Source organism: Podarcis liolepis (assembly GCF_965112155.1).
Source record: "Podarcis liolepis genome assembly, chromosome: 2".
Lineage (NCBI taxonomy): Eukaryota > Metazoa > Chordata > Lepidosauria > Squamata > Lacertidae > Podarcis > Podarcis liolepis.
Genome location: NC_139555.1, coordinates 74,584,947 through 74,728,793, shown reverse-complemented (window position 1 = coordinate 74,728,793; position 143,847 = coordinate 74,584,947). Strand labels below are relative to the sequence as shown.

Below are 143,847 nucleotides of genomic sequence, written 5' to 3'. Positions count from 1 at the left end.
CACCACTTATGCTTCATGACTGCCCTTAGGATATACAGATTGCTATGTTGGTCCATGGGGTGGGGGGTGGGGAGGCCAAATATTGCAGTATAGCAACACCTTTATTAGAACCCACCAAAAGGTTATGAGCAAGCTTTTGAGTTCTCCGGAACTCCACATCAGCCTGGATTTTAAACAAAACAAGGAGTAGGGGAGAAAAAGCTGGACACGATATTCTCGCTCCAAAATCTGCAGTTTGTGTAACAGTCTTAAAATGGAATTCAAGAAGAGCTGTGCAGAAATAATTGGATTAGGCGTACAAAGAGCACGACACATTCCAGGATGCACCCAAGGCTACTTTGGATAAGTAAGCAATAATGGCCACTTCCACATTTTTAAAAACAGAACACCACACCAAGTAGTTACCCAGTTTTGTCTCTAGATAGCTACAAATCTATTAACAGTGCAATCCTAACCATATCTATTCAAAAGTCATATTGAATTCAGTCAGGTTTACGTAAAGTAACTACCTGCATACCTGTAGGGACATCTCCATCCCCAACGTTCAGCCTGAACATTGAGGTCCAGCTCTGAGGGCCTTCTGGCAGTTCCTTCACGGTGAGAAGTGAAGTTACAGGGTACCAGGTAAAGGGCCTTTTCGGTGGTGGTGCCCGCCCAGTTGAATGCCCTCCTGCCAGATGTCAAAGAGATAAACAACTATATGACTTTCCGAAGACATCTGAAGGCAGCCCTGTATCGAGAAGCTTTTAATGTTTGATGTTTTGCTGTGTTTTTATGATGTTAGAAGCCACCCAGAGTGATTGGGGCAACCCAGCCAGCTGGGCGGGATATAAGCATTAAAATTATTATTATTATTATTATTATTATTATTATTATTATTATTATTATCATCATCATCAACAACAACAACAACAACAACAACAACATCAAATTGAGTTAGGAATGCCGCTTGTTCTACTAGATGTTATTTTGCCTGTTACAAACTGCAACCTGCGACTTTTCCCTCCAACCCCGCCCCCAGTTTTGTTTTAATAACAAACATGTTGAAGAACTCAAAAGGTTTGCTTATTACTTTGTGATTTTTTGCTTCATTCTAATGAAGTGTTACCATATTGCGGCTTTTGGAAATTGTTGTGTTATTTATTCGTTTCTTCTGTTTCTACCCTGCCTTGTTGCCAAAACCTCTGGGTGGCTTACCACAGTATAACAAGCCAGAGAATTAAACACGAAAAGCTGAAGCATAAAAACAAAAAACAATACAAGCATGTGTAATGTGCTTGTTTACATCACTGAGGTTGAAAAAGGCTTGTGTGGAGACTTCCGGGTTGACGCGATCTGGAAATGGCGGATTCCCTCCGAGCTCCGGAGGGAATCGGCTCCACTGAGGATGGGTCTTTGCCGCGCCGGCGACGCGGGGACCCTTAAAAACCGCAGGCGCGGAAGCCTGCGGACTGAAGACTCGGTGGGTGCCTTAAGCGCCCCCCCTGATTCGCAAAGAGCCTTTTTAAAGGCTGCGGAGGGGATACGGGGGTGGCGTGGCACTGAGAGTCGATCGCTACCTCGGTGGAGCGAAGCCGCGAGCCATGACCGGAGAGCGCTGACTTCCTTCCTTGAAAATTTGGACTGAAAGAATCACCCGTGAGTAAGACGGATTGGGACTTTAAAAATTTTTTACCTTGAATTGGAGACGATCGGGGGGTGTGCTAAAAGGAAGTCCGCACCCCCCCCCTTGCAGACGATCTAAGCAACGGCATAAGAGCTAAGCTGGAGAGCCTACCCCTGGTGGGGTGAGTTAAAAAGGACATTAACTTCCAAGATTTAACTAAAGGAAATTTTGGGCTGGAGAGTGGAGTTTTGGGAACTTTCTTTTTGCTTTAAACAACCCCCCCTCCCGGGCTCGGGAACGTCCTGCCTTGGTGCCTGTGTAAGAGCTGCGGAGTTTGACAGCTGTCAAAGCTGCCAAACGGCCGATTTAAAGTGGAAAAATTGTCATCTAAGATCCCTCTGGACTAAGACGAGCTATAACTGAGCTAAAACTGTTGGAAACAAAGTAATAATAATCAGTTAAAGGATTGTTGGTGAAAAGGCTAATAAGTAACCAGATTCCCCCTAGGGGGAATTCTGTGAAACTACAATGGATACAATGGCTGTGGAAGGAAAGTTACTAGTGGAAATCGAAAGGATGTTTCAATTGGTGGGAATCTTACAAGAGCAGAGCTTGGCCATGAATAAACAACTTGAGACTATGACCTTGGGAACAGGCAACTCTGCTCTTTGTATTGAGGACCTCAATGAGAAAGAATTCACAGCTGAATGGGAAACAATACCTACAGAGTTGGAAGAGACTAAACAACAAGAAAAACAAGAAGTAATCCTGGGAAGCAACAACCAAAAGCTGACATCTGCGCAACATAAGCAAGGAAACGCTGGGAACATATCTACTACAAGTCTTCGAAAGACACAGAAGAAGAAGGAGGAGGTCCCGGGACAAAATGGAATACAGAAATTTAAAATAAAGAAATATGACTGGGGCCTCCGTTTGGACTTTGATCTTGAAGAGATAGGCTTTGTGGAAATTCTTCAGCAGTTACTTTTGAATCCCCTTGTGGGAAGAGGATACACTTTGATGGTGAAAGAACTTTTCCCAGACCCGACGACTGACATAAAGGACTACCAACAGGACAGGCGGAGAGGGACTGAAAGAGACTTGAAAGCCTCAGACGTGAGGAACCCAGGCTGAGAATCTCGAATCTGGATCTTTATTGGGAAGGGACAAAAACCGGGGATGGGAGGGAGGGAAGAAGAGACTCTTAAAAACTCTTAAGACTTTTAGGTTTGGTTAATATGACTCTTAATTAAGATAAAATGAAAATCGATGGAAGAGAACTTAAGTCCAACTTAGGAAAATTAATTTTTATTATAAAAAAGGTAATAAGATGAATAAGATTGTTAAGAGGAGAAATACCAACTTGCTGATATAATCTTGAAACTGGGATGCACGAGGGGAGGTGGGGGGAAGTCAGGGAACAAGTTTATGAAACGGGGATTTGCTGATTTTATACATGTTTTTGTCTTTCTCTTTTCTTTGTGTATGTTTTGTCTCTATAAAACCAGAAAATCAAATAAAAATTTTATAAAAAAAAAAAAAGGCTTGTGTGGAATTACAGTCAAGGAATATGGAAACCAGGACTCTCCCATGCCTCCTGGGTCTCCTGAACCATCGCATTTTCATTGCTCAGATGTGTTTTGGTTAAGTTTTGTAACTTGGATCTGCTGACTCACAGTGCTGAGATCACAGTGAAATTTCACACGCAAAGACCAGGAAATAAGTCCCACATCCTTTCCAGTTACTTCCCTGCCTACTTTCTCTTACTAGAGGGAAGCAGGCTTCATCTTAGCCATACTCATACTGTCTACTCGTTTGAACAGAAGAGAGCTTGGAGCAGGGACCTGACCACTCAAATAATATAAAGCACTGAGTGCAGATGTCCCCATATATAGAATACTGTAATGAAATTAGTTTCTCTCCTGGCTTGAAGATGCTGTGCTTTTGACCCTTAAGATTGCCTGTTCCACTGATCCAGAGGCAACCAGTTTATTTGTTGCTGTTGCTGTTTTAAACCTCTTCTTGGGCTTCTGCTTTTGCAATACTTTGCAGCAAGAAGCCGCACAAGTAACTTCAATCAGAGTTTGCTCACTTTTCATTTCTGTTTCACTCCCCACTTCCCCAAGGGCATGAGGTAACAACATTTTGAGGGAAACACAACATGTTTTCCAATTAAATAAATTAAATGAATCTCCCCCTTCAGCTTTGTTTGTTAAATCCAGCACAAGCAGAAAAGGTATTTAGGCTTTGTCCTTTCATGTTTGTCCAGAGAAGAGTTCCCCAACTGACACACACAGCTCCTCTCTAAGATGTGCCCTTGATGTTAGAACCTGGTGTACAGACGCACTTGGCTGACATTTAAAGGCCATGCCTGAAGAAATTAGAAAAGGCAGGCCTCTGAGATATACAGAGCCCAAGCCATTAAGGGATTTATTCACCAGTACAAGCACTCTGAATTGTTATCAGACAGTAAAGGAGCCAATACATATGCTTAAGCACTGGAGCAAGATGCTCTTCACAGCTCACCCCTCTCAGTAAACAAGCTTTTGCAGTATAACAATGAAGATTTCAGCAGCCTTCAAGGACTGCTCCATTTGCAGCACCAGACCAACTCTGGAATGGGCAAAGCCATAATTAAGAGAATGTTCCCTATAAATTGATGCAGAGTGCCTTTCCTTCTCCACTGAACTGAAGCTCAGTTAAGCAAAATCTGATAATATACAATTCAGTGGGCAAGATTGGATTGATTCCTGGGGAATTAATCGGTACACAGTATGATCAAAATACAGGTCAAATGCAAGTGTGGATGTGCCCGTAGCACACAATTCCCACAACTTTGGCCCTGATATTAGAGAGCAGGACTTTCAGACTACAGAAGGTGGGAGCTTCCCAACATCGCTCTACATGCTAATGATTATTTAGTTAAATGTGTTAAGCTAAACTAATCGGAAATAGCTTCCAGATATTTAATGGTCTTAGGATTGTATTTATGTTAACTGATAAAATAATGTGTTTAATACTATAAGGAGAAGATTTAAAGATGTTAATGTTCAATTTAAAGTGTATAAAAACTGGGTTTTAGAAAACCGTTATAAGGATTTGCAATGAAATTCAACTAAGGGGAAATGAGGAAGTCGCTTTACAAAGTTAATAACTGTTATTTTTAATAAGGTTATGGTTTATGTTTGTTATGTTTGTTTTGTGTTTTTGTTTGTCGTTAATATTGTAAAAATCAATAATTTTTTTGAAAAAAACCAAAAACATCGCTCTACATGCTGGGCCAAGCTTGACTCAAGCAGCCACCATGCCAAACAGGAGTCCCTTGCCTGTTCCTAATAGGCACAGAAAGGGCTTCTCTACACTTTCCTCTGCTCTTTCCACGCACTGCCCCTGCTTTAAAACTCTGTGTCTGATGATCTCCCCCCCCCAAGCTTTCCTTGTGAAAACCTGTTCTTTAAAGCTGAATTGGAGCAAACAGCAATCTGTGGAAAACCCAACTGACATTTGATCTGATTTGAGTGCTAAAGAGCAGGTTTTTGCAGGGAAAGAGGTTAAAGTGCCTGTAAAGAGAAAGAGTGGGGTAAAAGGTAAGTATGGATAAATACTAGGGCAGCAATCACAGGTGGAGTTGGACAGCATGTTTGTGTGCGTCCTTAGGGGTTGCTTTTATCTCTCTTAAGGAAAAACACTTTCCACATATAACTGGGTCATAAAGTAGAAACTGAAGGTGGGTGGGAGAGATGGTCCTTTCGAGTTCTGTGATTCTATGCAATTAAAACAAGGCACTTCTCCGCAGCCGCAGCCGGGAGACATAGAACCATCTCGACTCTCTCCCTCCCCGCAAATAAACCCGGGAAAGGAACAGACGAGCGCGACGAGGATTTAAGCGGCTGAGGGACAGACTACGCCCCCTCGCGAGGAGGGCGAGTTGCCAATCCCGGCGCATGCGCGGCGGCAGGGCTCTTGTGGCGGCGGCGGGAGGGGGGATTGCCGCGGGAGAGGCGTCTTCGGGTGCGCGTGCGCGGTGGTGCCCCTTTGCTTTCGACTATATAGGCGGCGGCGGCCGGAGCTGGGTTGACACTGAGCGGAAAGAGCTGGAAGGCGAGGGTTGGAGGGACGCTAATTGACGGGTAAGGGACCGGTGGGGGGGGGGGAGGGCGGCGGGGGGCGCGTGAGGGAGGGAGGGAGGGAGGGAGGCCCGGTTTCCTTCCAAAGCGGCGCTGAGCCCTCGCTTGCTCGTGTCCGAGGCGGCGGCGGCCCAGCCGGCACTTCTTCGCTCCTGACCTTGTCCGGCCTCGGATGGACGGAGCTGTCCGGGGCAGGGGAAGCGGGTGGCCGCTCGGGGCGCCCTTGGCCGCCGAGTCTGGGCGAGATGCGGAGGGGCTTCTCCTCCCCATACAAAGCTGCCCCTGGGCGAAAGGGGCCGGGAGGGAGATCTTCGTCTCCAGGAGGGGAGAGGGAAAGCGGGGTGGTGGTGGTCCTCCTCCTCTTCTTCCTCCTCGCCCCGATCCCTCTGTGCCCATCGCTTCGTTTCCACCGTGCGCCAGGGGAGACACGGCCCTCCTTCACTGGCAGGCTTTCCATCGGCCACAGCGGAGTCTTCACTTCGGTCCCCCGCAAAAGAATCCGAGACGAGGAGGAAGAAGTGGCCGGGTTGGGGCGATCTCGTTCAGCCCTCGGGATGGAGCCTCCCTAGATCTGCCCGTGTCAGTTGTCTTAGGAGACTTGGATGGGGGTTTCCGACAAGTTCCGCGTCCTCTCCACAAACGTCCCTCACTCACACCAATAAATTTTCCTGGTTTTTAAACGCCTTGCAAACAGAAGTGTTGGCGGGGTGGGGCGAGGTCTTGCAGGTTGGCGAGTTTATTGTGGCATATTCTTAGGTGGGCTAAAGCTCGCTTCACTGAACCCATGAAATATTGCCTGTCCAAATACTGGCATCTAGCGTTATCTGTCATTTTGGGCAAGCACTCAAGGCTGGCTGTAGTCCACAATATGCTATGCCGCAATAAGTCTTTGTAAGTTTTAACATGCTGCAAGACTCTTTGCACGCAACGTTGCAACAGATCCGTAGGCTACCCTTCTGGAACTGGTGAGTCAAGATTCTTTGGACTGCCTATCCTCCCAGTTTTTCTTTCTTCCTTTTGTCAGTCAAGGGGTCATATGTGAAATTATCCACTGCTGAATTACTATGCCAGTGGTTCAGGTATTTTGGCCTGTAGCTCAATGCATGTGCAGCTATTTAATCTTTGGTGGCGCTATGTTTTTGTTTTCTGTTGTTTGCTTTTGCTTAAAGGTTGCTTCATGCATTGTAAACATCTTGAACTGGAGGGGTGCCCTTTGTAGGACTGAACCTGCAACTGTGTGTGTAGATCATAATATGTTACAATCTTGTGTGCATCTAAAAGCTGCAAGCACATCCAAAAGTCACTAACCTATGTATCCAAAAGTCACTAACCTATCTGAAGAAGTGTGCATGCACACGAAAGCTCATACCAAGAACTAACTTAGTTGGTCTTTAAGGTGCTATTGGAAGAAATTTTTTTATTTTAACCTATGTATGCTGGTCATCTATATGTTTGTCATATGTGAAGTGACCCCAGTAGTTCTTGAAGAAGTCTTGTATACAGGCTGTCTCTCTTGCATCTTTGTATGATGTTAAACTACATTGTTTTGTTATTTTCAGCAAGACTTTTGAAAACTCTTGAAAAATGGAAGCTGTTGTTCGCCGCTGCCCATTCCTGTCAAGGGTATCCCAGGCTTTCCTGCAAAAGGCTGGCAAATCCCTTCTTTTCTATGCCCAAAACTGCCCTAAAATGATGGAAGTTGTGACTAAGCCTGCTTCACGTGCCCTGAGTACTTCATCTGCTCACTGTCAGCAAACTGAAGAAACCACTTCTACTAGTGAGAGTAAGGCTCAACTTTGTGATTTTGCTATTTAATACTGCATAACTTGAAACTTTCTTGAAATGTTGTCCTTACTAAATTGAAATACAGCAGTGAGCATACTTCTGAAACCCAATGGAGTTGCAATACCATTGGCCTGATCTTATTCATCCACAAGAGTTTTTGCAAAATACTGATAGTTAAACCTCCTAGAATTGCCTGCTTGTTTGTTCAGCAATTTAAATTATTCTACAGGACTCTGAAACTTAGGGTGAGATCTAGTAATGGCAGCCTGTGAGTGCAACAGCCATACAATTGGGGAAGGTGGGGGGACATTCTTAATGTAGTGCAATGGCCAAATCCAGTGAGTGGGCAGCTTAGGGAAAATAGAAATGTCAAACAGAATTAACCTGTGATATCCTGTTTTGTACTATTATACTACTTCTGCTTGAGTAGCAAATAGCTTGCACAACAGTGCCAACTCTCCTTGATATGGGATCTTGCCCATAGTAATTATAATAGAAGTGATACATTACATTTTAAAATTAACTTTTTATTGGCAGTATGTTTGGAAATGGTTTATTATTTCAAGGCAGAATGATGTTAGCAAAGTTCACTTTTGAGAAAGTGGTAGGCTGACTGAACTTTGAACATCCTTTTCCCAGTTACAGAGGCCAAAGTATATTGTAACTCGCTCTCTGTACAATCTAAGAACAAGGGTGAAGAACAGTATAAAAATTATTGCATATGGCGGATGACACTGATGAAGCTTTTGCAGGGCAACCTTCCAGGGCCCACATGCCAGCAGTAGGGGGGCCAGAGACAGAACTGGGCAAAGCAACAAATGCAAATGTTACCTTTGAACAGTACCCTAGCTTCTATACACACACACACACACACACACACACTCTAGGCAAGCAAAAGGCATTATCAAAGTTCACATTCCAGCCATGCAGTAGTGTATGAAGTGGGACGGGTGAGGAGCATGGCTAGTGTGGCTGGTCACGGGGTGTGGTTTGCAAAGAGATTCAGGGGCCAGATAGGCTTGCGAGGCTGCATTTGCCTCAGAGCCTCAGGGTCCTCATTCCTGATTTAGGGCCATCTTAAATGGCAAATGACCTAGCACCACAGTTTTGCCTTTCTCTGAACTTTGCTTTTGTTGCTAAAAGTATCTTTAATCACAGGCTTTTTACACGCTGTTGAAATATGTTTTCATCACTGCATCAGGAAGTACTAACTAAAGGCAAGAGCCTGGCAGGAAGCAAGAACTTAGGAAATACTAACTGTACAAATCTATGTTTTTCATTAGAAGAAAATCCCACTTAATTAAATGAGGTTTACAACTCTTCAAAGTGTGCGTGTACTGCAGTCTAAGGCTTTTATCCTATATACTGTAACTTAGAAGTAAATCCCATGGATTCAGTTGGATTTCCTTTTGAGTAAATGTACATAAGAGTGTGCTGCTGATTCTCTTGAACACTTGTCAGTTAAAACTTTATGTTACACACTGTTATTGTGAGGCATAGCCCTGGTTTTTAAAATGATTCTGCAAAAGCAGACTTCTCATTAATGAAAGAAAACTGTTGTGTGTTGAAATATACTGTATGTCAAAACTAATAATGGGACTGATGTAACGATTCATCCATTTCTTCTTTGCACAACACTGGTCCGTTTTTTCAGTGTTCCCCTCCACCTTATTCAGACAGTTATTGGGAAAACGACAAAGAAACCCACTATTATGGACTGATTAACACACAAAATGGTTAGCAGATTTAAAACGTTTGAAATGTTTTCTGAGTATAGTTTGATACGTTGCTGGGCAGGGAGGAGAGTGTAGTGTTTCCGCTCTCTGAGTATTTTTTAGTTTGGTTAGTTACACAGCGCTTCTGAATGAAAATGTTTTCAATCCTTACATATCTGGAAGTGTTCCAGGGAAGCCTTTTGTTCTTAACTGATAATATTTAATGTATTACACATAAAATATATTTTAAGATACATACAATTAGCACCCCTATCAAAATGAGTACCTCGGATACCTTTGTTGCATACTAAACACTTTATTCTTTTATTCAAGAGGCCAAAAATTCACTAGATGTGGCCCAACGAAACACAAGCAGATCCCAACTTCCATTGAGCCACCCACCTGCCGCTAGCCAGAGTGCTAGCCAAGCCACTGTGACTAAATGCCCATTCTTGGCAGCTCAGATGAATGAAGGGAACAGCAATGTTTTCCGCAAAGCTAGCCTGGAACTCCAGGAGGATGTGGAAGAAATGCAAGCAGTAAGAAAAGGTATCACCTCTTCTGAATATTTGGAGGTTTAATAAAATTTGGTTCTAATCATGCTAGGTAGATTTTAAAGAGAGGAGACAAAACTGAACAAAGTTTAGTCGAAGTTTCTCAAGCTCTTTAAATTGTGTAGCTCTTGCAGAATCCACATGTCGCACATCCATTGGCTTGGGTTTTTCTATCTGCTTTATTTACAGTTAGTTGTTGGTGTAATAATAATGATCATAGTTCTGAAACCTGTCTGAGCCAAAGATCTCTCTTTCTAATGGTGGTGTTTCCTGTAAGTACAGTTATGAAATAGAGGGAAACACTTTGGGACAGTTAATTCACATGCTGCTATAAATGCACTGTAAAATAACAGACTTTCACTTGCCTCTGCTCTGAAAGCATGGCTACTTTTAGGGAAACACTAATTGATTCTCAGTGACTTGGACTTTGAATAGGCCACAATACAAGGAAGAAAGCAAGTGGACACCAGTGTAGTGCTAAGCAGTTCATGTACTGTATAACTATAAACTTTTGTTGTCTAGTTAGCTAGAGTAGATTCATGCAGCTGTGTTTTATTGGTTGGATTTTTGGGGGGAAATGTGGGATAGTCCTGAGTTTGAAAATAACTAACACACATAAAACTGGGAAGATACCTATCATGAAATGAATGGTAGAGGGCTGAGAAACAGTTATCCCCTATGTGAATCCCCAGCACTGCCAGGACTTATTCTGAAGAAAAAAAGTACTTGTAATCATTAAATATACTACTTCATTCAGTTACAGTAACATTTTTTTTTAAACAACTGCATTATATATACAAGAAATTTAATTTGAGCTGTCCAATCACTAATTTTCCTATGCCACCTTGCTATGTAGAATTTGCCAAAACACCAGAAAGTACTGTTGCGGTAAACACTAAGATGGATGGGGGGAAACCAAATGATGGCTTGCTGAAGAAATTCCAAGATATGATGTTGAAACAGAGACCAGAAAGGGTGTCTCATCTGCTTCAGGAGAACTTACCAAAATGTGAGGCACAGTCTTGTTTAACTTGATGGAAATCAAAAGCTTGTATAAACTTTGTTGGTTGTTCTAGCTGCTTACATGTGCTAATGCCTTCCTCTTCTAGCTGTTTCTACTTTCCAGTATGATCAGTTCTTTGAGAAAAAAATTGATGAGAAAAGAAAAGATCATACATACCGTGTGTTCAAAACTGTGAACCGAAGAGCCCAGGTTTTTCCCATGGCAGATGACTATTCAGAATCCCATAGCAGCAAGAAAGAGGTGTCTGTCTGGTGCAGCAATGATTATCTTGGGATGAGTCGTCATCCTAGAGTTTGTGGAGCTGTTATGTAAGTGGTTTTTAATTGACAGTAAAATGTTGACTAATTACACTGTGTCTTTTAGAAGCCTACCCAACACCATTGTTGGTTACAATGCTTATAATGAAGAATGTTTTTTTAAAAAATCTCAAGCTGTTAACCTATGAGATTCCCCCCAAAATTATCCTAGTTTGTGCTTGGCTTTATCACTCAGGCCAACTATTTAAAACTCCCCTACACGAATGGGAATGCAACTTATTTGCGAATGTGAGATTGCTTCAAGTTGTGTTTAATGACCCTGTTGGAACCTTCCTCACAGGGAAACACTGAAACAGCATGGTGCGGGAGCAGGAGGCACCAGGAATATATCAGGAACCAGTAAATTCCATGTTGATCTTGAGAAAGAATTAGCTGATCTCCATGGAAAAGATGCTGCTCTGTTGTTCTCTTCTTGCTTTGTAGCAAATGATTCAACACTCTTCACACTAGCCAAAATGTTGCCAGGTAAATCTAACATGAATATGCTGTTCTACTGTACCTTGAAGGAATTGCAAAAAAATAAATATTCTGTGGTACATTCATTTCAAATACTGTAAAACACCAAATTGCACCAAGGTTGCCCCAGATTAATTCAATACAAACATTTAAACTAGCTTGGAATTGAACGTGGCTAGCAGTTTTATCAATCCAGCCAGGTTAAGTGCATGTTAATGGTTTTTGCCACCTCATGGAAATTGTATCAAAAGCTTTGAACTGAAAAAACCCAAACTAGATGTGTGAAGACAAAATGCAAGTACAGTACGAGCGCATAGTGTGTAGGATTTTGTTCCAAGGATTCTGTGTATACATGAAAATTCCTTATACCCAAACCCTTGGAGCTGCCCTGGCAGCTAGCAGGTGAGGAGGAGAGAGAATCCCTCATACTCCCATAGCCTGTGCGCTGGGCAGGCTTTGCCTCCCAAGTAAAAGCAGAAAACGTAGAAGTTCTTTTTATGCCATGTAGCCCCAAGTGGACCCAGTGCAAAAAGAGCTTGCTCGGCACATCCCGCTTGGCACACTGCCTCTGGGAGGCTAGGGATGCTCATGGGAGATCTTGCAGGAACTTGGAGGGCCCCACAAGATCGTGTGCAAAAATCCCAAAGCTGGTGCGCTGAGCATTCATTCCCCCCCGCAGGCAAGCTTAAAAGCTCTTTACGCACTGGGTAACCCCAAGCAGACCCAGCAAAAACATAACTTTTAACCTCTCCACCAGGCTTGGATTTGACTTGCACAGTTTCAGCCAGCTTGTTGAAACTTGCTCAAGTTAAATGGGTATAAGATGCGGCTGTACGGTAGCTGAATTTGAAGGTACCACTTTGGCTTCTTGTTTCTTTACATATTTTTCCTATGTTCTGGGTATCTAATGACACTACGTAATGTGTGGCCACAGCAGTACCAAGGCAACACTCGATCATTTCTGCCCTGCTCACTCACTGGATTTCCTGCTTAAAAGACTACCTTGTTCAGTGATGTTGCTTCCCTTCCAGAATCATAGAATGGGGTTCTCCTGGATTTGAGCAATAGCTGCCAGGAAAATTCCAAGAACAGAATTTGAAAATTGAGGTGACTTGCAAAAGGCAGGACCAGCTGGGTAATATCTGGGTTCAAGGTTTGAACTCGCTGCCTCCTTTCCCCCAGATACAGTAGCTTGTTTGACAGGTTCCCACAAGAATCTTATTGCTCTAGGTTTCTTTACATTCAGGTTGGGATAATCTGATCTCTCTCTAGCTGGATTAGTGAGTTGTCCTAATCCTATCCAGTTACAGATGATCAAGCTACAATGTGGTATTTGACTGGCCTCTCTCTCTTTCCCTCCTCAGGTTGTGAAATTTACTCGGATGCAGGAAACCACGCTTCTATGATTCAGGGGATTCGAAACAGCAGAGTGCCAAAGCACATTTTTCGCCATAACGATGTTGGCCATCTCCGAGAACTGTTGAAAAAATCAGACCCATCTACTCCCAAAATTGTTGCATTTGAAACTGTTCACTCAATGGATGGTATGCTTGCTATATCATGCTCCAGGTCCTGAAAACTGGGAAGACATGGGTTCTGAAACGCAAGAACTTGATATATTACTATTACCTTGTTTTAGGTGCAGTCTGCCCGTTGGAAGAGCTTTGTGATGTGGCTCATGAACATGGGGCAATCACCTTTGTAGATGAAGTACATGCCGTTGGGCTGTATGGAACTCACGGTGGAGGCATTGGAGACAGAGATGGGGTCATGAACAAAATGGATATCATCTCTGGAACGCTGGGTATGTACACACTGGTGCTGTTCATTCTAATTTTGAGTAAGAGTGACTAAGAATGAGTCATAAAACAGAATGAGCATACCCTTGTAATTCCATTTGCAAGGATAATTTGTATTTGTGGTAGATCCTCCATTCCTGCATTAAATCAGTGTATGTGAAAATGTTAGTTGTTTTACAGAGTCCTCCTATCCTTACCTTGAACTTAACTCTGTAAAGTAGAACGTTCTTAATCCTGAAACCTGACATGGGAGTTGTGTAAGGAGATTTGGTAGGAACAGAAGTAGTAAATCTATGTCGTAGCAACACGTTTTACCAGTTAAGGCTACTGCTTATTGCAATTTCAAAAGCTGCAATGAAAACAATGTACCAGTGGAAGCACTTTACCTCCAGAAATTTTAAGGAACTATGAATTGGCAGTTGGTATTACATAACAACTGCAAAGTTGTACCCACCCCAGACTGCTTGCTCTTATTATGCAAGTGAAATATGTGAGTACCTCCCTTTGGAGGTATTAGTTTACACAAGGTATGCTTTCTCTGTAGATCATAAGACACTGTGAAAATGCTGTTAACACAAAGTAGCAAAACTAGTAGAGAGGACTGAATATTGTTCTAATCTTCCCTAATTTTTTGGTCCTAGAAGCCCTCTTGGTGGGCCAGTTAGAAAACTGCTCCTGCCACTGAAACCTGTTTGACAGTTGTTTTTAAGGGTCACCATGTGATGTCAAAATGTACTGATTCCCCAAAGATGGCTTCATGTCTGCCTTTTCAGATGTGGTCACGGGTTTTCTTTATGCACTTTCCCTGTATATGTGTGTTTGAGCGCACACACCTTTAAGCAGCTTATTTAAAACTGGGGTGGTAGTTCTGTATTGAACATACCACCTTACTCTGTTGCATGAAGACTTAAAACAGCTCTCTTCTGTAGAAGAGGGATCAAAATACTGCATTGCTTGTTAAACATCTGCTTCTTACCAAAATTAGTGGCTAGGTATCGAAAGAACTGTATGCCAAGGATAAAATAACCTTTTGCTTGTTTTTCCTGCAGGGAAAGCCTTTGGCTGTGTAGGGGGTTACGTGGCCAGTACAAGTTCTCTGATAGACACTGTCCGTTCCTATGCTGCTGGCTTTATTTTTACAACGTCCCTGCCCCCCATGCTCTTAGCTGGCGCTCTCGAGTCTGTGAGAATCCTCAAAAGTGCAGAGGGGCAAGTCCTTCGCCGCCAACATCAACGCAATGTTAAACTCATGAGACAGATGCTGATGGATACTGGCTTCCCTGTAGTGCACTGTCCCAGTCACATCATTCCTATCAGGGTAACTATTTAAGGACTTAACCCAGTACATAAAAACCCCATTGTTCTTTTATGTCCCACAGAAATTTCATAATTAAGTCTTTATGCATTTACATTCTTTATCTTGTTGAGCTCTGTATAACATGGCATCTTCCCCAATTCCCCAAGAGGCATCTTAATGGTTATGACTTCAGCAATTTTCCCCACACACTGTTTCAGTTTAAATTTATGCATAAAACACAGATTGAGAGAGTAGGAGATTGATGGCAACCTGCATTTCTTTGCTTTCCTGCCCAGGACCCACAGAATACAGCAATCTGACATTGATTAGGGAAGAGATTGGTATGAAGCCCACATAGTCTGTGGAAGGAACCCAGGATGGGGATACCCTGAGGTCTCCCTGGCAAGAGAAGTGGCACAGGAGTATATCACTGGCCTTCTTGGACCACACACATGTGCTTCGTTCTCCCTGCCTTTTCCGCTTCCACCCCACCCCCAAAGCACTTGCCTCCTAGTTTTAGCTTGTATCTTACTGGTTAATAGTTCATGCAACTGGCAGTGTCTAAGTACAGGTCTTTGTAACTATAACTTTTGGAGTCTGGTCATGGGAACACCTAGTTGGTCCTTGGTGGTGCAAATAATGTATTTTTACAGTCTTGGAAACGTGTCTAGAAATAATCTTTCTGCCTCAGGTTTCAGATGCTGCTAAAAATACTGAGATCTGTGACAAAATGATGAGCCAGCATAGCATCTACGTCCAAGCGATAAACTACCCCACTGTGCCACGTGGGGAAGAGCTGCTACGTATTGCCCCTACCCCACATCATACACCACAAATGATGAACTATTTTATTGGTGAGTGAACAAAGACATAAAAGCACAGCAACATTTCCTAACACTTTTCTGACTATAGTGCTAAAGAACTATTTGGGCACTTATTACTTGCACAATTCCAATCGTGTGTGGCAGAGAGTAGGGCTGCCATATCCACAACACCCCTTATTCTCATTAAGGTTGAAGGCTGAAACTAGGAGCCCACTCTACACTCAGACTCCCCCATGTGACTTTGAACCCTGATCATGCATGGGGAGTCTTTTATGTGGCCCTGCTGTACCCCCGCATGTAACTGGAATCCCCTAAGTAATTCATGCTCAAATAGGGTTGCCCCTATAGAAAAAATGTGCTTTGTCCCTAAGGTTGAACTGTCATAAGCACGAGAAGCAGGGTGGGTGACTGCAAGTACCACTTCCTAAAATGTAAATAAACTTACATAGTACAATATATAAAACTGAATTTGAGACCAGTAAGGTTTTTTTGTGATCAAGTTAGATTGTTCTCCAAAAGTTTCTGTATCAAGGAAGCACTGTGCTGGCTTAGTTCCACTTGTTTGTACAGCTTGATATTTCTTTAATAATTATGTCAAATGATAAGGCTAAACATGGTACATCATCAGATCCTCACCCTAGCTGAGTCCTTGCCTGTTAAATTGCATGAGTCTCCAACAGGCAAACTGCATCTGCGCTATGTGCAGCTTTCTTGCTTCTTTAAAGAAAGCCATGAGTACATGTAGACTCCATAGCACTATGCCAGTAAATCTGCTATCTCTGTCCTAACACACACAAGCTTACTGAATAGTTGTTGGCATCCATCTGTCTCAAGAGACAATGGAGTTCACCTCTGGGGGTGAAGTCAAACTGAAGTGACCTCTTCATGGTGCAAGCCTGGACAGTGTGTATGGAGGTCCTGGACTTCCCAGATGACAAAACCCCCTCTTGGCCTCACTGATGTGATCCAAAGGAAAGTTGAGCAATACGTTTGGCACCAGCCTGGCTGCAGGAGTTGCTGGAAGGAACCGTACAAGGCTCCATCGAACCGTTTTAGAGACTCCTCCACGTCAGATTTGTGTAGGGTTTTGGAGGCTTCCTCCAAAAGGGAATATTGTCTAGCAGGTAATGCAAGAATTGAGATTGTCTCTCCTAGTAAACCTGTAACAGGCAAAGGGCCATGAAACCTTTGAACATAACGGGGTCATTAGTGTTTTAAAATTCAAGGCTACTGTGTTAAAGAAAGCTAATAAGGATGAACCTTGTATTAGTTGTTCTGTGCCTTTATGCTACAGATTAGCCAGAGTGTTTGCTTTGTCTCTGCAATTACCAATAAGCCTGTTTCCTTCTTCCCTTGCAGAGAATCTGTTAGCTACTTGGAAGGAAGTTGGCCTGGAGCTGAAGCCACACTCCTCTGCTGAATGCAACTTCTGCAGGCGACCCCTTCACTTTGAAGTAATGAGTGAAAGGGAAAGATCCTACTTCAGTGGAATGAGCAAACTTGTGTCAGCGACTGCATAAAGCAAACTATAGTCCTATCTATGTCTAGTTGTCTAGTGTTCAAATGTTCACTGTAGCCTCTTTCCTGCATATGACATGCATTTTATTCCGTAGCTTAAGAACAGAATTCCTGAAAATAAATTTTCAGATGGTGTATACTAGTTCTGTATTTTATGGTAGTGTTTTCTTTTCCCATCCTCCAATTATAATCATTGCAGATATAACAGATAGCATGTTCAGATAGCAGTAGAAACAAGCTGGGGTCCTGTTAATGAATAACTCATCTAGTCTTTCAGTTGTGCTAACAAATTGCCTTAACAGACTAGGCTAGATGTTACTAAGCTGGTGAGGTTCTGAACCTGGGTATTCTTTCTGCCTGTGCCAGGCCCTCTAATACCAAGAAATCTAAAAGCCAATAGGAAAGAGATGTTATCCTTTATGTAGGTTTAAGAATTTTTGGGGTGTTGGGGAATCAGTAGGTTGCATACTTGTTCTCCCGTGCCATGCATCTACCTAAAATGAAAGTCTTGAACCAGTAATTGCTCAGGAAGAAATGCAGACGGGGGGGAAGTACCGTAAATGCAGAAAGAAATAGCACACGTGTAATATCACTTGGGGTAGAGAGGAAATTTTATCACAGCTAGTGGAGTTTGTCCCCAGACTGTTTTCAAGTCCCAGAACTCCAAAAATGGATTTGGGGAAGGAAGAATGTATAGACACCCAGGAGTAGAGGGGATATGATGAAGCCGCTTTCCATGCACAAAGCAAGGTTTTCCTTTTAGTAATTTTATATCTAGTACTTCAGCCTCCCCCAAACAGATGTTGTCTCAGCTGGGGGAAAAATGCTAGATTTTACATAGGTGTGCACATACCAGCATCTCTATAAAAGTGAGGATGTTGGGGTTGTGAAATGCATGAATTGAGTGAACCATAAATTCTGTGAGGCCTTTCCTCAAAGTGTAAGAGAGACAGTGGGATAAGTTAGAGAAACTTAGATGATTGTGTTCTCTCTCTCTCTCTCTCTCTCTCTCTCTCTCTCTCACTCTCACACACACACACACACACACACACACACACACACACACACAAAACATAGGTATGATTATTTACAAAAAAAAGTTTCCAAAGTAATCGGACCTTGAGAAAGGAGTAGGGGAGAAGTGCAACTCCACATACCATGTTCAGAATGACTGTTCACTTCCTGTTTCAAATAAAGGCAATGGTCTCTAGTGGACTGAGAGAAGCAAATAGCACTCTCAAATTACTGGAGGTAAGAGTTATGAACACACAAATCCCTCTCACGCCAATAGAGACATAGCTAAGGATTTGGTATGTTTGAATAACTAAAAATTGCATAACAGTAGTTGAAAAGGAATTAGTAAAGGGTGTGTCAAATCTATTTAGTAGGAAAAAGCATTCTAACCACACATTGTCTACTTGTATGCTGATAATTACGCATATATTTGACCCAGTGCTCAAGGGTTGGGGGTGGAATCAGTGGGGACATGCAGGTGGAGCTGGCACCCACAGCCCCCCTCCTCTCTCTGCCCCCACCTTTATTCCCCCAGGTGTTCTTTTGAGAACCTGGATAAGATTATAGTCAGACTATAAACCCTATTATCCATTGCTTGGCTAATTTCCCAGCTCTATGACTGCTTCAACAGCTCAAGTTTTCAAACGTGCTTACCATTGAGAGTCATTCATTATCTGCATTCCCAAATCAAATTCCTAAGTGGAGGGTGGATAGTGGTTAGCAACTATTAGGACTCATATTCCTCCCCGCACATATTTGAATTCAAGTCAAAAAAGATGCTAGCAGCTGTTTTATAAAACCTGGGCGGATTGGTCTGAATCCAATAAACCAGATGTTATTTTAACCTTTTGTGTTTTGCCTTGGAAAAAGGAAAATCCTGTGAGAAATTAAGCTTCTGTGTTCTGAGGGAAGATGATCACATTTCTAATGCCAACTTTCCAGTGAGCTCAGAACTAAGCATTGTTTGAGCTTTATAGTGATCCTGTGAGGCAGCTTGTCTGAGGGCCACTGTGCCCTCCAGTCACGAAATGTGAGTGATAAATAGCAGGCCAAAGGACACCTGTGCTCCTTTCCTGCATTCAGTTTTCTCTGTGCTTACGAAAGACAATTTGGCAATATGTCTGACCCCAGATATCAATGGTGAAAGGCCAACGACAGCCCTGCCATTAGTGAGGCAGCCCATTTGGGGTGTCATGAAAGGCCTGCGCATTAGTAGTGATTTAACGTATTGCTTTATTCTTACTTCCTAGGCGAGATGCTTGTGGGATTTTTCTAATTCAAGCATCAAAGTAACTTGGTCAGCTTTGGGTACTATGCACCTTGCTTGGGGGAAAAGGGGCAACCATTTGTCGTCCCATCTCGGGCCAGCCTTGTTAAAGGCACTCCTGAATCCAGTTTGGAAACCATGCTGATTTCAAGCACGTGGTCTTGTCTATGGCATAGAGAGGACCCTCTTCAGCTGTGTTACTCTGCAGCTCAGTACACTAAAGGGAAAAAAGACCACATCAACAAGGCCCCAGAGTAGGTTTGTGTGCAGTATCTTATATTTCAGAGTACTGCAAACACTGGTCCCTATTGGTTTACTGGAGGTGGTAGAGAAACGGAACAATGTTTTGGCCTGACCACTGAGGGTTCTGCATAGGACCCCTAAGAATACTATTCTGGCAAACGCTGAACTTAGGAAACCAGGTAACACCCACCCCAGGGAAACACGCCCCAGTATATGTATTGACAGCATGAGCCATATTTTCCTGTTAACAAAAGGAACTAAACCTCCTCCTGCCAGTGTCAAGCTTCGTGGGAAGAGGGGAACTGAGGGAGCGTGTTTTGCAGACCTGCAACTTCCTTTGTGAGAATATTTCTTCAGTCCTGCACTCTTTAAACTTCTCTTCTGATGAAAAAGAAAAGAGCAGCTAAAACAGTTTAGATTTGTGTTCGCTATATACCGGTAACCAGGCAGATGAAGGTAGAAATTAGTAGCCAGTTTTCTTGGCCTGCTGTTGCATTCCAAACATGTGTGGTGCTCCTGTCTTGCTTATGGTATATTATTTGCACTGCACCAGCCATTGGAAATTGATTGGTTCCAGAACACAAATCACTTGTCGTTCCTCATTACTAGATAAGGCACTGAAACCTACATTATTGCAGATTACAATGGAATCTGCATATCACAGCTGCTATAATAATAATAATAATAATAATAATAATAATAATAATAATAATAATAAATATTTGTTTGTGTGTTCTTGTTCAGAACAGTCAAACAAAGATGGGAAGGACAGATGACAACTCTGACCCCATTGCCACCCTTGCCCTCCCTCATCTTTCTGTCATAGTAGCACCAGAAGCTGCTTCTCTTCAGGAGAGGGCCTGGAATTTGGATAGCTGCCATGGTCTTCCAACAGGGCCAGCCCAAGGCATCCTCCACATTTCAGATATCAAAGCCAACCAGACTGTCACATGAATCTTACTTCGACACCGGCAATGGGCAGCATCCTCCGCTGCCCAGCAGTCTCACTTAGGGGCAGATCATGTGGCGCACAGTTCCTCCGCTCCTCAGCATCTGCTGCTATCTCACTCTGCCTAATAGTAGAGCTGGCCCTGCTCTTCATGGATTTCTCATTTTCTCCTCAGGCGGCAGTGACTGCGCGCATATCAAGTGATCCTCTCACTCCTAAACTGCTTTAAAAGCGTGAAGAGTCTCACCCCTTTCTGGTCTCTTCACCCACCCAACCCACATTTTCCCTCAAAAATATTTTTTTTTTGTTTTTTTAAAAGATATTTATTAAGAGTTTAAGAATTACAGATAGCAGAAAAAGAAAAAACAATAAAAAATTAACAAAACATACATTACAATACATATAAAAAGAAAGAAAAAACATAAAATAAAAACAATACAACAATACAACAAAAAAGAAAAAAGAAAAAACATTAAAACACATCCGATATTCCATATCTTTACCTTTCATTTACTTGTTTCAACGACCTCCTCACACCTCCCTTTTTGTATTCTAGTTCAATTAACTATTTCAGCAAATTCTTTCCATCTTTCTCAATTTTTGTTCTATAATTTATCTTAATGGTCTAACCTTAATTTTTTTCATTTTGGCCCATTATCAATCAGCTTTTACTTAGTTCTTTATTACATTTCTGCTAAAACCATATAGCTTCATTCCAACATCCTTCTAACATTCATTAATTTTGCAATGTTTTTGTAAATATACTTTAATTTTTTTCCAATCTTCTTCCACCAACTCTTCTCCCTGGTCTCGGATTCTGCCAGTCATTTCCGCCAGTTCCATGTAGTCCATCAGCTTCATCTGCCATTCTTCCCTGGTAGGTAGATCTTGTGTCTTCCAGTGTTTTGCAATAAGTATTCTTGCTGCTGTTGTAGCATACATAAAGAAAGTTCTATCCTTCTTTGGCACCAATTGGCCGACCATGCCCAAGAGAAAGGCCTCTAGTTTCTCCAGGAAGGTATATTTAAATACCTTTTTCATTTCATTATAGATCATCTCCCAGAATGCCTTAATCTTTGGGCATGTCCACCAAAGGTGAAATAATGTACCTTCAGTTTCATTACATTTCCAACATTTATTATCGGGCAAATGATAAATTTTTGCAAGCTTGACTGGTGTTATGCACAACCTGTAAATCATTTTCATTAAATTCTCTTTTAAGGCATTACATGCCGTAAACTTCATGCCAGTGGTCCATAACTGTTCCCAGTCAGCCATCATGATATTATGTCCAACATCTTGTGCCCATTTAATCATAGCAGATTTCACCATTTCATCTTGAGTATTCCAATTCAACAGCAAGTTATACATTCTTGACAAATTCTTAACTTTAGGGTCTAACAATTCTGTTTCCAGTTTTGATTTTTCCACCTGGAAGCCTAATTTTTTATCCAAATTGTATGCCTCCATTATTTGATAATAATGGAGCCAATCTCGTACTCTATTTTTTGGTTTTTCTAAACTCTGCAATTTTAATCTGACTCCCTCTTGTTCCAGAATTTCCCAATACTTCGGCCATTTGGCCTCCATATTGAGTTTTTTCTGTGCCTTTGCTTCCATTGGTGACAACCATCTTGGAGTTTTATTTTCTAACAAGTCCTTATATCTTATCCAAACATTAAACAATGCTTTTCTGACAATATGGTTTTTAAACGCTTTGTGTGCTTTATAACCTTATCATACCGCAGATATGCATGCCAACCAAATACATTGTTGAAACCTTCCAAATCCAGCACATCCGTGTTTTCAAGGAGCATCCATTCTCTCAGCCAGCAAAATGCGGCTGATTCATAATAAAGTTTAAGGTCTGGCAGGGCAAATCCACCTCTTTCTTTAGCATCTGTTAATATCTTAAATTTTATTCGAGGTTTCTTGCCCTGCCAGACAAATCTAGAGATATCTCTCTGCCACTTCTTGAAACAGTCCATTTTATCCAGGATTTGCAAAGTTTGAAACAAAAACAGCATTCTTGGCAATACGTTCATTTTTATCGCAGCAATTCGGCCTAACAATGACAACTTCAAATTTGACCATATTTCTAGATCCTTTTTCACTTCAACCCAGCATTTTTCATAATTATCCTTAAATAAATTCACATTCTTGGCAGTCATGTTAACCCCTAGGTATTTTACTTTCTTGACCAGTGATAATCCTGTCTCTTTCTGAAACTTATCTTTCTCCATTTCAGTTAAATTTTTCTCTAAAACTTTAGTTTTCATCTTATTCAGCTTAAATCCTGCTACCTGACCAAATTCTTGAATCAGTTCTAATACTCTCTTAGTGCTTTATTCTGGTTCCTGTAAAGTCAATACCAAGTCATCAGCAAATGCTTTCAATTTATACTGTTTGGCTCCCACTTGTATACCTTTTACCAATTGGTCCCTTCTAATCATGTTTAACAAAACCTCCAGGACCCAGATAAAAAGCAATGGAAGAAGAAGAAGAGTTTGGATTTGATATCCCGCCTTTCACTCCCTTTAAGGAGTCTCAAAGCGGCTAACATTCTCCTTTCCCTTCCTCCCCCACAACAAACACTCTGTGAGGTGAGTGGGGCTGAGAGACTTCAAAGAAGTGTGACTGGCCCAAGGTCACCCAGCAGATGCATGTGGAGGAGCGGAGACGCGAACCCGGTTCCCCAGATTATGAGACTATCGCTCTTAGCCACTACACCACACTGGCTCTCTATGGAGAGATTGGGCAACCTTGTCGTGTTCCTTTCTCAATCTTAAATTCTTCCGTCACTACGTTGTTCACAATTAATTTAGCCTTTTGTTCTGAATAAATTGCACCTACCGTATTTTTCGCACTATTGGACGCACCGGTCCATAGGACGCACCTAGATTGGGGGGGGGGGAATAAAGGCAAAAAAAATTATTCCCCCCCCGCCCGCCAGGCGCGGGGCTGGGGCGGGGGAAGCCCGAGCTTCCCCCTCCCCCAGAACGGGACCCAGAGCCATGCCGAAGCTGTGCGCAGCTTTGGCATCGCTCTGGGAGCTTGCGGGGCTGGGGGAGGAGGAAGCCCTCCGCCAGCCTCCAAACCATGTCGGGAGACAGCGGGATGGCGCGCTGCGCCTCTCCCGCTGTCTCCCGAGTTTGCGGGGCTGGCGACGGGGAGGAGCAGGCTTCTCCCCCCCGCCAGCCTTCTAGCCAAGTCGGGGGACAGCGGGAAGGGCGCGCTGCGCCTCTCCCGCTTTCTCCCGAGTTTGCGGGGCTGGCGACGGGGAGGAGCAGGCTTCTCTCCCCCGCCAGCCTTCTAGCCAAGTCGGGGGACAGCGGGAAGGGCGCGCTGCGCCTCTCCCACTGTCCCCCGAGCTTGTGGGGCTGGCGGTGGGGCTCTCCTGAAGCCTGGAGAGCGAGAGGGGTCGGTGCGCACCGACCCCTCTCGCTCTCCAGGCTTCAGCGAAAGCCTGCATTCGCACCATAGGACACACACACATTTCCCCTTCATTTTTGGAGGGGAAAAAGTGCGTCCTATAGTGCGAAAAATACGGTATACCGTTTCCAAAACCTTGACCAACCCCCATCCCCAGTAAATTCTTTTTCATAAAACTCCAGGAAATGTTGTCTAAAGCTTTCTCCGCATTCACAAATATCAAAACTGCTTTGGTATTGATCTTCACTTGTAGTTTTTCTAAGATATTAATTATATTCCTCATATTGTCAGACAAGTGTCTGCCCGGGAGAAAGCCCGCTTGATCTTTATGAATTACTTCTGCTAGCACCTTTTTTAATCTTTTAGCCAAAATGTCTGCAAATATTTTATAATCCACATTAAGCAATGATATGGGGCGGTAGTTCTTAAGCTGCGTCTTTTCAGTCTCTGTTTTCGGTATAAGTGTGATGCACGCTTCCTTCCACGACTGTGGTGCCCTTTTCCCTTCCAGTATTTCATTACAGACTTCCTTTAAAGGTTGTATTAACCATTCTTTCAAAGATCTGTAATATCTAGAAGTCAGTCCATCCGGTCCTGGGGATTTACCCAATTGCATGTTCTGAATGGCCCCTTCTACTTCCTGTTCTGTTATTTTATAATTCAGCAATAATTTATTTTCTTGGGAATTTTTTTGTAGTCCATTGATTTTCAAAAATTTATCAATGCCCATTTCTTTCTGCTTCTCCTGTGTATAAAGTTGTTTAAAATACCTCTGGAAGGACTTTCTTATTTCCACTGGGCTCTGTATATTCTTACCTTCCACTTCCAAATTCGTGATAGTATTAAGTTTTTGTCTTTTTTTCATTTGCCAAGCCAACAGTTTCCCACACTTATTTGCTGATTCAAATGTCTTTTGTCTCATCTGTTTAATCTTCCATTCTATTTCCTGGTTCATCATTTTCATGTATTGTACTTGATATAACTTTATCTCTTTCAAGATCTCCTGGGACTTTGGTTTCACCCTCAATTTCTTCTCACCTTCCTTTATTTTTTCCAGGATTTTATCTTTTTTCTCATTTTGCATTCTCTTCTTAATTGCATTCTGTTGTATCAAAAATCCTCTCATAACAGCTTTACTTGCATCCCAGATTACTCTTTTTTCCACAGTAGTGTTCATATTTATCTCGAAATAGTCTCTCAAAGTTTTTTGGGCCTTCTTAGTAAATCCTTCATTCCTAAACAAAGAGTCATTCATCCTCCATCTAAAGGAACCAATTGGCATCAATTTCATTTCCATCTTCACAGCATTATGATCAGAGCAGGTTTTGGGACAGATTTCAGCTTTGCTAATCTTTGGGGCCAGACCTCTAGTTACCCAGATTTGGTCAATTCTTGTCCATGTCATTTTAGCCTCGGAGAAGAAAGTTCCCTCTCTTCCCAAAGGGTTCTTTGTTCTCCAGATATCAACTAAGTCCATAGTTTCAGTCATGTCAAAAAAAGTTTTTGGTAGTCTTCCATCCTTGGTAAGTGTCTGTCTTTGTGCCTTATCCATATTCGTAGACACTACGCCATTCATGTCTCCCATCAAAATCATATTATAGTCCATAAAGTCCATCAGGATCTCATGTAGTTTTTTAAAGAATTCCGATTTTCCTTCATTTGGTGCATAAATGCCTATTATCAGGAATTTTTCTCCTTGCGTTTGAATTTCAATTGCTACAAATCTTCCTTGATCATTCAAAAATATTTTGTTTTTCTCCTTCCACTCTGCTTCTGCTTCAGCATGGACAGAGGGCAGAAACTGCCCACGCTCCACCCCTAGACGACAACTGAGGAGAAAAGAAAAGGGAAGGAAACACCTGCTCTCTCACACTCTCCTCCTGCTGCTACTACTACTACTAGGTAGCTGTTCCGGGGAGGGTTGCATGAGCCCAAAACTTTCTGTTATCGCTTGGTTGGGCAGCAGCACCAATAAAATAATAAAATCAGAAATGCATCACATTGGCCAGCCTAGCGTATGTTCCCACTTACGATCTTGCTTGACTCAGGGTTGACCCTATTGTTAGGTCAAATGGCACAGCCATCTCAGGCAGCAGATGCTGAGCAACTTAGAGCAGAATGGGATGTTATGTGCCATAAGCTAGTCTGCTGAACTCAGGTATGATGGAGGTGCTGCCCATAACCTGTGCCAGAGTAAAGTTCAGCTGCAGTCTTGTCAACTTCTATACATGGAATAAGGAGAGAATCTTGCCTTTTGCCTCAGGCAGCATAATGTCTTAGGCCGGCCTTGCTTAGACTTCTTGTTACCATGCAATGATGTACATTTAGAAGTTGAGGGCTGCAGAAGGGGCTACAGTCCTCCTCAAAATTTGTTGGGAGGTGGCTGAGCTCCCCCAGGAATAATCAGGGAAAGAAGACTGTTGTTGCAGTCAGGGTTTAAGTGATGCTCTGTAATGTTATTTTAGTTGTACTCCAATCAGTTACAAGGAACATGATGCCATTCTTTCCTTCTGCCAATTAGCCCTTTCAAATTGACTCAGAATATTAGTTAGCCATTTATTTGATTTATAACCCCTACTGTCCCAGGGACAAGTGACGTGTTTATAATTTTTTAAAGATAGTCATAGAATCATAGAATCATAGAGTTGGAAGAGACCACAAGGGCCATCGAGTCCAACCCCCTGCCAAGCAGGAAACACCATCAGAGCACTCCTGATATATGGTTGTCAAGCCTCTGCTTAAAGACCTCCAAAGTAGGAGACTCCACCACACTCCTTGGCAGCAAATTCCACTGTCGAACAGCTCTTACTGTCAGGAAGATCTTCCTAAAGTTTAGGTGGAATCTTCTTTCTTGTAGTTTGGATCCATTGCTCCGTGTCCGCTTCTCTGGAGCAGCAGAAAACAACCTGAAACCCTCTCCATTTCAACCAGAGGGGTTCAACAATCCCTCTTCCCAGGCAGCTCTGGAAAATGTAGCTGTGTGAGGGGAATCGGGGTCTCCTAACAACTCTCAACACTCGGAACAAACTACAGCTCCCAGAATTCTTTGAGGGGAACCATGGCTGTTCAAAGTGGTATCATACTGCTTTAAATGTCTGGTGTAAATGTGGCCCTAAGTTAGTCATGCTTCTTAACCACGTGGGTGCATTGAGGAAGACTGCAACACTATGTTGTAAGAAGTGAGCTTCTCTCTTCATTACATATTTGAAACGTGCAAATGTTTGGAATATTGTTACACTGATGAGGCTGTACCTGCAAGTCACTTATCTGATATACAAAACAGATAGATATTCCATTTCATAAATGAAAATTCCCCTAGTGGTCATTGAGATAGCTTGATTTATCAAGAAACCACTCTTTTGCTGCTTCTTTTCTTCACAGCTTTTGCCAAAATAAAAAATATTTTTAAAGTTCACAAAACTTAAAAGCACAAGCATCATGCCTAACGCATACAATTTCTACAGAACGTTGTTAAAAAAACAAAAACCGACGATGTTATTCTCTCTATTGCACATTGAGCAAATACCCCAACAAAATATATTAGAAAAAAAATGAACAGCAGTGTAAAAACCAGACTAGCACACTTTTGCAGCCTTTTCCCAACAAATCAAACCATTTCCACACATAAGGGCATCACTTTATTTGGCACACATGTTCCGTCATTTGACATACATTTAAGGTGAACAGGACACTGCCCCAGCAACCTCAGTCTACCCTTTGCCAATCTCACCTGCCAGTCTTCTTACTTAAAACCCATCCTTGCGGGGGAGGGGGGGGAGCACTGGCTGTGAGCTTTCTCATTCTCCTTAATCTCAGTCCTCCTGTCCTTGTAGAACTCAGCAAGGAAGATGACGGGACAAAGGTAGAATTAGTTGGCTCTGCCTCTCAATGACTCTGGCTCCACCTACTGTTGGTTTCTCTGCCTTGCACCCTACTAGTCCCCATGGGCTGCAGTCGAACAAATACAGCTGTCTTTTGACTATAAGTCACCTGGCTGCAATTGTATCATCAGAGAGGTGAGAAGGAAAGCAAGACTATTCAGAAAGTCATTTCCCCCCTGTTCTTTATGCATTTGGACACCTCTTAAGATATCTTAACCAGATTCTGTGTGATAGTTCCTGAGCTCAAGAAGCAGGTTTTCATCTATTTTGGGGCACAATTGGACACTACAGTGGTATCTCGGGTTACATACACTTCAGGTTACATGTGCTTCAGGTTACAGACTCCGCTAACCCAGAAATAGTACCTCAGGTTAAGAACTTTGCTTCAGGATGAGAACAGAAATCGTGTGGCGGCAGTGGGAGGCCCTATTAGCTAAAGTGGTGCTTCAGGTTAAGAACAGTTTCAGGTTAAGAACGGACCTCCGGAACGAATTAAGTACGCAACCAGAGGTACCACTGTATTGTGAATCAAGATACTGGACTGAAACTTTTTAAACTGCACTGATTTTGTTGTTTCTTAGAATACCTGAGCAATGCTGGGCATAAGGCTGCTCATTGCTTATAAAACAATACTGGAGTAAGCTGTTCCACAAAGCAGCTTGTTAGTTATTTCCCCCAAATTGTCTATTAATTCTCAAAAAGGCAAATACTAAGTGCTTAAGGGAAGGGTTGCCCAAGTTCCCGAGGCATAAGCACTTTGGAGAAACTCCCTAAACTGAAGGTCTAAACCTCCCTGTGGGAAACTGATAACGAGGTACGCTGTCCTTGCATTCCTTTGCCTTTGTCTATTTCTTTGTCTCTACAAAGAAAAAAGAAACGTTTTCTTGCAAAACATGGGATTATTATTCATTTTAGTAAACTATGGAGAAGCATAATTGCCCTTTTACTCATGGCTGAGGAAATCTTAATAATTTGCATAGCAATTGTGTTGCCATGGCTACACCAGAGTTTCCTGCAGCCAGCCTGTGTAAAGTGGGGAAAGGCAGAGCACATTCCTAAGCTTCTGTTTCCACGCTCCTGATATGCAGACAGGCCTAAGGTTCATTACAGCCTTATAAAAGCAGAGTGGCACAGTGGCTGAAGTGCTGAGATGTGGATGAAACTAAGGTTCAAATTTCTGCTCAGCTGTTGAGGCAGAGCAGGTGGCTTGGGCAAGTTACTACCACTCAATATAAGCCACCTCACAGGGTCCATTGTGAGGATAAAATACTTCTCACAGTTTTCGTGAGAGAGAATATAACTATACCAAGCATGAGAGTATAACTATACCAAGCATGAGAGTATAACTATACCAAGCAAATGACCAATGCTCCTAAACCTGGAGTACTGTGTCCAGTTCTGGGCACCACAATTCAAGAAGGACACTGACAAACTGGAACGTGTCCAGAGGAGGGCAACCAAAATGGTCAAAGGCCTGGAAACGATGCCTTATGAGGAACGGCTAAGGGAGCTGGGCATGTTTAGCCTGGAGAAGAGGAGGTTAAGGGGTGATATGATAGCCATGTTCAAATATATAAAAGGATGTCACATAGAGGAGGGAGAAAGGTTGTTTTCTGCTGCTCCAGAGAAGCGGACACGGAGCAATGGATCCAAACTACAAGAAAGAAGATTCCACCTAAACATTAGGAAGAACTTCCTGACAGTAAGAGCTGTTCGACAGTGGAATTTGCTGCCAAGGAGTGTGGTGGAGTCTCCTACTTTGGAGGTCTTTAAGCAGAGGCTTGACAACCATATGTCAGGAGTGCTCTGATGGTGTTTCCTGCTTGGCAGGGGGTTGGACTCGATGGTCCTTGTGGTCTCTTCCAACTCTATGATTCTATGATTCTATGATTCTAAATTGTGTTTTTGTGACAATTTATTTCTGATAAAATGATCTGGCCCACAAGAGCCTTAAACCGATGATGTGGACTATGGCATGTTCAAGCTTCTGCCATAATAAATTTGTTAGGTGCACCAAGACCTAGTTGTTGCTGTTATTTTTGCTACCACAGGCTAACATGTGGCTACCCTTCTGGAAACTGTTCAGGTAAAGGTAAAGGGACCCCTGACCTTTAGGTCCAGTCGTCTCACTTTACTGGCCGAGGGAGCCGACATACAGCTTCCGGGTCATGTGGCCAGCATGACTAAGCCGCTTCTGGCGAACCAGAGCAGCGCACAGAAACGCCGTTTACCTTCCCGCTGGAGCGGTACCTATTTATCTACTTGCACTTCATGCTTTCATACTACTAGGTTGGCAGGAGCAGGGACCGAGCAACGGGAGCTCATTCCATGACGGGGATTCGAACCGCCGACCTTCTGATCGGCAAGCCCTAGGCTCTGTGGTTTAACCCACAGCACCACCCGCATGCCAAAGTTCACATTTACCGTAAGATGACTGTCCTGAAATAAGGGCAACTGTCTTCAGAGCAGTCCTGTCAAAAGTAACTGACCCCGATATAAAATTACTGTATAACAAAATGTTCCATAATTTATAAAGGGCTGTGACACGACATATCAGCAGGTGGCGCTGCAGAATCACAATATTTAGGACTCTCAAGACCATTGATACTTTTCATTTTGAGCAGCTGAAACAAAAGTCCTTGCAGGAGCCTTTGAACTGCTCTAATATTAACCCAGTATTGTCCCTCTACTGTAACTGGTGGCTGCTTCTTGGGGGCTCGGGAAGGGAATCTTTCCCAGTGCTGCTTCTCTTCATTGGATGGGCTATGGGTTGAACCTAAGACCTTGCGAATGAAAAGCTTACACTCTGTCACTGAGCTATGATTCAACAAGTGCTTTCATTCATGTTCTTTCTGATACTTCACACTGGTTCAGGTGTGCCTGGGTGTGCGAGGCTCCCCACCCCATTTTCTAGTATGGGGTTGTTCCCTGGATTCCCGTAAAACACAGGTAGCTCCATCAAGCTAGAATTCCTCTTGCCTCTTCTGTTCTCCTGGTGTCTTAGGAGGGTGCCAAATGCCCTATGGTGGGTGCAACTGCTAGCGGTTGCTGTGGCTGAGTGGCCAGTAAGCAGTTTGGCTGTGTTTACAATGCGGGCCCGAGTCTCAGGGACTCTATCTCTTTTACCCCTGAGTTGACCTTTCCCCCCAGGGAAGCAAAAGGTGAGTGTTGCCCCCCTCCCAGTTCCCCTGGAGGGGCTGAACTGTTTCCCAGACCCGTACCATGCAATGAGTCATGGTGGGGTGTGTCAGGATACCCAGATTGTCACAACACCGTGGGCTGCTTCTGCATCCATGTGTCATGGCTGTAGTGTTGCTGCGCTGATTCCTGGTTAGTTGGCTATGGAGCAGTTTCTTAAATTCAGGTTTGAAGCTTTCAGTGCACAACTTTCCTGGCAGGCAGCCCCATTTATTTTAGGAAGCAACCACCCCGGGCAAAAGCCATCGAGGCACCTGTAACTGCCACCTTATTTTCCCCTTGATCTTCTTCTGTGACTGCCTCCCTCCCTTTCCCCATGTCCCACCCTCGAGTTCACGAGCCTTTTCCTGCTTACTCAGAGATGAGTCACAGGTGAAGACATCGCTAAGCTGCTCCCAGAAGCAGCAACTTCTGACGACTCCCGGGCGTGAGCGGGCAGGGTTCGCGGCCAGGTGAGGCGGTGGGCGGGGCCGGTGCTGGGTGGGCGGGGCCAACAGGTGAGGGGCGGTCCTGTGCCCTCCTCCCCCAGGTAAGCGGCGCCGGGGGATCCGGCGGGACTCAGGCGGCGTCAGGCAGTGGTCCAGCCCTGGATGCCTGGACGGGGAGAGATGAGGACGCGGCAAAGGTACGTTTGCGTCGCGGCGTCTGCTGGGTTGGGAAGCCCAAGCCGGTCCTTCCTATCTGTTGGGAGCGGAAACCTCCCCGCTCCCTTCCTCTCTCGAGTTTCTCCGTGACTCCTTTGTTTGCAAAGACTTCGGGCAATACAAATACCAGCGTCCTCAAGGGAGCTGAGTTCAAATCCAAGGGGTTGCTGTTCTACCTGTTGAAATGGGCTTCGAGCGTTGCTTTGTGGTGGGTCAACTTTTTGGAGACCTCTTCCTCTTCCTCCGCCTGCATTTCCACTTCCTTCCTACCTTCTCCGGGGCTGCTTTTCCCAAGGAGCCCCCGCTCCCCGGGTCTTTCCCTTCCTGGGGTGTAGATCCACGTGTGTAGGTCCGCTAGCGCCGCGCCCTTTGACATTTGCATATCTTAGCCCGAGAGCAGCAACTCCCTTATCGCCTCTCAAGATCGCGGCGACTGAAAGGGGCTGGGGTGAGGGGCGGGAGAGAGAGACGGAGACACGAATGAAGCCCACCCCTCAGTTTGCTTCAGGAATCAACTGGCAAAATCAACCGGGGGGGGGGCATCGCAGCAACCTGTTGAGTCTCTGCCCTGCCCATCAAAACTCCACCCTAGGTATTTATTTCATTATCTGTGCTTGATAGTTGGAGAGATTGCCATTCTATAGAGAAAAAAATCACCCCATCTCTTCTGAATATTGATGGTTCCCCTGACCACAGCACCTGAACCTTGGTGTGTGTGTGTGTTTAAGTCTTGTTTTAGTGAAGACACCCTAAAGCTGTTGGGTAGGCTTTGTATGCTAGCTGAATTTCAAACATGTACTGGTTGCCTGTGCATCATGTTGTACCCATTACCGAAATGACCAAGCCTACTCAATAATGTCCTGATTCAGTCAAGCAAAGATGGCCCTTGATGTCCCTTCCAACTCTGCAATTCAGTGATTCTAAGATGGGGTTTGCAGGTACCTTCTCTCATCTGGGCATTGGGCAGACCAGACCTCCTTAGCTTCAGCAAAACCGTGACCTCGTGTGCCTTGAGCACAGATACCTTGGGGGAAACTTGGATACGTAATACCCATTTCCCTCTCCAGAGTTCCTTCTGTGCCAATCCTTACATGCTGTCCTTGTTCAAGTGTCCTCTCTTAAAATACTTCCGTGGCAAATACTCAAGGAGGAGGGGTGGGGGGAAACCTTCCTAAAAACCCGGCATTTCTTTTCCTTCGTTATGCAACCCCCAGGACTGCAGTTGATCTGCCAATCAGATTTTTATTTGCAGTTTACAAAGGGTTTGCAGCAGCTGTGTGGAGCTTGCTGTGTAGAAGATGTTGTGGATGACATCAGCTGAACGATTTGTGGTGGCTTTTGCCATCACTGAGTGCAGGGCATGGAGTGGAACGGTTTGTCTGCCCCAATACACCATGTACAGAGAGAGTGCCCTTTTCAGTGAAGTGCCCAAAGCTGATCGACATGTAACATCCACAGGTATCTTGAGCTCATGCAGCTGGCCTGGGCGTCACCAGGAGCTGCCTGAAAACTGCTACTGCTCTAAGCACAAGGTTCTTATGTGCACAGATGTGCACTAAGGATTATGGACTGTGGAGTTCATGGAGTGTGCTGGACCAGCTTAGACAAAAGTTCCACTTGATCCCTCAGGCATGGTGATAGCTAAAGTCAGCTTCTGTCGGATATGAACTTGCTTGTCTGACTTCTCCCCGTGATGATCTAAAACCCTTCCTATCAACATAAGCAGACCTGCCAATATTCTCTCTAGCTCTTTGGGAAATGGGCTGAAACACAAGTTTCACTGGCTAAAAAAGCATTCACTCTAATCTTAGGTATTTATTGCTAGTATCATTGCCTGGTAGTATACTATAATCAGCTGAAAATTGTGACTATAACTGCAACGGTTATGAATGTAGATGGTTATGAACAGAAATGATCCTGCCAAATTGAGCCTTGTTTCCATTTTAGTGCATTGTCAACTGGCAGCAGCTCTCCAGGGTGTTATAGCAGAAAGGTGATTTTGTCCTCAACATTCACCCAAATTTCTAGCCAAACTACAGACAGAGGCAGGCGCCACATGTGAGCTTCGTGGCTGAGCGGGGATTCAAACCCTGGTCTCCAAGGTCCTAGTCTGACACTGTAGCCATGACACCACACTGGCCGCATTAGTGGCCATAGTCTAAGTATTAAACTACATGTGATGGCAGCAGATCATGCACAGACCCCTTTTACTCTGATTCCCCTCCTCAATTTGGGGCAATTTAACTACAGCTGTAGAAGCGGCCCTGCAAACATGCCCCCTTTCTTCCTCTCCCCATATAAACTCTGTGATTGGGGCAAATCCATGTTTTAAACACATGAATCTATTGCTGCCATGTGTACTTTGAGCCTTAACTGCTCTTTTGATCCATAAATACTCCTTAGTGCAGGAATGCAAGCATTCACAGGCATTTTACAATATACAGTATATATAACGTTATAGTCCTTTAACAACCTCGCTAAGCCAGGTTAATGCAAGCAATTTTATCATGAATGAGAACAGGCTTACAATCTGGGTGTGCATCTGTTACTTTTCTTGTATTGGTTTAAGAGAGGAAACAAGCTGACTGTTAGATTTGTCTCCCACAAATTGCTGTACCTGTTCTGTTCTGTGAGTAATGAACACATCATTGTTTATGTTTTAAAAGAAGCCTGAAATGATAAAAATATTTACAACTCGAGTAAGAAATTAGTATTTTGGGATATGCTCAAGGAAAAACCTGGTACCTTTTGAAAAAATGCTGAAAAAATGTTTTGTGCAGTCTTCTGAAATGTAATCGGCCATCTGCCAGATGAGACCCAGACCTGGAAACTGCTAGATAACAGCAAGGCAGGCTGATTGAGCAGAGTGTTTCAACATTTGAGCTTATGAATCCAGCTGTTTAAATCATTGCAGGATTCGTTTAGCTATGAACATGAAATTATGATGTCAGTTTGCTAATCCAGAGTGAGTGCTCTTTCCTGATGCATAACCTAAATATATCTGCATGAATTCATTTTCTGGAGAAGTAGGCATGCTTAGGAGAGCTTGATATTTAAGGGAAGATCGGTTAGCAGTACCGCCTCAAGCTGGAGAATATTATTTGGAGATTAGTGTCAGCTGCTACCAAGGGCAAAACTAAACTGACTGTAGCAGCATTGTAGTCTTTGCTACATGGGTGGAAATCTACAGCAAATGAATGCTAGGCAGCTATTCCAGACTGAAACCAATTTGACCTGAAATCCAACTGAAATCTGCTGTTGTCATATGTGCTCAGAGTTGCCTCCCCGTTCTGTCCTTTGCACGGATCCTTTAATGTTCAACGGATTCTATACCGCCTTTTATGGTTTGTTTACTTCCACGCATGTCAAAAGTGCCTTGCAGTGCAATTAGAGATGTCAAAACAGTTCAGAGAATGGGGTTCATTATCGTGGTCTCCTGTGGATGGCTGCCTCTGCAACAAAGCCAAAAGAGGAGGAAGAAAGAAAAGGAGCTGTTGTACAGTACAAGCGCAGCCCATTAATTCCTCCGTGATGGTGCTAGCCAACTGAAATGTGGCCATTTTTCTTAATAGGAAATTTTGAATTGGATGCAGGACACAAAGCTACCTCTTCTAGCTGCTCTTTATATGTGGGATGCTTCACTAGAACCGAGTTGTGATGGAAAAGTTCACTGCAACTAGGGAGTTCTGCATGCGTTCCTTCGCACGTATCCACATTTTCACCTACAGTTGTTAGTCAGCTCAAGTGTTTGGCAAAGCCTTGGGCTGCTTTTCCCCTATCAACTCACAACAGGTTCTCGGGGCTGGATAGGCCAGTCCTAAACCTGTATACACAGCAGGAAGTTGTAATGAGTTCAGTGGGATGAAGTTTCTAGTAAGCATATGGTTAGGATTGCAACTTGACTCTATTGGGTAAGGACAAGGAGAAAAACAGGCTAGCTTGGGCTTGTTTATGGATTAGGGTGAAACTTTCCACTTTCTACTAATCTTGCCTTTCTAAGATAAATTAGAGCCAAACTAGACATGCCACATAGCTCACCCTTTTACAGTTGGTTTTACAAAATAAATAGCAAGTGTGTTTCCTCTCATTGTGAATGGCAGGTGTAGTTTGTGTGTGTGTGTGTGTGTGTGTGTGAGAGAGAGAGAGAGAGAGAGAGAGAGAGAGAGAGAGAATCTATTGGATCCCATGAATCTTTGATGTGGATGGTTATCCCATTTCTGCAAGGAGGAGCTGCCAACATGTGACAAAACCTCAACAGGAAATGGTCTAACACTGACAGCAGACTTATTTCGGCTCGCACTATATGCAGATCCTTTCTCCCACACCTTGAGGCAAAGACAAAATAGAGGATTGTATTCTCCTCTACGCATTGGGCCAGTAACAAATGAGAGGGCCCTATGGTTGTCATGGATGCCATGAAGTCTCAAGTCTGCCCATCTACGGCAACCTTGGAGTGAATGTTGAAGACCCACAAGACAAATGTCTTACAGTTCTCCAATATCACAACTGTTACTTGCTAGTACTCTACCAGTTATGTTTAGTCAATGCTTGTTGATGTATATTTTGATACATCAGTGTCGGTGGCTGGTAGGCAGGAGGAAAGGCTTTGCAGAGAACCTTGTATAGTAAAGGATAAACACATCTCTCTCTCTGTCTCTCCTTTGAAAATTGCACATAGAAGGCTTTGGGCTTCTGGTGTTGTTTACTTATTCTCTGGGCCATTTCAAAATAATTTTTTTACCAGGGTGTCCACTTTCCACCTACAATGAAGCCATGTTAGATTGATAGTCAACAGATGTAGGTTCACTCACACTCTGAGGCTGGCAATACAAGGAGTGGAAGCAAGCAGCAGAGAATCATTCAGGGTCTTTTTGAGCTTTTACTGCAGGAAGCAACTGAGCAAGGGGAAGGTTTCTGGGCACTGCACCAGTGGCAGCCTTAGAACGCACCTGTGCCGACAGCACCAGTTTCCCCGAGGCACAGAAGTCAGTCAGGAATAGCTGCATAGAGAAGAGCTCTCACTTTCAAGTCTCTTCCTACTCCCACCCCACTAAGAACAACTGTGGAGGATTTGGATGAGGGGAAGTACAGGATGTTTCCAATGTCCCCACCAGTTCTCATAAAATCATAACACTTCTTGGTGTGGACTAGCACCTGGGGCACCTAGCAAATGCCACAGAAACTGTGCCCACAAACAAAGTCACACAGCAAGAAGGTCCAGCGCAGAGGGACTTCTGGCAGATCCCTCCCTGCGAGAAGTGAGGTTACAGGGAATCAGGCAGAGGGCCTTCTTGGTAGTGGTGTCCACCCTGTGGAACACCCTCCTATCAGTTGTCAAGGAAAGAAACAACTATCTGACTTTTAGAAGACATCTGAAGGCAGCCCTGTTTAGGGAAGCTGTACACTGTATTGTGTTTTTAATATTCGGTTGGGAGTCACCCAGAGTGGCTGGGGAAACCCAGCCAGATGGGCGGGGTGGAATTGATAAATTACCATTATTATTATTAACAATAACATTACTACTATTATTATTAGTGAATCCCACCCTCCCAATTAACATTTAAAAGTTCTCCCTAGACCTGAAATTTTAGCAGGTTTCTTATCTAGGGTACCTTTCTCATGTCTGCTGTTTTCAGACTAGTTTTCCTCATAACAAAAAAGGAGAACCGATTACTCCTTTTTTAAACTAACCTCAAAACTGTAAACACCATCCTCGCAGGAAAACCATGGCAGTTATTCACCACCTTGGAAGGGTCTATGATGCCTGAAAACTCCATCAAATTCTGCCAAAAAAAGTACAGATGTGATGCTGATAATACCAAGGTTACAAGTTTGACTCCCCAATATGGGACAGCTCCCTCCCTCCCTCTGTGCATCTGAAGAAGGCCAGCTGAGAAAGGAACATGGGAAACAACCCTCAACCTGGGCAAACCTCAAGTTGTTTTACAATCTCTCCCTGCAATTGTGTGAAGGAGATTCCCCAGGCAGCTGCATTTCTAGACATTTATTAGCTAGCATTCTGTATCACAAAGGGAATCATCAGGCACACAAAGGTAGTGGAGATGTCCTTGGTTGCAATCTATTTGGAGGAAATTATTCCATTCTTCCATTCTGCTTTGCATGACTGTGCTCTCCAGGGTGGCTTCTTTTAAAAGTTACTGGCCACAAGAAAGCCCTGTAGTCCTTCCCTTTGGTATTTTTATTTGTCAGGAATCTCTAATCTATGGGAGCTTTGCTCCTTTCCTTCCTGAAGAGAACACCAGTTGCTCCTATTTTGCTGTAGCAGGGCCTGCAAAACAGGGAAGGCTAGTCTTGATTTTTCCCCCATTTAAAAATATTTATTTTATTACTTATTCCATAAAATGTATACACCGCTTGACTGTTAAAAAGCAGCAACAACCTCAAAGTGGCTTACAAAAATATAAAACCAAAAAAGTTAGGACTTTTCCCCCAGGACATTAAAACATATAAGAAGTTAAAATACTAAAAGCAGATTAAAATTCACATCAGCATTTCTAAGCATCTGGGTAGGCCTGTCTAAACAGGAATGTTTTTCGCTGTACTCCTGATGCTCCATCATCAGGGTCTAATGATGGAGTTCTTGCTATGTTCTGTTCACTTCCCTTGTTTCCCAGCCTGTGTGTGTGTAAGACTCTTAACTGAGACATTCTTCTGGTATACACTCATAGAATCACAGAATTGGAAAAGACCACGGGGGTCATCTAGTCCAACCCCCTGCAATACAGAAATCTTTTGCCCAACGTGGGGGCTTGAACCTATGACCTTGAGATGAAGAGTCTAGCTAATGCCACATTCACAAGATCCAACCCTTGTACTCTGCACAATTAATTAATCTGGAAAAAAGAACTATCCCTGATATTGTATAGTCTATCAAAAATTGAATTAAAATCTTGATGAACTTTGAGGTTAACCAAATTCCCAAATATTTAATTTTTTAAACTACTTTTATGCTCGTTTGTTGTTGCATCTTATCTACCATTTCTTTATCCATATTTTTAATTAACATTTTTTGTCTTTTTTATATTTAATTTAAAACCTGCTACTTGTCCAAATTCTTCAATTTCCTCTAATCCTTTCTTAGCACTGACTAACGGTTCTTCTGTTGTTAGTACCAAGTCATCAGCAAAGGCTTTAACTTTATGTTCCTTTCTTCCGACTGCAATTTTTAAAACTTCTTCTGTTTTCCTTATCCTCATCAGGAGGACTTCGAGTACCGATATGAATAGTAGTGGTGACAATGGACACCCTTCAGGGTCATCAAGTTTTAGGAATAGCTTGTCATGGCTTTGTGTAGAACTATCACACCTGTAACCTGTATTCCAGCGGCAAAGGAAAATGGCTGTGGAAAAGCTGACAAAGAGCCATCACTTTTTCTTATTTTCCAAAAGCTGGCTGTTTTTGCTTCTTTTGATCACCACATATTTTCTGATTTCCAGAGATGTCCCCCAACTTATCAAGAACCCAGCTGGAACAACTGCATATAGTTTGAAATTTGCTAGCCAATCGCTGCCAGAGACAATCAGCTTGATTTTCATTTTGCAACTATATTCTAGAACCATCAGGCTAGAACCCCCTTTGGCTTTACTGAAGCGATAGTTCAAGATGGTGGGTACCTGAATGAGGAGGAATTGCTCAGCTGCCAGCGCTGGGTATGGGACAAATGTTAACATTACAGTTTTCAAGTGGTAACCTGCATGTCAGTGCAAAAATCTATCAAGCGCCAGCTCCTCTCCGCTTGGTACATGTTAATGAAAAAGCTGCAGGGGGTATTCCTGCCGCTGAACAACACATTATATGTGTGCCAAGTTAATCAAAGGGAATTGCTTTTGTTCTGATGAAGCTATAAATAAATAACGAATGCACATCTGGCCAAATTTAAATTAGGAATAGTTTTGGATCAAATATAGTTGAGTGCATTTGCCTGGGACTCCTTTGGGATGTCAAGGATTCAGTTAAGGCAGTTTTTATCATGGAGAGCTGGTGAAACGTAAGAAATCGTCTCTTATACTGCCAAAGCCCTGAGGTCCACTAATTGGGTGCAAAGCAGTGTATTGAGGAAGGGGGGGGGGGGATGGCATGACTTGCACTTTGAATTAAGGAGAAGAATGTTCCTGAGCATATGCTCAGGCACGAAATGTGGCCTTAAGAGCAGAGGCGAGCGCACAAATTCACACAAAAATCCACTCCTGCCCCTCCACCCCAAGTCTGATGTCAGCAACCTAAGTGGGGAGGAAGCCATTTTGTTCCTGCTGTTGTGAAATCATCCGGCAACAGAAGCCCCTGACGCCCTCCTTGAATTTGCTACCACAAGATGTAGTGATGACCACCAACTTGGTTTAAAACAAATTCATGGAGGATTAATCAACCACGCATTACAAGTTACGGTGGTTAAATATTGGCTCCCACTATCACTGTCGATATGCCTCTGAATAATGGGGAACGAGAATGGGAGAGGGACCTATTGCATTCATGGCAGGCTTTTTGTATCTGGATGGGTTAGTAGGCTGGCCTAGATGGGCCTTTGGTCTGATCCAACAGAGTCCTTCTTACATTCTTACTTGCCAATCCTACTGCAAACCACCCAGTCAATCCCAATCTATGTTCTACCCACCCCTGACCAGGGCTGCAACTCAACTTCTTTTCTAGCCTTCCTGCCTGAGACTTGTCAATGGAGTGAACCTGGGACATTCAATGGAGTGAACCTGGGACATTCAGCATCTGGCCCTGAACTCCGGCCCTTTTGCCTACTCTTTGTAAAGCTAAGCATACTGAGTTAAATCTAAGCTCCCTGATTCAAATTGCACTACGACCGCTGATGATGTGCCAAACCTTGGGGAAAGCAGATACAGGGATGCTGCAAACCTACCTTACAGGTAGGTTGGAAGAATAACTGAGCAAACTTATGCGAAGTGTTTAGATTGCTCCAAAATGTAACATAAACACTAAATATTATCATAATCCATTAGCTAAATTAATCGTACTGTTTGTATAGCAGGTGGCATTTTCCATTGTGTTTTTAAAAGGGGATAGTGGCGCTATTTCCTCCCCCCCCTTTTTGGATTCCATTGGAGGAAAAGCAGCAGCAGCCCTGGAGTAGTTCTTGGATTCTTGCAGCTTCAAACTACCTCTGCTGAACTTGTACTGTACATTCCTTCTCTCCCCCACTCCCGCGTCTTCCGCTGTCGAAAATGTTTTGAAGTCTGTTTTGCTTTACGAGAACCGCGAGCAAATTGGGTACCCAAGGGAAAAAACCAAATAGCTACCGTTTCGATCTTGCTGGATTGTGAAACGAACCACAGCAGGTGGGATGGGACTGTATATGCTTTGGGAAATTGCAATTCCCAACGGTTCGTGGGGATTCTCATTTAACTCAGCATATTCAAGAGCTGCTTTCGGAGGCAAAGCTTTGGAATGAGCACCGTCCCAGCAGAGCCAAATTATCACCAGCCCTTTAGCCTGAGTCTCGACAGCTGAGGACCAGGGGAAACTGTCTGGTGAAATGAAAGACTTTGGGGTTGGCAGCAGCACTTGCTAGCCTCCAGATGCCTGCCTGTCGCTCGCCAGTATTTGTGACAGTCAAGCCATCTGCACTGATAACTGCGAGAACTACAGGAAGACAACAGGAATGTAAAATGTTGACAGATCTCGTACGAGATGGGTTCTGTGCCATTTAATTGTTGCATGGGATGGAGTTTTGTAGCAGGCTGGGTTTTCTGCCATAGTTAAGGTAAGAGAAATTACACCTGTCAAAGTTCTCCTTTGTACACAACTGTTAACAGGTACAGGAGCCTTATCATATGTCGAATTGGCAACTTAAAGTGTGCCTCCCCATACATCCGTAGTGAATCTTCTAACTTGTTAGTATTAATTAGCTGGTTTAAACCAATCAGCCTCACCAACCTAACTGTTTCTGTGTTATAGTCTTGGCCCTAAATTTCTTAATACGGTTCAGGAAAAGAGCTGGTCCAAAGTGCAGATTTTTCTATCCTTGCACTCATTTTAATAACTCTCTTGATTCACCATGTTGCAATTTGTTGTGATTCTTCTGTAGAGTGTGACTCCTTGTTTTCTGATCAGAATAACCAAGAAGCTGTTTGGGTCAGGTTTCCCCAATTCTCTCATATGCTAGATATCCTTTGGGACTAGCAAACGGAGCAGGACACATAGTCGAAGTGCTGTTTCAGTTATGCCTACGCCTGGGTTCGCACCCACACACTTTTGTCACGCTCGCTTTGTTTTGTTACTTGCCGTTCCAGAACAGACCACTTCCTGTTTTTCCTACATCTGCTGGAGTGGCAAGCTCGGGTTTTTAATTAAAGAGTAAATTTGAACAATTGCACGCATACACCAAACCACCGCCGCACAAGGATTTGCAGAGTATATACATGCTTTTGGAGAATAGGCACCAGGCACACATTCACTGTTTAAGCATAAGTAACTCACCCTTTTGCATTTCCACTGAAGCTGTGTGCAAATACTGATGCCTAACGGGGCTGGCCCTACCATTAGGCAGAGGAAAGCGGCAGCCTTGAGCAGCTGATTTGGGTTGTGTCAGGAAAAGGCAGCAAATTGTCAGCTATTTAATTTATTATGACTGCACTTTTACTGCCAAGGAGGCACTTGTGGGATTCTCTGCCTCAGGTGCCAAAATAACTTGGCCCCTCTTTGGTGATATGAACCTTGACCAGTGGGGAGGGGTTTCCATTTGTTGCTTCACCTCAGACAGCAAAATGTCATGGGCTGACCCTGATCACTAGCTGAGATATGGGCTATCCTTCCTTGTGCCAGCATGACAGATTGTAGAAAAATCAGCCATTCTGGAAACTCACACTGATCTGTGTAACAACCTGTGTAACAAGAGAATATTAAACTGAGGGGGAAAGGGGGTGGGGGAGACCCAATATTTTAAGGAGGTTTAGAGAAGCATGCTTATGCTCAACTATTTGGTCTGTCAATCTTTCAGCCTGGTGGTGTTTGCTTCACCGATTTCCTGTGTGTAGCCACCAGGTGAAGCAAGGTAGACTAAAATGCTGTCATAATGTATTCATTCATGCTTTGGGTTGCTTTTTGGGTTGCTGTTATGCGTTGAAGAGAGGCAGCAGAGCAGTTAGGTAACTTTAGACTCTGGACTCTATTGTCTTCCACTCACCGCCTCTGTAAATAATATGGTATGGTGTATTGATAAACCACCTTTTAGTCCCAAAGAAATATACAAGAAAGGTACAATACATAAAAGACATAAATGAAAACCATATAAAATAGCTGTTGTTCTCACTGAGGTTTTTTATGCATTGTATTTTTCTGTATTACTTTGCTATGGTAATGTGTATTACTTCAGAATGTCCTAAGCCAGTCCTAAGTTCTGTGTGCTTTATTGGGGGGGGGGGCTACTCATTCTGCAGAGTGAGGCCCTGGATTTCTGCCCCAGAGTCTCTTGCCCAATAGGCACCACTGCAGGGGAGGGATGCGCCTTTCTTCCTGTTGTGGTGGAGCAAACTATGATTCGCCACTAATGGAGTATAACACCATGGCATGTGCTGGGAATCTCTGGCAGAGCCATTTGACCACTCCTCTCCCTCTATGCTGCGCTGTTCTTTCCCTCCAACCAGATGGCACCTGATGCCTCGGGGGACTGGCAATGGGCTAAGGTAGCCTTTAGTCCAAGCGCCGTTTCTCTGATCCAGACAGCCAGTTGTGAAATATCTGTCCGTTGTTTCCTGTCAGCTTTGCTTCAGTTGCCTACTTGAAATTCGTTGGAAGGTTTGGGCTTGATTCCCACCCTGCACCATTTGGTCCTCCCAGAAATGCTAAGGCATGGAGGCAGTTTTGAAACTGAACTCTGGAAAGACATTCCATTTAAGTAGGTCCCAGGGGTCAGAAAGCAATATAAAAGTGGGGTTGTAGTTAGTTTTCGGTGCCAGTCTGGGACATTTTGCTCCCAGAAGCAGAGGGGTCTTCTCCCTCACCCCCACCCCACCAGGGCCAACACTTTAAAATCTATACCTTGGCTTTCTAGAGCAGATTCAGTAGCCTTTCTTGCTCTTCACCTCTGTTTAGGTGTACCTGAGAAGAGCCCTGCTAAGTCAGACAATCAGTCTGGTCCTGCATCCCGTTTTGCACGGTGGCCAAGCAGATACTACTAGGGATCCCAAATGTAGGGCATGAAGGCGACCTCTCTGGTTACCTAATCCTAACACGTGCCGTAGCTCTGAGAGAATCTACCTCCAGAATATTCCTCCTTTTGGGACCACCCTATGAATGATCTACTGTTTCTGGAGAGGGTAGGGGCAACCTATAAAAGACTGTCTGACACATTCCCAAGACAACCTCATTGCCGTGCATTAGCAGAAGAGCAGCGTAAGCTGGTTTGGGCTCATGAATTCTAGACAAATATTTCCCTTTAAAAAACATACATTCCAATTCTTATCTTAACTGATCCTGGGACTTAGAGTCTCAGACCTGTTGTCAGAGTTGGCCCACATGAGGCAAGGTGAGGCAATCGCCTAGGGTGGCAGGACCCACAGGGACAGCAGATCCTGGTGTAGATCTTTATTCCTGTCTCCGTGGTTTCTGATGTAGAGTTCCACTCACCCCTTCTTCCCTGACAGGGTGTGTGTGTGTGTGTGATTATGTAGTTTGCTTCAGGCTCCAAATGCCTTAGGCCAGGCATTGGTAGATCCCTGAATGTCCGTGGTAGATCACTAGCTCCCCCAAAGAAACTCAAAAAGTTTGCCCTGCACCCCTAAGAAACTGTGCTCAACAACTTTGACCTGAACCCCCAAAAAGGGGGTTCACTGCCAGTTTGAGTAGATCGCAGTCTCTTGGGAGTTGGCCATCCCTGTAATGCCACCCTCTCCAAAGTTTGCAAGTTAAGACGTGCACATCACAGCTGTTTTGGGGTTGTAAAAGGCATCGGAGCAAAGGAAAACCAGGGAGCTACAAAGGGCAAGGCTGCTGCCGTCTGCTCAGAGAGGCTGTGAAGACAGGACAAAAGTGGCTGCCGCTGCCGCTGCCCGCCCGTCCGTCCGTCCGTCCTTTCTCACGGGGTCGAGCGCAGGCGAGCTTTCTGTTTGACTGAATGAGCACACACGGCACTCGAGCACGAGGTTAGCCTGGAGGAGGTGCTCACAATAAACACAGCTGTCCACAGAGCACACAGACATGGGCTGTACCACTTCAGATGCAGGGGAGAGCAGCCACAGGTAGTTCCCCCTCCCTTCCGGGTCTCTTGGTCGAGGGAACCACCTCCTGGGTGTCTCTGAGCACAAAACTGATGTGCAGATGCATCTGGCAGGGATGCAGGCGAGAGGGACTGAGGCACCCTGAGCAGCCTGAGCAAATAGAGGGCTTGGTCCTAGCCAGAGGGGACCCACTGAGGGCGCTGGCTTAGCAGGTGCCCTCATCTTTCAGGTCTGAGCCTGACTCTTAGGAGGCAGACAGAGCACTGGAGGGGCCAGGAGGAGGTGGCTCGGTCCCATGGCTGCAAAACTCTTCAGGTAGGTGCCCCCCCCGCACATATTTTCTTTTGTTTGGCTGAGCAGTTGTTTTTGTATTGTTCTTTGGAAAAGAGGTGGGAAATCCATTAGGGCTGCGCTGGAAATTCACCTGTCAGAGCTAGCAGCCGCCAGAGAGAGCCTCATCCTTAATCCAACCGCTCACATGGACATTGGGGGGTGGGGGAGGTTTGAAGTCATGAGGTGCAAGTTTGCCACAGGCTCTTTAGTCTTCTGAAAGCCTGCCTTTTAAAATCAGAGTGGGTTCCCATTTCTCTTCATTCGTAAAAGTGGCTGATGGAATTGAAGACACAGAAGGGGCTTGGCGAATTAAAGCTTTCTGCTTCTGATGCAAGCAGCAAGGATATCTGAAGCCTTTGGAAAATTGCTGCTTCCTTGCTTTTAAAGTATCTGTACTTTCCCTCTACTCCTATAGTCTAATGTTGGAACATCCAGGAAAGAGAATCTATGTCTCACTTTCTGATCGCATTCTTTCTGTGGCTCGTCCTACTGCTTATTTAATGGGTAATTGTGGTTTGTAGAGCTTCTGGAATTTTATGTGACTTCCTTCCCTTTGAAATGCAATTGTTAAATGACTGAGGTGAAATAGCCTGCCTCTTATTTGCCATGTAATGCATAAGAACGAGAGAGAACAATTCTTACATACACACACACGCCTTACTTGCGTCCTCCTATAAACAATTTGGTAAACAGCTCCAATTTTTAAAAGCAGTTTTAAATGTTTAAAGTGTAGCATTGTTCTGAGTAAATTCCTGTTTTGTAGTGTTAATTTCTCTGCCTTTTACTTCAGAGGGAGACCAGAATCTATGAAAATAAAATACAAACTTCACAGGACCCTCATTTACAGACATGGAGATGCTTAGCATTACTTAAGTGTGTCCCCCCTCACTTTCATGGAATTTATTGCATCCCTTGCTTAAAACATTGATAATTGAATATTTGTTATTTATATTCTTGCAAGCCCAGAAAATGCTGGAAAGGTGTGAATAATAAATAGAATGTGATGGTGGTGAGAGGAGTAAACTGAGAAAGAAAGCAAAATGTTTTCAAAGGCATCAAATGTATCTTGTTTTTTCTTTCTTATTTGCATTGCACCGGTGATCCTGCTCTGTTTGACATGTGTGGTTGCATGAGTCCTTAACCTTTGCTGGATCATGTCCTAATTTATTCTTTAGCAAGCAATTTCAAAGCACTCATCTGGCAGGCAGGATGCTACCCTAGCACAGGGAGGGGGTGTTTTTCTTTTTCTTACAAAGTTTCTTCATAAAGTTTTCATACTGTTCAGATGTTAACATTTTTGCTATAGTCTACACCTGAGAATACTTATTGTTACCTAGTTTCCAGCATATTTTCAGGCACAAATGCAATGTTAATTCTTTTAAAAGGATGGCTGAGGGCAATGTCCGATGAGCTAAGAGCTTTATGGAAAATGGGATCATACGGGAGGCAGTCTTCTGTATCTGTCATAGTCTCTCCAGAAACTCCACCTGGATTTACAGCTTAAAGAATCAATAGCTGCCCCGAGAGCATTGATGCTACCATTCTCTAAAGAGCAACTGATGCTGAACACACACCCTCCTATATATCTCATTATATGGGATCCACTTAACGTCCATCAGAACTAAGTGCCTCAACATGAGGCCCCTGAGGGTCAGTGGACCCACACAGAATTGGCAGGAATAGTTAATGGCCATTGTGGCAGAGCAATTATTATGACAACCTGTAGGTTTGTGTTGTAACTGTAAACTTGGCCCAGGAAGTTAAAGGTAAAGGTAAAGGTACCCCTGCCCGTACGGGCCAGTCGTATCCGACTCTAGGGTTGTGCGCCCATCTCACTTAAGAGGCCGGGGGCCAGCGCTGTCCGGAGACACTTCCGGGTCACGTGGCCAGTGTGACGAAGCTGCTCTGGCGAGCCAACACCAGTGCAGCACACAGAAACGCCGTTTACCTTCCCGCTATAAAGCGGTACCTATTTATCTACTTGCACTTAGGGGTGCTTTCGAACTGCTAGGTGGGCAGGAGCTGGGACCGAAAGACGGGAGCTCACCCCGCCGCGGGGATTCGAACCGCCGACCATACGATCGGCAAGTCCTAGGCGCTGAGGTTTTACCCACAGCGCCACCCGAGTCCCTGGCCCAGGAAGTTACATTAGTACAAAAGGCTGGTTTGCTGCTATGGCACCAGTAACACAACTGCCATTCTATCACAAGGCCTCTTATTTTTCTCACAATAAATTTTCTCATTAATTGAGAAATCCTGGCACAGGCCAGGATTTAGGGATGACTTCACTGTAGACTCCTGCAACAATGGTTTTGGCATAGCCCTATGCACGTTTTGTAGAATAGCAATTTTATAATTAACGATGATTGGCATGGGAACTTTCGCCTCGAGATGGAAGTGCGCATGATGCTGAAACTGTCACTTGAAGGCACATGTTTGTGCAAAACCTTAAAACAGCTGGTGTGGGGGATGCGCCAGGATTGCAGCATGGTGGGCTCCATCCATGACCACCATCTACAGTTCTATGATCCTAGTGAAGGTTCTTCCTCTCCCCCGGGCTGCTGTTAGTCCCAGAAAAGTGTTCCCATGGGCGCCACTTCTGTTACACTGGGAGCAAGTCCTTCTGGCTGCTCTTGTAACTGCACACAGAGAAGGGGAGACGGCTCAGTGGTGGAACATCTGCTTTCTGTGCTGGAGAGCTCCGGTTCAATTCCCATCAACTCCAGATAAAACTTGGGACTCAGCTATACAGCTGCAAATAGGATGTTTTGAATATGTTGTAAAGTGCAATATACAAATGTGACACAAGATGGCGACCGTGAGCTATGCCAAATTCAAAGTATTTTTCAAAACGTGTTGTTTTTTTAAAGCATTTTCACAGCATTTTTTATACGTGTGTAGGTTCCACCTTGGAAGTACAGTGGTACCTCTGGTTATGTACTTAATTCATTCCGGAGGTCTGTTCTTTTTTTTTATAAAAAAAAATATAAAATTTTCAAATTTAACAATAAAAAAACCAAAACAAAAAAACATTCCATTTGAATTATACATCCAATTCTAATCTTTCCACTTTCAGACTTCCTTCAGTCTATCTGAAAATTTTCATGTTATCACAGTTATTCACATTTCTTACATCTATATTGTTTTGGTTTTTTTAAACCAAATTAATCTTAACAATTATTATAAAACAATATTTCTTTCCATTATTATCACAGAGCTTCTTGAAAACCTACAAACGTTAATTGACCATCACATATATTCTTAATATACTCTGTAAATTTATTCCAGTCCTCGGTAAATCTCTGGTCTCGCCAGTTCCGAATTCTCCCCGCTAGCTTGTCTAGTTCTGTGTATTCCATCAACTTCATTCTCCATTCTTCTTTCATCGGGATTTCTTCCTGTTTCCATTTTTGTGCCACCAAAATTCTTGCTGCTGTTACTGCATATAAAAACAACTTCTCATCCTTTTTTTAAATGTCATTTCTTAGTATTCCTAACAGAAAAGTTTCTGGTTTTTTAGCAAAGGTATATTTCAACATTTTTTTCAATTCATTATAAATAATTTCCCAGAAACCTTTCATTTTTTTACATTCCCACCACATATGGTAGAATGTTCCTTCTTTCTCCTGACATTTCCAACATTTATTACTCACTTTATACATCTTTCCAAGTTTTACTGGTGTAACATACCATCTATATAACATTTTCGTAACATTTTCTTTTATTGTAGTACATGCAGTAAATTTCATTCCTTCTTTCCACAATCTTATCCAATCATCAAATTGAATATTATAACCAAAGTCTTTGGCCCACTGAATCATTGCAGCTTTAACCTCTTCATCCTTAGTATGCCACTCAAGTAGTAATTTATACATTTTTGATAAAATTTTAACATCATTATTCACAATTTCTTTTTGAAATCTAGATTTTTCATCTTGAAAACCTCTTTCCAGCATCTCTTTTTTAAACATCGCATTCAGTTGGAAATAGTGTAACCAATCAAACACATATTCTTTAACTTCATCATATGGCTTCAGTTTCCATTTATTTCCTTCTTTTATAATTAAATTCTCATATGTAATCCAACTCCCCGTCATATTGATCTTCTTGACACTCATTACCTCCAGTGGCGACAGCCAAAATGGAGTTTTAAACTCTAATAAAATTTTCTACCTATTCCATACTTCAATCAGCAGACCTTGGAAAATGTGATTTTCAAAACCTTTATGCACTCTTTTTTTCTCATACCATAAATATGCGTGCCAACCAAATCTATTATCATATCCTTCTAAATCCAAAAGTTCTGAATTTTCCAGCTTTATCCATTCTTTCACCCAGCAAAGACATGCAGCCTCAAAATATAACTTTAGATCTGGCAGGGCAAAGCCTCCTCTATCTTTTGCATCCGTTAAAATCTTAAATTTTATTCTAGGCTTCTTGCCCTGCCAGACATATCTTGATAATGCTCTTTGCCATTCTTTAAATATCGTAACACCTTTAATTATTGATATTGATTGAAATAAAAACAACATTTCTGGTAGCACATTCATTTTTATTGTTGCAATTCTTCCCCAAAATGACAACTTCATTCTTCCCCACACTTCCAGGTCCTTCCTAATTTTATTCCAAGCTGGTACATAATTATTTTGAAAAAGATCGATACACTTGGGAGTTAATATAATCCCGAGATATTTAACTTTCTTAACCACTTCCATATCTGTTTGTTGCTGAATTCTTTCTATTATCTCTTGGTCCATATTTTTAACCACTATTTTCGTTTTGCTCTTATTTAATTTGAATCCGGCAACTTGTCCAAATTGCTCTATCTCTTCGAACACTACGCTAATACTTTTAATAGGGTCTTCTATTGTTATAACCAAATCATCAGCGAAGGCTTTTACCTTATATTCATTACAACCAACTGTCACAACTTTTATCAAATCATTACTTCTTAACGCTCTCAACAAGACTTCCAGGACCGATATGAATAACAATGGTGATAAGGGACACCCTTGTCTTGTACCCTTGGTTATAGCAATATCGTCTGTCACATTCCGGAGGTCTGTTCTTAACCTGAAACTGTTCTTAACCTGAGGTAGCACTTTAGCTAATGGGGCCTCCTGCGCCGCCGGAGCACGATTTCTGTTCTCATCCTGAAGCAAAGTTCTTAACCCAAGGTACTATTTCTGGATTAGCGGAGTCTGTAACCTGAAGTGTCTGTAACCCGAAGTACCACTGTACACAAATAATCCTGCTCTTACAAGACAGGGAAAGTACAACTTTGTATTTGAACACCTATGCCCCCCTTTTCTGGTTCTTTCACTTTCCTGTAGCAAAGTCTTATCTTTGCCTTGCAATTACATGGCAGGTGGCTCTCTGCCTCTAGTCTCTTCCATGAGCCATTTCTGCAACAGGAATTGAGTGGTCCAGGAAGAGGTGATGGGCTTGGCAGTGGAGGCATTACCAACCCTTTCCTTTTGGCATGTTTCTGCAGTGGCATTTCAAGCCGCGATGCTGCTTTTAACTCATTTATATTGTCATATTATCATTTAAACCTCTGTTGATTTACAAGTAAATATCACAAATACGTGGCAGTGTGGTTATTGCTGGCTCCCTGGAACGAGCACACCAAGATTGGTCTGTGTTAAATTTTTCCCCTGAATAAAGCCAGGTTATCAAACAAATGCAATTCTGTCTGCCCTCTCCAGTAAAGATCCCAAGAGTAGCATCACAAATCCGTCCCCTCCCCCGAATACCTGCTTACCCGTGTGTCAGGGAACTGCCATCGGAGCCAGAGGGAGAGGGAGGGCTCCAGAGGGATTCCGGAGAGCGTCCCGGGAGGGAGAGAAGCAGCACATCTTCTGGGGAAGGAAATCAGCGTAGCACCAGTGGAGAAGGGGGGCAGATGGGGGAATCGGCGAGGTGGCTCCAAGACTCCTCGCCGCCGGGGACCAGCGGGGAGAGCACGGGTCCTCCGATGCCCACACCCTCCCTGTGCAGAAGGCTTCCGTGCAGGGAAAGTAGGCGGAGACTAGGCGTCAAAGAGCTTCTTTGCTGAAAGAAGTTCAAGAAACGCCCACCGGCGGATTCTGCCAGCGATTGAGACAGCCACGGGCGAGTGGCTGTCCAGACAGAAAGGGTTCACTCAGGCAACCCAGCCAGGTGTGGCGCCGTTTTACGCACGAGCAACCCCTAGAACCATTACACCATGTAAGGCATATGAACATGCATATGTATGCATTGGCACACTAGGGAGCACCATGTTATCCTGTTCATCGCTCTGCCACAAAGTTGCCTGGCATCCTTCCAGCAGCCTTCTCAGAACTTAAGTGAGCTGGCATCTACAGTAGCAAGAGCATGAATTACGAGCAGGAAATCTCCTTAAGCTCTGAGCTCTCTGGGTGGCCTTAGGCATGCCCTCCTCTCAGTCTTCACTTTCAATCTGCGAAATGGGGATAATAATGCCAGCACTTACAGGGGCGCTGTAAGGATTACTGAGATCCATGAGAAGCACTTTGAACATTTCAGGGGGGAAAGCACTATAATTAAATATTAGTGCATTATTAAATAAAATTGGTGCATGGGATGTGAATCACCTATGCTACCCCGGTGAGGAGAAGAAACTAGCTGGCAAGTATTTAAATGCTGTTTTCATGGCTTCCCTGGAGTAGATCCCTCTGGTAGATTTACTCACTGTTTAGGAACACTCCTGAGATGTAAATTATGTCTTGGGAGTCAAGTGGGTGAATTGCTATGCCATTGAGACCGAAGGCTAGGTAGTATTTAATTATAGTTTGTTCTCCATCCCCACTGCTTAGAGAGGAGGGGGGAAGTCTTTCTTCTGGGAACAAACTCCACCCCCTCCCTCCCATACAATCTGCTGCACTGAGAGCTTTGACTCTCCAGAAGGAAATCTTAGCTCTGTATCCAGTGTTGTCATTTAATCTTCCCTGGAGGTCTAGTTAGTGCTTCTGAAGCTTGAGTTCAGATAAAAGCAACTTCTCCTTTACAGCTTGGGGGGGAAAGCTTATTCTGCTCCTGGGTTGCTTGGTGAAAGTGGTGCTGCTGTCCTTAAACAGAGGGCAGCATGGCACACTATGTTGGCACTGCTGCGAGCCTGTGATTTTTGTTGATTTCACTGTAGATCCAGGGGCTGGAGAGATGCTTATAGGATTTATCTGGGAGATCAAAACCACAGGCAGAAGCAGGAAAAAGGAAGGCCCATTTACAGGCACCCTGCTCCCCAAGTTACCCCAAGTAAGGTAATTGGTGGTTTGGCTATTGCTTCTTATTTTCTGGTCATCTTCTCTGAAAAAGCCACTAAACTCACATTATGATTGCTTTTTAGCATTTCCCCTTCTAAATATGCAAATACACCTTCAGGGCCTTTTCAGGTCTGGATGAAAGATCTGCTGGAGATTATGGGAAGAATAAATAGGGAGGAGACAGGAAGAGGAAAAGAAGATTTTGATTTTTCCTTCTAGGCACTATGGCATCATCCTAGACTTTTCATCCTGCCTTTCCTCCTCCTTTACAACAACCCTGTGGAGTAGCACTCAGGGATGATGAAGGGCCACATGGCTAGCTCAGCAGTCCCCCCTGAACAGCAGCATTACCATCACCACTGCCTTTGATTTCTCTGTGCCACCTGCCCAGCCTCCCTCCCTCCGTCCTCTGCCCATGTGCAGAGTTTCAGGCTGGGCACGCTCCGCTGGCTCCTACCCACCCAGAGGCCTCTTTCTAGCCTTCATTCTGGTTGATATTCTGCCCCCGCCCCCCCATCCCTCAATAAGCCTCTGCTTCCCCGCTCTGCAAAAGCTCCCATGGAGGCACTTTGTTCCTCGCCCCGATCTTATAAAATGTTACGAACTTTCTGGCTTTCACGCTGTTTCTGCCCTGCCATGTTATACAAGGTTTTCTGAGAGCTCTGGACATTAGTGGGGTAATGCATTTGACTAAGAAGCTCTTCCCCTCCAGGGAAATACTAGGCTCTAATGCAGGTCAGCAATGATTGAAACTGTAATCATCAGATGTCTGCTCTGTGGCCTATGCAGAATGAGGTTAATGTGACTACTCAGTTCCTGGTGGAATTGGCCTCACTGAGCTGGGGAGCATGAGAAGGGGAGAATGGAATGCTTGCAGTGGTAGGAGGGGGAAGGGAACACCCTGAAGGTGCCAACAACAAACTGGAGCTTCGATTCAGAATGTATATCCATGTTATTTTATAAACCCTAAAGTTGCATCAGGGTTTTGTTTTGTTTTTTGTTTTGAATCAATGGATTAAATTATAAACTGGGCTAGGGAACCTGTGGCCCTCTAGGTTGTATTCCAAAGGTGGTTATTGGACTCAAGCTCCCATCATCCCTGACCACTAGTCATGCTGGCTGGGGCTGATGGGAGCTGGAGTCTTGCCAATGCAGGTTCCCCATCCCTGTTTTAAACAGAGAAAACTGCTAATGACAAAACAGACAAGGCTGTAGTGACACAGCAAAGCGAGGCCACCATTTACCCTTCACTTGGATAAATAGCACTGGGAGCAGATTTGTGACCCTGGAGCCGGATGGCCTCTAAGGAGTAGCAGCAGCACCAGCTCTCCTTCCCTCCCTCATGTATGCTGCAAATTGAATTACTCTGCAAATTAGCTTGAGGGAAACCTCTTGCAGCCATGGCAATTAACAAAAAGGCAGCTTTCCTTTCAGACCTGATTTGGAGAGAATGGAGCCCTTAAAGAGCCACCACGCACCCATTGTCCGGAGCTTGCCACCAGTTGTCCTTTTCCTACCCAGTCTGCTTTTGACCCCTGGCCCTGGGATGTCAGACAAAAAACAAGGGAAGGGGCAAGGTTTCATTTGTGCTTTTTGCAGCTGGAGTCTTCAGAGGCTCTGTGATGCTCACAAGCAAAAGGAAGAACTTTCTGACAACAAGAGCTGTTTGACAGTGGAACAGACTCCCACAAGGGGTGGTCAGGCTCTCCTTCCTTGGAGGTTTGCATTCACTGCCTTCCAGCTCTACAGTTCTATGATGGTAACGTGGCTGTCGGATAAAAACATTTATGATGAAGAAGGCTTTACATATATAGCACTAGTTAGTGAGGCAGGAGGCAGGGTGGCCAACAGTAGGCTGAGCAAACTCATTCTAATTTTGCCCCATCCCAGTGTGGTGCAGTGGTTAGGAGTGATAGACTCATAATCTGGGGAACTGGGTTCACGTCTCCGCTCCTCCACATGCAGCTGCTGGGTGACCTTGGGCCAGTCACACTTCTCTGAAGTCTCTCAGCCCCACTCACCTCACAGAGTGTTTGTTGTGGGGGAGGAAGGGAAAGGAGATTGTTAGCCACTTTGAGACTCTTTCGGGTAGTGATAAAGCGGGATATCAAATCCAAACTCTTCATCTTCTGTCTGGGTTCTAAGAACAAGGAGGTTGCTGGCAGCCAGTGTCAACCACTAGACTGTTTGCAAATAAGGAGGCAGGCAGGCAGGCAGTGGCTAAGCATGGTGGGGCAGTGCCTGACTTGCCCTAACGGATCAGCCTTGGGATGACTGGGGAGCAGTCACACTCTGTGCAGTGTTAGAAACTCAGTTGCGCCAAATGGCACCTTAAACTTAGGTTGCGGTTGTCTGTTTGCCAGGGGGTTGGACTCTATATGACCCTCCCAATGCTACAGTTCTATGATTCTGTGATCTCAACTACTCTGCTTGACTGTAGCTTGCTCTTACAACAGTTCATTTGTCCCAGTATGCAAGAAGGAGAAAGACACACACAGGGGAAATGGAAATAGTATTAACTGTGGGCTAAGGCAGAAGTTTTTAAACTGTGATCTGAGTTCCATTTGGGTGACCTGTGGAAAGGCTGCAACGCAGTCAAATATATCTGCACTCAGCCCTGCACTGACTTTCCTTGATGGGATGATGGAGGACTAAGATGCCAAGCAAAGGGTTCATGATTTGCACAGAAGAACAAGATGCTTGTCTTTAGCTGCACACAAGTTAGCTGGCTTGATGGAGATGTCAATTGCCAACGTGGTGTCCAGAAATCTCCACATAGATTTCTGCAATTGGGCCTGCAATTGTGGGGGAATTAAACACCTGGGGCGTTTGACCCTTTAATCACTTTGCGTTCCCAAAAACTATCCAAGACACACTCTTTTAAAGTTTAAACAACGTACAGTGGCACCTCGGGTTAAGTACTTAATTCATTCCAGAGGAGAGGTCCATTCTTAACCTGAAACTGTTCTTAACCTGAAGCACCACTTTAGCTAATAGGGCCTCCTGCTGCTGCCACGCCGCCGGAGCCCGATTTCTGTTCTTATCCTGAAGCAAAGTTCTTAACCTGAAGCACTATTTCTGGGTTAGCGGAGTCTGTAACCTGAAGCGTATGTAACCTGAAGCGTATGTAACCTGAGGTACCACTGTATAACTTTTACTTAATGTACTTGCAACTTGCAAACTAAGATATACAACACAGGTAGGTGTTAACTTACATTGCTAATACATCTTACATATCTAAGATAAATACTGTTACAGACTAACTCTGAGACAGTCAGCAGCACAACAGTTTAGCTGCTCTCACATGAAAGACTAACTGCCATAACTGTACCAACTGAAATAACTGCCTCGGGGTGTGTGACAGTACAGAATTCTATAGCCCTTGTGAGCATTAACCCATTTACTTAGCATTTTGGGTGCTTCCATCCCACAAATTGGACCCGCGGCAGTAGCAAAATGCGCCTGGGGATTTCCGAACATTGCTGCACGGGGAAACTGATTTGTTAGCTGTTAACCAAAGTTCCAAATTGGAATACGGTTCGGTTTGTTTTACAACACCTGGCCAGTAAGCACCATGCTCATGTAACTCTTGACGGGCCTCTTTTTTTTCCTGCAGCACTGCATGCGACGCAGCGCCCTCGTGCTCAGCTGGGCCACCCGTGTGGGCGTCCACACCCTTGAGGCTGTGCCAGCCCTTCAGGCGCCATGCCCTCCTGCTGCTCCTGCTCTTGTTCCCAGACCTGCCTGTGGCGTCTCCCAACCTGAAGCCGTCCTTGCCTCCCATTGTCAAGGAGAGCCCCTTTCTGGTGGCCTGGAATGCGCCAACTGCCCGGTGCTCGGCTGCCTACGGGGTGCCCCTCCGCTTGGACTCCTACAGCATCCTGGCGAATGCCCAGGAAGCCTTTGTGGGTGACAACGTCACAATCTTCTACTACGACCAGCTGGGCTTGTATCCCTACTACTTGAACACAACGGTGCCGCCCACTGCCGTCAACGGCGGCTGCCCTCAGAACGCCAGCCTAACAAGGCACTTGGAACAGATGGAGAGCGACCTGGCGGCAGCCATGCCCTCCAGCTCCTTTGCGGGCCTCTCTGTGATAGACTGGGAGAACTGGAGGCCCCAGTGGGTCCGGAACTGGGACAAGAAAAACGTCTATCGGAATATGTCTGTTCAGCTCGTCAGGCAAAAGAATCGCCATTTGTCGGACGCCCAGGCCGAAGTGCAGGCTAAGTGGGAATTTGAGACGGCCGCCCAGGAATTCATGTCTAAGACCCTGCAGCTGGCCCGCTCTCTCCGCCCCCAGGGCTGGTGGGGCTACTACCTCTTCCCAGAGTGCTACAACTACCACTATTTGGATAGTTTTGAGAACTTCACAGGGCACTGCCCTCCGCTGGAAGTGCAGCGCAACAACGAGCTGTTCTGGCTCTGGGAGAACAGCAGAGCCCTCTACCCTTCCATCTACATGGAGGAGGCACTGAGGACCTCTCCACAAGGGAAGAGATTTGTGTGGGCCAAAGTGGGGGAAGCCCTGAGAGTGGCGGAGCTGCCTTCTGTTCAACATTCCCTCCCTGTCTTTGTGTATGCCAGGCCGTTCTACACCTACACACTGAAGGAGTTGTCTCAGGTAGGATATTTGCCCTCTTCCCCACCCTTGCTCCTGCACTGCACACTGTGTGTGTGTGTGTAGTGTCCATGCTTTGAGGCCCAGTAGATTTACTGCTCAGCAAGGTTACTAACACGTCTGAGTCTTAGTTAGAGCTCTAGATCAATGGTAGCCAGTGAAGGAAGGAGCCTTGTGGCAAAGAGGAATGGAAAAGAGATAAGGTGTTAGTTGATTTCTGAGTTTATCTCAGGACTGTGTGAGTTGCCACCAACTTCACTCCTGGCCATGGTGATGCAACCAAATAGAGGGTGAGAGGGCTATTGGAAGAGACCTATTTTGTTTGCATTAAAGCACAATATTTATTGCAAACATTTCAATACCCTCTTCATCTAAAGTGACTCCACGATGAATGGCATCCTTTTTTTTAATGTAACTATTACAAGGGGTTGGAAGAGATGACACTTCCAATACACACACACACACACACACACACACACACACACACACACACACATTATTCCTTCAGCATGTGAACATCCCTTCTCAACATACGCTATTAAATCTGATACACATGGCACTAATGTTGAACATTTAATACCTGCACTCAGATTTCCCAACACTTTACTGGCCATGCTTGCCGTGGTTTTCTTCCCCTCAAAACTACATGCCAATTAAGTGTGTCTGCGTGAGCAATTCTCATATACTCAATTCTCATACTCCTGCCCTGTGGCAGGAGTAGAGATCCATTAGGAATCTTGATTTTCTATGGTGGTGTAATACTCAGTCATAAAAATGTTTAAAATGTGTGTGTGTGTGTGTGTGTGTGCTGTGTTGGGAAATGTTATTCCATCTCTCTTCAGTTCCATCTCTCTTCCATCTCTCTGGAAATTTTACTGTTTCACAAAAACCGCTTCTGTTGCACAGAAAGCGAAATGGATTAGGTTTATGGTTTGACAATAAACTTACTCCTACTCATGCTCCATGAACACACACACACACACACACACACACACACACACACACAGTCTTCCCTTACACTGTGCAGTGTCATTTGCATCAAGTGAGACTGATATTCCTGTCTAGCCATTCGAGCATCAGCAGTGGCCTCATTGGGCTGTATACAATGGTGCCATTCTGCTCATGCAACAGGCTTCTGTTTGCTCAATCGAACTTCCTTCTCCTTTCCTCTGCAGCCCCCGTGCACCCTCAAAATCCACCCAAAGGACCTTCCAGAGCATTTTTTGGGGGAGGGGCACGTGCAGGGAGAGGATAGGATATCCTATTGCGTTGAGCAGAGTCCCATTATTGCAGCACGGGACACAATCCACAGCTTGGGTGTTTGTTCTTGACTACAGCAGGACTAGAGGATATCCAAACTGTGAGCAAATGTCAGATTCCTGACGGTCTTTGCTTTTAATTCAAAAGGAGATGCGATCCAGAAGTTGCCAGCAACTCGCTTATCCATGGGGGTAGTACCAAAGAGAAGGCAGCAGTGGAACGTGGTGCCCTTGCTAAAGCTTTAGTTAATAGCTGGGAATTGCTACCAATACTCTTGGCCATTCTTCCCCAGCCCTTGCTGCCTCTACTGACCACTTCTGAAAAACAGGCATTAGAGGGCTTGATTTCATACAAGTAGTGTGTGAATTGCCTGTAAGCTTGTAGCCCTCATGGTTGAACAAAGAGAAATACTGGTAAATGTCTTGAAGCAGAGTGGCTAACCTGGACCTGGGCCCTCCAGACCTTATTGGATTACAACTCGCATTATACTGACCACTGGCCATGCAGGCTGGAGTTGAAGTCCAACAATATCTAGAAGGCTTTGTCCCAAAGCTTCAGAAATGAGAAGTCAAACAAAAAGAAACCCAGATTCGTAACTGTGATTTATAAACTCACGTAGAAGCTTCCTTTCTCTATAAGCCAACTGACTCAGATTTTTGTATTTATGGGGAACAGTTCTATGAGAAACGTTATACCAAATATATTCTGGTGCTTGACATCCACCAGAAACGGCTTAGGTATTTACCGTAAACTTGCAAATTAATGTGTGCTGGTTTCTGTTGTTCTAGACAGACTTGGTGTACACCATTGGGCAGGCTGCAGCCATGGGGGCTCACGGCATTGTACTCTGGGGAGACGCAGAGTATTCTCGCAACCGGGTAATTTTAATAGCAGCCCTTGAGGCTGCTTTTCTTACTCATTCTTTTCTTTCATCTCTCTTGTTTATTGTTCAGCATCAGGTTGATGGGCAAAGGGAGGAAGCAGAGGTTCCACTTTGTATGCTGGCTACTTAAAAGACTAGCAGAGAGTACCTTGGAGTATTTAAAATGTTCTAACTTCACACACTGCTGCTTATTCTGAAATGTTGAGCTTGTCAGTCTTCTATATGCACATCTGCAGATGCACAAATTCCTTGCATGTTAAAAAAAAATGTCAGGGAGGTTTCTAGACTAGTCTTTTCCTTGACATCCTAGTTCCTGATATGCAAGGGGTATTTAAAAAACAACAACCCTTTTCCTACAGTTTGAAATGCTGCACCCCTGATACAGATTTGCCACTGTCATCAGAACCTTTGGCCTAGGCATTGGTATGCAGCCAGTGTTCAGGTGCTATATTTAAGTTACAGAATGAACTACAAAACCTCTCCTGTCACAGACCTTCCCATGTGATGCTAAGGGAATAATTTTAAGGCAGAATCAACCGCTTTGCAAGGATTTTGTGGCCTTGGTCATGTATACCTGAAGGATCATCTCCACCCGCCCCCATTGTTCAGCCTGGACATTGAGATCCAGCGCTGAGGGCCTTCTGGCGGTTCCCTCATTGCCAGAAGTGAGGTTACAGGGAGCTAGGCAGAGGGCCTTCTCGGTAGTGGCACCTGCCCTGTGGAATGCCGTTCCATCAGACGTAATGGAAATAAGCAACTATCCTACTTTTAAAAGACATCTGAAGGCAGCCCTGTTTAGGGAAGTTTTTAATATTTATTACTGTATTGTTTTTAATATTCGATTGGGAGCCACCCAGAGTGGCTGGGGAAACTCAGACAGATGGGTGGGGTATAAATAATAAATTATTATTATTATTATTATTATTATTATTATTATTATTATTATTTATTATTATTCAATTCCACAGGACCCCAGCCTCAGTTAGGACATTTTAAGCGCTAGTCAAATAGGAATAAACAAGTCCCCAATACAATTAAATTCCAGTATTTTCTAATAGATTTATTTAGTTTTGCATCACAGACTTTCTGGCATTTATAGCTATTAACTCTTGTAATAACTGTTTCCCTCACAGACCAACTGCTTAAAGATTCAGGACTACCTGAATAGCACCTTAGGCCCTTATATTGTCAACGTGACCACGGCGACCAAACTTTGCAGCCAGAAGATCTGCAACAGCCACGGCCGGTGCGTTCGCCGATGGATGGACTCAGACAGCTACTTGCACCTCAGCCCTGACACCTTCCAGATCCAAACAATAGCAGAGGGCAACCAAACCAGAGTGCTGGTGAGGGGGCAATTGAGACGTTGGCAGGAGGACAAAATGAGAGAAGAGTTTGTGTGTCACTGTTACCAGGGCTGGAATGGAGAACGCTGCTCTGCCCGGGGGCGGGGCTTCTGGCTGCGGACAAGTGATTGGTTAATTCTTGGGGTGCTCCTGTCCACACTGTGGGGGTGTTGTTTGTGAGCCATTTGGACCAGTTGTGATACATGTGGATTTTTTGTGTGAAGCCCACAGGGGTGAAGTGAATCCCACGACCCTCTGCATAGTGGTGAGAAGGGAAGACCAAGACAAGCATGGTGTTTGGTGACAAAGGTGTTGTGAAGTGATCTGTGGCTCCCACTGATGTTCCTTCTCCTTGTTGTGTTTCTCTGGAAAAGTGAGCACATATGGATTTTACCCTCCAACAACTTCCATGACCTATGCAGGATTCTATTCTTCCAATACACTGAAGATTTTCTTTTAAAGTTTTGTAACTCTCTTCACCAGCATAGCTGCAGCTTTAATATTCAGCGGTGCATATTTTCCTAAACTGTGACAAGAACAGTAGTTTTCTAATTGTTTTTTTTTAAAGCAAAAGTTAATTCAGTCAGGATCTGATATTTATAACAGTTAAATAATGGCACAGTCACCTTTAACAGAACTGTACTGTATTTAAGCAAATTATTTATACAGAAGAAACATTTCCTACTTGAACCAGATGAGTCCTCCAAATGTGATTGGTACTGTTTAACTGATGTGTGTCTGTCTGTCTGTTTGTATACGTCAAGCTACCTCTCTTATTAAGCGGGGGCAAGATGAAAAAAAACTTTCTAAATTAAATATTTTTCATGTGACACAGATTGACCTAGCATTTCAATATTGTCACCTACTGAAAGCCATAACCACCAAGATCAGTGGCTCTCAGACGTCCCCCTTACCACAAACTCATGGACCGTGTAAAAATAGGGTGCATGGAGGATCTTAACAGACCATAAGAGTAGTCTTTGTTTTCCAACTACGATGGATGCGCCTGTTTTTCTGAGCGAAGTTCTGTAGTCTCAGGTGTCGTGTTTGTCAGCTGTAACCTCAGGTCAAAAGCCTTAATCTCAGTTGCCACAAAGAATAAATCAATTGCAGAGCCAAATAGATACTCTAAACTGTTTGACAACCTGAATGGAGTTTGTGGAGCACCAGATGAGAAACTATGATCTCGACTGGGATGGGCCACCTGCAGACCTAGCCTAATTCCAAAGGCCTTCTGCAAGAGAACCAGGTTAGACTCCTGGTAACAGCGATCTACTTCTCCAGCAGCCAGCTGAGCAGGGAGAAAGGAAGGGTGGAAGAAAAGAAGTGGTTCTTCTCCCCTGCTGGCCTCAGCCCTGGCCACAGCTTCCCTGCTTCCCTGAACAATTACCTGTAAGAGAATGCAGCCCTCAATAGCAAATGTTCCCCATCTTTCCCTTAGGGATAGGGATCATGTAGTCCAGAAACATTTGCAGGGCCACAGCTCTCATGATCCATGGTCATTCACTATGCTGGCTGGGGCTGATGAGAATTGTAGCTCATCAACATCTGTAGCAGAGTTTTCAGGAGCTGCTGCCACCGCCATCGCAATCTCTGTGCATGGTGTTGACTCAAATCTAGAGTCACAGGCACATAGCTCTAGTGTTGCAGGAGAAGCAAGGACACAGCTCCCTTCAGCAGGTCCTCTCCTGGTTTTATCAATTCTCCCCCTGCCCAGGCCCAGCCATTTTTGTCTGTGCTATGCAGCAGGGATGGGAACAGGAACAAACAAAGGGTCATGAAAAGGAGGAGTGAGTGGAAGGATCTTTGCTGCCACCACCTTATCCTTTGCTCCTGGGCTGCTGCTACCTATAGAAAAAGAGGCAGGGGGGTGGGCAGTAAGATGCTCCCCCAAGCATCAGCCGCAAGATTGATCTAGATCAGAAAGTGGAACCTTGTGGCCCTCCAGATGATTAAAAGCTGCAACTTAGATTTACACAATATTTAATCGTCCATTTAAGCCATGATGGGAGAATAGTAACACATGAAAGATGGCCTGGGAAATGCTGAGATAGCAAGCATTCATGTTCATCTCATCGCTAGCGCTTCAGTTTACTTTATTCTTGGTTCGTTATACGCCATGTAATTTTCAGTATTCATTCAGACAACATAAAAAAATTCCTTCCAGTAGCACCTTAAAGACCAACTAAGTTAGTTCTTGGTATGAGCTTTCGTGTGCATGCACACTTCTTCAGATACACTGAAACAGAAGTTAAGGTGCTACTGGAAGGAATTTTTTTATTTTGACTATGGCAGACCAACACGGCTACCTATCTACATTCAGACAACGTTGAAGTAGTTCCTCCGCCTGCCTTAACAAGTCAATCTTTTCTGTCCTATGCTTATGAGATCAAAAAACAAAGGATTAGAGAGGAGGTCCAATCCTAGCTTCCACTTTTAACAGGCATGGGAAGGGGAGGGGCTTTGATCACAATTGCCAGGGAAAGGCAGGTGTTTATTTTCCAACACAAGGCCAAAAAGGTATGTTCATTTCCTTGCTGGCACTGATATACAAACATCATCAAATGAATTATTCTTCCACTTCCTGGATTTTGCAAGAATACATTGGCAAAAGCTGGGAAAGTGGTGGTGGGACCCATTACAAGGCTGGCATTCTGGGACATGGTGTGCGAGTGTAAAACCTGGTCAGGATACAGAAGTTGTGTTTATCCCTGCATTAGAAGACAGCAGACGCCTCACCCCCCCCCCATCCCCCTAGAGAGCATCTGTCCCCTGTAATCATGAAAAATGGTTCCAGGGGCTTATAAACCAAGGATAACCAATTTATGTAATCTAAGGGGCAACATTATTTTCCACAAGATGGAATTAAAATTTGTTATGAGTCCAGGCTGTCTCGTGGATAAAGTCTTCAAGTAACTAGGTCATTACCTACAAGACCCAAAAAGACTGAGAATGGAAGGTTTTGCTAAATACCAATAGGATCAAGATGAAAACATCTGGGGTGTGTGTTGCTTTAAAAAAAAAAAAACAGGCAACCTACCTGTGTCTTCATTAAGTTTCAGAAGCCTCCTTTGCCCAGTCTGTGCTTACAAATAAGTTTGAAGTCCATTCATTTGCAAAGCCACCTTACCTCCTTCCAGTGCTCCAGCTGAACTGATTGATATTCAGAGTTACCTTCAAAAGCAAGCTAAGCAGCACCAAAATCTACCCAGTAGGCAATTATTGCTATCTCCTTTTAAGCACCGAGAGACCCCAGGAGAGAGACTGAGAAAGGGTGGCAATCCCAAATGGAAAACAGAAGCTTCCATAGCTGTGTTGACAGGCAGGAATTCAGCATGTTTCGCATTCCCCATCCTTGGCAAAACCTATTTAATGCCTGGTTATCACCCAGCTGCTGAAGGCATGGAAGCTCTCATGAAAAGAAGGTGGGACCCCCAGTTATAGCCAGAATACAACCAAGGCAAGCAGCATCAATGAAAACAAGAGTCTGAATCAATGGGCAGGAAGACTTGACTGCGCACAAGCCAGCACTTGCTGTATTGTGGAACTGGCAATCACATTCCTTTGGCTCTGGCCCTCCCACAGAGTTGCAGCAAGGTTAACGATTATACACTGCTGGTTAAGTTTAGAGCAATTAGGGTGATCTTACATGCTGGCTACAGACAATATCTCCCTTTTTATGAGGGGGTCTGCATTCCTGCCTTTGCTCCGACTTGTCCCTTGCACATTCCAGAGACACAAACTTGTATTCTTGTTGTCAAGCTGGCTACCGCAAACGCTTAAGGAAAAGGCTTGACTAAATTAGTACAGTGACCTTTATCTATAAACTGAACACATGATTATCGGCTGGGGTTGATTCATAATTTACACACCTGCTTGCCACACACACACTGGGGTTTGCAAGGCTGAACACCAGAAGGGGTGATGGGGAGACATCCATTTCCATACACACAATTAGGGAAGTGGTTGGGAGTCCCAGCCTATTGGCACACAATCATGTCCTGTTCCCCCAACCGATGGGAGATGCATGCTGCTGCTTCACCATAGGAAATACCAGCAGTTACATATGGTTGAAATGTAATAGGTGAGTGGACATGTTAGCTTGAAAATTAATGCCCCTGGAGGTAAAGCACTTTTTTTTTTAACAAGAGTGAAAGACAATTTTTTTGCAGCCAATACGAAAGACAACAAGAGTGCATTTTCCAATCTAGAAAACAGGCCACTATGCCACACATAATAGTTTACAGGAAGATTAAGTAAGTAGGTAAAAGTGGGGTGGGGGGATATTGCATGAATTGAGCCCTCAAAGACCCATGGCCAAACTGGTGTGGTAAGAATGTGGGCTGAAAATAAGCTGGGTTGAGTTGCAGTCCTGGCAAAGCAGTTGGGGGGTAGCTTTGCTATGAGGAGACCTTGCCACTCAACCCATATTTCTTATGACCTCACCTGCCAGACTTGCTATCATGTGCAGAACATGTGAACTTCTGTGTCTTCCTCCTAGTGTTCCCCTCACTCACCTCAATGTGCCAGAATGTCACATCAAGCTTATTAAAGAAACCCACATCCTATCACACCTAAGATGAAGTAGACTGTGGTCTACAGGTGCCTAAAACCAGTTAGCCACAAGCTGTTTTTAGTGCTGAGAATAAAGAGATTCAGAATGAAATGACTCTCATACAGGAACAAGAACAGGATCCATAGCTGTGTCCCATTATGTGCATGGCAGCTCTGGCTTGATTCTGGGAACATGAACAGGATTCATATTATGTATTTATTTGTACCTCACTCCCCCCACCCCCCAAATGGGACTCAGGGCAGCTTATAGATAAAAACAAGAATTGCTAAAAAACAATTACACATTAATAGAATTAAAACTCAATAGATATATATAATTGGTTTTAAACATACAAATACCGTATTTTTCGCTCTATAACACGCACCCGACCGTAACACGCACGTAGTTTTTAGAGGAGGAAAATCCGTAGGCATGCCACCCGTAGGCATTCCCTCCATAACACGCACAGACATTTTCCCTTACTTTTTAGGAGGAAAAAAGTGAGTGTCATGGTGCAAAAAATACGGTAATCACAACAACAAAAAACACAACACCAGCCCTTTCATTAAAAGCAGTCAATTCCGCAAAACCTGTTGGAACAAGGACTTCCATTTGCTAGCGGAAAGACCACTAAGAGGGAGCCAGTCTACCTTCTCCAGAGTCTGGGAGCAGCCACCCAGATTACATGGGTGAATGCCTCTTTCTACTCACTTAGGAAATTACCCTACTTATTACAAAATTCACAGCAAATAGAACTACTCGTCCTCAAGATCTCTCAGAGCAGGAATACTCACAAAAATGTCAAGTTTCAGCTCCTATTAAGTTAAGTACACTTGGGGTCAAGTGTGTACGTTCTATTTCACAGGAATATTCTTCCTCCTCATGCTCTTGCAAAACACCTACTCTAACTTGGGCAAGTTGCTCCCAGCCTTGAGCGCATGTTGATGATGAACAGCTTTTCTATGCAGTAAATCAAAGGGATATTTTGTGATTTTTCTGAGCAGATGCAAAACAACAAAAGAAACAGATCTCACATTTCTCCGCTTGCCGTACACTCTGCTGTGCTGGAACCAGCCAAGAAGGCAGAAGAACATCAGCAACATTCTCAAAACAAGTCAGTAAACTGAGCAATGACAGAGTTTGGGAGATGGGCTGTTAGAAGCAAATGGAGCACCATTGCCCTTTGGTGCACAGAACTAGCCACCGGAAGTACCACCTTGGTACCACCAATAACTGAGTCTCTGCCAGATTGCGGTCTTTGCATAGTGAACTTTCAAGTAGCCAACACAGGGCTGGCAGCTGTCTCAACCTACCAAAGAAATACACAAAAACCATCTGTTTTAAAAATACTTTTTATTTTTTAGAAAATACAGCATTCAGTACAGTGTGCCCTGCCTCCCCCATAATCTACAAATCCACATCATCACCCAGTCCAATCAGGAATGTGCATTTCCTAAGTTTCTCCAAACCTCTGGTGCTCATGTTAAGATTCTGCGTGCTGTTAGTGTGAATAAGGTAGTGGTAGTTTCTGGCCTGCTCGTCACTGTGGCAAGTTACAGTCAAGTGATGGCTGCGATCACTTTTACCACGCTGTCCATTGGCCCTGCCTTTCAGCCACTACAGCTAAGCACCTGCTAGAGCAGAGTGTGCACTAAACCTATCGCAGCCTCCACTGAGCATGTGCAGGAATACTCTACCGTTCTTCGGTAGTAGCATAGTCTCAACGCTCTATGGGCTCCTGCCACTTCGGGGCCCTCCTAAACATTGCCCCTGGGCTTCCATATAGCCAAAATGATTCAAGTCAAAACAAGTTCCAAATGAAAGTACAGCAACTACCATGGCCACCATAATGATGCAATATTAGTGGGCCCACTAAAATAAACTTAAACATTTTAAAAGGGAAGAAACCATGTCTTCTGACTTGTCTCCTAGATGGCAAAATTACCATGTCTTCTGACTTGTCTCCTAGATGGCAAAATTACGGCGTCATCTTGACTCATTGGTTCTAATCCAGTCTAATAAATTTGGAGAACGTTTTAGGGGTGGGAAATGATTTCCACAAGCAGATACCTGAGAACACCCACGGGAGGAAGGATCTCCCATGCTCTGAGTAACATTCCTCTCCAGCTTAGAAGCGTTCCAGTGCTGGGGTGTTTCCTCCAAAACAGGTAAGGTGGTGGGGGGGAGTTTTTTATTGTGCAGATTGGATGGATACTTGTGAAGGATGGGGTGCGGGAAGGCTGGATATTTATGGGATTGTCACATAATTGTGATCTTCATCCAGCATGGCTGATTTTGAAAGTCTTCTCGTCACCTTGGAAACAAGGGTTACCCCTCCCTAAAAGAGAGAAGCTCCAGATATTTAGATCGCATAGTGGAGTAACCACAGGGACCAGTCATGTTCATGGGTCAGTGGGTAGGCAGTGGGAGACACAACAATTCTGTAACTAGTCTCTCTGAAATCCTGAGATTTGGCCTTTAGTGTTAGTGGAGAGGAGAAAATGAGACAAGAAAGGGAGTACTGAGATGTAGGCTACCAATTCTCTCTTTTTCCTTCATGGAAGTTCTGATAGGTCCTTAAATTATAACTGATCATGCACTTGAGACTGCTGATTGGACCATCACCATAATATGGTAATGTTCTGTATTAATACAGCAAAAGAATAGATTCAGACCAATCTAATGGAGTCCAAGTATCACACAAGGCCAAGCTAGGTCTTGGTTGCTTTAGCCACCAAATTCCTTTGGGACACGGGGCTAATCCATTAAACAGAACATAGCAGAGAACATGTCAACAGTGACCTTGCTAGACAAACTTAAAATGGAATGAAATCCTAGTTTTATTAATCTTTGGCAGTGGTGGGGATCCCAAAGAAATGTATCCTCTGTGACATGCTGGTTACCATCTTCCAGCTACAGAATGGAAAATACATCTGAGTCAGCAAATGCTCACATCTGGGTGTCCCTTTGCTTGAGGCCTTGGGTAGATGCTCTTAAAAATGTTTGACTTCTTGCACATTCCTGAGGGAATGGGATGACAGAGGCACCAGTATGCATTATCTCAAGACAAGAAAGCTTTTCGCTGATTCACTATGTCTCACAGTGGCAGTAAAAATGCCCACAGAGGGTGGCAACATCCAGAAGCACATGAATGAAAGCACAGGTGGGCTAGATAACCCCACACGTGCATAGCACACTCCACCTAGAATGCAGACTTGCCCCACAGGATTGTTACCGGGAGGTGGGGGGTTAGGGATAAGCCAAATAACGGTGGTCGGGGAGGTGGGGGGGGGAGCCTAGAGCAGGGACAGCCAGTGTGGTGTCCTTCAAATGTTGTTTGAATGCAACTCCCATCATGCTAGCAGGGGCTGATGGGAACTGGAGTTTGACATGTGGAGTGCACCAGCTTGGCAACTCCTGGCCTAGAGTTGTCAACAGTTACGGTGCTCTAGGAACAAGAATTGGGGGTGGAGGAGTGATACAATCTACTACTGCAGTCCCTGAATGTAGCTTGACAGTTTGGGTTTTGGTCACAGAAAATATAGGCAAAAGAGAGAGGAAACCCCCAGTAGAGGATTTCAATATCCCTATTTGAATCTGGATCCTGTTGGCTGAACATGACATGCTGAGCTAGGCCAAACTTTGAACCTAATCAATGTCTTCTGAGCGTTACAAACTGGAAGCAAGGCCTGCTGTCCAATGTGGAGGAAATTCTTAAAAGTTAGAAGAGACTGTCCTTCCAAATCCTTCCAGCACACCTCTCAGGAAAATAAAAAGATTATGAGAGAGTTAAAATCTAGGTTTCTCCTCTGAAATCATGGCATGAGCTGTTCTGCATTTTTTAAATCATTTTTAAAAAGCCAGATACTTGAAACTGCCCTAGGGCAGTGTGCTTTGAACTTGGAGAAACTTGCCCTTCCTTTCTTGACTCGTAGGCCCAAGTCCCAGCTGTTTCCACCATGGGAATGAGCGAGCTGGAGAAAACCCAGGCTCTTTCCTTCACAACTGTTGCAGCATTCTTGGCTGCTTAACTTATCTGCCTCTTCTGTAGACTTCAAAAGAATACACTGACTTCATAAAAGGGGGGTGGAGGGAGGGGCAGGGAAGAAATCACGATTCAAAGCCATCAAGCTAACCCCACACAATTGGCTATGTAAGGAAAGAAAAGAAAGAAAAAAGGCTTAGCATTTGTGTGGAGGTTGTTTTTTTTATGAGATACAAAACAGACCACTAAGAAGCTCCCCAGGGGTCAGAAGGAGAAGTTTAATCATGCACGTTAAATTCAGTGACCCCCATGGAATGAACACATCGTCATCTACTACAGTGGTTGTCAGAAGTCCCCAATCTGGGTCACGTTGCTGGCTTGAGCTGAGTCAGGGCCTACTTCTACTCTTGCATTCAGAGTGGATTGAGAAGACTTCTACCACCACCACCACCACCCCTGGCAATGCAACTGCCCTTCCGTCATGAGCTGCTCCAGCCCCCCTGCACATGGGTAACACCTTCACACCAGCAGCTGCCCCTTCCTTCCACCTGGTTTACATGGATCTGCAGCAAACATCCCCGCCATGGTGAACAACATCTGTCACGGGGAAAGTGCATCCCATGAAGAAGACAAGCCGTTCAGCATTCAGCATCCTGTGAAAGTGCCAATTTTCCCTTAGCTTAGCAAAGCTTTACTGTATAGCTAAGGATCAGCGTGGTTTTGCATCGTAACCTACAGGTGCCAGTGCAGGTGTCACGATCGAGGGAGGAGGATGACACCTGAGCAAATGCGTCACTGGGCCAAGGAGCCCAAAGGCTTCACAGCCGACAGCCAGCTGAATGTAACATTTGGAACCATCTAGCTTGAGAAAAGGCAGTTCCTGTAAGTCAGAGCAACAGCTAGGTAAGTTGATGCGGCCATTTGGCTGGGAGCCAATTGCAAGGTGAGGCGCTGGTGTGGCAACGTGTGGTAAAGCATACCAGAGCTATACATGGAGGTGACATGAAAGAAAGAAGAAGTGGCAGCCTTAAATTAAGAATGTCAAGCAGCCAACCAAGAGGAACTGGGCAGGGATTGCACTTCCTGATTTCTAATTGCTCTCGTCTTTTCATGTGGCTGCAACGGTGTGAGGCAATGAGCCATCAAAGTGAGGCAGAGGAGGTTGGGGTAGAAACAGCTTTACAAAACTCATAAAAGTGGACAGTGAAATCCAGGACCTGTATGTGGATTTGTGGTGCCACAAACAAGACTACCTGGTAAGGCCTGGAACTGGACGCCAAAGCCTCTTCACTGGTGAAACGAGAGCCACTGTCAGGAACAGCTGCCTCTCCTTCAGCTGCCTGGAGATGAACAGCTTTTCTTCATCCAAACAACACACCTGTGTCGTTTGAGCAAATCCCACTAACCTCTAGCACCTCCCCCACCAACTCCATGGTTTTAAACAAAAAAGGGGGAGGGGAGATCCTGCTGCAGTGTTAATCCCTGGAACACACTCCTTAAACCTCAAATAGTGAGTACTGAGTCAACTCCTAGGCAAACTTGCCATTTTGGTAAAGCATGACATTAATGGTATGGGAATTTCCAAAGACTATTGATGCACTGTTTTGTAACAGTGAGAGAAAAGGTATTTGGAGGGTGTTTTTATGGGGGTGGGTGTGGGTAGAGTCTGCCCTTTGCGTGTGAATACCCCACCCCAGATAAATGGTGAAGAAAATCCTTTGAGCGGTGCCGTTTCCAAGTAAACCAGGTCACAATATGAAGCAGTAAACAGGAGCATCAGTTTTAAAGAGTCATTTCAATCTAGAACAGTTATGGTTTCCCCCCATCCCAGGATTTACACAACAACAGAGCAAAAAGGAAGAGAAATGGCTTGGAGGTTCTCTCTCTCCCTCCCTGCCCCCAGATTCCTACCCTCCCTCCCCCTAATGAAACCAGGTGGAGACGACTTTGAAAGAAGAGATGGAGGAAACAGCTCTGGAGTTTGGTGGACAGGCTCAGATGCAGAGAGGTGGATTTGGTTGGAGCTGCGATTCCGGAGGCTGGTAGGCACCCGCCGCCCCTTTCCTGACCCGTCCTCCTCCTGTCCACAAGGGTTTAACTGTCTTCACCATTCTCGCCTGGTCCTTTGATAAGTCGCTTCTGTCCCCTCTTTCCCACAGGCCCCTTGGGTTTGGCAAAGGCCTGCTTGAAGGCATGCTGCTTGGGGTGGACCTCATCATACAGGAACTCTGCTGTCAGCTCAGCTCCATCATCAATTTCAATCTGGCAAAGAGGAAAGAAGAGATGCAGTCCTCGGCCTCTGAAAACACCTACATCTCAGATGAGACAAGGACTGTCTTCCTCGTAATGCCACTTTCTTACCTCTCTCGTCCACCTCTTTTCCCAAAATCGTTTCTACCGTCCAGCAGCAACTCTAAAATGTTGCTTCCAACCAGATCTACTTTTCATCTCCAGAATCTGAGTATCACAGCTCCTCATCCTCATCATTTCATAGGTCAGCCATGCAATTTTGAAATTTCTCTTGGCCAAGAGTTCCTTCATCCTCCCCCCCCCCCGCCCACTGTGAGAACTATCCAGTTATTCCTATTCTCTGCTTCCTTTTCCTTAAGCAGTTACTCATCTAAGAGAGGACCTGTCCTCTCATCCCATGACTGCAAAGAACTCTTTTTTCAGATGCTTGGTAATTCTATCCTTCATAAAGGTTTCCACCAGTTTCCCCAAAACACTAGTTAAGCTAACTGGCTTGTAATCCCTTGGATCCTTTTTTTTAAAAAAATCAGCAATTTTCCCATCTGCAATCTGATCTTAGGGACAAGGCACAGTTTCCTTAGATGGCCAGGATCTGCCCTACATCTTCTGCTGGGAAGACAGATGCAGCTGATTCATTCAGCTTTCCTGCAGTCTCTTTTTCCTTCTTTAACACATATTTGACACCCTTGTCATCCAAAAGCCCAACTGCCTCTCTAGCTGATCTTCTGCTACTAAAGTATTTAAATACTTTTTTAATGATTGGTCTTAAGGTTTTTAAGACCAAATGTTAACCGTCGGGACAATTTCCCCAAGTTATATACTGGGTCCTGAGGAATTCCTCTGGAAGAATCTTCATCTATTGTCCCACCAGTCCTTCACACCATCCACAGCTCCCAGTGTCCATATGGAAGGAGGAGGATTTCATCAAATATAAATTTAAGGGTCAAGGGGTGGCGGCAGCCTAGGCTTACCTTCTTTGCAATCTCTAGGCAGAAATCTTGTTCCACGGAGTCAAGCAGTCGGCTCTTGCAACTGGAGTACAACATGCGCTCCTTGATGCTACATTTGTAACCAGGCATGGAGTAGATGAATACTGCAAGGAAGAGAAAACAGGGCAATCAGTCATCCCTGGGTCCGGCCATGATTAATTCCACAAAACTATAGGGAGCGAAACCATGCATGCAACAACTATACTGGAAGGAAGTGCAGAACACAAAGAGTAGGAAAAAGTTTTGCAGGTGAGCATCTTCCTTTTCATGTACTGTATTGTTTTCAAAAGCTCTAGTATTAGTTATATTGGAATTCTCTGCACTAAACCAGTGATGGCCAAACTTGGCCCTCCAGTTGTTATGTGACTACAACTCTCATCATCCCTAGCTAACAGGACCAGTGGTCAAGGATGATGGGAAGTGTAGTCCCAAAAGAGCCGGAGGGCCAAGTTTGGCCATCACTGCACTAAACCAATGGCTTATGAAGCTTCTGGCACTGGAGAAATTGCATCAGCAAATACATATCATCAGAAAGGACTTAAAAGGCACATTCTCACAGTTCCCCAGATTCATGGACAGAAGAATCTGCACTGGTGGGGAGAGCCCTTTGATACATTCAGAAAATAAATTCCTATGCCTGTCTAGAGGGAGGGAAGGAAGGATGAATGAATGAACAGGCACAGATACAGTTTGCAAAGGGCAAGCAAAATTCTGGTCTGTAAAAAAACAAACAAAGACAAGGCTGTAGATTTGGCCAAAGCTTACCAACTGACTCCAGATAATCTCCCTCGTGAGAGTGCTTATACAGGAAGAAGTGGTAACGGGCCGAATCCTGAGGAATTCTTTTAGGCAGGTCTGCTATCTCAGTGGCGTTGGTGTGGACCAAATCTATGGTCTCCCGTTCCAGGTCCAGCTTCTGTATAAACAAAGGCAAGAGGACACACTTCAGAACAACATTTGGCTCGGGGGAAACCAAGAGCCTTTGAACAAGCAGGGCTTGCACAGAAGTCCAAGAGGCGTTCAAAAGGCTAAACCGAATAGTGAAAAAGGGAGTTCTCACCAGCTGGATGTAATTGATCTTCTTCTGTTTTAGTAACTGGATGGCCTGCTGAGCTTCTGGCTGCAAAGGAAAAGCCAGTCCCTGGAGGGTCTGGTGTTTGCTTTCAACGCTGATTTCAGTCTTGACCTGTTTAACAGGGGTGGGGATGGGGGGAAAGGAACAGAGGTGAAATGAAGGAAGGAGGAAAGCAACAAAGGTGACAGCAAAACACAAGCCATGCTGCTGGGGCTCGGGGCGCTCAGAAGCTGATGCATCCTGGAAGGGAAAGAGCCTGTGGCAAGGGGCTGCTAGCAGCTGCCATGGCACATGGGGATGGAGCCTGTCCACAATGCTGGACCAAGGAGAGGACCAGTGGAGAAGCCTGGTGCCCTGCTCCCTAGACTGATGCAGTTGCAGAGTAAAAGGATCAGTCTGGAGGACAGAAGAAGAATCCTGGGGCAATATTTGCATTGAGGCACTGGCAAAGTCTGCTTTCAAAACACCACCACCAGGTTTGGTAGGCAGTTGCAAGCAGGGGCGCTTCTCAGTACCTAAAAAACCCTCTGGGAAATGGAATATGAAAGAAATTTGCATGTGTTCTCATTATATATATATATATATATGCGCCAATTTAGGTCTCTGAGCAAATTAAGACGGTGAGTGGCTGGGGTCTCGCCAGCAACTTTAAAAGCAAAGTTTAAGTTGAGGAAAGGGGCAGAAGATATGGGGCCCAGCACAAAAGACCCAGAAATCAGGCTCCCTGAGCTAGCCCCTAACATTAGCCCAGCTGAAAAGAAAAACACATGCAATCCCTCCCCAATTTTTGGTCAAGTGTATTCCATATGTTCTGAATAGAAGCTTTCATTGAAAACCAAATTGTACATCTGTTCCGATCTTTATCCAACCCCTCTCCACCACACACACCATATTCTTTTGTATCTGCCCGTGTTTTGTCTTGTTTTTAAATCAGAGAAGTCTTTTTGTGGAGGGGTGGGACAAGATTTACAGAGGAGAGAGAAAGGAAGTTTCTCATTAGATTTATGAAATTGGTTAATTGTTGCAGTTCAAATGTCACATGTTTTTTTAAAAAATAATAATTAAAATACAGTCTTAAGAAGGGGAAATGTTGTGACTAATTCTGGCGACTTTGGTGCACTAACACACACACATCCTGGCAGTCTCTCTTAGCTTTAAAATAATAATAAATTCATTCCAAAATAACTGCAAGTGGCTGTAGACCACAGCCTTATAAGGCTTTGCATAGTGTCACCAGAGGAAAAATCATTAGCTTTTTGCTTCCTGCTTTATAGAAGAGCAAGAAATAGGTCACACGCTTCATTGAGTAACTATCAATATTTCACTTTTGTTCTTGATAAAGGAGTGAAAGCGAGGCTTTGGTTTTTATCGTGAGAGAGAAATGTCATTTTCCGGTAGATGAAAAATTATTAAAATCCCAGCTCTGCCCATATATAATTTGGAATATATTAAGTATCAGAATAAGGAACTGGTCTGTAGAAGAATCCATGAGTGACACAGTTAGAAAGCCGGAAATGTGGAATGCCTGAAAATAATACTACTTAAAATAGATCATGCTGTATTATTTCAGGAGTAGCCAGTCGGGTCATGCTGGCTGGGACTGAGGAGAGCTGGAGTCTAGCAAAATCTGCAGGGCACCATGTTGGCTACCCCTGTATTACTAACTACAAAGGAGGCAGAGAACCCAAAACTACAAGACAAACTTGTGAAAACGCCATTTAGGACAGACATAAGAAAGTAGTTCTTCATTTAAGGAACTTGTAGCCACATGAGGTGGTGGTGAATGGCAGTTTAAATGTCCTGAACAGTCCTATGTAGTATACACAGAAATTACAGATCCTGCCACAATTGGGATTCCTCCCCACTTCTGCAACCCCGTCCTGGGAAGGAAGCATCAACAGAAGCTTTCTTCCTGAGGGTAGCAGCAGATGTCTGGGGGACATTTTCACTGGGACTGCAGCACAGGAGAGGGTGAAATCTCCCTCTTCACATGGTATAGTCTCAATCCTGATCACTCACTTCCATTTCCATGGTTGTTTATTCAGAAGGTAGTGGTGGTAGGGATAGATAAACACAGCCACACATTTAACCTCACTTTGGTTTGCTGCTAGCTTCTAACCAAGGCCTGGAGCTTCCCCCAATCTTTTGAAAATGCTCTGAAGGCCAACATTTTGTCTCAGCCAGCCCCAGCGTTCGAATGAGGATCAGGATTTAAAATGGAAGCCAGGAGACCACATAGCAATCTGCTTGGACTTGAGACTACAGGGATGGTCTCATTCAATGTTATGCAGTAAATAAGTAAGTTAAACTCTTGCCCACGGTGTAGGGAACACTCTCCCAATCTCACCTGCACAAATCCTTACTATACAGAGGCATTATCTATGCATTTCCAAAACAGCCTACTAAGTTTATCATCACGAGACAGAAACTGGGAGAGGCTTCCACATTCATTGGCTGAATTGTAAGGATTGTCCTGATGTCCTTCAAATTCAAAAATAAACACCCCCTTTAACATATTTATCTTGAATTCCTGTGGTTGTTTTTTTATCCAGGAGCACTCACTCTGTGCCACATTTATCACGATAGCATTTAAGCAATTACATGCGTTACAAGGAATCCTCCACAGAATAGGCCCTGAATTAGTGAAGATCTCTAATGCCCTATTAGCAAAACTCGCTCACCAGTATATACCAAAACCACTCCAAAAAGGAAGGCGGGGAATCAGTTTCTTTCTGTTAGAAATCCACATCTCCCATTAGGGAACTTATTTCTCTCAAGGCCATTTAGAAAAATGGGACCCACGCTCACTTGGTGAGCATCACAGGAACGGAACTCTGGTTTGTTGGGAATGTTTGTTTCTTTGAGAGAACACAGAGAAGGATGCAACCAAACTGGCAATCAAGAGAAAGAATCCCCCACCACACCCCCAGCGAGAGCAGAAAGCAAAATGCAGGCAACGCCGCCTACCTCCTCAAGGTGAGGGTATTCAACCACTGATGGGCAGCAGCAACAGCCCACTACCATCTGTCATGCAGAACGTAGGGAAACGGAGTCACATTGTGACAGAGACAAGAGAAAAGAGTTACCTGAAAGTCTTCACGTATTGTGGGCTGAGCTAATAGCCAAGAAGGGCCGCTAAGCACTCCAGGAGAACACAATCCTTAAAAAGGGGGTGGAAAACATCTGCCCCATGGGTTAAAAATGCGGCCCTCTAGGCCCTTGAAACATTCCCCCAGTTGTGCCCTGCCACCCACCTCACTGCTCTGCCTCACCACAAGAGTGCCTTTGCTTGCCTGGAATGTGTCCTTGTTTGCGGGATGATAATAATAATAATAATTTATTTATACCCCGCCCATCTGGCTGGGTTTCCCCAGCCACCTGGGCAGCTTCCAACAGAATATTAAAATACAATAATCTATTAAACATTAAAAGCTTCCCTAAACAGATAGAGAGCAGTGTGGGATAGTGTCAAAACCTCTGGCATTTGTGAGGCTGGAATCCAGCCTGCTGTTACACCCATTGCTCAGTCTACCTTTGCCTCTGGCCTCACCCACCACTGGCATGTGCCCACCCTTCCAAGGTTGCCTGTAAGATAACATAGTCTTCAGGCTGAAAGAGATTCCCCACTCCTAGTCTAAAATGTTGCCAACAGGTACAGATGCCCATTTATTTGGAGGTGACATTTCTGCAATGGGTTCTGCCTTGACTTTGGGGGCGGGGGGGGGGGAGAGGAACCAGCCAGCTTTTCAAAACCCAGCTGGACTTGAAGATGATGGCTTCAGCCCCACAGTCTCGAGCATGCACTCAGTGGGGCCAAGCAAGCATGCGTGACTGATTGCACAACGGCAGGGAAAGAGGTTTCGAGTGTTGATGTAGGTTTTTGTTTCGTATTGTGCGCAAAGAGGATGTGGTCATTTTTCAATGGAAAGCACACAATTACTTTTTTTGTTGAGTGGTATAATAAGAGTCAAACAAGGGGTGGGGCAGGGAACGCCATGGAAAAATGTGGCCAAATGCTTTCGGTTGGACAATGGCTCTGGGAAGCCAAAGAGGCTGAGGTTGTGTCTGCATCCGCATGGTGCAGAAGTGCAACAGGAGGGCAGCATTAACAACTTCCCCCAATACACGCTCACACTAAACGTCACATTATGCACTTTCATAATAATGCCATTCGCTATTCAGGTCAGCATTCCCTCTTCTAGAAAATTTCTCAGTTCATATTATAAGAAGGCAGCACTAGCAACAGAATCTGTCCCACTTTCACAGGGAAAGACCAGCCAAGAAAATGTACAGGGGTTCAGCCACATATCCTCCACTTCACTGTATAAACAAAGTTCCCAAGCAAATGAGAGCCAGTGTGGTATGGTGGATAGAGTGTTGAAATAGGACTGGGAGCCCAGGGTTCAAATTCCCATTCATGCACAAAGTTATGGCATGATTTGGGGCCAGTCACAATCTCTCAGCCTCCGCTACCCTACAAGTTTTGATATAGTTTGGGTTGGGGTGAAGACTATGTATCCTGCTTTTGAGCTGCTTGAAGTTAACATGGACTATAAATACAATCAAATGAATAAACAAACTAGGCAACTTACTATGATACTTGGTAGCTCGGAAGTGAGTTTGAACTTACTTTAAATGTAAGGTAATAAAAACAGAGCCTAAAAAGACTCTTTAGCCCTCACCTTCTTGCAATGGCACAAAAGAAAGCCAGCAGGCTGAGAAATAAGGAAGCCCTAGAGTCCCACTGATTCCTGACCTCCCCACCCCCCAAATTACTCTATAGTTAAATGATAAATTAATTCCACGACTGTGAAGCTTATATATACCCAACATGGCAACATCCACACACAAGGGGGGAGTGTCAACAGGCTTGGGGAAAACTCAAGGTTTACAAAATATTTTAATGGGGCTAATTTTAAGGAGTCATATTTATATTTCAGTATTTACATTGCTCTGTGCTCCACAAAGATTGCATCAGTAATGTTTAGGATACCCCAATAAGGCATTTGGAGAGAAAAACAGAGGCACAGAGAGGGAGGGTGGGGATGGCATGCCTGAAGAGATGTTGGCTGACTTGAGACTGGAACTTCTCACCACACCATGAGGGACTGCAATGGATTAACTCAACACACTGCTGAGGCAGGAAGGAGGCAATAATTGTTTACCATTACTGAAAATGGTTGCATTACAGGGTGAAGTGGCTTCTACAGAACGACAGTAACTCTTCCTCTTAAAAAGAGGCTTTGAGCTTGAGGTGAGAGCTGGCACATGCAAGAGAAGGAGCTCCATAAGGAAAACATCACTGTGAGGGAGGAGGAACACACATCACCAAGCCTACCATCTTCTCAGTGTAAGACTCCTGGGAATCTGAGTACGTACTGAGGGCAAGTGAAGAGAAGAAACAGGAACAGCAAATAAATGCAGAACCATTTGAGAAAACGGTTCATTGTAGAGGACAATGGATAATGCTATATACAGTGTATTGGGGAATTGTCACCAAAAAAAGTTAAATAGACTTTGAGGAGGACAAGGGCCTACCATCTCACTGCTGGAGGCCAGGGAATGAAGATCCTTGGAGCACATGCAAAACAAAATGGCAACAAGGTTAGCTCTGTACTAAAGCCCTCCAGAAAGGAGGATCACCAATACAGAAATGGATCAGAGTTTGAGCCACGCTAAAGAAAGGCTTTGGTATCTAAACATTTTATCAAACCCTGACATTGTGCACAAGACAGTAAAATAGTTTCATGCATTTACCACAGGCCTTCTAATGGAGTTCATTCAGGGTTACTTTCACAAAAACTAGAAGGAATTCCACACAATTCCTTCATACAGAAATATGCAGAGAAGATGAAGAAGAAAGCAAAATACAGAAAATTCAGATTATCTTATTTGGCTTAATAACAATATCATTGAAAGGACTTGATTGCTATATGAACATATTATAATTGCTAAATCCATGAATAACTCTCTTAAATTAATGATAATGTTTGGTTTTACTTATACTATATGTATTGTATTTTCAGGCCTTCAGTAACCTATACTTTGTTTTGTTATATTGTTTCTTTTGGGGAAAAGGTATCATTGAAGAAAGACACAAAGAATGAATTAAAAAATAATGAGCTTTTTGGCCATGCACACAGTGCTTTGCTCCTCCCTGTGAATGGGCTACAATTAACCAGGAAGTCTCTACTTAACCACAGTTTCATGTTTCCTCTGATCCTAGAAACTATTTTTACCAGTTACAGAACAAGTCAGGATCATAAACCACAGGCTGCAGTTGGTTTAGAATCTTCCATAACAGATAAGATGTGGTTAACCTGCAGTGGAAAACACTGGGATCTACTTTTTGGATAATTTCCGAAGCAGACCAAGTTTGATATACTGACTTGTGGACTAGCACAGTACAATAAAGTACTGACTTAAATTGAACAAGCGAAGCCATCGTGCTGTAGGGTTCAGAACCACCTGTCAGTCACAGACTCTGCAGTGGAACGAAGAGGCCCACTTGGTTCAAGTGACAGGATTTATTGACAGAACAATGTTTTTCGAGGTAACATGACCCTGAGCATCAGCCAGTTTTCCTGAACGGAGACATGGACTATGGGTCAGCGCATCAACCTCCATCTCCTAAGAAGAAATCTGCCAGCAACTTTTGTTACCATAAATGCTACTTTCTCCAGACACATTTCACATCTAGTATGGCAAGCGGGTGAATGGGTGGCTGGTTTGGGCCCCTAGTTGTTCACAGTGTGATCCTATGTATGTCTACTCAGAAGAAAGCCCTATTGACTTTGGTGGGACATACAACCAGGTAACTGTGTCTAGAGGGTTGCAGCCTTGGACCCTGAAAAGGAAATGCTAAACTGTTCTCTCTCTGTCTCTGAAGATAAACATTGCAATAAAAAGTTCTAAGAGAAACTACAATTCTGTCTTAAGAAATCACTCCTATGTTAATTTGAGCTAAAGAACTATGCAGGTTTCAGATGGGCTAAAGAACTTTCAAGTGCATTTTTATGTTCTGTTACAAGAAACCAGAATAAGATGGAAGGGTTTAATGCTGAAAGTCCGGAAATTCCCAAGCCTTAAGTCGGCCCTTGGAACTCAGCCAATTATGGTATCCATCATTTCTCTACTTCTCTTTGGTAAACATCCACAATCAGAGTAATCTTAATGGTATGCACTAAAAGCACAAAATATTGCCTCCCCAAAAGAGTCAGTAGCACCTTTACACCTGAGATTTCAGAAGGAAATCTGCACTGGTGTAACAGTGCAGCCCATTTTTTCTAACTCTATAGAACAAGGTATACGACTGAAGTCTTCACATTCATTCTTGGGTATTTCTTTTTTTTTTTTTATAAAATTTTTATTTGGTTTTCTGCTTTTATAAAGACAAAACATACACAAAGAAGACAAAAGACAAGAACATGTATAAAATCAGCAAATCCCCATTTCATAACCTTGTTCCCTGACTTCCCCCCACCTCCCCTCGTGCATCCCAGTTTCAAGATTATATCAGCAAATTGGTGTTTCTCCTCTTAACAATCTTATTCATCTTATTACCTTTTTTATAATAAAAATTGATTTTCATAAGTTGGACTTAAGCTCTCTTCCATCGATTTTCATTTTATCTTAATTAAGAGTCATCTTAACCAAACCTAGAAGTCTTAAGAGTTTATAAGAGTCTCTTCTTCCCTCCCTCCCATCCCCGGTTTTTGTCCCTTCCCAATAAAAATCCAAATTCGAGATTCTCAGCCTGGGTTCCTCACGTCCGAGGCTTTCAAATCTCTTTCAGTCCCTCTTCGCCTGTCCTGTTGGTAGTCCTTTATGTCAGTCGTCAAGTCTGGGAAAAGTTCTTTCACCATCAAAGTGTATCCTCTTCCCACAAGAAGATTCCAAAGTGACTGCTGAAGAATTTCCACAAAGTCTATCCCTTCAAAGTCTAAGTCCAAACGGAGGCCCCAATCATATTTCTTTATTTTAAATTCCTGTATTCCATTTTGTCTTGGGACCTCCTCCTTCTTCTTCTGTGTCTTTCGCAGACTTGTGGTAGATATGTTCCCAGCGTCTCCTTGCTTGTATTCCGCAGATGTCAACTTTTGGTTGTTGCTTCCCAGGATTACTTCTTCTTTTTCTTGTTGTTTAGTCTCTTCCAGCTCTGTAGATATTGTTTCCCAATCAGCTGTGGATTCTTTCTCATTAAGGTCCTCAATACAAAGAGCAGAGTTGCCTGTTCCCAAGGTCATAGTCTCAAGTTGTTTATTCATGGCCAAACTCTGCTCTTGTAAGATTCCCACCAGTTGAAACATCCTTTCGATTTCCACTAATAACTTTCCTTCCACAGCCATTGTATCCATTGTAGTTTCACAGAATTCCCCCTAGGGGGAATCTGGTTACTTATTTGCCTTTTCACCAACAATCCTTTAACTGATTATTGTTACTTTGTTTCCAACAGTTTTGTCTCAATTATAACTCGTCTTAGTCCAGAGGGATCTTAAATAGCAATTTCTCACTTTAAACCGCCCGTTTGGCAGCTTTGACAGCTGTCAAACTCCGCAGCTCTTACGCAGGCAGAAAAGCAGGACGTTCCCGAGCCCGGGAGGGGGGGTTGTTTAAAACAAAAGGAAGGTTTCCAAAACTCCGCTCTCCAGCCCAAAATTTCCTTTAATTAAATCTTGGAAGTTAATGTCCTTTTTCACTCACCCCGCCAAGGGTAGGCTCTCCAGCTTAGCTCTTGTGTCGTTGCTTAGATCGTCTGCAAGGGGGGGGGGTGCGGACTTCCTTTTAGCACACCCCCCGGTCGTCTCTAATTCAAGGTAAAAAATTTTAAAGTCCCAATCCGTCTTACTCACGGGTAGTTCTTTCAGTCCAGATTTTCAAGGAAGGAAGTCGGCGCTCTCTGGTTATGGCTCGCGGCTTCGCTCCACCGAGGTAGCGATCGACTCTCAGTGCCACGCCACCCCCGTATCCCCTCCGCAGCCTTTAAAAAGGCTCTTTGCGAATCAGGGGGGGCGCTTAAGGCACCCGCCGAGTCTTCAGTCCGCAGGCTTCCGCGCCTGCGGTTTTTAAGGGTCCCCGCGTCGCCGGCGCGGCAAAGACCCATCCTCAGTGGAGCCGATTCCCTCCGGAGCTCGGAGGAAATCCGCCATTTCCAGATCGCGTCAACCCGGAAGTCCATTCTTGGGTATTTCTGAACTAACACAAATTACTGCCATTTCAGAGACACCGTCCAGTACTGCGTGCCACACTCCAAATACCTTGCACACTTGCCTTGACACACACATTGAAGTCCCCATTTTTATTTCTATGCCTCTCCAAATTAACAAATGTTTTAAAGTGATATAATTGTCATAATTGCCAAATGATTTATTATACAGAGTAGAACATTTCAATGGTGGCCGCATTCAAAAACTTTCCAACCTGCCATGCACATTCTAGCGCATGTGAACACACAGCAGTCATTCAAAATGGTTTTTAGATACTGCATAGAGTTTTCATATTCATTGTAGAGAACGATCCCATGAAAACCTCACAGCTTTCTCTATGATGCATTTTAACCGCAGCTTATTTTCAGAGTGAGCTTGGCAGAACGCAGTTCCAGCACCTCTCAGGTGGGTGCCATTGCCATTCTAAGAGAAAGAAGGAGGCATTCATGGTGAGTTCCAGCACCTCTTTTTTTGATAAAAATAGCACTGATTTTAACCAAATCCATCCTATCCAAGGCAGGGGTGCCAACTTGAATGAAATATTTGGCGGGGGGGAGGGGGGAGCTAAGCCTCACACCACATAACTGATCACAAAACACGATACATGCCCACCATCTGAATGGCAGTGCCCATCAACATTTGGGGGGGTGGCCCCCTCATTTATTTTATTGGAGGGGTGTGCAAAGGTACCTTGGTCTCTAGGAGTTGGCTCCTATGATCCATGGGCACTTCTAATTTGTGGTTTACTACTGCTTTCAAAACCTTTGAAATTTGTATTATATTTAAAAGTGATGTGGGGTTGGGGAGGGGAAACCCTCTTAACGTCCTTTGGATTTGAGGAACAGGAGTGCAAAAGGATTTGGCCTTCAAGCATTTCACATGGGAAAACAACCGTGCACAGCCAAAACGATCTTACGCAAGAAGACTGACGCCTTTTTTGCGGCACAGGGATGAAGGGATATTAAGAATAAAACCTGGGGGCAAGTTTTTAGTGAACTCAAAGGGACTTACTTCTGAGTAAACATGCACAGGGCGGTGCTGTTAAATTGTCCCATTTCCTTTAGGCTACTTACACAGCTTGCTTTTCCAACACTGATGTGACTCTGATGCAAGAACAGGACAGAGTCCTACGACAGAGAGCTTTTGAAAAGAACAAAACTAGTTTTGAGAGCATTCAACCTGAACACTAGAAGGCTGGGAAAGAAACGCCGAGATGTGCCTAATGGGGCACCTGAATGCCGTCCTGGGAAGTCAGGCAAGTCACAGAAAAGCAACACTCCAAACACTCAACAACCTCTCTCTTGGGGTGAAAGAGCACAGAAGCACTGCACAAACAGGCACTCATGCGTTAGGCACAGAAAGGCAAGCATGGAAGAAATACAACTCACAGCACACTGATTTCCACCACCACCCTTTAAAGGAGCAGAGCCCCCCTTCTAGCACCAGCTAAAATCCACTGCTTGATTATGAAACCTGCAGTCAATAACGTGTGCCATTTTCCCTACTGGTCCAGAACTGTTATCACCAGCCATTTGTCTCCAGTAAACAAACAGGTCAAGGCTAGCAGAGGCTTATCACTGGGGATCTGCTAGCGTTCTTTACCTAATTGTCGAGTCTAATAAATTCTGCCCCTCAGTCTACTTAGACATGCCAAGGGCACTTGAAAACTAAGGCAGAGGGAGAAAGGGGCAATCTTAAGTTTTAAAGGGCTTAGCGAAGCCGGGGACAGGGATGGGCCCTTACATGTTAAATGCCTAACATGATGCTAGCACCTTGAGATACAAAGATTGCCCAGTTAAACCTCTCTCTCTGTGTGCGTCACTAGTACTTGAGCCTATGGAAAAGATACCAGTACTAATACGTATTTCAGGCTTTTGTCGTCAGAGCTCTGCCCTTCACTCAAGGAAATTGGAAAGACAGAGAAATGATAGAAAGCAAGCAACAAAAAGCACTTACCTGGGCTGTTTTACCCTGCAAGACATAGGCAAAAAGCAGCTTAAATCAAACAAAACTAAAATAAGGCTCGTAGCAAGGCAACTCTGAACAAGAACATTGCTACTTCTGTAAAACAAGACAGAAGGCACAAGCCTGCCTGGAACTGGGCTTTCTACCCAGGCACCTCTTAGGCCAGTTGTGATGGCACAGTGGCAAGAGAGAGATGTTCTGTATGTGCTCAGAAGTGCTGTCTTCTGTAATAACAAGTTAAGGAATAACAGGAGACTTGGTTCCTGGACTGAAAATCCATTCCAGAGCAAGGTTACATAGCTGTTGTCTCATTAAGCAGCAAGGCAAGAATTGTCCTTAATGAGAGGCATCTCCATCCACTAACAGGCATCAGGAGGCAATGATACCTGAGTGCATGCTGGATGGGACAATCCCTGCACCTTGACAAGGGAGCAATAAATCCTTGGCAGTGCTAGAAAAAAAGGGGCAAAATGGAGCATGATAGGAGGGATTTAAGAGAACTGTCCCTTGGCTTTGTAGCATCAGTTCCAAAATGGAAAACTGGGAGGATGGAATCAGAGCTTCTGATCCCCACAGCCCAGAAATGTGGATGCTTTAAACAATATCTTGTCCTTACAGTTGGGCCACCAGCATGAATGTCTTTCCAAACGGAGAGCATGTGGTGCAGCACAGCGCATAAGCTCCCAAGATCAATTCCTCTTTCGAATGGAGGGTCAGCAGAGACCTTGGCTCAAGAGCTGGGAGAGAAGCTGCAAGAACTTGCTAGGCAAAACGGAGCAATGTCTCAACTCTGTACCAAGCAGCTCCTTGTGGGTTGCATCCAGTTGGTGTCCCCTCCACTGATAGAAGGCCCCTTCCCCCTGCGACCCCCTCAAGCTGGGCAACAGTTTGGGAGGTGGAAACTGCTGAGGATGGCGTTGATCCCTCTGACGCTGGCAGGAGACTCTGGAGTGTCCCAGGACAAGGGGACAGAGAGAATGTATCTGCCTGCCCAGGGAAAATTCATTTACTTCTGTTTGCGCATTATGGCATCCAACCAGGAGCACGAACAGTTGCAATCGCAGACGAATTCTGTCTACAAAGTACTCTCTCTGTGTTGTCAGGAGATGTGAGGGAGGCAGGGAGAGATGCCACTGTTTAGGCTTTCACCGGTGATAACCAATTCTGACATCTTTCCTGCCACAGTGACAGCAGAGGCCCTGCACGTTGACCCAGGAAAAAGAAGCTCTGAACAGAGAAGGACTCTCTGTCCTAACAACTCAGCCGTGCAGGGATGGCGATGGGCAGAGGCAGAGCTGGGCGTCTGTCAGCAGAAATATTGACATGCATATTCAGAGAAGGGTGCAGAACAAGAGGTGATAACTGGACTGGGATAATTTCGACTGACTTGCTGAACAAGGAAATGAGAGGTGGGTGGACAGAAAGACTGTAGGGCTGTATCTTTTGTACATGGGTCTGATATGTTGAGGGGCTGGTTGTGATTGAATGGTGGTGAAAGAATAGTCTTCTGCACATACTTGAAGATATTGCCTTCTGCAATATGTGGAAGTGTAATGGGCAGGGCAAGCTGATTACAAAGACAAGGGTCGAGGAAGGCAGGAACTGCTGGGGTGAGCTGCATTTTTTTAAATGGCAAACTCTAAGTTGTGTGGAGTTGATCAGAATTATCCATTCTCTGGATGTCAGTCCTTAGGCAGCCAAAACAATCCCATCTATGCACAAAAAAGGACCTAACATCAGGTCTGGGTGAATCCCAAAAGTTTGCAAATGTACACAAAAAAAGTGAAAAACTTAAGCGGGGAAGAGAATCTCAAAAAACAGCCCAATGAAAACTAAACATGCTCAGTGGCCATGGAATGGGGGAGAGGAGGGAAAGGAACTAGGGGAGAAGAGGGAGGGGAATGACACGGCCAACATTGTTCCACACTGCAACACTTTGCTGCGGATGCTATCTGCATATACTGTGAGCGATCTCAATTCCTCCAAGTGCCAGAACACTTGCTCAAGAGAGAGACATCAGTGGGCTTGGGGAAAGGTTTGCAGAATGACAAAATATTTGGTGGGGGGAGGAAACCCTTGCTAGGGAAATCCCCAAACATGATTATGCATGCTTAGTCAGCTGGAATGCTGACTCTGACTATGTGGAAGGGGGGGTAGACAGAAAACTGGGGGCAGCGAGAGTGGAGTGGAGTGCCCTGAGAGAGCGTGTGACTAGAAAGGCTCACTCCACAGCGCAACATCAAGCTCCAGTAGTCTATATTAAATGACACTTGGTTTCAATATTTATGGAACTTTCCCAACATACAGAACGTTGAAATCAGGTACACACAAAGCTCTAGGTAAACTCTGATTATTAGAGAAAAATGGGTGGGAGGGAGGGACATGTTTGGTGCCTAAAATGCACCCACCCACCTCTAACTTAGAGGCAAGATTGCTACCCAACTACTAGCATCCCGGACCTCAACCTGGTACAGATACTGCAGGCTATATGGCAAACAAGTAACACAGACAAGAAATAAGTCACTATTTGGAGCTCTAAGTTTGGAAAGGGAGAAATTATCCTGCATTGGTTTTTTCCAGTCCACACCAGCTGAACATCAATCCAAGTAACATCCCCCAGAACAGCAAATCCTTTTCAGCGTTTCCAGCAAAACACAATACAATTTGGTGCTTCTCTTGCACTCCTAGGTAAAGGTACCCCTGCCCGTACGGGCCAGTCTTGCCAGACTCTAGGGTTGTGCGCTCATCTCACTCTATAGGCCGGGAGCCAGTGCTGTCCGCAGACACTTCCGGGTCACGTGGCCAAGCGTGACAAGCTGCATCTGGCGAGCCAGCGCAGCACACGGAACGCCGTTTACCTTCCCGCTGGTAAGTGGTCCCTATTTATCTACTTGCACCCGGAGGTGCTTTCAAACTGCTAGGTTGGGAGGCGCTGGGGCTGAACGACGGGAGCGCACCCCGCCGCGGGGATTCGAACCGCCGACCATGTGATTGGCAAGTCCTAGGCACTGAGGTTTTACCCACAGCGCCACCCGCGTCCCTCCTAACACCGAGCAAAAGAGGTATACTTTTTTAAATGATTTAAATTTAGACCATGACAGAAGCTTAAAGACGGAAACAAATGCAGAGGAATTTGGGAGACCTGACTTAACGAAACTAAATTTAGAGAGAATCCATTTTTGGGGTAGTTCTTCCACGTCCTCCCTCCCTCGACTCTAAAGCAAGTGTTCCTTTGCCATCCTCCCTGCCTTCCCCTGTATTCCACCCACTCTAATTCTCTGCTTTTTAACAGACAGAAACCATTTTATTTTTTTTACAAAAAAAAAATTACTTCTCCAAACCAACTCTCTTCCCCAGTCCATGTCCCTCAATCTCACTGATGTGGTGCAGCCATTGTTGTTTTAGACACCTCTTGTCCATTCCTCCAGCTTATACCTGGGGGGAGCCCCTGGCCCCACCTCAGTCCATGTCCCTCATCTGCAGTGGGGACAGGGCGTTCCTGGCTCTTCCCTGCTTTTCCTTTTCCACCCACTCTCACCTTTATAAAAACACAATGTTAAGTCTCCCGGAAAGTGCTTGCCGTACATTTAAGTGTTTATCTTACTGCACTTATAAGCTCATTTTAGAAACAGCTGAAAGCAATTTATTTCTGCCTGTTTTCAGGCTTCTGCATTAGCCCTTCTGGGAGAGAACGATAACATCCCAAAGGCTTAAGTCGGTGCAGATGGCAACACTGGCTAACGGACCAATAGTTGCTAAATCACCATTTGAGTTGACCATCATCTGTGGCTGGGAGATTGGAGCTGTTAAGGGTCAAATCCTGTCAGTTAAGAAAAACTGTCTGTATACTGTATATACATATTATACTAAAGGAGCAAGTAGCAATAGAAAACATTGCATCGAAGACTCAAATGGTGAAGGCAATAATGAAATAATACAAAGTGAGAATTCTATTATTGAACAGTTACTGCGTTTGTATAAGGTAATGGCCCATATAGCTTTCTGAATCCCTGTAAAGTGCTGTGGCATCATCTTAACTTGGATAGCATTTTTTGCTTAAACTTGGAAGGCTATCTGATTCTACTCCCCACTCTCAGGCAAAGAATAGGACCTCAGCTCTGAACCAATTGATAACTTATATCAACCGCAGTTCCATGAAGGTCTCAGATTGCCTTAAGGCAGAGATGGGGAAATTTGTTCCCTTCAGATGCTGTTGGACTCCAATTCCCATCAGCCCCAGCCAGCATGGCCAATGGTCAGAGATTATGGGAATTCTGCAACAACTGGAGGGCCGGAAATTCCCTGCCCCTCTCAGGATTAATTTCTCCTTCTTCACTGCTTACCCCACAGGAGTAAGATGCCAGCATTATGGCTGTGAGAAGGGACAATTGTAAGGGGAGACTGCTCAGCAGAGTCGTCAGAATTAATTGATTGACTACCAAAAATGATCTTGCCCGAATAAGCCCAGGAAGCCATTGGAAAGCTATAGGAGCACACTTGTCCCATGTTTGGTGCAGGCAGATTAAATGTTGTGCCCTAAAAATTAGTGCTTACATGATTGCTGAATTGAATGATTGCTGATATGAATTTGGCTGCACAGTGGTTGCAAAGCTCCTACTGGACAGCGCCTGTGACGGGAACTGCACTGGGTGGGGGCACAGATTCATCTCCCCATATGGCTATGTTCTGGGACCGACAAAGGTGGGCAACTGAGAAAACACAACAGCAAGGCATGAAGCAGATAAGGAGAAACTGCAGAAACAGACTGCAAGGGGGAAATGGCACAGGAATGGAAATTTGGAGGCAGGGAGGAAAAACTATACCCATAGTAGTTTGTGCCTTAAGAAGCTTTCCACCCGATATTGCAAATTTTCAGTTTCCTTAGCCAGTGTGCACAGCTCAAAGAGTGGTGGCCGAGGAGGGGACACTGTTATGGCCACCCCTCTCTGCCACCAGCAACAAGGCTTTATCCCTCAATCTAACAGAATGCACACTGGAAGTCGCTCTGCTTGCTCTATGAGGCATAATAGTGCCAAAGGAAAACCATGATTAGCTGGGCAGGATCACCAAGCAATCTTTTGGATCAGTGCCATGATGTGCTGCCTCTCACCTCGTTGATGCGGATCTGCTGGAGCTCTTGTTCAGCTGCAGTCAGAGGAGCCGGAGCAGAGTAGGACGACACGTGCTTCTGGTAACCGCTGAGCGAGATGTCTTCCTGTAGTCAGACAGAGGTGGTGATGTAGCAGCCACAGATATGATTCAAAGTACAACAGAGATGAACGGGGGCACAATTTCTTATGGGCTACATAGGTCAATGGCTGTGAACCTTACACACAAAGGCAACTCCAGTTAATGTTATCAGCTGGCTTTGGTGTGCAGAGCCAGGAATAGCAACTCACTGTTAGCATCAACACTCTTAACAAGCTTTCGTTTAAAACTGCAGCATAGCACACATTGCTAAAAGGGGGCACCACCTATTTCCAACATGGTAAAAGAGCACTTAACGCTTTAACTCATGGGTGGGCAAACTAAGGCCCGGGGGCCGGATGCGGCCCAATCGGCTTCCGGCCCGCAGAGGGTCCAGAAATCAGCTTGTTTTTACATGAGTAGAATGTGTGCTTTTATTTAAAATGCATCTCTGGGTTATTTGTGGGGCATAGGAATTCGTCCACCCCCCCCATATAGTCTGGCCCCCCCACAAGGTCTGAGGGACAGTGGACCGGCCCCCTGCTGAAAAAATTTGCTGACTCCTGCTAACTGATCAAAGAAAAAGGAGCAGTAGTGGCTGGCAGGTGGTGAAGGCAGGATAGTGTTGCTTACCTGGCTTCCCAAATCTGTGCATGACATCTGGTTACTGAGAGATGAGGGGCAAGGAAGCAGGTAGCTCAGCACAGTGCGGCTGTAGCAGTGGAATCGACCCAATGCTCCGGCCACTGCCCCTACACAGAGCTCTCCACTTCTCAGTAATTGGCAGCGCCATGAGCCACTGAGTAGTCAGGTAAACAATGTCGCCCTGCCCTGACAGCTGCTACTGGAAAGGAGTTCTTTGGTCAGTTTCACTATGATCCAGAAACAAGGGCAAGGAATGCATTTGTATGTAATGCTAGACCATGCTGTGGTGCAACAAGACTGAGCCTGTGCAAGTCACGGTCACATGTGTTCTCCCCCCAAAGCATCCATGAGAAAAAGTGAAGAAACATCTGTTCTTCATTAACCAGGGCAAGCAGAGTCTGAACTGTAAATGGCGGTTCAACTTAACTATGGCTTTCTAAAACAAGCCAGCTTAATAAACCATGGTTCATCAAGCTGGTTTTATTTGGAGTAAACCACAGTTAAAATCAACCTACTGTTTGTCCAGGTTCAGACCTAATGCTAGGCAGAGCTTAGAGAAAAATGGAAGCAAAAGCTTTCCAATTCTTCCCTATGGCAAACTGCAGAGACTCCTCCACCCAAAGAAGATTGCAGGTGTTGGCAACAAGCCCATACAAGTTTGACTCTGTTGCTGGAGGCATGGGGACCAGCCAATGCTCAAACTGGTTAACAGCATAGAATCACAATGTTTTCAATGTAAAAGGCATAGCTTAAAAGAATAAATATGCCATCACTGAGAGGAACTTGTCCAATGTTAGCTGGTCAAGTACACTGGGCTTAGTATTAGATTTCCTGTCAAATGACAGGCATGTCTTGAGGATTTCACAGTTATATAGAACTACTGAAGGTTGCAGACAAACAGAAACGCAAGATTCCTCCCACGCTACATAGTGTGATCTCATTTCATGAGCAATGCTGCCACCTTGTGGTGCTTTCCTAGAAAGCCAGAGTGCCATGAAAACCATGGCTAGCAAACCAGGGTTTGCTATTGCATCGCGTGTAGAATCATGGACTACCTAAGTTTCATATCAGTACACCCACCCAAAAGGGAGTGCTCAAACTTGATGTTAAGCCTATGTGCCTCCTTTCCTTTCTGTCTTTCATCCATCTATCCATCCATCCATCCACCTAGGAGTACTGCTCTAATTATGGAGAGGAAAGGTAGAGACAGGGCCTTAATGAAGACCACACAGCCCAAACTCCGACCCTCACCAAGTGTGGATCCAAAAGGATTAAAAATAATAATAATCACAAATTAAATAAATCTGTGGTGGGGGGAAATGAGAAACACTGAAGAATCTCAGTTAGTTTAAGAACTAAAGAAACCTGTTGTATCGGGCCAAAGGTCCATCATCCTGTTCACACAGTAGCCACCTTGATGCCCATGGAAAGCCCAAAAGCAGGACATGAGAGCAACAGCGCTCTCCCTACCTCTGCCAGAGGCATACTGCCTCTAACAGTGGAGGTCAGACACAGCCATCATGGCTAGTAGCCACTGATAGCTTTATCTTCCAGTTTCCCAGAAAGCTTTTATTGTTACTATTAACACACTTGATTTTCTTCTGCCTTAAAGAACTGAAAACTACTCAAAGGGGGTGTGGGGGAGGGGGTTAAACTGACCCAGAAAAATGCCTGCCTTCTAGATGTAAGGTTCTGAGCAACACGGTACAAGACAACAATGGCTAAGGCTCATCCTCCGGGCCCTGCTGCATATTGCCGTACCTTAACTGTTCCAAAGAGCTCGTCCTTCACATGCCCTCCTCCAAACTCTTTCTTCACTGTTGCTCTGGTTGCTGCATAGAGCATCTTCAGTCTAACCTGGTCATACAGAGAGAAACATCATTGACAAGGACAAGTCATTCCATGAGTATGAAAACAGAAGAAGAAGGAGAAGGAGAAGGAGAAGAAGAAGAAGGAGAAGGAGAAGGAGAAGGAGAAGGAGAAGGAGAAGGAGAAGGAGAAGGAGAAGAAGAAGAAGAAGAAGAAGAAGAAGAAGAAGAAGAAGAAGAAGCTGCCTATCAGACTGGGTTGCCCCAACCACTCTGGGTGGCTCCCAACACAATATTAAATATAACAACAACAACAACAACAACAACAACAATAATAATAATAAATTATTTATACCCCGCCCATCTGGCTGGGTTTCCCCAGCCACTCTGGGCGGCTTCCAAAAGAATGTTAAAATACTATGATACATCAAACATTAAAAGCTTCCCTAAACAGGGCTGCCTTCAGATGTCTTCTAAAAGTCTGGTAGTTGTTGTTCTCTTTGACATCTGGTCAAAGCACAATAAAACACCGGCCATTAAAAACTTCCCTATACAGGGCTGCCTTCAGATGTCTTCTAAAAGTCATATAGTGAATTATCTGTCTGACATCTGATGGGGCGGTGTTCAACAGGGCAGGCACCACTACCGAAAAGGCCCTCTGCCTGGTTCCCTGTAACTTCACTTCTCACAGTGAGGGAACCGCCAGAAGGCCCTCGGAAATGGATGTTGGTGTCCAGGCTGAACGATGAAGGTGGAGGTGCTCTTTTAGGTATACAGAGCCAAGGCTGTTTAGGGCTTTAAAGGTCAGCACCAACACTTTGAATTGTACTTGGAAATGTACTGGGAGACAGTGAAGATCCTTTAGGATTGGTGTTATATGGTCCCGGCTGCTGCTCCCAGTCACCAGTCTAGCTGCTGCATTCTGGATGAGTTGTAGTTTCCGAGTCACCTTCAAAGGTAGCCCAGTCTCCCAATTACAATGGTCATGGAATGCTGTAACTGCAGGGTTTTACATTTGTGTGTTCTGAGCACATTCTTTATTAAGGAATATGTCCCCTTGCTAATATTTTTAGATAGCCATCTTCAAACTACTGTTCCAAAATACATTCAGACAGACTAGAAAGTCAACCATGTGAGGGCTTGCAAGTATAAAATCTATAGAGCTGCCAATATAAGCAATTACACAGAGTCAATTGAACTGGCAGCTATTCCCCAGGAGGTATTATGGATGATCTTATCACAGAGTTCAACATCAGGACTTGGGGGATGGTTAGCAACTATTGTTCCTATTACTGTAACCTTTTTACCTTAACTGCCTTCACAGCTAGCAGGGTTTTATGTTTTAATAACTGGGTGAAATATTCAAGTTTATTGATACTTGGGTAAACCTCCACCCCTGGCCGAGGAAAAAAAAAATTGACCCTCTCTCATACTGTTGGTGGCTAAATATGAATGCTGTTAGCACAGGTAAGACACAGAAATATACGTATTTCAATATAAAAATATTTACACTCTGCCATTTGAATTAAAAATAAAAATCTTCAAAGCAGCTCAAATTTAAAATCCAAATATTTTTTAAAAACTATGAATAAGGCAAAATGCCACAAGCAGAACAGAAGAAAATTAGTAACTCATTAGTTAAACGGTAAAAAGAAAGTCAGCAGGACACACATATTGTATTCCCTCAAACTCAGTCCTGCAGACCTTCTGAAAAAAGCACCTCCTCTGCTGCCTGTCTAAATGTTAGCACAGTAAAACTTCCCAGGAAGGAGTTCCACAATTCTGGCAACATGTCTGGTGCCACTGTTAAAAAGACCTTGTTCCAGAGAGTAACCATACACTACACTGAAGAGAAGAAAAGGATCCAGATCAGAACCTCCACGGAAAATCTCAAAATACAGGCAAATTCATATGGGAGCCCCAAGGATTCACAGCAACCTTCCCCAACCTGAGGCCCCCTTAGATGTTGCTGGACTCCAACTCCCATCATCCCTGACTATTGGCTATGCTGTCTGGGTCTGATGGGAACTGGAGTCCAACAACATCTGGAGGCCACAGGTTGGGGAAGGCTGATTTAGGAGTTTTATGATTTTGTATTATTAAAATATTTATCAACTTCACTTTCATAGAAAATGTAACAAGGTGGTGATTTAAACACGGGTGCCGATTTAAACATGGGTGTCGTACGTTCCCCTTCAGCTAACTACAGTCAGAATTCTGGCAGTGTCAATCTCCACACAACCCCTCCATATTCTAGCCATCAAAGGTTTTAACTATGGAAAAACCATTTTGGAGTAATGTGTGGTCTGCATTTTATTTATTTATATTACTCTTCCTTGTGTGTGTGGTGACCAGGGTCAGGACTTTATTTGTGGTGCTACTTCTTCAGCAGCTGTGAAACTCCTTCCCTCCTGAGATATGGCTGGTGCCACCATACGTACCTTGCTTTCTGCCACTGTCTAAAAACATAGCTATTCACTCCAGGCTTTTGTAGGGGAGTGAGCTTTTAGGTGGAGATTTGCAAACGGGTGTTTTTAAAAGGCTGTCTTATTTCAGCTGGCTCTGGTGTTTAAATTGTTGGCTTAAGCGTACGAACTGTTTTTACCAATTTTTATTGTGACCTGCCCTGTAATGACTTTTTGATGAAGGGTGGCACAGAAATGCATTCAATACATAAACGGGGGAGAATGTTTCCACTGATTTAGCTGATGATCCTTTAAAGAAACCTGGGGTGATCTGGGAAAGAGCTAGGGAAAAAGAATGGGAGCACTTCTCACAGTAATGACAAGCCATGTTAAAACATTGCCTGTGTTGGCCTCCAGATGGCATGCTAGTCTAATAAGAGCGGAGATTATAGGAGCAAGAGTTCTGCAAGATTCTTTCAGAGTAGTTCACAACACAAATGCCTGGGAATGCAAGAATGTGTAAATGGCAGTAGATAAGTACAACCCTCCGTATTTACCCTTGCCCACAGAAATATTATATGATGAAACAATAGGATACATTAAGTCCTTAAGGTTATCATCTCTGTTTGTAGGGTTGTTGTTTTTTAATCAAGTGATGGTCCATTGGACTGTTCTGTAAAGTCTGTTTTGAATGAATTCCTAAACATGGTGAGAAAGAATCACCTCCAATTTCCACATGATATTAAACCAGGGGTAGGGAACCCCTGGCCTATGGGCTGATCATAGCCCTCTAGGCCATGTTCCCCAAACTGTGCCCATCACTGGTGATGTCAGCTGGTGGGTGGAAGGACCGTGTTCAGTCTTGCATTGGCTGCACGATCCTCTTCCCAGAAGGGAACAGGACCTACTTTTTCACCTACAACCCACTGCATAAACCAGCTACCCATGCCGGTTCAGCTCTGAGCCCTAGGAGGCTAAAGTCAAGCAGAAACAAAGCAGAGGCTTACAGGAGAGTTGTCAGGAGACCAGGAGATGAAGAGCCACTCGTAGCCCTGTGCATTCTGGGTGTCCAGGCGGTAGAGGATGTAGCACGGCTGCAGCTCATCCAGCAGCGGCAGCACAAATGAGTCGTAGTCCTTATCCCAACGTCGAGACAGTTCTTTGTAGGCTCCAAGCACCAACTGCTCTGCAAGTTGGAGGGGGCGGGGCAGAGAAAACGAAAGAACTTTGAGCAAAAAGATGTGGCACTTAAACGCAGCATCGGTCATTTACAACCAGGGCTAAGGGAACCTTCTGCAGCTCCAGAACCACATGCAGGCAACTTTCTGGAGGTTACAGGACAGTGGTGGGCAGAGCCTTTGCCTTTGTACAGTGGGCTGTATACATCTCAGCCAAAAGTTTCTACACCTGCCCACCCTGCCAAAAAAAAAAGAGGGAAATTATCAAGGATGCATTCTAGCCAGGCAGAAGCACCTGAGGAGGGTGTGATGAAGAGATTCCCAAGAGCTGGAGAGAGGCTAGGAGGTCTAGGGGGCTGCAGTTGGGCCACCCAGACCTTTTCTAAATCAAGGGTGAGGAACTTGCCACCTTCTCCCGCCAACCCAGATACTTTGGTAAGGCCCACACACACTTGGTTCATCATCATCATCATCATCATCATCACCACCACCACTACCTTAATTTGTTGAAACTATGCTCAAGGCAGCTTACAACATGACAAGATTTACATAATTACAAACATAACAGAAGTCATAAACAATAAATAAAACGCATCAAAAAGTACACAACTTAATGGAAACAATTTCCACATAAATCATAAGATCTGAAACTAAAGATACAACAACATCAATAACAGCAACAGCTGTCTCAACTCCCCATAAACAATACTCCAGCCCAAGAATCTGTTCAACAGCCTCAGCTTTTGTAGCTGGAATCAGTCAGCACTCCACTCTCCCAGGCCAGATGGGAAAGGAACAGTAAGGCAGGGTGCAGGTCTTACAAGGCTTACAGCCAATATGGTCTCATTTAAAACAACACAGATAAAAATTAAGAACAGTTGAAAAGAGGAGTCCTCGGTGCTAAGCAGCAGCCACAGTCCTTGTGAAGCCTGTCAAGCCCCACCCAAGCCAACCTGAAGGAGGCAAGGGCAGGGCAGTTCAGGCCCTAGGCAGGCTGTCCTCCTTGGTTGCAATTACGAGCAATTTCCTTCCTTCTGAGAACTCCTGCTCACTCTTTTTGGTCAGAGAGACAGATCTGAGCACTTTGTGGGCAAAAAGTTCTGCCACGTTCCCTATGGCTGAAAAGAGGCGATAGTTCTGTTTCATGGGTTATGGAAAAATAAAAGGAGTTGGGTGCAAAGACAGAACGTCTGCATTATGTATTGGTCTTCTTCACTCCCAAGAGCACAACTCTAGGAACACAGCAGGAATGGCAGACCTGTGATCCTAGAGCCGCTCTCCTTCACTGTTGAGAACAACACCCTTATTCTCCATCACGGAACTGAAGGGGGAAATCTGTTCATGGAAGTGCCTCTTGAACGGACTGCATAAGGTTACAGAAGAGATTGGAAGGGGCACAGAAGAGATGCAGAAAGCGCAAGGACCGTGTGCCTCCCTCTTCCCCCAACCCCAGCATGCTGCTGTCAGACTGCAACTCTGGCAGGGCAAGAGTTTTCAAAAGCGAGACCCATCCCTGACTGTGTTTCTTCTCAGCATATATTGGAACACCCATTTTATGTTGACACAGCTGTAAGGTTCTGGACAATCCCTTTTGAAATACAAAGGGCCATCTGGCAATGATAATAACCTGGCAGTCCTATAGATTACATAATGAAACCAGCTCCTATGTATGTGTATAAAAAAGAAGCCCGGCCTAGAGACTTTGCCACCGACAAAGGGAACACTAATACTCTGAGTCATGACTTGCTTTGCTACATGCAGAAAATCTCAGGTTCAAATCTAACACTGCTACTTAAGAGCATTGGGTAGGGGAAATACCTGTGTGCCTGAGACCTTCCAGTCAGGATAGACTGTCCAGTACATGGGACAACAGTTGGCTCCAATATAAGGCAGCTTCATGGGATTTTATGTTGGGGGGAAACAGAAAACCTTTCTGCTTGGGCTATATTTCTACATCAGGGAGAAGGCAAAGCAACATCCCAGAGGGGTAAACGATGTGATTACTCTGAATGTACCTATCAGCCTATAATCAGAGCTACTGAGTTAGGCAGAAAATATTAAAGCACTCCAGGCCCTGAGACAGTGACCACTTGGCTGGGTAAGGGATAGCTGTCTGTTGCATCATTTGTTTTGTTTCTACTGCAGACCCATTTCCCAAGGGCTATGTTTTTCGGGAACCCTCGAGTGCCCATGTTAACTCGCTCTCCGGTTCACTCATGATAAACAAAAACAAAAAAGGGGCCAAGAAGGTCACAAGGACCTTTGCCAGAACTCAACCTCATAAAAACATAACAAAATGTTTCTGTTTCAACACAGAGGTGGCCAACTTGCGGCCCAGATGTTGCTGGTCAGCAGCTCCCATCATCCCTGATCACCAGCCATGCTGGCTGGGGCTAATGGGAGTTGAAGTCCTGAAACATCTGCAGGCCTGAAGTCCCATGCCCCTAGGCTAGAGCCACCCAGGCCTCCTGCCTGCTTGCCAAAGCTCCTCAACCATTCTTGTCCTTATAAAGCTATCCCCTGTAGTTTCAGGTCAGCAAAAAAAAAGGGGGGGGAGAAATTAGGAATGTGGGTGTCACTCAGGCTGCGGAGACAGCCCCGGAAATGTCCACTTCCCTCTAGGATGCAAAACATGCCCTCAGCTAGCAGCTATTTCCTGCCCTTTCATTTACTGCTACTTATGCCACCTTAGCAAGTTTTTGCTTTTACGGAAAGTCGATTTAACCATCTGAGAGCTTTCAGTCTGCTGTTTAAAAACTGACTGAAAAAGTGAGTAAATATTGCAGTTCAATCAAAGATAAAATTCTAATTTGACCTCCTGAGGAATGATGCATCCAACTACACACACACACAACTTTGTGGTTCAATTATCTTTGCGAAACACTGTGTGATGCACTTCTACAGTTTCCTGTTCTGACAAGTTTGCCACAACCCTTGATCCCACAATGAAGCAGCAATGCAAACCATCAATGGCCAGCACATGATATGGTGGAACCATGTTTCTGAAATGGAAATATGTATACAGTTGATGGGGAAATGAAAGGAGCAATTATTAATGAACTAAATGAAAATTCTAATTTGGAGTGCATCCAATCTAACCAGTTTTGTTTGTTTATTTGTTTGTTAGGAGGTGGCTGGAGAACCTCCAATGAACAGCCATATATGGTAACTCAGCATCCCTAGTTTAATGCTCTGTTTCTAGATTTTCTTGCACACAAATTTGAACCTTCTTAAAGACCTAAAAAACTTTCCACCATTAGTTTGGACAGATAGAATTATTACCAGTCACGATGGCTCTGCCTATCCTCCTGCCTTTCTCTTTTATTCTTTAAACACGCGCGCACACACGCGCGCACACACACACACACATGCAAAGGTGCACATGTCCATTTAACATTATGGGAATAAACATAGATGAACTGCAGATACATTACAAATCAGAAACTGCCCACTCAAGCAAGAAATGACATCACGATGGAGAAGCAAATTGCACACTGGGAAATATGATGCATTATGGATCACCTACAAATATACCACTTTGGAATATTGGTGGCCTACCACATGACTTAAGGTTCCCAGGGAGCCACAGTCCATTGTTGCTTTGCAGTGTATGCCCACAATGCTTTTCTGTTTGTCTGGAGGTGGCCCATGCCTGTTTCAAACATTTGTTTATTTCCTTACATTTCTACCCTGCCTCTTCTCCATCACAGAGCCCAAGACAGCATGCATATGGTTCCCAAGCAGCCTCCCATCTAGGCACAGGCCAGACCCAGGCCTGCTTGACCACAGCAAATGGTGACCTCAAGTGCCTTTAGACCACATGCGTACAAGCAACGAAACAACAAACCAGGCCTTCAAATATGTGCCTGATCTTGGCCTGTCAATTATCAGTCAATCTGAAGATGAGAGGTCAGGGAAAACACTTTCAGGATTCTTCACACAAACCCTGAATTGTCTCTTTAATTCTCTGCAAACAATAGGAAAACAACAATATGTCACAAACAAACAATGCAACAGCTTGAGCAGCAGCAGGTCAGGCAGCCAAAACATGTGGCCTTTTTTTTTAACCTGTTCGGTCATGTTACAACAGGGACCATGCCAGAATGCTGCTGACCTCTTGCAATCTGCACACGCCCCTTCACACAAATTCCCCTTCCACTAAGTTCCACCCTCTCGACAACGTATTATTTCATCAAAAGCAGGCAGTCACCACTTTCCAGAGGAATCACTGCTGCTCAAAGTGAAAACCTATGGACTCTGTCACATGACATTGGGAATGAACCTGCTATATGCGCTGCAAGCTGCCTCATACCAAGTCAGACACCACCCATTAATGGAGCCTAGCACTTTGCCTACTCCAACAGGAGAAGCCCTTCGAAGTCTCAGGCAGCCAGTCTTTCCCATTAACTTCTGCATGTCAAGCATATCCCTCTCCAAAAGGAATCAAAGACTGGAATCAGGGCTGCATACACTGTGCACATATGGGCAAGCACAGAAAGATTTCCTGCCTGGAGGTAATCCTGACTCACCACAGGCAACGAGGCAAGTGGCTATTTTCAAGCCTGAACTAAAGCTAGCTCACCTGGTGTCACAGCTACATGCTTCACTCCCTTCTAATATACAACCTTCTTTCTTTTCTAATAAGTAACCCTGTTGTTACAGAAAAGAAAAAGAGGGGTAAAAGAGGGAGGGGTAAAAGGAGGCCTTGGGTTTGAATCTGTTCTTCACTGAAACATCTTTTTTTGCATTATTGTATTTATCGACTAAAGATGCAAGTTGCATCACCAGCAAGTTCCAATATCTAAGTCAGGAAACTGGCAAGTAACCTTGCAGAAACCGCAAGCAGACAGAGGTGTAGTTATGAAACACTTAGGCAACCCTTTTTTGTACTTTATGTCACAGGGTGTAAAGGTGCTGTGGCTGGTTAACATTCAGATCTGCTGTCTTTTTTATTACCTGGCTCTTTGTTAAAAGAAGAATAGTCTTAAGCAGGATACATTAACATTTTGCTTTGCTGATTTTAGAGCATGATCCCCCTCTCCTCCTGATGCTAATGACTGGAGGGAGTCAGGGTTGATACACTGGCTTCTTGTCAACAAAGAGAAGATTGTCTGGGGAAGCGAGACTTTACCATAGTGGAGGCCACTGTTGTACTCAGGAGTGCAGAATGACACCATCAATGCTTATTCCACCAGTAGAAGCAGATGAACTACAGTCCAACAATATATTGAGGGCACCATCTTGGTACCCCTTATTATCCATGGTAAAATCACTTTTCTTTTCATGATCTCCCAATTTACACTACCACACATTTGCTTATTGTCTGAGGCAAACAAAGAAGTTGCCCAGAAATCAAGCATCTACAGGAGAGAAAGTGGCTGGCTGGAGATATCTAGATTCAAAAGACTGAAAGATTCAAAAGACTGAAGGAAAGTGAGATTTTAAAATCAAGTAACTACAGGAGAGAAAGTGGCTGGCTGGAGATATATAGAAATGTACAGTTGGGTACCTCTCAGCTGGCCCAACACCAATCAGAAACACTTACTGCCACTATTTTTCAACCCCACCCCACCCCAAAGAAGCAGGTATTTTTAGATTTGCCAGTGTGCCTTTGTAGTTTGGGGTTAGCCACAAGACACAGATACTCAAAGGAGTTGACTAGAAGCACACCTACAGTTCTGGTCCCCTCATCTCAAGGAGGATACTGTAAATCTGGAAAAGGTTCAGGATAAGTTTTTCTCCCTCTTGTACAATACCAGAACCCAGCACCATCCAATTAAATTGAATGTTCGTACTTCTTCACACAGTGGAATTTGCTCTCACCAGATATAGTGATGGTCACTGACTTGGATGGCTTTAAAAGAGTGTGAGACAAATTTATTGAGGATGGCTGCTACCCACAATGCACTCAAGGCCTGTCTGCAGACTTCCCATAGGCGACTGGACTAGGTGGCCTGATTCAGCAGGGCTCTCTCTTCTTATGCTCTTATGTACCACCAGTCAACAGAAGGCTGCTCTGCTTCTTAAACCTGAATTAAGCTGCTCATTGCTCTTCTGTTCTGCAAAACGAAGAACAACAGACTGAGCCAAAAGGAACTCTTACTTCCTGTATAGACTTTGGGGTGTGGAGAGCTGGTGTTCTCAGCAGAAGGCACTGCACTGTAAAGCCAGATTTGCTGAACACTTGATTGCTGACAGATTCAGTGTGCAAAGTAGGAAGTGGCTGTGAATCAGGGTAAAGACCCTGTCAAGTTATCATTTGTTAGGCTTGTACAAAAGGCATGAACATAGCTTGTTCAAAAAGCATAAGAACTATAGCTCATTTGGGGGGGAGGGGATTCTGCAGAGATCTGAGTGTCTCTAACACTTCTGGTCACACTCAGGTTTCGGATTTAACAGCCACTACCCACATTGGTGCTTTTCTTGCCATGTGGCTTGCTGCTTTCACAATCTGGCTTTTACCTTATCTCCTGCCATTTAACTTGGGACCCTGGTAGTGGCATCACTGCCCCCATCCCAACTCCCACTTCACATTTTTTAAGGTTTTTGTAAAGATTCAAAAGACTGGATTTAAGTTCTAAGCTCCACTGGAACCAATACAAGCTTTTGTGACTCACTTCACCCTGCGGATACCCAGGAACTTCTTTCTCAGTTTGGAACCACAGCCCTTCCAATCTACAAGCCGCAGGCAGACTTTGTTACTGTGCTAGAAGCTAAAGCTACACTGGGCACACCCTGAACTTGAGGTTCAAAGGGAAGTTAAGAGATTAATTCTTAAAAGCACCGAGATTAGAAATAACAAACATTATTCAGGGCTGTGGCAATAGGAAAGACCTGATCATTGTAGACATAAAACTGCTCTAAAGAAGAATACTTTTTTAACTACCCAGCTACATAGCTCTGGTGTGTCTGTTCTATGTGCCTCAGGAAGGATGCAAGAGCACGTCTTCGGCTCACATGCTGCCTGCCTACCAACACCGTTCATATACAAGATGGCTTGAGGAGAGGCAGATATTTCTGTCATTCATGCCATCTCTGTACCCTAGTATGAAATAGAAAGGGACCCCCCACCCCCGTTTCCTACTCAACACAAATAAAAAACCTCCCATCTCTCTCTCTACTCAGCCATCTAGCAAACAAAATACAAACTAAATAGCTGATTAGTTAATAAAGCTTGTCAATAACTGGTCACAGCCCAACCTATATAATATCTCTCTCTCTCTCTCTCTCTCTCTCTCTCTCTCTCTCTCTCACACACACACACACACACACACACACACATTTTATATTATTATTAAATGCTTTATTGAAATTAAAAGGAAACAACAAACAAAAGATTTGTCCAGAAGAAAGAAAAGAGAATGGTAATATTTGTTACATTATATCACAATAAGTTCTGCTTGCATTTCTAATGGCTTCCCGTCACCCCATTATGCATTTACCACTTTATCTATCTAGGACACTGTTTGTTTTCATTTTCTTTTGTTAATTTTCCTCAGTAATATATTCTCTTCTAATTATCCATCATGCCACAAAAGTCATTCAAGGCCTGCCACTGACGTCATATTATTACAATAGTCCTTAAGAATTTTTTTTTGTACATGTCCTATTTTCTAATAAATGTTTGATCTGTGTCACACACACTCTCAGCAGATGGAAGAGTCATCAGGAGGGCAAAACTTCATCAAAATCTATAATAAGCTCCATGCTTACCCCATGAGAGCCCTACCTCGTGTTGAAATCCTAAGTAATAATCTACCAGGGACACATGAGCAAAGAACATTAACCCTAAATGCTAGCATGGCAACAACCTGACAAGTGCGACAAAACACATGGACAAAGGAGAGCAGACAGCTTTCAAGTGGGTCCTTAAAATGTAAGCTTACATTCCCAACATGCCTAAGACGTCAATCAGGACCACTGCCAAACGGCAGTAGGTCCTCAGTACAGTTTGGCTGATGTCCCTCCCTGAGACCAATCTTCCTCTTTGTGGCAACAGCGCCACCAATTCTCCTCCCTGCTTTGTTACTTTAAAAAAATTAAAAAAATTATTTGCCACCACAATAGCAGCAGCAGCAGCAGCGCTGGCCCCTTCTCTGCCACCAGGACCCTGGGAGAAGGCCAAGGGTCTCCCTCTCAGAGCCAGGCATTCTGGGTGAGGTAGCCAGTTGCTAAAAAGAGGGTGTTTATAAAGGCAGTGAGCAAGGGGGTTGCAGGTCAGCCCTTTGTGAGTCCTGGCAGGTCTTTGTCAGTGTCCAGTCTGGCTGACTGCTGGCACTAGGCCCGATATCAATTACTGTGATTCACAGTTTCATCCTCTTGTTAGGGCTCCGGGATAGTAATCCAGTAACCCGGCAGTCTAAGGTGAAGAGCACAATGGAATAAGTGGATTGTATTTTCAAGCACAGGCCTTCAGGGTGTTCTTGGCGAGACTGACTATGAGAACTATCAAAGCACTACGTTATTCTTTTCTTCAGGAGGGCAGGTCTTTAAACCAGTTGAAAGTGCAACGGAACGGCAAATGAGATTTCCTGTAAGTGATACGCATTAGGGGAAAATGCTCCTGTTGCTACATAGGCACTACTTAGGGATCTAAATTGGGTCAGCAAGGAATGAGGTATCTGGGTCATTAATGGAAAGCTCACTCGAAATATCAACCTTTTGCAGAGAGACAATGGAAAAGAATGCAACTTCCATGTTAGACTTTATTAGGTAAAAATCACTAAAAATAAAAGGAATTAATTATAAATGCTTCTATGCAACTGTACAGTACAGGCATGTTCCGTACACTGTGTGGTTCTAAAGCCAATCACTACTCAAATGATAAAGGAAAGTTTAATTAAAGCAGTAAAAGGGATGGGACACTCTTCCTAGGAGGGAAGATTGAAAAGCCTGAAACCTTTAGGAGAGAACTAAGGGAGAAAACCATTATAAAGTCTATAAAATTATAAACAGAGAGAAGAGGGGCACACTTTGCACTCTCTCCAACTCAGTTTAAACTTGACAGCAGGTAAATTCAAATTGCTTTTCCATGTTGCATTCTGCATAGCTGCTGTCATGTTCCAACTAGGATTTCAGTCACAAACCCCTAACATGCTATCATCACTGCCTAGAATAGTAGTTAAATTAGGCCTCATAATTCAAGTTAGCTAATAAAGCTATTTGGCAGGGGTTTGAGAGAGGTGAAAAGAATCACACCTCTGCATGCAAGTGCAGAAAAGGAAGAACACACAGTGGGCAGGTTTGGGTGCTCAATTCCCAGTTTGATAAGCCATAGTTTAGTGGCTGGGAGAAAAGCAAGGGGGCCACAAACTCCCTCCCCCCCTTCCTCAGTGCTTGCATCCAGGTTTAATTAACAAAATGTTAGCCGTTGCATCCAAAAAATGGAAGGGTGGTTTATCCAACAAGGGGAGAAAGGAGCAGTAGTCCTCATCCTTCATGTCACAAGCATGATCTGACCCACGCAAATCCTGGATTTGCTTCACCCAACAAGTAAAAAAGCAAACCATATACGTCAGGTGTGGGGAACCTCTGGAGCTCCAGATGTTGCTGAACTACAACTCTCATCATCCCTGGCCACTAGCCATAATTGTACTGATGGGAGCAAACATGGTAACCTCACAGTTGGATTATTGCAATGCACTGTATGTGGGGCTACCTTGGTCCTTGATCAGATGCACAGCATAGCAACTAGGTTGTTTGTGGGAGAAAACGATGTAACTGTGCTTGCAGGATTTGCACTGGCTGCCTATCTGCTATGAGGCCCAGTTCAAGGTATAAGCTCTGGACCTGGTTACGTGAGAGACTGTCTTATCCCTTATCCATCCAGTAGATTGCTATGGTCTGTGGTGAAATTTCTCCTACAGGTTACAAAGTGCTCAGACGCCTCCTCCACAGTAATTCAGAGCAGGGCTTTTAGCGCAGCTGCCCCTCTTCTGTCGAGATATAACAGCGGCCAGTTGTCTGCACTTTCTGGAATCAATTGAAGTCATTTATGTTCTGACTTTGGCTTTCCCAGCTGGATTATGAGGTTTTTACCACAAGCGTCTACTTCTTACTGTTTTTGCCTTGTTTTAACAGTGTTTGCTGCTTTCGTGTTTTCAACTGTTTTTTAATTATCTTACGTGAGATGGTGATTTAGAAGGTGTTTAGTAAATCAGTAGTAGCAATAGCAACAACATCTGAAGGACCAAAGGTTCTTCGCACCTGAAACAGGTGAAATGCTCTTCTTTATCATATTTGCTCTAAATTGCTTCCTTCTTTTTCCTTTCCTTTTTTTTCTTCCTAGAAGAGATGTTTCTGAGGTAACTGGAAGGCATATTTCCCAGCTTAGCACTGTGATTGGAGGAGAAGAGTCTTAATGTCATACCTTTCATTTTGGAATCATTCAGTCTGCCAAGGGGAAGGTTGGCTTCTTTAGCAAACCTAAACTTTTACACCCAATGATACTTTATGCATTTAGAGAATAAATAACTTGCCTCACAAATAGAGTGCAGGATAGAATGCTAGGATAATGAGCAGGATAATTTTACACTAGCATGAGTGTGGGATATTAGCAAGGGCAGGAAGAGAAATGCCCAAGGAAGAGCCTTTCCTTGTTTAGTCAAACAGCCTTCTAAATACCTTACAGTGCAAAACTTTGCATGTCTTCCCTGAAATGAGGCTCACTGGGTTCAGTGGGTTTTACTTCCCTGAGTGTAAAGAGGTTGCCGCTTCCGTTTGTCTGCAGTGACTGCTAAACTATTCCACTGGAATAAGTCTACATAGGACTCAGCTGGAATACAAGCTCTACCAAATAGATCCTCACTGTAAATGATATAAACTGTATTCCTTAACCGTCATCTGGAAAAAACAACAACCAGCATTGTAAGTGCTGTTCACAGACACTTTTTGAGAGCTGCTTAAGTGTCCCTAAAAAGATTTCCGCCCCCCCCCAACCTTCTAACTGTATATCGAGCACACGGGTCGTGGCCACCCAGCCATCTGGGGTGGCTGTAGCTCTGTGGCAGAACACAAGACTTGCCTGCAATGTTCAGTCCCTTGTGTCTCCAGGTAGGGCTAGGAAATGCGTCTTCAGGAAACCCTGACAAGCCACTATCAGTTGGTGTTGAGCTGGGTAGCCCAATTGGTTTAAAAGAGCTTCTTACGTTCCTGTGACCTTTACTGTATCTCTGTGGCAAAAAGCTATTGCTGGACGGAATTCCTGAATGCAAGGAGCCCAGGAGCAAATCTGCTGGGGGACTGGCCACGCCAAACAACATGGACGGAGAGTGGGGGCAGTAGATTTCACACTGAACTTTGTGGGCATCACAGAAGCTCATTACATTTCTTTTTAAGTGCTGAAAACAAAAGCTTTAAAACCATTTATTTCACAAGTGGTGTCTTCCATAAGAAACTGACAAGCTATAAATACATTTGAAATGACCAAAGAGAATTGTGAAATCTGTGGTTCCTTTTAAGGAGATCATTGCACTGCCATTTAGAAAGATGCCCAAAAGATCAACCCTTCCTTCAAGCCGAGTCATAGAAAGGCCATAAAGACTGGGGCTTTCCATTCTAGAAATGGAAAAAATGTGATCACACACACACACACACACAAGCAGCCATTAAAACATCATTTCATGCAAACCATTTTTTCAGAGCTCCTTCTCTTGTTACAACTAGTACATCTGCTTTTCTGCTCTGCTAAAGTACCTTTGAATGTTCACACACACACCGAGAGGAAATGTAAATTATTTCCAAAAACATTATTTTTGCAGTGCTGCATTTCAGGGGCCATCCATAATACTCTTAATGCACATCAGGCCATTTTCAAGTTGCTTCCCAAAACCCGAAGATCCCATCATTAGAAGCAGTTGCATCAAAATGAGAAGAAGAAGAAAGCAGCATCAGCAGCAGCGAGGACAAGAAAAGCATCAAAAAGTCTTATGTGGCTTAGGCAATGAGTCAAGAAGCACTGCCATATTGAGCAACAGGAGGCCCGAGGAATGAGAAGAGAGCAGGCGGCAGCAAAGGTGAAAGCTTCAAGTAAAATAAAAATAAAAATTTGGCATGAGTCGGTAAACAAGAAAGTTCCTGCTCTTACAAGTACACTGTAGAAAATGTTCTCGTCAGTTGGGCCAGACTATTTTGCACGAAAAGAATCCTGCTGTCATGGATAGTGCAGGAGACGGGGATTTCAATGCACCCCCCACATAATGAAAGAATAGTGCGGCCGGAATGTGTCTGAACTGTGATGGTGCTTCTTCTTCACCTGGATGGTAGAGAGGTGTGTGTAGGCAGAAACCTCTGGATTGTGTGGCTGGGATATAGCAAAACTACACAAAAGGAAGAGTCACAACTGCTGTTCTCCCTACTTTTGCATCTGGCGCTGCCTACCACTCGTATGAGGTCTCCAGGAAGGTTCTCCGTAAAATAATTCGACCCCCTCCCCTTCCCAGGCTGAAAAAAAAGTTTGCTTTAAAAAACCTTCAACAAGAAGAGTATCTTCCCCTTTCCTCACTACTACAGAGTACAGAATCTCTGAAACAAAGTTAATGATCTAAATTTTAATCTCCTCTCTCCCAGGGAGACATCCTTGGTGCCCCTGGCAATTGCTCTTCACCAAATATAGAAGACGGAAAGACTCAAGAGGAAAATTCCTTTTATGCAGGCCTCCCTCAAGTTTTACAGCAACGCGTCACATATATAAATATACCTCAAGTCAGCCATGACTAAGTGTGCGGATTCCTATGCCGCATCCATCCATGAGTATTCACTGGTTCTAAAAAGCCTAACCCTGAATCACCTATGCTGGGAGGAAAGAGAGGGCATGTTTCTCATATACAGAATAATGTTTGTTAGATCAATAGACAGACAGATACATAGACATATAGATATACACACATGCAAGGATCATCCTAGTAAGCTGCTTAGGAGGCATAATGTTTCTAAAGATCATGAAATTGAAGCATTGCAGAGTTTTTCCACACAAAGTAATCAACCACAAGTTCCAGAGTCCTCTTCTGGAAAATTCTAGAAGCAGAAGCAGACTTCAGATTACCTTCCCAAGGCCAGTGACTCAAGTGGGAGCAGCAAAGAAATGCTATTAACTTTTGACTAACCACAAGATCTCCATCTTTCCTGAACTGCTGGATAAGCTCAAGTAGATTTGGAGACTACCAAAGACAATTAGTTGGCTACATTAGTGGTACATATTTTCATGGGAGCCATCTAACAATCAGATATTTGGATCATGGGTATTTATTTAGCTGTAGACACAACTAGGGATGCGGGTGGCACTGTGGTCTAAACCATTGAGCCTCTTGGGCTTGCCGATCAGAAGGTTGGTGGTTCGAATCCCTGTGATGGAGTGAGCTCCCGTTGCTCTGTCCCAGCTTCTACCAACCTAGCAGTTTGAAAGCATGCCAGTGTGAGTAGATAAATAGGTACTGCTGTGGTTGGAAGGTAAACAGTGTTTCCGTGCGCTCTGGTTTCTGTCACGAAGTTCCATTGCACCAGAAGCAGTTTAGTCATGCTGGCCACATGATCCAGAAAGCTGTCTGTGGACAAACGCCGGTTCCCTCGGCCTGAAAGTGAGATGAGCGCTGCTTCCCATAGTCGCCTCTGACTGGACTTAACCATCCAGGGGTCCTTTACCTTTTACCTTAGACATAACTAAGCTTCTTGCCTGGAAAACCCCTGACCAGTCCGTATCCATGCACTAATCTCACCATCCTGATTCTCATCAGCTGATGAGAGTCACCAGCACGTGAGAGTCATGGTGATAATAAAACTAAATTGGAAGAAACAGCTGGTGGGCAGCGGCAGGAAAAAGAGAAGAAAATAGTGAGAGCAGAGAAGGGAATGACTTCCCATAGGAATGTAACTGATATCCAGTAAGCAAGAAGGTGCACGAATCACTTGCTGGGAAAAACAAAAGCTATTTCTCACTGAGGGATAAAACTTGTATGTGGACCATCCCACTTGAAGCTGCAAGTTCATATAAATTAATGCTTTTTCAGCCAAAATATTACCTCCATATAGTACACTAGTAAGTCACGGAGAAAGGACTGTAGTCTAGCCTTGACCTTGACATGCTTTCATTTTGGTAAGCCAATCCAAAAACTAGCTTCTACAAGGGAAATATTTGGAGACTGATTCTGAGCTATCTTTCCAGGACAAAGGATGTGGAATTTCGTAAGACTTCAGCAGCCCTGACCTTTAGGTCAGTGTTTCCCAACCACTGTTCCGCGGCACACTAGTGTGCCGCGAGATGTTGCCTGGTGTGCCGCGGGAAAAATTAAAAATTCAAAAGATTTTTTTTTTAAAGTCAAATTTTCGATTGGGGCGCCGTCACTAGATGACCCCTGGGGTTCCTTCCCTCCCTCCCGCTCTGCGCCTCCCTCCTCCTCCTCCGGGGAGGCCCTTCCTGGCTCTCGGCCAAGGCTTGGCGGCTGCCACTCACTCACTCGCTCGCCCACCCGTCCCTCCATCCCTGCACCCGGCCTCTCCCCCTCCGTCCCCGGCGCAGGGGCTGCCGGGATCCGTAGTCCCCTCGCCCTTGGGCTCCGCGCCCGCGCGGGGTGCGCGAACTACGTTTCCCAGCGTGGCCTGGCGGGCCGGGCGTTTTGTTTGAAGCGCTCTTCTCCCGGCCATGGAATGAGCGCGGCGGCGGCCGGGCGGGCAGGGGCTCTTCCGCGCAGACCCCGCGCATCCTGCCTGCGCCCCCGCGGAGATCGGGCGGCAGGATGGAGCCTGGGGATCCCCGCGGAGGCGGAGGCTGCCCCCTAGGTAGGGCTGCGTCGGGGGTTTTTTATTTTTGCAATGCTGCATCCGCGCCGGAGGGGACGCATCGGACCGCGGGGAGACCCCTTGGCGGGCGTGCAAGGCAATGCATGCGTGCAGGCGTTGCATGGAGTGCAGTGCAATGCAATGGCAATGCGGCGCCCTGCATGCATGCATGCAACTTCCACCGGCGCTCCGGACTTGGCAGGTGAGGGGGGTCCCCAGTGGGTGGCAGAGAGAGCCGGGAGGGCGAAGGGGAGCCGGGGGGGAGCAGCGCTGCTCCCCGAGCCGAGCCCGGGGGGAAACTTCGGCGTCGTTGCACCGGGTGTTGGAAGCGGAGGCTGGCAGGGGCCCCTCACCTGCAAAACCTGATCGCCTCTCATATATTTCGTGCATTGCATTCATCGCCCGCTTTCTCCTCCAAGGAGCTCCCGGGGGCGCGCGTGGTTCTCCCCGTGTTATCCTCGCAACAACAGCCCTGCGAGGTGGGTCAGGCGAGTGGCCCAAGGGAGCACCCTGGGATTGTCCTGGCCAGGTGGGGTGATTTGAACCCTGCTCTCTGCCCGGTCTTCATCCTCATTTAGCCCCCACATGTGCATGACTGTGCATGACTGAGGTTTTCCCCCCTCGTCTTGGCTATGGTGTGAGTCTGTGCTGTTAATTAATGGGGTTCTGCCTTCGGAGAAGATGAGCCAGCCCTCAAGGAGGTGATTATGTAATTTGCTAGCAATTCATGTCCCTCCCAGCATGACGCTGCGCGCTGACATCACGGGGCTGTAATGGTGGTGTGCCTCGAGATTTTTTTCATGAAACAAGTGTGCCTTTGCCCAAAAAAGGTTGGGAAACACTGCTTTAGGTCCTCTAACCGCTGTTGGACACCAACTCCAATCAGCCTCCACTAGTATAGCCAATTATTGGTGCATGCAGATGTGGGGAATATTATATTAGTCTATCTCATGGGTAGGCAAACTAAGGCCCGGATCCAGCCCAATCGCCTTCTAAATCCGGCCCGTGGACGGTCCAGGAATCAGCATGTTTTTACATGAGTAGAATGTGTCCTTTTATTTAAAATGCATCTCTGGGGCATAGGAGTTTGTTCATCCCCCCCCCAAAAAAATATAGTCCAGCCCCCCACAAGGTCTGAGGGACAGTGGACCGGCCCCCTGCTGAAAAAGTTTGCTGACCTCTAGTCTATCTGATTATAATGCTGGTGCTTCGGTCTCATTTTCTAAGGTTCCTTTCATACTGCAGTACCTGTTGCATTATAGAATTGTAGCTTTTGGCCAATATACTGGCCTGTCGTGCTAAGCATGCTTCTATTCCCTCATGAAAAGAGCAGGAAATATGCTGGTATACTGCCCCAAATTTCATCACTTCATTCCTGCAGTGTTCTGAGTTAATGCAAACAGATTTTTTCTAAAAGCAATTAACATGGAAAAGAGCGCTAAACTTCCCCTACATTCCCTTAGATTTCCAGAAGTGACTTCTATTTCATATCTGTGTCAAATATAATGTGGAATTTAACAGTTAGGGAAACACTGAGGGAACAGAATAAACTGGCATGTGGATGCAGCCTATCAGGGATGACGGTCGATGTAGTTGCGCATCATCTGTAGGGTCAGAGGTTCCCCAACTATGGGTTAAAGAAAGAAGGAGTTTCACAGGAGAAGCCTACACACTAGATAGGGATTAATCTGTAAGTGGTTCAGTTATCTACTGGCTGACAGTCGTTTCATAGTAGCCAAGCAAAACAGTAGCACCTGTAGTCATTACTAGAGAATTAGGCTGGAATCTATTGGAGGAGTCACCTAATGGAAGAACAGGGGAAACAATTTTTGCCAATCTTCCTATCCCTCTGCAGCCCACCACCTCCCAGGCTTCTCCCACCCTGTTCTGGAGGGTCCCTCAACTTTCTTGAGTTGGCTTTCAGGAACAATAGGAGCAGGGGAAGGGGGATCAGTGCAAATTGCTTCCTGTCCTCTTCTATATGTGAATCAAAATCCATTTCACTACCACAAGGGCACCAATTAGATTCTACCCCGTGCTTCTTTTGTTAGACAGTTTTCAACTGCCACCATATCAGACACTCCAATGGCTAACATTGACTACAACCTTTTATTTACATTGCACAGGAGACAGATTTTGAAAGCACCCAGAAAATGGCCCCGTGAGCAGAACAGTCTACACGGCCACCTCACTTTGGCCAGACAGCAAGTATCTTATTCCATCTAATGGGACTCCGGTCTGTTGCTTCACAAAAATATCAGCAAGCACCCTCATGGGAAAAGTTGTTCAAAATATGAAGGGGTTCACAGTATGTCCCAAAGGAAGCTTCACTGGCAACCAAAAAAACCCCAAATAAGGATAAAACCTACTGTTCTTTTAAAATTAAAGTTGTGTGGATTCTTGAGGTACTTAATTTAGAAGCTTCCACTAGAATCTTCCTCTGGGTAGCTCTAGGCCAGCCACCCACCCTGCCCAAGTTGACTGGTGGCAGCCAGATTAATGAAGTGAAGAAATCTTTATTTGTTAATTTTGTATCCTGCTTTTCTACCACTGGTACACAACTGAAGAAGCTGACGCCAAAAGACAACAACACAAAATCAATGTAAAACTTACCATCCTCGATGACGATTTTGATGAGGCGGACCGAACCGTTCCGGGCCTTGGCAAAAAAATCCTTTAATTCTGTTGTGGCTAAAAGAATCAGAAACATATTGATCAGGATCTGAAAAGGGAAACCCAAACTTTATTCCACTCTTCAAAACAAGGTAAAGGAAAAAGAAAAAGGAGAAAGAACTAGTACAGTTTTTTTCAAAAAGAAGAAAGATTTCAGTTGCTCTGATCGACTGTGTGGTGAAGTATTAACTCTCACAGAAGTTTCAGAGTTAAATACCGGCTGGGAGGGAGCGCATGTGATCGAAAGAACTTGATACTTGGCTTGAGCGAACATAATATCCCAAATTTAGCAGATAGTTTGGCTTGCAAAGGCAGGGTGGGCTCAGGTGACAGTTTATTAAATATACAGTGCATCCTGATGTATACACAGGGCAGAGGGAAAGGAGCCTGCTGGGATTAGGGGTGATGATGGGCAGAGACAGCACTGTTTTTGCTCTTGCAGTGACGATGTTTTGCTTTAGATGCCCCAACCAGAAACATGTGACACCCCCCCCCCCCACCAGTGAGCTGCCAAGCAAACAGCCAGCCAGACATTTATAGGAATCGGAACTGGAGCTGCTCTGGCATTCGCCCTCTGCCTGTCCTATGTCGACCCTTGAAGGATAATATGCTATGAACCCGAGAGAAGAGAAGCCAGCAAAGTTCTTGGCAAGGCCGCAGATGCTTGCCAAATGAAAAACCTGTTGGGTTGTGTGTTGCGGACAACAACAGATAATGTCACCTTTATGGACGGCAGGAAGGATTTGAGTTACTTTGGTTGAAGATGATGTCATCTGCCAAACCCTTTCATCCTGCTCACCAAACATGGATACAACAGCTCTAGGTGAGCTGGCTGGCAGGAATTGCATTTTACAGGCCATGCATTTCCCTGTGAGAACAAGTGATAGTAAAAGATAAACTAGCTAAGTAGGAATTAAAGGCTCATTAGCATCACTGTGTAATTAGAACAATTGAACTAACTGAGTAAACAAGGCAGCCCTGGAAAACATCTGATTCTCTGACCTGGCAGAGGCCAAATTTTCACATAATGCTAAGCCAAACTACTACTTAGCATGGAGGCTCCCAAACATGCAAGCATGCTCACTTCACTCCTTCCCAGAATTTTTAGCTCAGAGTTGCGCAGCTACTAAGCCAAGGTCTGACTTGTGTGTCCTCCAAGCCAAGGGTTGCACAGGTCTCTCCTCCTTAACCACAAGATTTGGCCATGACTAAGGAGAAGAGACCTCAAGCATGAACCCCAGTTTGACTTAGCTGCAGTTTTGCACAGTTAAAAAAGGAGGAAGCACAGTGGGCGTGAGAACTTCTTTAGGCACCAACGGTGTGCCAGTAAGTTATACTTTGGTTTACCACAACTTGTGTACTGGACCCACAATGCTGGTTCTCTGCTAACCAGGGTGTACAAATCAGCAGCTGGCTTCAGGAATGCACCCTCCCTCTACTCCTCTCCAGCATGCATTGCCCCTCCATTCCCTTCCCTAATCAAACTTAACTGTGGTTTAGTGCTACATCTGCACCAAATTGGCCTAAAGCCTACCACATTTGCATCATAACTGGCATTTGAATCAGGTTGGCAAACCCTGGTTAAGAGAGAATTTCATTAGCATGTGCTTTCTTGAAGTTGTCGTGATTTGAAAAGCAAGGTGTATTTCTGCACCAGGCTACTGCATTTGCTACCATGATTCACCTATGCTTCAAGATCAGCATGGTGGAACTGAAACCTGTTGATCCTATTAGATTAGAGCTGGGGAACCTCCGGCCCACAGGAATCCAATCTGGCCTGCAAGGCCATTTTCTCTAAACCATGCCCACCTGTCCGTCAGCTGATGGACAGGAGGGCAGGGTTAAATTCTACATTGGCTGTGGTTATCTGACTCTTGAAGCCAAAAAGGTTCCCTACCTCTTAATTAGATTTTTCAGGAGTCAAATACAACATAGGCAACTTTTTGTGGGACCACTTTGGAGAAGTTGATGCTGATCTTGCAGTCTTCCATGATTATATGGTACCTGGATGTATTGGCAACTGACGCAAAATCCAAACAAAACCAAAGTAATGGCAGTTTGCAGGCTCTGCCCAGGCAAGTCTTGGGAAATGATGTCTCACTGATGGTACTTGTTCACTCTGATCTCGCCAGTCACAGCCTGTCCTGGCTGAATCTTCCAGTTATGGCAGCAGCTGGGAAAGAAGGCTGCAAACCTTTGATACAGATTAAATTGTGTGATGTTTAGCCAATACAAGATAGATAAACGTACAGCACTGATCTACAGCGCTAATCTTAGAATCTTCCTGGGGCTACAAATGGTACAGATTGCAGAGGAGTGCCTTTGGATGAGGCACCTCCTGAGAAGTCTATTGCACCAGGATCTAAAGGTGGCTCTCAATTGCCTCCTAAATACTAATGCAATATGCTAGTATTCATTTTAACTTATGAAACTAACTCAGGGAAAGCCAACATGGTGCCCTCCAAATGCTGCTGAACTTCAAATCCCATCAGCCCCAGCCAGCATGGCTATTGGGCAGGGAATATAGGGGTTGTCTCCTAACATTTGGAGGGCACCACATTGGCTACCCTTGCTAGCTCATGCTAAATCCCTACATGATTATCTCCTTCTATGTACCCTTGCTGATCTTATTGGCCATGCAAAACACTCCAAAACAAGCATTTCACCACACAAAGCAGCAAAGTAATCAAATATATACTTTTACCAATGCAGATTTTTCATTACTCATACAGCCTGATGCAAAGGGAAAACTATGTAAGCCTGTGTGTGACAATACCTTAAAAGGCATTGTCACTGCTTGCTCCTAACAGCTGGACTTCCCCCTTCTGGCTGTGTGCATAAGTGAACACACACTGGTTTACTTTATCATACACAGCTTCTTCTGGCTCTCTCTCACAGTCACAGCCCACAATGCTGTTTGAGAAGGGCCATAGCTCAGTGGAAGAGAACATGCTTGGCATGTAAAAGGTCTCAGCATCTCCAAGGAGGACTGTGGAAAGACTCCTGCCTGCCTGAAAGCCTGGAGAGCTATTGTCTGTGTAGATCAGGGTTTCCCAAACTTGGATCTCCAGCTGTTTTTGGACTACAATTCCCATCATCCGTGACCACTGGCCCTGCTAGCTAGGGATGATGTGAGGTGTAGTCCAAAAACCGCTGGAGACCCATGTTTGGGAAACCCTGGTGTAGACCAAGTGTCTGACTGGTGCAATGCAGCTTCCTATACTCCTCTCCCCTTTGGGTGTGACTCAAGACATATTGGCTGAGAGTTGAAGCACCACTAGCCTCTACAGCTGACACAGCTTTTCTTATTCCTCAGGTACAATGCTCTTGGACCCAGTTTGCTGGAAATAGAGCTGGAGAAGTTGTGCTTCACAGAAGCCTGCAGTAAGTCTCCACTTTCCTAAGACATTGGTCTCTTACACATGCACAGACCAAGAGTGAACCTGCTTCTTTCCACCCTCTCTCCCCCCCCCCAAAAAAAACCCAAGCTCAACAGCCCATACTGTTGTAGTAGTAGGCACTTTGCAGCTGGCGAGTCCTTGGTTTCCCTCATCCTTTCCCTGCTCCGTCTTTTGTGTTTCTCTCTGCGATGCTGCAGCAACAGTACATAAGCAAGCCGCAACTGCTAGTGTGCTTGAGTAGAATTAGCCATTCAATGGCCCTGGGGACATCATTGTGTGTGTAAATATATTGCTTGTGGGGGGTGAGTTTTAAGAGGAGTGCTGCCCCACCCAAGCGAAACATTTTCCTGCAAAGGCTGGGAGCATCACCTTTCAAGAAATTCCTCATCCATTCCTCTGCTTTTAAGGATGCAGTTCCTCCCTTTGTTTTCAGGAGACAGACTTTATCTTTTCACAGGACCCTACAACATGATAGTAACATGGAATAATTTTCCTTCTGGGAGCAGCCCCCCCCCCAATCCCCAAACCCTAAACCTACATGCAACAACTTAAAATATTTGCCCTACAGGCAAATGTCAAATGTAATGCCCAGAACTGTGACCTTAGGAGCTTACTTCTCTAGTATGTTCTGTAGATTTGTACACTCATATCAGATGCCTATTTCTAAGGAAGATACTGCTCAGCCTGCAAGATATCTAGCACAGCATTAAACAGGGATTAATTATTTGGTCCTGACTAGATCCAAGCTTCCCAGTATTGTGCTGCCAATGCTCATTACAAGCGTCCTTTGTAATCTGGAGAGTTTTAATCAGACTTAGTAACAGAGAACCTTAACACACAATGCCAGCTGTAAAGGTGGAGAGTGAACGTTCCAAAGATACCCTTTTGAGTTGCTTTACAAAAGGAAGCCATGACAATTTCTCTTATTAATACAGAGGAACTTTGAAAGGCTGCAGGAGCAGTCATTCAGCACGGCTCAGGTTCATCAACTCCAGCCACCACCAGAGGCCATATCTATTCCATATCACAGGACATCAAAACCCTCTGTTTTAGCACAGATGTGGCCCAAGGAAAATTATTTACTCTGCTTCGAAGACCCCAAGATATGCAAGCAGTTAAAAAGCCCCGTCCCCCCAGGAACTACTGTGGATCAGAATAGATATCTGTAAGACTGGGAGTAGAAGATCAAAAACAGAACAGGAAGCAGACGACTATATATTTTTTTTTACTTACTTACTTACTTACATAGAATACTTAAATCCTGCTCATGTCTTCCAGCTAGACTGCAACTCCCATCATCCCTGCCCATTGGCCATGCTGGCTGGGGCTGATGGAAGTTGGAGTTCAACATATCTGGGTGACACTGGCGTAGCTACCACTGTATTTCTCAAAGAGACTTGCAAAAGTTTATCACAATAAAAATCACATTCAAGTCTTCCGTCAGGAGCAGAAATAACCTGATGCCCCTACGGTGCCAGGGGGCATTTCCTGCCCTTATCCTTGGTGTTGTTCTTTAGCTTGAAAGGATTTTGCAACCTTAATTTCCTTGCAGGTGAGCAGAGAGCACTAAACAAACAAAAAAAAGTCCACCGTCTGTAAGGAGATATAATTCAGCAGTTGCACATGAACTGAATGACCAAGAGTTTGGATCATGCTCACCGGTGGATTCCCTGTAAAGGCTTTATTTAGTTGCTAACTGATATGTTTCCATTGTTATAGCAACCGGTTACTACATATGCCTGTTCAGGAAGGACATGATTGTTGTTTTGTTGTGTATTTTAATTATGTATGTATTTTATAATTGATTTCATAGTTGGAAACTGCTTACAAGTCACTCTGGCATGTAAGTGATAGATAAATTAATGATAACAACATGAATTTCCAAATGAGAACCTTTATTTAAATCAAAGATGGGAAGAGTACGCAATTATTTTCATTTGGCATATTCTGCCATTGACTGTTTTTTCCTCATTATGTATTTCAACACACCTGCCTGTTATAATCTGAACCGGGCATGAATATATCCTGACATTTACGACATATTTGCCTGAGTCTACTCCTGCTACACCAATTCACTGTTTACAACTGTGATCGCATCATATTTTCACACGTACCCCACACCAGGAGAAGAGTGGACCAAGTTTTAGTATGAGCATCTTTTCCTCCATCATCTCATGTCGTCCCATCACCAGCTGGATCAATAATACATGAACCCTGAAATGAATGCCCTCCTGAGTATGTCAAGTCACTCTGTCCTCCTGACAGGAAATCTGAGCCTGTGGCTATCAATCTTTCATTCTCTGGACGTAATCTTTATGTTAAGGAGACTTCAAGTAGCTGTTTTCGTTTCCCATTCACTGGGTTTGAGGAAATAGGTGCTACATTTGGTATTATGACTAAAACAAATCCCAGAAGTTCGTGGCCTTATAGGGTTCCCAAGTAAGGCCATCCTGACCTCCTGGCTAGCTGCTCCTCAGGTGTTCTTGTTCTGAGCATTATTTCATGGCACTCCCAACTCTCCAGATCTCCCCCAGTTGCTGCATTGACACCTGTCCTTTGTTGTACTACAGACGCCGCCCAAAAGCAAGAGCAGAAGCAGCCAAATAGATACACACAGAGAGAGCTTTGTTGGTATGAAACAATGCAAGCTCCTTAACATTTAAGCTTCTGTAACAGCTTCCTTTGCACACACACCAAAAACTCTTCTTATCTGAGGCCTGCGCTAGACCTGTCTCTAATCGCAACAGCCTTAGTATGTTGGCTACTCCATGCCATGGTCATTATGGCCAAGATGAGGTTAGCATCTGGAATGTCTGCAAGTCGCTTTGAGGTTATTTACTACAATCAAATGGTACATAAATGTTATGAAATAAACAAATAAATACCATCATTTGGTGGAAAGCTTCCATGTCGACATACCACCAGCTTTTGTAAGGAGTACCCAGTAATGGTGTTAAAAGTTTCAACACAACATCACCACAGTAGTGAGCTCTCTCTCTCTCTCTCTCTCTCTCTCTCTCTCTCTCTCTCTCTCACACACACACACACACACACACACACACACAATGGCTGCCAGGCACCAGCCACTGCATGGCAAGCATCATATACAAGCTAGAAAGTTACATGAGAGAATATTAAAATAACTGTTATGCCCAAGGGAGCAGGAGTGGGTAGCAGCGCCCTCAATACCACCAGCTAAACATTGTGATATATCAACGTATCACAATGTCTGAAATAAAGATGGAACTGTGTAGAGGTGAGCGGCCCCCAAGGGATGAAAAAAAGAGTACTGTTGATATATAACTGGGGTAGAAAGCTGGGTTGAGCAATCGCTTGCTTCTAGAAGTAATTTCTCTCTAAAGATTTATAGGCCACAAGTGCAGGTCAGGCAGGCAATGAATGAAGCATGCCGCTGGCTAGCTTAACTCCAGAAGGAATAGCTGAGGAATATCTATGCCACCAACCCAGGCTAGAGTCCCAATTCTTCTTCTGCAGTTTTGTCATGTTTCAGTACGGCTTTTACGCACCTGCCTCAGCTTTGGGGGATGGAGGGTGGCCTTGCTTCAGGCCCATCTAATTGGGACACAGTACTTCTTAAGGACCTGCTCCAAAGGCTTCCAGGACTCATTGCGCCATGGCAAAGGTCAGCATTTCTAGGCCGTGTTGTCACTCCCTGCAGGGGTCTTAAGCTTTGATTTAACTGTCATGTTTGGCTTGGATGCATTTTACTGACCTCATAAACAAGTCCCTGATATGGTCACGGAGGCAATCAAAATTCAGGACAGCTGTCCCTGCTTTCCGATGGACTCCCGATAAGAAACGGAGGGGTTACTTGCAAGACAACAAGTCCTTCCTGTCTGAAATCTAGCCCTAGTGGTTCAGCTTCACAAAGAGCCAGAGAGTCCTGCCGGTGTATAAATTACTCCCTGAACTCCAAGCCTGTAAAACAATCTCATAGCTGCTTGTCATTCACCCTCCCAAGAGTCAGGCAATGACTGGAGACGGCTGGATCAGGTGTCAGGTCCCCAGAGCCCAAAGGATGGATCCTGACAATCAGCTTATTACACTAAAAGGTTCTTAAACACACTGTTTCCAAGGGGGTTTCCTCTGCTTGGATAACTTTAAACGCTCAGCTTCACAGGGCCTTAATTATTCAGTCAAAATTACAGCTCTGTATCAAGTGCAGCTCCTTTGTTTGTGTAAAAAAACCTCCTCTCCATTTTCTGAACACACTAGCCTTTAGCACTCTCCACAAAGCGACGGAAAGGACAATGGGAGCTTCTGGTATGGAACGGAGCTGGTAAGAACATTCAAAATAATAATTTGATCTGCCAACCAGATCTGCAGACTGTGCTTTGTGTCTGCTCAGGTCCCATTGAAATTAACCATGTTTCGGTTTCATTGTTTTTATTCACAGGCCCCTAAGGTCCCAAGGAAGGTTACATTAAAACACAGTAGTAAAAACTTTAGTTCGTAAAAGAAGAGCTGGGGGACCAGTGGTTCTCCAGATGCTGCTGGACTCTCAGGCTCACCCCTAGCCAGCATGGCCAATGATCAGGAATGATGGGAACCCAAGAAGATCTGGAAGGCCACCATCCCTGATGCAGAGATGAAAAGAGAGTCTCTCAGAATACAACCTGCTTCACCCATGACACTGCAAAGTGGTGAACACACATTTGCCACCAGGGTGTAGACAGGGCAAGAAGCTGAGGCCCAATCCTGCCTCTTTGGCAGGTGCAACTGCTGTGCTTTTGCAAAGACCTGCTTGTCATCGTGAAGGGATGCCCCTTGCCTAGATTGAGGCATCTGTGCGCTACCGTACTGTCTGCTTTTTTCTTTCAGCTGTATCTGTTGTTTTATTACATTCTAATGTTGCTCCTCGCTCTGGGATTGTGTCAAAAATGAAGAGTGGGTTATGAATGATGTAAATAAATAAACTGCATTTTAATTAGAAACGGCAATGTATTGACATGTGAAAGGCAAAAAAGAAAGCGTGCCCATGTAAAAATATTAAAGGGCCCTAAAAAAATATACAACTGACCCACGAAGTCATCCAAGAACTAAGCAATGTCTTTCTTAGCACGATACATAGCAAGGTTAGCAACCATTTTCCAGCTTGAGGGCCATGTTAGTGGGTGGGCCATGTTCTGGGGGCTGCATGCCAGGGATAGGCAGGGCCAGGGGCAAAAAGTGGGTAGGAACAACAGATGTGACACCTCTGCACAGCAGGGTACATTCCAGCAAGACAAAAATCAGAGATTCTCTCTCTCTCTTACTTCCACACGCACACATTATATTAGCCACTCAGGCAAGAAAGAGGCATTATCACAGTTCAAGGAACTTGAGGAGGTGGCAGAACAAGACCAGTGAGCGTTGTGGGCCAGAAAAAGGGGGCATGGCCTTGGAAAAGTCCCAAGGGCCACATAGTGAGGGTTGGAGGGCCACATTTGCCCTTGAAGCCTGAGGTTCCCCATTCCTGCACTGTAATGTTTACCACTTGCAAGAATACAGAACCTCCTATCTTAAATCAGAAAGGCAATACAAGAACCAAATTCCTTTTCTATTTTAAAATTCCCCTTTCCACCAGCCAGCAAACAAAAGATCTTGAGCAGCGCCACACATGCTTTCCGTTCCAAGAGAAGGCTGTCACTAGAATGTGGTGTTTAAAAATACTTCTAAGAATTTGGAAGATGGGCTGCCAATTGTTCTGTTACACCACTTTACAGTAATGTAAATAAGGTGTTTTATCTACCAGACTGGAAAAGCCAGAGGCAGCCAGATGGAGCATTGGCTACATCACAGCCTTGTGAGAATAGGCTATAGAAATTGGCAAGCCTTTACTAAAGCAGCCCACTGACCCATATGATTCAGGGCAGAGGGACTTTGATTTAATACCTAGCAAATCCATACTGAAGTCACCTTGCAGAAAGGTCTCTTTTGTATTTTCTCATTGCAAAATGTGCTGACAGCAACTGAGCTCTTAGACTGTGCACTGAAGTTCTTCTCCAAGTAAGCAACAGGTGAGTAAAGAACATTAACTACCTAGGCAGCTAAATCAGACAAGTTTATTCACCACTTAGTAATGCCCAACAGAAGATGGAAGCAAGTGGCCCATTTTCATTTTCTACCTCTTTTTAAAAACACTGCACGGTGAAACAAAAGCCATCAGAATTTTCTATCGAGAGAGAAGCAGCAAATAAACATTCTCACTGTAACTTGTCTTCAAGCTGTCTAAAGTGCTAAGCTAGGCTTCTTTTAGAAAGCCCAAGTGTTCGAAAACAGAATCCACACCTGGTACCAATTGAAATGTGCAGTAATAGCACATGATACAGTCCTCCCTGGACTATACTATTCCAGAATACAGCAGGACAGCTGCATGATGAAATGCTCCAACACATTTAAAAAAGAAAAGAAAAAAGGATTCCCTGCACATGGGAAATTAAGTCAGATCTTCCACCTTCCCAGAAAAGTGCTAAAGCAGCACACACAGTTGTGACCCTTACATTACTCATGTACCACCTGAACCGCCCTTACCCGTCCATCTTTGATAGTTTGGTTGATGAATACTGCCAAATACATGATGCACAGGCACCCACAAAGAGCTTATCACACAGAATGGCCCTTGCACAGTTTAGCTTTCCAGTGGCCTTCCTCACCTAGCAGTTGGAACACATGGATCAGGTTTTTTGCTCCAAAGTCATGGGCTCTGCAAGTGGTGCCTCAATATTTCCAGGCAACATGGATCGATGTCTTAATTGATTCATTCTATCAGGCTTTATCGTTTGCTTAAAAGTCAGTCTGGGAGTCGGCATTCCCACTGGATGATTTACAAGCGACAACCTACAGATTATCTCTATCCTGCAGCAAGAGCTCTCTCCTTATACATGCCACGCCATCTGGCCAGTAGGATTATCCACCGTGTGATTTCTGTTTCAGTGTATTTGAAGACGTGTGCATGCACACAAAAGCTCATACCAATAACTAACTTAGTTGGTCTCTAAGGTGCTACTGGAAGGAATTTTTTTATTTTGTTAGCGCACAATAAGGCTGCACTGTAAGCAAAAGAGCACATTTCGCTTCAGGACAGCAGGCAATATAGCGATGAAAAGCTAGAGAGAAACAGGAGGTGAGTCAAATAAAAGCCCTTCACACAACAAAACCAACTTCCACATGTGGAAGTTGTGGGGAGAGGCTGTATCTCGGTGGTGTGGCTTCTATCCAGCATGCAGAAGGTCCCAGGTTCACTTCCTGGGAACAGGAAGTACAGCTGGGAATGTCCACCAACAGAAATCCTGGAGAGCCGATGCCTGTACGGGTCGATTCTTCTGACTGCATTCAGTGGGGCTTACTCCAAAGAAAGTGGGCTTTGGATCACAGTTACCAGAGTTACCTTCCATTAATTGTCTCAGTCTAACCTGCCCTCGAAAAAGGCTGCCGTGTGGGTAAAACTGAGATAACGATATAGGATTGAAAGTGGTTTGCCATAAAGGGCAGGATGATAGAAACATATATTAGCTAATAAAAGGGAAGGTTCCTCTCTGTTCTTCTCTAGTGGTTAAAAAGGGTGGAGTGCTAATCCACGTTAATGATTATGAGAACACACCAGGTAAATCAGACCTGGAACAAAAGTCATAGCTTAATGAAGCACTTTAAGAACATTCCCATAACCATGCGATGAGACTGTGGAAAAGCTGCACCATTCTTTAGAATGTATAACATACACCCCACGCAAACTAGAAGGTACAGTAGGAATTAGGCAATCTGTGTTCAATTATTTTTAGAACTCACCCTACAGCAAAGAATGAGGACTCTAATTAATGTTATTAGCTGTGAGACTAGAACCAGATAGTTATGCTTGGTTAATTTTGCTAAAATTCAGCAGTGCCATTTTATAGATTTTTCCTCAGGTGAGATAACTCATAGCATTTGGAATTTTTTATAATGCCTCATAATAAGCAGCGATGCTTCTCTTGTATTCATCTTCCAGTTCTGCAACACCTTGCGGAGGGTGGGAGGAGCAACCGTGCAAGCAAGCCCACGACTTTGATGGATTACCAGCTGTGAAGTGAAAATAGCTTTGGAAATTTAAAGGTGGGGCAATCTGGCATAATATTCTACTAACCACCACAAGCAATACAATTGATAGAATAAACTCAAGAGCCATTTCATGGTGGGGAGGACTGCTTAAGGCATTACAAGCATTTCACTTAAGGTTTTCAGGATAAAATAATCCAGGGCAGGGCAGATCCGCGGGGGGGGGGCAGCGGCAGCAAAATACAAGAGCTGCAAGGTAACACCTGAAGAGCAATTTGGTACAAATGATAGGAGCATCTATTCAGATTTTGCAAACTGCTAAGTTCTTAATATTTGAGATATATACCTAAACAGAAGATTCCTTTCAACACAGCATGGGAGCACAGAACAATGAAGCCACATTTGGTTCTTGTATTCTGCTCCAGTCCCCTGCCCCTCCCAGTTAGGGTTAGATATTAAAACTCTGCAAAGAATTGGGACATTTTTCTTCAAATAATCCTGACTGCATTTTATTGATATATTTTTATTTATTGCATTTATTTCCCACCTTTTTCTCCAAGGGGCTCGTGGTGGTGTATATGCTTCCCCCCCCTCCTCATTTACTCCCACAATCCTGTTAGGTAGGTAAGGCTGAGAGGGAATTACTGGCCCAAGGTGGCCCATTAGCAGGCAAAGATATGTTTGTCTTTCACACTGTTCCTTTTCCATGTCATTCACTGCATTTATAACCTGCCCTTCAACGTAAGGTCCCATTGCAAAAACACAAATTCTAGACGGGCAGTTGCTGTTTTAGTCTGCTACAACAAAGAAACAAAAATTCATTTTAGTACTTCAATGCGCTACAGCACAATCCTAATCATGTGATTCAGAAATAAGTCATACTGAATTAAATGAGGCTTCGCGCAGGTAAATATTTGGATTACTAGAAGTGATAGAGGGGACAAATTTGAAGACATATCAATGTTGAAAGTGAATCATGCTTAATGCTCCTTACTTCCTAAAAAGTATACTGGACAAAAGTGGAATGTGATTAGGAAGACAACTAAGGCTGCAAGGCTAACCTTACTGATCTGGGAGTAAGCCCCACTGAATTCAACTTGTTTCTGAGCAGACATGGTTAGGATTGCTCTGTAAAGCAGTTTTATACATGTTTACCTGGAAGTCATTCATACTGAACTCAGTGGGGTTTACTTCTGAAGAGGTACGCATAGGATAAAACTGCTGCTGTCCGATTTCAGCTACCCAACAGAGGAAAATTCAAGCTATAACAGCAATTTAAATTTTAGCTTAAAGGCATGGAAGGTTGAGTCCTGGACTCCAAAGTCTGGTGGTCTCATTTACAATCAGAAACAAAGGAAACAGAAATTTTATATAGGACTGAGCATTATTAAGCACAACACGCCAGTGCTGACTCTGGGTTTTACCCCTGAGAGGCCAAAGCATGCTTTACTTGGACTTAATACATTTGTGGAGATCATCAGCATTGAACCCATGTATCCCAAAGTCCTATGGCACTTTAAATGAGAATATGAAACACGAACAAATATGTATCAGGATAGCATTTTCTAAGGATAGTATCATCATAAGGAAATCATAGCCTGTGTTCCTCATTACAGCATTTCCAACTTCTCCAATGTACTTGTTGATCAGGAAACTGATTTCCCTCGTTTGCTTCTCACGAAAACTCTTTGTGGAGCAGAGGCCAAAATACAGTTGGCTCCATTGCCAAGTAGTAGTGGTTGAGCCACTAAGTAATAGGGACCATAAATGTAAAGTTCTTGCCAAAAGAATCTCACCAAGGTGTTTAACAACAGGAAGCATTCAGGTATTTCAAGATCTATTGCTTTGCACAGCAGACGCCTGAAGACCGCTGGGAGGGGGGAACATCAGTGCAAGATACACTGCAATTGAAGTGGACAAGTCCTGGAAGAATCTATAGTAGGTAACAATTCTGCATCGTCAAGAGTGGCGAAAAAGCTGACCCAGGAGGTCTTTAGCATCTCCAGCTCCTACATACTTATATTGATTATGTTACATAATTTATAGCACATTTAAAACCTCAATTGAGATTTCAAGGTAGTTAAACTATATAGGGGGAAGAGCGATCCACCATCTCTGCCTTCAGTTTGTTTACAATGAACAAAACCTCAAATGAACCCTTCCCATACCTAGCTACAGCACAGCATCTTCTTCTGTAGCAATTTAAAACAATATGTCAACTACCCTAGGAGACATTTCAGCACATAATAAATAGAGACAAGAAAAATTACTTATGTCAAAGCAAACTCAACCTTCCCCAGGCAAAGCATCAAAGTATTTAGATAACTAAAGAAAACGCAAGCCTGTGATTTCATCAGGTCCCATTTACAAAAAATCCAAAGATTCTGTAGTTAACAGGACTATTAAATTGCAGTTCTTAATCCAAGTCAATAGGCTTGCCTCAGGTTTGGTTACACAAGCAATAAATTCCAGTAGCTTGTGGGCAAACCTCTGTTCTTCCACGTTTTCACCTGCTGTGGGTTTGCTTTCGGTTATGGGAAACTGCAAAATCTACTGCACAAACAAAGTGATGAAGGTGTTGTCAAGGTGTCAGAACACCACTCACTCAAACTTTCATCATGTAAACAGACCTGTAGCAAGAGAACAAGGAAGGAGTGGATCCGAGGGTGCAAAATCAGTCCACAATCATGCAGAAGTTCTGTTTTATTCCAGAAGCAACTATAGCTGTACTGAGAGACATGATGCATATGGAACAAGATGCCAGACAAGAGCAAAGGCTCTAATCAGTTATATCCTGAAGTCCAGTCCTGTTCTTAGGATGCTGAAATTAATGGACCACCACCTACAGTGTGTGAGACTATGAACAATTACTGCCACTCCCAGAAAGAGCCTCTCTCGGGTTTCAGAAGGTTGATTCAGCACACCTGATGTCTACACACTGCAGAAGGCCCATGATACTCCTGTATCTACTTCCAAGCATGACACTGTACATAAGTGTGTAGCAGGTGTGTGGTGACAGATGATGTGGTCTACTAGTCAAAGACCTGCAGTCGAACCAATGAGATCAAGGCTAAATCTCCACTCAGCCATGAAACCTACGGGGTGACTTTGGGCCAGTTTTTCAGCCTGAGCTACCTTGAAGGGTTATTCAGAAGGTGATGTGGGAAAGGAGAGAAGTATATGCATTGCCTTGAGCTTCTTGGGAAGAAATGTGGAAGAAAAATGTAATATAGTTCATTCTGGAGTCAGCTATATGCTCCTTGCCACATATAACTAATTCAAATCCAAGGATATATTTTAATCCAAAACTAATGAAGGACCCTTAAATTACAAGAGACAATGGAGTGCACCTCTGGTGGTGAGGTCAAACTGCTGGTGAATCACAGCATCTGCTGTGGCTGCAGAGGCCAATAACTCATTACTGCTGCTAAATGAACTGAAATTGTAAGATCTCTGCAGCCACTACAGAATTACACATGTAAAGACAACAGTTATTAAAAGTTTGAAAGCTACCAGTACCCATACAATTGTTCCCTACAGTAAAATCCAGATGTTTGATTCAGCCAGGTCTTCAGGTACTCCAACACCCACCTTAACAGTATTTCTACATTATAAATATGAATTAATTTTACAAATCCTGGTCATCACTTTATCACACTCCTAAGAAACATAATCTTGTGATAACCCTGAAAATCCTCGTCAGAGATCCAACCCACCCAAAAGAATAGTTCAAGGTTAAATATGGGTGTGTAAACATGACCTAGGAGAGCATTTGCAGAGTGCTTTCTTAAGAAATTATCCTGGTTCCAATCACATTTCTTGCTGCTCTGTCATATCAAATTGTATCCTCATAGCAATCAATCCCTCTTGGATTATTGCAGCCTGCAAAGATTTTTGCAACATGAGACGTCTGCATTTTCTTTGTAGGATTAAAACTGAAACAACACTAGGTTTGGATTAGGCCTGGGGTGACATTCTGCATCCTGATTTTATCTCTGGAAATTCTTCGTAAGAAGTTAAAAATAGGAGGACAAAGGGCAGAGATTTTTTTTTTTGCCATGGTTACCAGTAATTTGATCATACATCATACCAAATTGTTTAATGAATTATAGTAATGTACATTCTGCATCACTTTGCCTTCTGAAGTACTGCCATCCTATGCTGCAATCCTGTGCTGCATTTCAGCAACATCCTAGCAAGCATAAAGAACCTGAGAAGATTAATGTTTGTGATTATCTTTTGTGTGATCACCGGGCGAAAGCTAAAGGCAGAGACAGAGAGGAACACTGAAGCGAAGGAGCTGCCTGCTACGCAGAAAGGGAAATGGTTCCTGCAATTATGATTCATGCTGCGGAGCCGAACATGTTAAGAGATAATGGAGAAGCAGAGGAAAGGCTGACACATTTCTGGTGAGAAGAGCTGCTACCTACAGATCCTTTGCAGAGAAACACAAGCTCAGGAAGCAGGCGTCTCAGGCTTGGCATCAAAACAAGTGCTGTGGGGTGCCTTTGCAGCTTTTACAGGAAAGAAGCTGCTGCACAAATATGAAAATCACATGTAAAAGAGAAGGTGCTGAAGGAATTTCAGGGCTCCCAAAGAGCCACAGTCATTCAGAACATAGGCAGCTGTGGGGTCTAAGGGCTGGGTAGGAAAGATGATCCTCAGACTGGGGTTTGGTGGTGGTGTTTTTTGGAAAATCCAGGCGAGTCAAAGCCAGCAGGGGCTATGAAGAATATACCAGTTTTTACCCAGAACCAACCGCTCCAGGTAAACTGTGCAAACTCTATTAAGGAAAACTGGTGTTCTTTACAGCCATTGGACGAGCACCTAAGAAAATGGATTCTCTCAGGTGACTGCGGGCTAGTCAGGCATTTGGGAGAAATGGTGCTTCAGGGAGGCATTCATTGCCTTGTGTGTGGGGGGGTGTAAGGTCGAAACACCAGAAGCCTGCGAGATCTCCGGGCTCCAAGGCAGCCAGTTAGCCTTCAATTCAAGGCATGTCCCCCAGCCAGCCAGCCACCTTCGCACGGATGCCCCTGGGCTTCAGAAGCCTCCCCAGAACAGATGCCGCCGCTGGTGCAGCATCCCTTTCCAAACAGGCAGCGGGATTATAATAATAATAATAACAACAACAACAGGATCCAGCTCGTTTAACTGCTGCCTTGCAAAGGGAGATGCAAGGCTGCATCGAGCAAGGCACTGGGGCGAGGAGGGCAGAGGAAAGGCAGATACCGAGCGGGGCGCGGCTGCACGGGTGGAGGGGCAGCTGGCGTCCGGCGGGCCGCTCGGGGCAGCCTTCGGGGTCCGGGCGGGCGCCAAGGAGCTGCCCAGGCGCAGAGGCAAAAGGGGGGGGTGAGCGGCTCCCCGCTGTCCTTACCGTGGATGCCGGTCTGGTGAGTCATGGCTCCGGATCAGGTCCGCTGCAACAGATCCCACCCTGGCCGCTTGTCTCCCGGGCAGGAAACGGCTCCGACTCCAGCACCGCCCGCTTCCGGGTTGCTGCCGACTGGAGCAGGAGGGGCTTGAGCGGGGTCCGCCCGGAGGGAGGACCGCTCTTCGGCGGAGGGAGCGCGGAGGGGGCAGCGGGCGGGGCGTCGAGGAAAGAGGGGCGGGGGCGTCCCTTGTAGGCTGGCGGGGAGCGGGAGGGGGTCAAGGCCTTCCTGAGTGTCAGCCCCTCCGGGAAAACGGAATACTGTACTGTATATATATAAAGAGAGAGAGTATGCAGTGGAAATTACCTAGCACAAACGATGCATTGTCTCATCTATTGCATTTATTAGAGCCCACCTTCCCAGTAGCTTCCAGTACACGCTTCTCCCCCTCCACACCCCCTGCCTCATTTAGTCCCATAACAACCCAGTGAGGTGGGTTAGGCTGAGAGATTGTGACTGGACCAAGGTCACCCAGCGAACTTCATGGCTGAGTGGGGATTGGAACTCAGGTCTCCCAGGTCCTAGTCCAAACCGCTATCCCACATTAGTATTATTACTAATGCTAATAATAATCTGGCAGAGATAGAAACAGCACCACTAAGGGGGAAAAAACTTACGCCAGCCCTAAGGCTGAGGAGAACCAGAGAACTAAAGAACTCCCAGTGTATAAAAAAATTCAAGAGATCCCTCACTTAGCCGACACACATGATGCACAGTTTCTTTAGAGCCACAAAGACCATCTATGGGCCAATAAATCATGACATATGCCCCCTACGCTCAACAGACGGTAAGGTAAAGGGACCCCTGATCATTAGGTCCAGTCGTGATCGACTCTGGGGTTGCGGCACTCATCTCGCTTTACTGGCTGAGAGAGCCGGCGTACAGCTTCCGGGTCATGTGGCCAGCATGACTAAGCTGCTTCTGGTGAACCAGAGCAGCGCACAGAAACGCTGTTTACGTTCCCGCTGGAGTAGTACCTATTTATCTACTTGCACTTTGACGTGCTTTCGAACTGCTAGGTTGGCAGGAGCAGGGACCGAGCAACGGGAGCTCACCCTGTTGCAGGGATTTGAACCGCCGACCTTCTGATCGGCGAGTCCTAGGCTCTGTGATTTAACCCACAGCGCCACCCACGTCCCACCCAACAGACGGTGCCACACTTCAAAAAGATAAAGAAGCTATTGCATTGCCACAAATCCAACTCAATAGTGTAACATTGGAAAGTATTGATCACTTCTCCTACCTGGGCAGTTATCTTTCCACAAGGGCCAGAACTGATGCCGAAATCCAGCATTGCCTGAGCTCTGCGAGTGCAGTTTCTCCAACTGAAGTGCAGAGTGTACGAGGACTGGGACATTTGCAGGGAAACCAAAATGCTTGTTTACAAAGCTATTGTACTACCAACCTTACTGTATGCTTGCAAAACATGGACCACTTATAAACGCCATCTCCAACTCCTTGAAAGGTTCCATCAACGGTGCCTCTGAAAAAAATTACATATCACTTGGGAAGACAGGCGAACTAATGCCAGTATACTGGAAGAAGCAAAGATCACCAGTGTCGAAGCAATGATTCTTCAACATCAACTTCGTTGGACTGATCATGTTGTTTGGATACCTGATTATCATCTTCCAAAGCAACTACTCTATTCCAAACTTAAAAAATTGAAAGCTTAATGCTGGTGGTCAACAAAAGAGGTTTAGAGTTTGGATTTGATATTCCGCTTTATCACTACCCTAAGGAGTCTCAAAGCGGCTAACAGTCTCCTTTCCCTTCCTCCCCCACAACAAACACTCTGTGAGGTGAGTGAGGCTGAGAGACTTCAAGAAGTGTGGCTAGCCCAAGGTCACCCAGCAGCTGCATGTGGAGGAGCTGGACAGGAACCCAGTTCTCCAGATTACGAGTCCACTGCTCTTAACCACTACACCACACTGGCTCACAGTGGCGTAGCGTGGGTTGTCAGCAGCCGGGGCAAGGCAAGTAATTTGCGCCCCTTAACCCGTGGATTTGCGCCCCCAACCCGTGGATTTGCGCCCCTAGCCCTACCCCCCAGATGTTGCGCCCGGTGCAGCCGGGCCCCCTGCACCCCCCACGCTACGCCACTGCTGGCTCAAGGCAAGTCTTCAAAAATGTAGCATAAACACCAACAACTGGGAAACAATGGGAGCCTGCAAGTGCTCCCATTGGAGAACAGCCTTTACCAAAGGTGTCATGGACTTTGAAGAAGCACAAACTCTGAGCGAAAAGGAGAAATGCGCTAAGAGGAAGGCATGTTTGGCAAACCCCTACCATGATCTACTCCCACCCGGAAACCTATGTCCCCACTGTGGAAGGATGTGTGGATCCAGAATTGGCCTCCGCAGTCCCTTACGGACTCACCATTAAGACCATGTTCATCTTACTCGGCTACAGATGATCACCAAAGGATAAGAATTAGTATTAGTAATAATAACTTCATCATCGTAAAAAACATGGATATAATCCGCAATGCATGCCAGGTGTTGAAGCAGCATCCTGGATTAAAGTCTTTTTCCTTTCCTTGCATTATCCTTCAGCAATGCTCCATGAGGAATGGGGTGGGGTGGGGTGGGGTGACTAAGAGGCTTGTTTTGGTTATTTCCTACTTTTTCTTACTCCTTGTAAACACAATTTTAAAAAATCATTATTACTACATTTGCTAGTTGCCCAATACAAAGCAGTTTCTAGCTGACTTACCATTTTAAACAACAGCTATAAAGGGTCAACCAATCAAATCAGTACATTAAACACCATATTACACAGAGGTGGGGAAAATGTACTGTCACACTAATATAAAGTCTGAATCCTATTTCGTCAAGTGCCCGAGTGAGAGGAAAGCCTCAATCTGGCTACGAATATAGATGAGGGCACCTGGTAGGCCTCACTCACCATACACAGAGCAAGCCCAACACACCTGGCCACACAAAACAGCAGGCATCATGCAGGGGCACGTGTTGCCATTCTCATGCAGTGCATGCTGGCAGGGCCACTCCTGTATTACAGCATTTGTTTGAGCAATAGCAGGCAGCTGCTGGGCAGATCAATGAGCAAGTGGTGGCAAGGGCTCAAAATACAGGGCAGTTTGTGTGTACCTGCACCCTGTAACCAAGCCTGCTCTCTTCAGGTACAGTGGATGGCACTCCCCATGGCCTGTGCTGAAGTATGATCCATCTGCAAGGCTGATTGGCTTCTGTATGTGGGGGAATGGAAGGGGGTTTCTCATTGTACTCTGGCAGGAAATGGCATGCTCTCTCTCCATCTTCTTTTCTGTTTGTTTAAAAGGAGATAGTTCATGAAGCATTGGATTGGATATGACCCAGATTGAGTACAAGCCAACTGAAGACCACTGCCCTACAGAAGAATATGCTGCAGTTTCATCTGCAATGCACAGGGATTGCATAGCAGACGCATTGGGGTTCCTCCACAGGTACATGTGAAAAGTCTTCTCTAGGGGTAGGGAGATAGAATAGAATAGAAGCGGGAGAGCTTTGTTATCTGGGGAGTTAGACTGATGCTCGCAATTGCCCCCTTAATGCCACAGCTTTGCACCTCACAGCAGGCTTTGCCTGTATCTATTGGCTGTGAGTCCTGGAAGACCTGCTCCCTGCCTTGTCAGCTTTTTCCCATCTGGCTTGGGAGGGTGAGGCCTGATTGATGGATTCCAACTATAAAAGCTAAGGCTGCCCTTTGGACCCTTGGGTTGGAGTATTGTTTTGGGGGGTGTTAATTTGTTGTTGTTGAGACAGGTAGATCCAATTTTGCATGTGTCCAATTGGCCTGCGACCACTGATGTGCAGGTCCTTTTGAACCCAGAAAAGGGCAGGGTATAATGGGGTATAACGGGGCAAGGCAGGGTTATGTGTTCTCCACCGACGCACACGGGGCAAGGTACAGAACCCCACACAAAATATTCACTACCTGTAATAATTACTGTATCTTTTTTTCTAGCTCTTATTGTGCTTTATGTGGGAATTTTGTCTTGTGCTTTTTGATGTGTTTTGATTGTTGTTTATGACTGCTTTTGTACTTACATAAATCTTTTCATGTTGTAAGCCACTTTGAGCATGGTTTTATCTATTGAAAGGTGGCATTTTATTATTATTTTAGTTATTTTTTCCTCCACCTTTTAGGGCAAGGTCTCAGAGGGTGCTTTACTACTTTAGCATGTGCAATTTCAGATGTCGCGTTAGTATCTTTGTCAAATATATTTTCATAAACTTGCTTTTAAAGGCTGCCTTTACTTCAGGCTGTGAATTTACATCCTCTCTTCCAGTGGGGGTATCTCTAGGATTCTCTTATTGCTGTTGTTGGAAACAACAATTTATTTCTGATACTGATAACTACTCTCTCGAGCACCAGTGGAACATATTGCCCCTAGTACCACATTCATACTAGCTGAACAACATCACTGAAAGGGGTGGCAAAGCATACCACCCCTTACCAGAAAGGTGTGCTTATTGTAAGCAAAGCACCTATTATGCTAATTAGATACAGGCTATCGAATCTCCGCGACGGGGTGAGCTCCTGTTGCTCAGTCCCTGCTCCTGCCAACCTAGCAGTTCAAAAGCATGTCAAAGTGCAAGTAGATAAATAGGTACCGCTCCGGCGGGAAGGTAAATGGGGTTTCCGTGCGCTGCTCTGGTTTGCCAGAAGCAGCTTAGTCATGCTGGCCACATGCATTCCAGCTCCCTCAGCCAATAAAGCGAGATGAGCGCCGCAACCCCAGAGTCGGTCACGACTGGACCTAATGGTCAGGGGTCCCTTTACCTTTATGTAAGAATAAATATATGATAATAAATAAATAAATATTGATATATTTTATTTAATTAAAAAAGAGTGCACTGATTATTCTGTGCCATTGCTAGGCAAACCGAACAGGACATTAAATCCAATCATTAGTAGTTGAAAGGTTTCCCTTGGATTTCATGATATCTTTTGCTGGACACTGAACAACTCGAGACCAGAGTCTGCTTTGGGGTCTTGCTGCCATCTGGTGGACTGAGAACACTTTGCAGCTCCTGTAATTTCAACAACCAGGTGCCTATAGGAAGTGTGCAGTTTTAACCTGAGACTTGAATGGAGTCTCGATTGAATGGAATGGATTGGGGAAAATAAAGCAGCCTTCTTTGAGATGCTGAACTGCTGTTTGCTCTTTTATAGAATAAAATCAGTGTCTGTATTTATTATTCTAACCATTATGGTCATTGTAACACAGCATCAATGTAGTGAAGCCCTCCAGTGCTGGAGAGGGGAGTATGTAAAATATACTAAACACAGCGCATGGTTCACATTGCATGGCGCAGCCTAAGCTTTCACAATGAGCAACTTGTCTAAAGTGGTGCCTGATTAAGTCAGGAAACTTTTGTCTTTAGTTTACAGCATGGGTAGGCAAACTAAGGCCCGGGGGCCAGATCCGGCCCAATCCTCTTCTCAATCCGGCCTGCGGACGGTCTGGGAATCAGCGTGTTTTTTTACATGAGTAGAATGTGTGCTTTTATTTAAAATGCATCTCTGAGTTATTTGTGGAGCATAGGAATTCATTCATTTCTCCCCCCAAAAAATATAGTCTGGCCCCCCACAAGGTCTGAGGGACAGTGGACCAGCCCCCTGCTGAAAAAGTTTGCTGACCTCTAGTTTACAGGCTGTTGGAATAAGTAAACATTGCTTTGCAGCCCTAATTCATAGTGCTAAAAGACAGTTGGCTCCACCTACCTCCACAAGGTCAGTTTCCTTATCAAGAGATGAGGATGCTTTCAGATATGTGTTTACTTACAAATACAGAGGAGGGTGGACTCGTAAAGCAGGCAGTGCAACCTCTAATCCTGCGTCAGATTCTGCCAAAGGAATAGATAGCTGCAGCCCCCGAAAGGCTGAGCTCCAGCTCCATGAGTTAGCCTAGTCCCCTTTTAAGTCCTCTAAGCTAGTGGGCACCCCACAACTTGTACCAATACTTTGCATACGTTAAGTGTGTGAAAGAACACTTTCTTGGGTCCATCCTGAATCTTCCATCCTTCAGCTTCATCAGCTGACCCCTGGTTTTAGTGACAGCAGAGAGGGAGAGAAGTGTCTCTGCACATCATGCATAATTTGGTATAATTTGGCATAATTCGTTCTTCGCCTTTTTGTTCTAAATATGCACCAGCCATGTGTGAATGAAAACACACACGCACACTGTCTGGCTGAAGACAGTGGCACCCCCAAGGCTGGATATATATATGTATTGTTGAGTGCAACCCCAGTCTCCAAGCAATGAGTGATGCCAGGGCTTTCTGTTCTTACTCAGGCCTCAGTTATGTTGGAGTGAAGGTACTATACAGTGGTACCTCGGGTTAAGAACTTAATTCGTTCTGGAGGTCCAACCTTAACCTGAAACTGTTCTTAACCTGAGGTAGCACTTTAGCTAATGGGGCCTCCCGCTGCCGTGGCATGATTTCTGTACTCATCCTGAAGCAAAGTTCTTAACTCAAGGTAATATTTCTGGGTTAGCGGAGTCTGTAACCTGAAGCATCTGTAACCTGAGGTACCACTGTATATGGTTTTATTTACACATATGTAAAACCTGAGCTCACAGTATTAACACTCCCCAAAGTCCAGCAGAGAGCAAGCATGTCTCTTTCTTGGACATCACAACTTTTGGATGTGTCTTTAAAAGCTCAACAATTTTCGTGGTTTCCTAAAAGAAAGCTGAACAATTTTGAGGTGTCCTGCTTTTTACTTTTTGAAATATGGCAACCCTAACCTAAGATGATGTGGCATCCAGCCAGGTGAGGTGAGGAAAGGCCCACTCATTTGTCTCTATGGCAACTTCTTTGGACCTGTAAATTGCAGTGCTTAACTGGCCAGCGGAAGCCATTAACTTAAAGGAAGTGGTTTGGCTGGTTTCTTGTTGTAGATTCTACCCCACATACAGAGAATCACATGGAAGGGACCCAGGGTATCATCTAGGCTGACACCCCAAACTCATAACAATGTATATATAGTGATTAACAACAGTTAAGTTCTTTATTCAGTGCACAATAACAAAAGCAAGCTGGCCTTGTATCAGTGCAATGTATTTTTATTCCCCCCCTACTAAAATACACTTGGTTTCATCTCTACTCACACTTGCAACTTGCTCCCAATATTCCCCTTAACTGCAAATTTATGGGCATTATTTCTTATAATGAACAGCCAGGAAAGAGTGAGAAAGCTGCACTGATCACGTTTAGCACATTTACTCACACTGTTATATCGCAGACACTGACTGGCAACACAAACATTGCCAGCCTCACTTCTTCAGCATCATTACCTGCCAGACTGATTAGCCCCTAAGTTGTGAACTAATTTGTGTTACTGTGAAGCTAAGGTTAAGATGAATCTAGACCCTGCAACAAACCCAGTTTCATCCTCATATCCACTCAGACAACTCTATTACAGCACTGAATAGCAATCACTGTCGGGGGCCCATGAATCTCTAATGTGACATATGCTGCAGGTCAATCACAAGGTTAAAACATCAATCTTTATTTTTCAAATATAAATGGTCACATATCCAACATAAAAAACAGCAATGTTGAGGGCCAAATGACATTTGATGAGGACCATCCAAAACTGGATGCGTGCCTATTTCTTTCAAGAAACTCACCTTGGAATAGTTTGGATTTGGGATGTGGCATTATGGGAGGGGCCTTAAATCCTACCATTGCAAGCCAGTTCCCAGATGCATATCACGACCCCCTCTGAGCTGTTATTACTCATAGAGTGCAAATCATATGAGCAGAAGACAAGTGCCCTGTGGTTAATAGTGACAATGGGGATCATCTGTACAGGCATGGGTGTAGCCATGGAGGGGCAGCTGCCCCCCTAGAGCCACAAACATTATTGAAAAGCATTGAAAGTACTCAATTATTTGAGGCTCTGCCACCCCCACCCCCCACAGCAGAAGCCAGCCCCCCTGTAATGACCTCTTCACAGGCTATTTTGATTTCCCAACTTTGATTTCCTAAAAGAAGCTCAACAACTTTGGCTGCCCCACCCCTCAACAAAAATCCTGGCTATGCCCATGTGTACATGGAGAAATAATTAAAGCTGCTTCGCTGGTGACGTGGCCTTGGTCCCAGCTGGGCTCCCCATGGAAGAAAATGGAAAAGATATTGGGGAGCTAGTCAAGATCTCTCACGTCATGTTATGCAGGACCACCAGTTTGGCCTCAGGAACCAATGAGAGAGCATGAACCGTCCGAGATCCACTTCAAAGTCATCACACTTCCCAGCACTGGGGGGGGAAAATTAATGGAGATTTTCGGTGTGAAATTGATTGATCAGCAATTTTGATTCTATTAATGTAGGACCCAGTCAATCAAGACCATGGTGTTAAATTGGTATAGCAAAGCTAGGAAGATTATATTATTGCAGTTACTATTGTAAATGGCCACTGTGCTTACCTTGCAAAAAATTGAGGTGTGGATAGACAATTCAGCAAGCCTCATAGACTTACTCCCAGATCTTTATTTTCTCTATATCCATGCTGAGATCTGCCACCTGAGGATAGCACTGTATTTACCTGATTGTCAAGGCTGGAGTCAGTTGCAGGTCAGCACAAAGAAACAGAGTCAGTTGTCAGTGAAGTTAACTATTCAAGGAAACAGCAGGCAACTCAGCAACACTCCCCATTTGGTCTTGCACCTATAGAGTTGCTAGGATTGAAGGTCTCTGTCTACCATGACTTCTAAGAGTCTTCGTCTACCAGATGTTTCCCAAGTAGTCTCAAGCTGTGTCTGAGCACCTGTAGTCTAGGTTCTGCCCTCATTATCCTGTGTGTTCTTGGAGACCAGTAGGGAAGGGAGCTGGTCACAGCCAGAGAGGGAGACTCCCAGGATACTTCAGCAGCCTCTTGACCCCACCTCCTCCTTCAGCCTTGGAGTCTGGTTCCTCTTGCTGACTAAACCCTGTTGTCCCTCCAGCACCTCCTCCCAATCTTCTCCCTCTCATTGTCCCTCCACCAGTCCCCAGGCTCTGAGTCTGGGATTTCCCTTGAGGATTCCTTGGCTGGCCCTTCCAGCCATTTCTCAGCTTCCAGCCAGTCCCTGACACTGATTGAGGTAAGTTCTATTCTAGTCTATGAAAACCTTTGCCACAAGAAATCTTTTCATTTCTAATGTGTGACAAGACACTCCTGTTTTTATGGCAATAGTCCAAAATGTCTTCTCTCTCATGATACAATTTGAGTGTTTATTTGCATTGCTTCAAAACCTATCAGTTTGAAGCATGTGAAAAGCCATTCATTCACAACAAAACAAAGACAGTGTGTGCATAGCTGCTTAAGTAGCTGAAGTAATCATGTGATAATGAACTGCTAAGATTCTGTGATGTTGACTTGGAGCAGCTGGCTGGAGAGAGGCTCTTGTTCCAGGAAGGTTATGGCAGCTTTTATTTTCATAAAGGGTGTAATCAGAAAGCAAAATTTACACAAACCAGAATGCTCATCTGTGTTGCTAATGACCCACCTCTGCTTTCAGTTCCACATGATCAAACCTTCATAGCAAGAGGTGGGAGAATCTCAGGGGCAATCTAACCTTTGAAATACAAAAGAAAGCAAAGTAATTCCTATGTGCTGTTAGCAGAAAAATAAACTTTTCCACCGCATCTCAATCCTCTGCAGAAATACAGTGAGGTTTATTGACTCTCACGTGCATAGGGTTGCGGTCTTGGTTTATTTCCCCCTGTTTATTTTTACTTTCTTTGTTGCCACTTTTGAGGCATAGTGTACTGGTGGTCAGTTTCACTTCCCAATTCTTTCTCTTCATAGTTATTTGGGGCTTGGAACATCTAGGACTGTCTGCCCCTGTTGGTTCTACAGAAGCAGAGACATACAGACAGTGACGAAGCTTCATGCTCTGGCACTGGGGGCGGGGGGGGCAGAGAGCAGGCGGGGGGGCTGGTGCACGTCCTGGGGGCATGGCGCCCAGCGCGAGCGGGGGGGGGGGAGCCGCGATGTCACCCCACCGGGATCAGGCTGCCGGGGGCAGTGCGCTCCCCCTGCACTCCTCTTCCTCCGCCAGTACATACAGACTCAGAAAGATTGCGTAATGGATTGGACCAGGCAGTAATTTAAAGATTATGGAAGCTTTAGAATTGCACTGTTGTTGTTTTTTCATCTTGGCATTAGTGCACACATGAAGGAGGGGGAGTTTGTGCAGGTCCCTTCTCTCTACTTGCTGCGCTGTCTCATTTAGGGATTACAGTGGTACCTCGGGTTAAGTACTTAATTCGTTCTGGAGGTCCGTTCTTAACCTGAAACTGTTCTTAACCTGAAGCACCACTTTAGCTAATTGGGCCTCCTCCTGCTGCTGCGCCGCCACCACATGATTTCTGTTCTTATCCTGAAGCAAAGTTCTTAACCTGAGGTACTATTTCTGGGTTAGCGGAGTCTGTAACCTGAAGCGTATGTAACCCGAGGTACCACTGTAGATGGTGCTGCAGAATATATTGAAAACAAAGTAAAAGTTTATTGTCCAATTCTCAAACGATAGGATGGAAGAACTCAGATTCCTCCTCTCAGGATGGGTGATTATTAGGGAAATAGGGGTGGTATGTGTAGGAGATTAGTAGCCAAACCTAACAAATGTGTATTATTGCTAGTTAGCATGTGAAAGGGCTAAGTCCACAGAACTGTATTGCTGATAGGCAGATACTCAGACTATAGAAATACAATTGATAGAGTGAGCTCAATCATTCCCCCTCCTCTCCTGGAGAGAAATGATCATATAGTACTTCCTGTTCCTTCTTCCCTCCCCGCTCGCTCTTTCTTTTTCCTCTTTCTTCTCTCTTTCTTTGACCAACCATGAGGGCAGGTGTACCCTGTGCTTGCTCCAGCTTTAGGTACCTGCCTGAAACTGGTTATACTGTGAATGTAAGTACCGTATTTTTCGCTCTATAAGATACACGTTTTCCCTCCTAAAAAGTAAGGGGAAGTGTGTGTGCGTTTTATGGAGCGAATGCAGGCTTTGCACGGCTATCTGAGAAGCCAGAACAGCAAGAGGAATCGCTGTGCAGTGATCCCTCTTGCTGTTCTGGCTTCTGGGATTCAGAATATTTTTTTTCTTGTTTTCCTCCTCCAAAAACTAGGTGCATCTTATGGTCTGGTGCATCTTATAGAGCGAAAAATATGGTATTTTGCCTGCACAGTTTTTACAGCTGTCATTGCTGTGAACAAATGAGTGATTTTAAAGTAAGTAAATCTTATTTTAAACTTACTTCCCAAGTTGTGGTCTGATTCTTCGTGAAGCGGGGTGAGCAAGGGAGAGCCAGTTTACTTCATAGCTGGGCTTGCTTAAAACAATATTTTACAGATTCTAATTCCTATGCTTTTAATTTTTGCTGCCCACGATGGGATTTTAAAACTATTCAGCCAACATATGTGGGAGCCTGGAGGGATAAATTGCAATTACCTACCTATTAAAACCCATCCCACAGTATGTGTGCGAGCGAAAGGTGTGGTAGGGAAGGAGAGGAGGATTAGTTCTGTTGCACTAGCAGGGGTCCTTGCGCTGGCTTCTGTGGGTGCAAATACATGGTTGATTCCAACTCATGGTCTTTAGAAGAGGCTCAGCTGTCATGATTAAAATACAACTAGGGGGGTGATTTTTTTTGCTGCTGTAGCAGGATTCCCCCCTCCCACCGCCACAATGAAGAGAGAAGACCCCCATCTAACAAAGGAACATACTTTATATAGTGCTTTAAATTTAAAATACATGAAACTACACTTCCATTGGTTACATCACAATACAGTGGGAAGATCTTCCAATTAAATCCACTCTCTGTGTTACCAGCATGTTTAGCTGTACACTTATCCAAACAAAACCTTTTGCAAACTTTTGATGTTGCTCTTTCTGCCTCTCCCAAACAAGAGCCTTTCAATGAGTGTAACACTGTTATTTCATGTGCAAGCGCCTCTTCCAAAGATAAGAGGACTGTGAGCGATTCAGAACATTTCTCTCATGTTCCCTTAATGCCTTGAAAACCAAGGCTCCCTAACAACACAGCTTCAGGGTTTTAGAATGGGAAGGGAAGGGTTTTTCTCTTTATAAGGGCAACCCTAAGCAGAAGCAGTAGGGCCAACTTATTTAACCGTGCAAGTTATTGTTTGTCAGAGGCCTTTTTGTTTCATATATGCATAGTTAATGCTTTTAAAACACGTCTCCAACTCTCAAATTCTATGCTATCATTTCATTATTAGTAAAGCTGTGTTTTTGAAGTTTTTGGCTTTCCGCAGGAGATTTAGCCTGAGAAAAGTCTGAGCTAACCACATTCCAGAGGTGGGAGGTGTGTAAGAGTTTGAGAGTGGTTTTAGCTTACAGGAAGGGTGAAGAAAGGTGATGCAGGCAATCTGAATTCTTCTCTACTTTAAGAAAAGTTCCTATGCATGTGGAGAGACCAGTTTGGCTGTTTCTTAGTAAAGACTCAGGTTATCGAGCCTGGGCTTCCACCAGTGGCGTAGCGTGGGTTGTCAGCACCCGGGGCAAGGCTAGTAATTTGTGCCCCCTAACCCGTGGATTTGCGCCCCCTAACCCTAACCCCCAGATGTTGCGCCCGGTGCGGCCGGCCCCCCCTGCACCCCCCACGCTACGCCACTGGCTTCCACTGCCACCACCCACCATGAACCACCATTCGCAGGATTGGCAACAACAGCTGCAGATGTGTTCTATCTTCATGAATATTCTCTTGCTAATTATGTTGTTTTAAATGTGCATTTTATATTTGACTTCCTTTAGTCATGTTTTCTTTTGCAACGTTAAAGTATTCCCCCCCCCCGTTAACTTTGCTGCATTTAATGTGCATTCTGTACTTTACCTCTTTTCACAGAATCATAGATTTGCAGAGTTGGAAAAGACTCTGAGAGTCATCTAGTCCGACCCTCTACAATGCAGGAATCTCAGCTAGATCATACATGACAGATGGCTACATCTATTCTTCAGACTGCATCAATTTAATGTTTTGCTTTGAAGTCTTTTAGATAATATTTTAGTATCCTGTTAATTATATTGCTTTGGATGTACTTTATAGTTGACTTTCTTCTGTACAGTAATATTTTATTTTGAATTGCTTTGTGACATGTTTTAATGTGGGTAGTAAAATTTATTTATTTTTAAAAATGAAGCAGTATAGAAATGAAATAAAAATAATAAAAATATCAAGATGATCAAAACCTGGATCTTGGCAGGGAAGAATGCTGTTTTCTCAAGCCAATTGGCATTATGGATTCTGGGCGGGGGGCGGGGAACACTTTTGTTCACCAGGAAATGTGCATATATAACGTCTCCCATCAATGACAATTCAGAACCAATTCACAAGAAGAAATTCTGAGAATATTGCACAGTAGACATTTCAAAAGTCAAAACTTGACCTCATTGCTTTGATCTCATGCCTGCCTTGTTTCTCCTATCTTTAGAAGACTCCCTAGCCAGGATCCTCTTTTTTGTGTGTGTATTTTTCCTTTTCTTGGTTTGTGTGTTAGGGTTAGTTTTGTTGTAGGGCAATTCCTTCATTCCAATTTCTGTTCCACTTTCCAGGTTTTCTCTTCACAACAGAAATAACATCCTAAGCTGTATAACATTTTATAAGATGATAAAGCTTTGAACTTTCATTTTTGGTCTAACCTGGTTGTTTATCCTGATATCCTTGCAATCCCCTTGCAGAGAAATATCATTCTGAGCATTTAACACCAATCC

At 44.4% G+C, this 143,847-nt stretch overlaps 3 protein-coding genes and 4 long non-coding RNA genes across 13 annotated transcripts; 5 read left to right on the top strand and 2 right to left on the bottom strand.

Annotated features, from left to right (window-relative positions):
* Positions 1-5,729: 5,729 nt before the first annotated feature.
* LOC310700280 lies at positions 5,730-17,162 on the bottom strand. Its single transcript, XR_014522556.1, has 3 exons — positions 9,249-17,162; positions 7,161-9,185; positions 5,730-7,041 (listed from the first exon to the last, which is right to left on the bottom strand). It is a non-coding gene; the product is annotated as an uncharacterized lncRNA (long non-coding RNA).
* ALAS1 (5'-aminolevulinate synthase 1) lies at positions 7,318-17,164 on the top strand (the record flags this gene model as incomplete). Its single annotated transcript, XM_083489520.1, has 10 exons — positions 7,318-7,516; positions 9,567-9,782; positions 10,644-10,796; positions 10,897-11,119; positions 11,409-11,593; positions 12,949-13,128; positions 13,224-13,388; positions 14,433-14,701; positions 15,372-15,534; positions 16,864-17,164. The coding sequence occupies 10 exons, from the start codon at positions 7,318-7,320 to the stop codon at positions 17,022-17,024; spliced, it is 1,914 nt and encodes a 637-aa protein (XP_083345646.1). The 3' UTR covers positions 17,025-17,164.
* A 13,950-nt stretch (positions 17,165-31,114) lies between these two features.
* Positions 31,115-61,397, top strand: LOC310700052 (hyaluronidase-4-like). 4 transcript variants are annotated; one of them, XM_083488877.1, is made up of 5 exons: positions 31,115-31,631; positions 52,330-52,432; positions 56,067-57,075; positions 59,121-59,210; positions 60,349-61,397. In XM_083488877.1, the coding sequence occupies exons 2-5, from the start codon at positions 52,347-52,349 to the stop codon at positions 60,739-60,741; spliced, it is 1,578 nt and encodes a 525-aa protein (XP_083345003.1). In that variant the 5' UTR covers positions 31,115-31,631; positions 52,330-52,346; the 3' UTR covers positions 60,742-61,397. The 4 variants fall into 4 exon arrangements, with proteins under 4 accessions (XP_083345003.1, XP_083345004.1, XP_083345002.1 ...); XM_083488876.1 differs by lacking the exon at positions 31,115-31,631 and adding an exon at positions 32,904-33,108; XM_083488878.1 differs by lacking the exon at positions 52,330-52,432 and having other exon boundaries at positions 31,480-31,631.
* A 5,055-nt stretch (positions 61,398-66,452) lies between these two features.
* Positions 66,453-130,280, bottom strand: TWF2 (twinfilin actin binding protein 2). Of its 4 annotated transcripts, XM_083488894.1 has the most exons (12): positions 130,067-130,223; positions 113,195-113,272; positions 95,639-95,817; positions 92,180-92,275; positions 89,697-89,801; positions 84,578-84,592; positions 78,954-78,986; positions 76,383-76,439; positions 73,401-73,526; positions 73,106-73,256; positions 72,323-72,444; positions 66,453-71,363 (listed from the first exon to the last, which is right to left on the bottom strand). In XM_083488894.1, the coding sequence occupies exons 1-12, from the start codon at positions 130,089-130,091 to the stop codon at positions 71,196-71,198; spliced, it is 1,155 nt and encodes a 384-aa protein (XP_083345020.1). In that variant the 5' UTR covers positions 130,092-130,223; the 3' UTR covers positions 66,453-71,195. The 4 variants fall into 4 exon arrangements, with proteins under 4 accessions (XP_083345020.1, XP_083345021.1, XP_083345022.1 ...); XM_083488895.1 differs by lacking the exon at positions 113,195-113,272 and having other exon boundaries at positions 130,067-130,169; XM_083488896.1 differs by lacking the exons at positions 76,383-76,439; positions 78,954-78,986.
* Positions 107,135-114,240, top strand: LOC310700070. The gene is made up of 2 exons (XR_014522396.1): positions 107,135-110,015; positions 111,432-114,240. It is a non-coding gene; the product is annotated as an uncharacterized lncRNA (long non-coding RNA).
* LOC310700069 lies at positions 114,592-118,534 on the top strand. The gene is made up of 2 exons (XR_014522395.1): positions 114,592-116,638; positions 118,208-118,534. It is a non-coding gene; the product is annotated as an uncharacterized lncRNA (long non-coding RNA).
* LOC310700067 lies at positions 128,870-135,738 on the top strand. Its single transcript, XR_014522391.1, has 3 exons — positions 128,870-129,456; positions 133,422-133,566; positions 135,512-135,738. It is a non-coding gene; the product is annotated as an uncharacterized lncRNA (long non-coding RNA).
* The last annotated feature ends 8,109 nt before the right edge of the window (positions 135,739-143,847 follow it).

Excerpts from the sequence above, each read along its gene's own strand:
- LOC310700052 (XM_083488875.1), top strand. The coding sequence starts at position 53,901 with ATGGAGCCCTTAAAGAGCCACCACGCACCCATTGTCCGGAGCTTGCCA. Across the intron at positions 54,170-56,066 it reads CAGGCTCTCCTTCCTTGGAG|CACTGCATGCGACGCAGCGC; the intron begins GTTTGCATTCAC and ends TTTTTCCTGCAG. Across the intron at positions 57,076-59,120 it reads CACTGAAGGAGTTGTCTCAG|ACAGACTTGGTGTACACCAT; the intron begins GTAGGATATTTG and ends CTGTTGTTCTAG.
- TWF2 (XM_083488894.1), bottom strand. The coding sequence starts at position 130,091 with ATGACTCACCAGACCGGCATCCACG. Across the intron at positions 95,818-113,194 it reads CAAAATCGTCATCGAGGATG|AGCAGTTGGTGCTTGGAGCC; the intron begins GTAAGTTTTACA and ends TCCAACTTGCAG. Across the intron at positions 89,802-92,179 it reads AGCTCTTTGGAACAGTTAAG|GAAGACATCTCGCTCAGCGG; the intron begins GTACGGCAATAT and ends GTCTGACTACAG.